Source organism: Podarcis liolepis, assembly GCF_965112155.1.
Source record: "Podarcis liolepis genome assembly, chromosome: 10".
NCBI lineage: Eukaryota > Metazoa > Chordata > Lepidosauria > Squamata > Lacertidae > Podarcis > Podarcis liolepis.
In genome coordinates this window covers 15,306,972-15,451,150 of record NC_139562.1, presented here as the reverse complement: position 1 = coordinate 15,451,150, position 144,179 = coordinate 15,306,972, and the positions used below count along the sequence as shown (strand labels likewise).

Genomic DNA, 144,179 nt, shown 5'->3' with positions numbered 1-144,179 from the left:
GCAGCAAAACACACTTTAGCTTCAATTCTGCAAAGAAGAAATGGCGGGGGGGGGGATTCAAAATGGAAAAACCTCAACTCAGGGGATACAGGGAACTGCCTTTGGTGTCTGCTAATCATAATCATAATAATGTTATTATTTATACTGCACCTGCTAAATGGGCTGCTAAATTTCAGGTGGTCAATTTGCTCCTTTATCAAAGCAATGCTGTTTTTCACACTGGCATGATAGTTGATGAGGAGGCTGATATAAACAGAAATAGCATTCATTCCTGTGCAGATCCTACATGTTGATAAAGCTGCAGCCTTTTTTTAACAACTAAAAACTTCTTTCTGGCCTCTTCCATCATGCCCCCTCACAATGCAATTTTCAGATTGGTACAGCAGCACCTTTGTGGGTTCCCAAAGGTTCTTCAGCGCCGGCAAAGTCTGATACAAATTGAACAATAGTGAGAAATGAATAGCCATATTGAATGCAATCTACAACTGCCCGGACATGACCTGATCTGTCAAGCATGGTGATGTTGTGGCAGGATTCAGAAGGAGTGTTGTGCAATGTACTTTGCAGAACTTCATGCCATTCTGATTCTTTGATACAGAATGGGAAGATATGGAGTAAACTTTCTCTTCAGTGCACTCGAGATATTCGGCTCGGTAAATATCCAACTTGGTTCACATGTTAATAAGAACCAGCCTAATTCACGCTTCCTGACAGAATTCACAAATGGAATATAGTTATCCTTTGAACTTTGCAAGGCACTTCTCCAAATAAACAAAAAAAAAGAACCCTGTGCACAACAATGCATATATTTGGGGGGAAGTGTTCCTAAAAATGCAGATATGGTAAAACAACCTATAAAAATGCACTATAGTAGTGAAAATTTCTAGCGAAAATGTGCTGGAAAATGCTGGAAAATTGTTATGAAGAAGTTTTTTTAAAAGGTTAAAATTTCAAAAATGAGAAACTGAACCTGACCAATTTACCCAACCCTATAGCACTGCTGAGGAGGCACTGAAGAGGAATAGCAGGAGCTTTCCCCTCCCCCTGCTGCTGATCATGATCCTGAATCTTCCCAGGAGCAGGAGGACAGTATAGATTTGGAACAGCGGTTTGCAGAGGGACATAGTTCAGAAGGCAGAAGCTGGGAAATACTGGATGGGGAACAGCTAGGAGAAGAAGAACTGGGAGACAGAGAGTTAACAGATTCACTGTCTCTGGAAAGCATTCATCCGCTCTCCCCAAGGTCAAGAAGAGCTGATAAAGTGGCAGCACAGAAAGCACAGAGATTACAAGAACAGGTTACAAGATGCAGTAGTGATGTGAGTGACTAGGGAGGAAGTGGGTGGAACCCTTAACTGGGAGCACCACCATTCCTAGGAAATGGATTATTTGTTCTCTCGCTGTGATCATTAAAGTTTCAAACTTGTAAGAAGACTCCTTTTCCTTTGTTCTGCTTAGGGGAGGAAGCTGATTCCCTGAAGCCTGACACACAGGCGTAAGACACATACCACAGCAGAAGGATAACCCTAAGTAATCCAGCTGTCCTCTTAAAAATGCAGATGTTATCAAAGGTTTTCCTTCTTTAAGCCAAGTCAAATCCCTTGAGAAAGCTCCATCCTGCTTAATATTAAGTGTCAAGCTCAGATTTCCTCCACTTATTTTGTCACTCTTATGGCTATTTAATGTTTTAATTACTCTTGCATAATTAGGAGCCAGACTACTGTCTTAACAAATTGCCCCAGTCCAAGTTCCTGCTTTTATTCCTTTATTTCAGAAGTGGATGTGGGGTGTTGCAGAAGAACCTTTTCCAACTTCTTTGTCATGGACTCATCAACATCTGTCCTACATGAGTGGAACTCAGATGTAACTGACGCAAGTGGGAAAGGAAACCCCGGGGCCTTGTGCTTCCTGTTCCTTCCATCATCATCTCATCCAGAGCAGAATGTTTGCATCTTTTCCCACCCTGGGAGATGAACGATCTCACACTGCAGGGGCAGCTTGTGAATTTCCCAGGAAATGATGGAGGCGCATTCAAGTGTTCTGTTTTGATAAAACGGAAATCTCCTTCATGCATTTGTAACACATGCTGTGGTCACTCCTTGACTGTGAAAGCATCCCTAGGTTTTCAGAGCCAGCGCACTGAATGAGCATCACCCAGCAAACAAGGTGGAGATCTTAAAAGCTTGTTTCATGCTGGGTCCTCTTGGGTTACCAAGGGCGAAAAGAGCTTTTAATCTCTCGCCTTGCTTGCTGGGCAAGGCCCACTAAACTTGCTAGTGCTGGGAGTGCTGGGCCTGCTCTTTCTTGCCTCCTCACCTTCCAGCCATGGGGCACTTCCAAGAGTTTTGTATCTGCTGAATCCTTGAAACCGAATCTCCATGTAAGATGCGATCACACGGTACAGTTTCGGTTCAAGAAAATGTGCACAAAGGTATCTGAGCGGGGGAATGTATTTTAGAGGAAGAATGCCTACAGGATGTGTAGACTTTCATTGTGAAATTGCCCGTGCATTTTTTAACAAAATAAAATAGAACATTCTGCACGAAAAACTCCAGGACAGAACAGAAATATGCCTGGGTGCATATGAAACCGGCATGGAATGCAAATAGGCTAATCTGCTTGTTTGAACAGACTTGAAATTTATGACTCTGCTCGTTATTATCTGTATATTTATTTTTATTATTGAAGAGGGCTAGAGTTAGTTTTTTCCTAGTTCAGCGTGATGGGAAGTTTGCGCAGAATCAAGAGGAAAGGGTTACGGTCTGTGGCTTGCCCTGTGCTCTTCAATTACCAAATAAGGGAAGATAGCAAGGCATCTTTCTCACAGGATACAGAGATGTTTTGGAGCGTGGGATATCGGGAATCGGCAGCGACCTTCCAAACTCTGTTACAATCTTATTTCACACACTTCATGCCAGTGGTCGCAACTCTCTGCGGATCTAACTAGTAGAGAAAGAGGTTAGGACATAGCCCGTGATGCAATTCCATTTCCCCGGCAATGTTTTTGCCTTGAGAATACATTTGCATTCTGCACTTTCCCTTTGCCTGACATTTCCTTCCTTCTCCCCTCCGACTGATGCGACAGCGGCCAAACTATTCTGTGCATCCCATGGGAGACTAGAAAGCATTGCCCTGGAAATCTAGCATGCTCGCAGTTACAACTGTTTATTTTCCATGGTGTAATTTCATAAGTTTCATGTTGCAGCTGGAGCCAAGTGTAATTCTAGGGATGTGAAGAATGTGGGCCACTTCACTAAGCATTGCTGAATGAGGATTTCACACACACACACACACACACACACACACACACACACAAATTGCAGAGGAAGAGCTCTGCTAAGCTCATCTCATCCAAAATCCTGTTCTCACAGTGAGGAACCAGATGCCTATATGAATAGCACACGTAACAGGCATACAGAGCTATGTTCCTGGTGTCCTCTTGGGGAAAAGCCATGGTTCAGGATGCAAATGTGGTCCTCCACGGTGCTTTATCTGACCCTCAGAATTCTCCCCAGGCCTTCTAATCCTGAGTGTTTTTGCCTGGTTGAAATGTTTTTTATGTTGCATTTTTGTGTTGTGAACCACAGTCACATGGCCCTTGGAGGGTTGCACAGACAAGGAACGCAGTCATTAGGCTTGAAAAATTTCATTGCCCCTGACGTACACATTATTCCAGATACCATGAACCTTAAACTGCAAAAGTGTCCAATAATAAGCAATCTCCTGGCTGGAAATGGTATTTGTACCCCCCAAAAATATGGAACACTTCATGAATTTGCCTGTCATCCTTGCACAAGGATGACACGCAAATTCATGAAGTGTTCCATATTTTGGGGAGGTACAAATTCCATTCCCAGCCTGATGTACATGTGGCATCTCCCAGAAGTCCTTCCAATATATAGGACCTCTGCAAAGACACACTGTACCCATGCTTGGTGTTTTCTTCTTTCCAAATTAATCCCCGTAGACAGAACATCAGTCTTATTTGATCTGAACTCAAATGCAATACGTTGCAAAAGAGACAGCTCACATATTTAGGAGAGCTAATCAGGGCTGAGAAACCGAGTCATGAAAGATATCAAGTAGCACAGGTGAAATAACACAATAAAACTGTAAGCCTTAACACTGTTACTCCGGGAGCAAGCCCTGTTGAACACAGTAGTACTTTCCTCTGAGTAAAGCTGCACAGGGTCACTCTGCTCAGAAGGGGATAACTTCCGTGATATGACTTCAACGATCTCGGTCCATTCCAAATGAGTCATAGGGGAGAAATAAGTTAGAATTCTCGTTGACTTTTAGTATTATTTTGTAACTAGATTAGGCTTCCTTAGTGACCCATTACCTTGATTAAATGCTCGCAGGCAAAGACATTCAAAATTGGCTGGGAAAAGGGGGAAACAGCACTGTTGTGAGAAATGGAAATGGTTTTCCTGGCTTGCTTAATTACTTACTGCATTTTCATCCCACCTTTTCCTCCAATGAGTCCAAGGCAGCATACACAGTTCTCCATCTCCTCACTGAATCCCCACAACAACCCTATGAAGTGTATCCTCTATTGCTATCAAAATTATTCCCAAAGTGCCACCATGAAGGTTGACACAATTGGCGCCTTCAGATACTCCAAGCCAGACTCCCTGGGGACGTCATAGTGGCATTTATCTATGGTTGCCATATTTCAAAAAGTAAAAATCTGGACAGAAAGGTTGTTGAGCTTTTGTTGTTGTTGCAAAATCTCAAAGAAATTGGGCATTTTAAGCTATTTTGGGGGGGAAATCGGCAAAAATGGCACTGCTGACATTGGTTGCTATACATCCAGACTTTTCAAGACATTTAACTGATTTCTGCACTGACACTGCTTTCGGATACAGTATTCTTGGTATTTCCAGGAAATTCTGGGTGCATAGCAACTCTAATTTATCTAAACTGGTTCGCAGTCACTGTTGAAGGCTCTCTCAATGGACCTGATCTCTCTCTGGGATACAGTTGGAAAGGATCATAGAATCATAGAGTTGGAAGAGACCACAAGGGCCATCGAGTCCAACCCCCTGCCAAGCAGGAAACACCATCAGAGCACTCCTGACATATGGTTGTCAAGCCTCTGCTTAAAGACCTCCAAAGAAGGAGACTCCACCACACTCCTTGGGATGGCTCCCAACATTCAATTGAAGTTCGTAGTCATGTTCTGTAATGCACCCTTGATCCATTCCCATCTTTGATGTCTCCCACCACTAATTTTAGGAAAGGGTGATGGGTCCAAGCATCACCTCAAGCGGACCTGTGCTCCAATTATTTTTCTGCACCAGCCTGCATAAAGTGCAGCAAACATTAAGCTCAGATCCACAGAAATAGCTCAGCCTATGCTTAACCTTAAAGTTAAATCTGGCTATTAATGCTCAGCCAGGAAACTGTAGTTCTGAGCCCATAAAGGATGAATTATACCCTCCAGGAAAATGTCTTCTAGAATCAATAGCAGGCACCATGTAATAACATCTGATATATAGACAAAGTAAGAACAAAACCAAGTTATTTATAAAAGGTAGCAGGGACAACATTAAAGACCTTGAACTTCATCATAATAACTCAATTCATAAAAGAATAAATTATGGGCTTGGAGTAAAGTGAGTGAAATTCCCCAATTCAGTGCTCAAAGTATTTCTTCTGGCCTCCTTAATGGGGCACAGGGTGGATGAGTCCTTCCTATGGAAACCTGGGTACTACTAAGAATACAATATATACCAGTGGCATGAAATAATGTATCATTTTTATTTTTATTTTTATTTTTAAGCAGGAATGTCTTCAAATCCCTCCTGAAAGTTTAATAAGGGTGGAGACAGGTGCACCTCACTTGGGAGAGGCATTCCACAACCGGGGAACCACCACTGAAAAGGCCCTGCCACAAGTCAGCACCAACCAGACAGCCCCCAGTGGCAGCACCAGCAACAAAATTAATATTGCCATTTCAAAGGATTCATTTTAGAGCAGAAGTGGCTTGCCAGGTGGCCAGAGTTGTTAGGCTCACTTCCAAGCAGGTGGGTTGCTTACCGGGAGGGAAACAGGGAGAAGTGAGACAGTGAGGAAGGTGTGATGCTTATGCCAGTGCATTTGCACTGTAACAACCTTCCCCCCACCAACTGTCTCACATCTCTTCCTCCTAAGAAGCAAGGGTGACCTGCCAGGAAGCCAGCGCAGTGGCTCCATCCTCTCCAGGGAACTGTTTCTGTTTTAGAGTGTTGGTGCTGAACTTTAAAGCACTAAACAGCCTCAGCCCACTATACCTGAAGGAGCGTCTCCACTCCCATCATTCAGCCCAGATAATCTGGTCCAGCTCTGAGGGTCTTCTGGCGGTTCCCTCATTACGAGAAGTGAAGTTACAGGGAACCAGCCAGAGGGCCTTCTCAACAGTGGCGCCCGCCCTGTGGAACATCCTCCCACCAAATGTCAAGGAAATAAACAACTATCAGACTTTTAGAAGATATCTGAAGGCAGCCCTGTTCAGGAAAGTTTTTAATGTCTAGTGTTTTATCACATTATTATTATTATTATTATTATTATTATTGTTGTTGTTGTTGTTGTTGTTGTTGTTACTGTTATCATCATCATCATCAATTCTGTTGGGAGCTGCCCATTGCGAGACAAGGACAACTGTGATTTCAAAGAAGAATGGGAACTTTTTACAAACTACTTAAAAAGACAACAAAATGAACTGGACTCCTTGGCAGATTTTGAATAAACATACACAAATTTATTGATGGTTAACATAATAGATAGATGTTAGGTTTTATATAATTTTACAATATGCAGAGAATAACATGTATTGGGAAATCAGAGAGAGGAACTGAGGGAACAGGAGAGAAGAAGGGCTCTTTGGGGAGAGGGAGGGGGGAAAAGGGGGAAATAATGAAAATGATATGTTTTGATAATTTGTTATGTTGAAATTCTTAATAAAAACTATTTTTTAAAAAATTCTGTTGGGAGCTGCCCAAAGTGTTTGGGGAACCCTAGCCAGATGGGCGGCATACAAATAATAAATAATTATTATTATATTGAGTGAATGGATTCATGATTGCAGATACACTGCACAGAATCCCCCCCGCCACCGCAAACAGGGACTCTTAAAGGCTGGCATTATATCTCATTCACGCACAGAATAGCATTGAAAAATTTCATTTTCAGGCTACAGTAATCAAAGGATGGGAATTAGAAAACAGATTGCGGGGGCAGAGGGCACAGTGTGAAAAACTCTCACCGGGGCCACAACACTTGTCAGTTTCCTCCAATTTTCTGCACCATAATGAAGATCACATTGCAAGGTCTGTTCCTGTCACTGTTGGTCAGCATCAATGGATGTAGTGGCATGAAGTAAACCAAATGCAGAGCGAGAGGGGACTGAGGAGAAAATACAGTGTGAGCACACAACTCGCCCTTTTCCACACAGACGACGGCCGTGACAGAAGGGTTGTAGCTTAGTGACAGAGCATCTGCTTTGCATGCAGAAGGTCCCAGGTTCAATCCCCGGTGTCTTCAACTAAGGGTGGGTGGCGAGGATCTCTGCCTGAAAGCTTGGAGAGCTGCTGCCACTCAGTGTCAGTAATGCTGAGTTGGATTGACCAATGGTCCGAGTCTGTGTATAGCCACTTCCTATGTTCCTTATGGAGAAGAGCTTCAGGGTCCAGCCCTACCATTAGGCATAACTCAGTTCAAGAAGCGTACAGGCAGCTTCACGGTGCTGCAGAAATGTTCACTGGGGGAAAAACCACACAGACAATTCCTGTTCACCATGCCAGAATAAGGTAAGTTCAAAATGCTACACTGTGAACGAGAGAATCTGTCAAATTTAGTTTCTTTTGATTTCTCATTTCCTCAACCTTAAGTTCAGTTCCTAAGATCTCCACATCATTTTTGTTTTGTTTTTTAAAGGGTCCTCTTGAAAATTCAATAATGTCTTAGTGCAAATTTCTAATATATGCATATTTGCTATGCAATTTTGCCACATATACAGGCTTTTGCAAAACAATTTGTGCTAACATATCACACTTCTGTAAGCTGCTTTTGCTAATACTTGTATTTTCTACGAACCTTTTCTCCAAGTGTATGCATTTTTGGACATACTACTTGGTTGGAAAACTCTCTTGCAAAATTCAGAGAAGCACAAGTTTTAAAAGATTGTCGTGTCTCAGATTGCATATTGTTTAAGAAACTGAATTAACTGCGAATTGAACTGAAATTTCCCCCTCATCCTACTCTCTCGCCTACTGGAGCTGTAAAGAAATTCTTACGTGCCCGGAGAACTGATTGTCCTTAAATAAAAATGGAAGCCTCTTTCACAGGGAGGAAAAAAAACTTTCAAGGAAATGGAAATTGGATCCCAGCATCACACTGGTTCTAATTCTCTCTGTTCAGAAACTTGCCACTACCATTGTCTGCCGCCTTGTGATTATGAACTAAAAGTTGCTGAATGATTTTCACTCTGTGCCCTCTTGCTTTGAACATGCTCCAGAGTTAATCTTTCCTTCCTTGGTGGAGTGCAGCGTGCTTCCACACATCAACAGCGGTGGCATTTGCTCCTGGGACTGCGGAAAGAAATAAGGCATGAAGTTCCCATTGCTCTGCAAAGCACAAACATCTGTGGGAGACCCCCGAGCTTTGCCAGCAGAGTTCAGCAGCATAAAGGCCTGCAGTTCATCAGCTGTGCTCTCATTAAAGAATCGATGTGAACCATTATCAAAGCTTTCTAAGGGACGCACACAAACCATTCAGCTCCACGAGGAGTGGGAAATGTATAATCCATTTTATTCTTAAAAGATTTTTTTCCCCTTTTCCAGATTGACATTCTATCACACAGCGATGTCGCGGCGACATGAAAATAGTTTTTTGTACTCAAGGGCAGATGAAGCGAGGCGCTGCCATGCTAGGAGAGGAAATGGGCCGAGAAATAAATAAATAGCAACCAGATTACACTTCATTGAGAACTTGGGAGTAAAAGTTGTTTCTCTGGCCAAATGGATGCTGGGTTTGTTTAGAAGTTGAGGACAACGTTGATGTGGAGGTAGCACGTTTCCATTTGTATGGGAAGAGGCAGAAAGTGCCTAGAAGCCTTATTTCCCAGCTCAATCATGAAAAGTTATTTTTTTCATTAAATTTGTATATCGCCCTTCATCCATAGATCTCAAGGTGGTTCACAACAGGTGATCATCTGCAGGAACGTCGCTGGTCATTCCCCGAATGGGAGAGGCTCATTTGCCAATGACAAGAAAACTGAACCTTCAGTGCCACACACACACACACACACACACACACACACACACAGTCCTGTGGAACACTTTGGCAATAGAGATTCATCAGGCAACTTCTGTGCCAACTTTTAAATTAATGCTGAAAACTTTTCTATTCCACCAGGCAATTAAGATTATACAATGGTTAGCTCAGGCTTCCTCAACCTTGGCCCTCCAGATGTTTTTGGCCTACAACTCCCATGATCCCTAGCTAGCAGGACCAGTGGTCAGACCATTCAACTTTTAACTCGTTTTTATTGCATAGTTTTATATTTATATTCCTATAAATCACATACACGTGCATATATATATGTCTTTAATCTTCCAACATTCCAACATTCAGCTTTTTGGGTGTCCACAAATTCTAGTGCTATGAGACAGAGGACAAAACTTCTCCCTATCCTAAAGCTGCCATATGTCTCTGATTTCCCAGACACATCAGAAATGGTGTCTGGGTGGAATTTCCAAAAATAGAGAAAAATGTATGTGAAAATTCGGGCATATGGAATACCCATGTCAGAAGTGTTGACTTTTTGGTGAATTTCCTTTAAAATAGCTTAAAAATGTCGGGCGGGGGGGGGGAGGAAGAGATTTTGCACCAAAAAAGGAAGAAAGCTCAACAACTTTTGAAATATGGCAACCCTACCCTATTCACTTTTTCCGTGCCACACATGCCATAGTGGCAAGTAGAAAACTTTTGTGCAAACACTGTTCATTAGGCCTGCAAAACAGGAATCTCCAAATAACCAAGGAAGGAGGCACGTGATATTTTCCTTCCCATCCCCACCAAGCCCTTGGGAACTGCAGGTGGCACAATATATCACTGCGAGTAATGAATGTGCCCCACTTTTCATCTTTGCCTTGGATGCACACATTCCACCATCTCTGGCCAAACAGGTTGTGCAGTTTTTTGCAAGTCCAAATTATATCGGAGGAGAGGAAATAGTGGGGCAAAAGAAAGATGTATGAGCAATGATGGCCCAACAGTATCATGTTAAAAAAACCACTATTGTCTGTCTTTATCCTAAGTATTTACAGAGCCTTTTGCAAGAAGAATCTGAGCTCATCTCCTACGCCACGAGCCCACTCCTCCACGCACCAGCCTGTGGAGATCCCTATTATGTTCTTATTGTCCATTGATTATATGCTTTCAACATAGGCTATAATTTCTGAGCTCCCAGGCTTAAAATAAACTTAGATCTTTGGGGTCTGTCATACAGTTCTTCCCTCTCTGCCTTCCCCTCTCTCCCCTCCCCATGCAACACACACACACACACACACGCCTTGAAGGATTGCCAGTTCAGAACCTTATGTTTACTCTCCATTAATGCAGTGTGCAAGTCGCATTAATATTAATGAGAGTTACTTAGTGACTTAACATCCATGCATCAGATAGGGAATAGCTGTTTCTTAATGGATTCTTCTCTGGGATGTAATCACTTGTTTCATTTTTCGCAAGCAACAAAAAGTCTGATTGCCGGCATCCGTGTCAAACAAGATGTTAAAACCCTGGAGAAGGATCGCAGCTGCACATGTTTCAGGAGGTGGCAATCAAAGGCCACAAAGCAAGGCAAGAGCAGAGCCTGCCAAAGTCAATGGGGCGAAGCACACCTGAAGCACAATCTTGTCTGTGCCTGCTCAGAAATAAGCCCCTTTGAGTTTGACAGGAAGAGATGGAATAAATCTGTCAGTTTCAGTTTCTCATCGTTTTTCATTTTGCCAAGTCTCCAAGTTGGGAGGTGAAGCTGGTGGTGACCACAGATAGAGGTTTAGCTCCAGCACCCACTTCTGGAATGAAGTAGGTCCTCAGCAAAGATCCTCCAGCACCAAATTTTGCATCTTCTCTACATCTCTTTATTTGCAAAGCTTCCATCGTGGTAGGACTTTGGGAAACAAGTCAATGAGCAGGAGACCCTCCAAATGCAGCAGAAGGAGGCTAGCTTATCGCATTTCAAAGTAAGTGAAGTAATACTAATTACCATCTAAAAAGGCCGGGTGAACATGAGAACATTGAGTCTTGAGTCTAAAATTACCCAACTCCACTGCTGTTTATTTGCCCAGGACATTTCGTTCTTCTGTCCTGTTGTTCTTAAACTCCATTTTTTAACGCTGAATTTTGTTGCCCCTCTGCCATTTCTTATTTGTCCATCCTACTTTATTATCATTTGTTTACCATTCCTTACAAACTCCTCTGGAAGTCACGCTGGAAGTCCCAATGGGGAATAAAGAGCAGGGCACAAAATATCCAAATAAGCAAACAGGAAAATAATACTATTTCTGCAGGGTAGCCTGTGGAGCAAAGGGGAAGCTCCAGTTCCCACCCACCCCACTGCCTCTGCTACAGGCCCATCTCTTTCACCCTCAAGGGAAGTTAAAAGAACTGCAATAAAGTTGGGTTTTAAAAAGTGTGTTGAAGGGTAGAGATGTTGGAGAATTTTGATGAAAGCAGAAACAGGAATGGAAATTGCTGATGCTCGCTTATTCCTTCCAGGTCCAGAACGGAAATCAATCCAGTGACTACAACTAGTATTTGCTGTTGCTGCTGGTGTCAGTCTGCAAATGATATGTAATGGATTATGTCCTCCCCTTGTTTTTCCTTTGCACTGAAATGTATGAGATGCAATAACATAAACAATATAATGCGCTCCATTTACATAACTAATTTCACCACAGTGGACAGCGAGATGAGTAACCGTTTTTGGTGGAAGATGAACTGCAGTGGAAAAGAAACGTGCTGCATATGAAAATCGGAGGGGTGTGTGTGGAAACATGGGAGCCAGCTCCTAGGGGCTTAGGACCCATTCCTCCCCCCAATAAAATATTTCAGGGGGCAGGGCCCCCCAAAGTTGATGGGCATTGCTATTTAAATTGTCTGCATGCACTGCATGTTGTGACTGATTATGTGGGTGGGGCTTACCTCCCCCACAAAAATATTTTATCCAAGTTGCCACCCCCTGAATGCAAAACAGTGCTTTCTTGCACCACTTAATTCATCACTGCATCCCTTAATTCAGGGGATAAGCGTAATTCAAAATGGTGGCTTGTGCATTAGAGAAAGAGATTTTTCCTATATTACTTCAGATTAACCCAGCCCCACTCATGTTACCTAAGTCAAGGGTGGAGAATCTGGACTTCAGTTTCCATCATTCCTGACCAGTGGCCATGCTGGCTGGGGCTCATGGGAATTGGGGTCCAAAAATATTGGCAAAACTATAGTAAAATGTAGGGTATAATTGGATTCACTATTCAAAACTGCATGCAGCAAATGACTCAGCTGGCACAAATACATTCTTCATCAGCCAGGAAATAGCACACGGCCATTTTCTGTTCCAAGTCCAAAGAAATATTGTGACATCTCGAATATCTTATTAGTTGGTGGCTGTTGGGAAACGAGAGAGGGAGTGTTTTCACTAGCTCCCTCTGTGTTACAAATAAATGGCAGTTGATTTAATGACCATATGCAACAAATACAAATTTTATTTATTTGCTTAAGCTGAAGCCATGACAAAAGATAAAATATATAAACAGGACTAAAAAAACTGAATGAAATGCATAGCACTGTTAAAATAATTATTAAAACCAGACATTTTGTCAGGCAAGAGTTTGCTCTCCTAAAAAAAATATCATTCCCAGAAACCTTGCTGCTTAAAATTGCTGCTGTAGAGGCAAGACAGGCCACTTTTCAGATGTGCAAGGGGTCTTGCCTCTTAATGAAAAGTTAATCAGTTACCCAACTGATCCCAACTAAGAGATTTTCTAGAAGCTACAAACATGAGTCTGACCAAACTGCGGGAGGCAGTGGAAGACAGGAGTGCCTGGCATGCTCTGGTCCATGGGGTCACAAAGAGTCGGACACGACTAAACGACTAAACAACAACAAGAGATTTCAATCTTTAAACCAGACTGTTCTTAAGTCCTTGTAGATTGGGCAAACCAATAAGTTGTGGGGGTCAGTTTTCAGGCACATTGCCTGCACATGGGCAAACTGTCTTTTCATAGGGAATCTGGAGATAGCATCTTTCAACATGGACTGCAGCTGCAGAGCTGTTAGGCTTTGATTTAATCACCAATCAAAATGGATGCCTCAAAGACAATCCCAATTGTCACCGACGTAAAACAATTGGCAATATCATAAATAACTGTGATATGAAAAAGCTAGGCTGTGTCAGCTCTAGACCACATGTTGTAGGGAACATGTGAGTTGCAACTCTTTCTGTTGAGCATTTGACAGGAAGAAAAGTGGCCTGCATGAAGACTTGACTTCAACAGAGGATCTCTTGGGAACTTGTTTATGGCTATAGATCCTGTCACTGCAGGGTATTATCTGTCCCCAGCCCCATTGGACTGACAGCTGGCACACACCCACACACTGGGGCTGGAGGAGGACTTGGCCACTAGGAATTCAACGCCCCCTGAATGGCTCCTGGCAGAGAGAGCCAAACAGGATGACCCAGGCAGCCCTTTCCAGCTCTTTGGATCCCAGTATTTATTTTTCACAAGGCAGATGAATTGGCAATTATGTCTGTCTTTGTTCAGCTATTTTCCTTGGCCTGGGGTACTCCTAACTAATGGGAAAATGATATAGGTACTGTAACCTTTGAGGGCTGGAATGCAATGTCTGTTTTCAGCAACTGATGCAGCTTTAATTCCACGTTGTTGAAATTATTGATAGTATCTGTTCAATCCCCCAACCTTCTTCCAGGATGCTTCATGACCTCTGACTCCAGGTTGCTGACTAACCATCCACATGTTTTTACATCATTCTTTGTTAGGATCAGCCTTCTGGAACAATGTGACATGTGAGAAGTGGGTTCTTGTTGTTTTTCATTATTTACTTACCACATTAAGCACGTTCCTTTTGGCCTAAAAATCTCTTGCCTGGGTTTCAGTGCTAAGGAACCCCATAGGACCCCAGAGCTTTCCCTCAAAATCTTTCACTCAAATCCACCTTCCTGTGATTTAAAGCTGTTTCCCCCTGGCAAAACGAATTTCTGCCAATCATGCAGCTGTGATTCACAATGGGCAAGTGTCAATCCTCTTTAGCAGGTTAAGAGCAGAAGTCTAATGGGCCCAACTGCGAGGACAACAAAGTATGAGCTAAATAGATACATTTCCTCAATTTATGAGAGCTGGATACCTGCCATGATGGCTCTGTTAAGAGTTATCTGGTCTCATGCAGGAAATGGAATGGTCATTAATTTGTTGCATTAACATTTATTTATCTAAATTGCTATCCTATGCACATTTACCTGGCAGTAAGTCCCATTGAAGATTTGCTTCTGAGTAAACAGTGGCTATCAATGGCAGCTAGGGACGGAGAAGAAATTCAGTTCAGTTTGCATTTTTTAGGGAATTCACACTTTTCAAAACACTATGCAAACTGAAACACAGCCATCCTTTGACATTTGTGCTTCCCTGAATTTTTCAGTGGAGTTTTCCAGCCTAGTAAAGTGTACATAAATGTGTTTACTAGGGGAAAATGTGAATACAAACGCACATATTAGTGAAAATAGCATACAGAAATGCATTGTGTCAGGGGAAATCGCTTTGCAGCAATGTGCATGTTAGCCCCCCACCCCCCCCCCAAAAAAAAAGAATTGGACACCAAAGGTGTTTCTATGAGGAGAAATTTGCATTAAAATGCGACTGAATTTTCATGACTTTAAAAATAAATCACAAACTGGTGAGGAAACGTGAAGAATTGAACTTATGAATGAAAAGGGAGAAACTGACAGAATCACCAATGCCTACTAGCTACTAGCCATGGGGTCTATGTTCTGACTCCACTGTCTGAGACAGCATGTTCCTGGGAATCACAAATGCGGAGAGGTACTGTTTCACTCAGACCCTGCTAGCGGGCCACATTGCTAGATTTTCTTCTAGGCTTGACCTGTTCCCCCCAAAAAAATTATCTAATTATTGAATGATACAATTCTGTTGGGCACCAGAATGCTTGTGTAGCCCTCTTCATTTATTCAACAAGAAAGTGTGGGAGCTTAAACTGGATCCCTGAAGGGCCTCATTTAGATATGATAATCTCCACATTATTATGTTCTTGGGAATAGTGGAAGTATGCGACCTGAAAAATATTATGAATGTATGAATTGATCCTTGGGGGGAGGGAACTACAGGTTCTGCTACCACAGGGGTGAGGGACATTTTTTTTATCCTGAGGGCCAGATTTCCTAGTAGGCAACCTTCTGGGCGACACATTCCAATGGCAAGTAGGTGAAGCCGTGAATGCAAGTTGTACCTTTGTATCAAAGGCCAGTTTCTACAGAAACTTTATCTTACATCCAGACAAGCAAGAGACATCTCTAGGGCAATGAGGATGGGGGGCTGGAGCTTAAAATACTTGTCTCCAACTTTCCCTGCTCCTGTGCAGGTTTTACACATGAGCAGGGCATCCAAACAGGGCAATGGTTAGAACTGAGCTGCAAAAAAATCTGCAACAAATCCACAGAGTCTGTCATCTCAAGGCATAACTGTAATATAGCTCCCCTAATCAATTCTGCATAGATTTTGTAATGTTGTATATTGAGATTTATTTCCCACTAGAGTTCTCTTTCTCCTGCATGTTTCCTTCCCCTCCTCCTCCTCCCCCATTTAAGGAAAATGTATTATGATAGTAATTTGGCCTTATAGGCAGATCATATGCCCTCAACCACAAGGGAATGAAAAATCAGCGTGTTGCTGCTGTTGCTTTTTGAAAACCACACCTTCAGCTACACATATTAATATTTACAGTGCTTAAGCTGAAAAGCAGCTTAGGGAAATTCTTCGGGGCATGAGTTCTGTACTGCTTGCTTGAGTTGGACGTCAGCTGTGAATTACTATATTTCCACCTAGATCAATAGGTGATAGTCCAGCTAGCAAACAAGGCATATGAAGCATCTCACAGGTCCATCTACCCAGAGGCTATTTAGACTGATTGGCAGCACCTTCCATATTCTCATGCAGGATGTGTGTGTGTTTTTATGCATTCTACTAAACTAATAGCTGTTCAAGTGGAGGTCCTGGGGACAGCATAAGACCTTCTACATCCAAAGTACATTCAGAGGTGTTGCAAGTAGTTGGCAAGGGGTTCTTGCCCAATGAGCAGCCCTCCAATGCAACTGATAAGCAGGTGAGCACAGTCTTGCTCATGGGTGGCTGCAGGCAGGGTCTGAGATAGCGATGGGGGAGAAATGCAATTAACCACAGAGTCTAGGGCTTGCCGATCAGAAGGTCGGCGGTTTGAATCCCAGCGACGGGGTGGGCTCCCGTTGTTCAGTCCCTGCTCCTGCCAACCTAGCAGTTGGAAAGCACAAAGTGCAAGTAGATAAATAGGTACCACATTGGCGGGAAGGTAAACGGCATTTCTGTGTGCTGCTCTGGTTCGCCAGAAGCAGCTTAGTCATGCTGGCCACATGACCCAGAAGCTGTATGCCGGCTCCCTCGGCCAATAAAGCGAGATGAGCGCCGCAACCCCAGAGTCGGTCACAACTGGACCTAACAGTCAGGGGTCCCTTTACCTTTACCTTTACATAATTCACACTTTCCAAAAGGTTGTGCAACTCAAAACACAGCCATCCTTTGAACTTCCCCCAATTTTTGCAGTGCAGTTCTTTATATAAGTTGTTGTTGGCATCAATCTGTCTCGAGACAATGGAATGCACATCCAGGGATGAAGTCAAATTGCTGTGTTCAGAGCACCAATGTGACTTCCCTGGGGCAAAGCCTGTGTAGTGTATATGGAGGTCTCCCTCTTGACCCCATTGATGTGGTCCAAAGGAAAGCAGAGCAATACATTTGGCACCAGCTTGGCTGCAGGAGTTGCCAGAAGGAGACATACAAGATGACATCTAACTTGGGGACTCCACTCTAGATTTGTGTAAGGTTCACTCCTTAGCCTTTCCTTCACCCAAAGATGTCCCACAAGGTAGCAGGTATGGATTTTTCCTCAGGGTTTACTCCCAAAGCCTTTCTCATGAATGAATATAGCCACAAGGCAGTGAAGGCTTAGGATCAGAGCTTTCCTTCTCCTAGATGGGCTACCTTTCCAGGTTGACAAGCCCCATCTGCCTCTCAGTTCCCTCTACAGCCCATGAAGAAACCACCTTCTGGACCATTGGACCCACCATTGGTCCCATCTGCTCAATCTGTCAAAGCCTGTCTTTCCATGCTGGGAAAGTCCCAACCTACCAAGTGTTTGAGACCCATCAGCTACCTTCACCAGTCAAAACCATTTCTGGAGTGTGGCCGCTGTCATGTGCTGACAGCTTCTAGGAGCCACAGGTGAGAGCTGAATGCAGGGTGGGGACCAAAGTTGAACCAACCATCCCAGAAGTAGCATGACATGCCCCCCACCAGAGGTACCACCCCTCCTCTAACACCCAATAATTCTTGTAGTCAAGTAATGTGTACCAAAAATGCATAGGCTAGGCTAAAGTATATGTATTCAGGCTCATGTAAAGCAAAAATGCCATCAAAAATGCATTGTATGGGAAATTATTTGGGTGTTTGGGTGCATTGTGAACAGTGTGGTGTAGTGGTTAATGAGTCAGACTAGGACATGGGAGACCAGGGTTCAAATCCCCATTTGGACATAAAGCTCACTGGGTGACCTTGGGCCACTCACTGCCTCTCAGCCTAACTCCCTCCCAGGGTTGTTGTGGGGATTAAACAGGGAGGGGAGAGAACCACATGTGCCACCTTGAGCTCCTTGGAAAGAAAGGTGGACTATAAATACAAATAATAAATGATCAATGAATTCTCAAGTTGAACAATGCACTCGGTGCACTTCTTTCGTCTGAATCTTCCAACATTCAGTTTCATTGAATGGCCCCAAGTTCTGGTATTATTAGAGATGGAGCAAATCATCTTCCTGTCCACTTTCTCTTCTACAGGCCAAGTAATTACATTTGTGATGGGGAGGGAGGACAGCTCTCTTTCTTCCTACTGCATTCCATCTCCAACCTTCTTTGGCTTAAGCTTCAGCCTCTCCATATGCTAATGGGTTGAGTTAATGCTTTGGGGCCTGATTGAAATCCTGTAGTTTTCCTCCGGGCACAGCTGCTGGGTGGAGCTTTTCGCTCATTCTAGCTAGGTTGCAATAAAGTTAAACCTGCATTGGAACGCCTGGGTATGTACTGTATTTCTCCCTGAACCTCAACACAACATGCTGTCAGCTTGCATACTCTCCTTGCCATGCAAAATGTGCTTCCACAATAGAGACAGGGTGGCTTCTTTCCCAGCAGAGGTGCCCCAAGCAATAAGTCAGCACAGAGGATGGAATAACCAGCCAAGCTATTAGCGGGGCACCATTAAAGAGAACAGCCACTGCCTGATAGCGGGAGAATAAATCACAAGATAATTAAAGCATCCAAAAGGAAGCACAGCACAAATTGAAGGAGCTTGGGAGAAACGGCAGGTTGTTCTGAAATACCCTAATAAGCATGATGAGTTTACTTGACAGAGTTGCACACTCATGTTCTTTCTATTGTGCCCGCTTGTTGTTGTTTAGTCATTTAGTCGTGTCCCACTCTTCGTGACCCCATGGACCAGAGCACGCCAGGCACTTCTGTCTTCCACGGCCTCCCGCAGTTTGGTCAGACTCATGTTTGTAGCTTCAAGAACACTATCCAACCATCTTAATAATAATAATAATAATAATATAATAATAATAATAATAATATCTTTATTGTCATATCTTATCCTCTGTCGTCCCCTTCTTCTTGTGCCCTCAATCTTTCCCAACATCAGGGTCTTTTCCAGGGAGTCTTCTCTTCTCATGAGGTGGCCAAAGTATTGGAGTCTCAGCTTCAGGATCTGTCCTTCCAGGAGCACTCAGGGCTGATTTCCTGAAGAATGGATAGGTTTGATCTTCTTGCAGTCCATGGGACTCTCAAGAGTCTCCTCCAGCACCGTAATTCAAAAGCATCAATTCTTCAGCAATCAGCCTTCTTTATGGTCCAGCCCTCACTTCCATACATCACTACTGGGAAAACCATGGCTTTAACTACAGTATCCGGACCTTTGTTGGCAAGGTGATGTCTCTGCTTTTTAAGACTGTCTAGGTTTGCCATCGCCTTTCTTCCAAGGAGCAGGCGTCACCATCTGCAGTGATCATGGAGCCTAAGAAAGTAATACCTCTCACTGCCTCCATTTCTTCCCCTTCTATTTGCCAGGAGGTGATGGGACCAGTGGCCATGATCTTCATTTTTTTGATGTTGAGCTTCAGACCATATTTTGCCTCTCCTCTTTCACCCTCATTAAAAGGTTCTTTAATTCCTCCTCACTTTCTGCCATCAAGGTTGTGTCATCTGCATATCTGAGGTTGTTGATTGTGCCCGCTAGGAGCACTTAATTCTAAGTACAGAGGTTCTGAGTCTCATGTTGGTCTAGAAGAATATGTTCTAGCCAGGAACCCCTGAGTTGTCTTCAACTAGCTTTTACTCATAGTCACCTACTGAAACTAATGGAAATTAAACCTACTAAATTTCAGTGTGTCTACTTTGAGAAAAGGTTAGTTGTCTACAGTCCCCTCTAATGAGACCCAAGCAATGGTAGCTTTAAAAAAGACCAAAAAAAACCAGCAACAATGACACCCTGATAATTGTAAGTTAATTTAATTGACCTCTCTCTTTTAGTCTTCTATTAGGACTAGAACTCTAGCTTCTTATAACAGCAGCCACAGCTGCAAGACCAGCAGAGATAACCTTCCTCTATCCTGGCGGTTTCTAACTCAGCACTGTGTAAGTGATCTGGCTTTCAAAAGCTGTTAGCAGCGCCTCCTGACTCAGCGCTGGAATTGGGAACAGCCTGTGCGAAGACAAGGGATGTGACCATCAATATTTCCAAAGGTCGTCCAGGTGGCTTTTGAGTGCATTAAACAGCTGGCTAGCTTCCCCACATTCTGCATCAGCCGCATTTGTTTCGTGCCTGCTGGGAGCCTCCAGGGACCTTTAGATAAACAGGGTTGTATTGAAACGAAATAGAATGCAAATGAGGCATTGTTTATGAGCCCCGGAGTGCTCTTGAGAAACTGAATGGAACCAAATTGGAGCCCAAATCCTCCAGACTAGGAGGTGCAAAAACATAGCACTAATTCAACCGGCTCAGTGTAATAAGAGTAATCCCTACCTCCAGCTCCATCATGCACAAGCTGGCCCCATGAGATCCCCACAAGGCACTGACTCATCTTGAAAACAAAGACAGCGTTTCCAAGGTTAATGCCGCCAATAATGTTGCTATGCCAGAAGAAAGCCATCCTCATGCCTAATCCGTCCACAGTCTGCCTGCGAAGACGCAAGGGTATCTGCTGCATAGAGGAACAGATCAGACATCTTTCCAGGCTCCATCACAATGGTTTGGATCCTTGGGGTGCTTCCAGGTGATCTGTTTGATGAGAGCTCACCCTGCTTTGTTTGCAGGGAAATTAGATGGTGTTGCCCCTTTAAAGGGCATTCCTTCTGATTGTTAGTAGGGTAGTATCAAAGCAAGTGCTATCCCACAGTTTCCACTGCATTTGCCCATCACTTGTCAGTGAAGAAAAAGTGAGTCTTCAGGGGAAATGGGTTTGTTGCACAGGACCTCGCCATGCACAGGTGCAATGTGTCAGTTTGTGGTTGAATCTCACCCCAAAATAGTGACAGCCTAAAATCACCCTTGGCTGAATTAGCTGAAGGACATTCACAGAACAAAGGTTTTTCATTCCATCCTCTCCTCTGAAGCCATCTGTGCAAATCCCCCCCCCCCAAGGATTGGGGCCTTTTGTTGTTGTTTTTAAATATTTTATTAAGTTTCCACAATAAAAAAGCATACAAAGACAAAGAAAATACAAAATCACACACACAAAAAACAATACAATACAAAAATACAAACATTTAACACATCAAAAAAAAGAAGAAAAAAGAGATAAAAACACATGTATTAACAAAAAACAAAAATTCCCTCTTTCTTAATTACTCATCTTCAATTAACTTATTTTCCCGACTTCCTCACGTCTCCCATTCTTGTATCCCTTTTTAGAAATTAATTCAGCAAATTCATATCTTATTAATTTATCTGTTGTTAATCCAATCTTACATTTTACTTTGTTGCTAAAGCCCCTGCAATTCATTTCAATGTCTTTAACATTCATAAATTTTACAATATTTCTGCAAATAAATTTTAAATTTCTTCCAATCTTCCTCCACCGTCTCCTCTCCCTGGTCTCGGATTCTGCCAGTCATTTCCGCCATTTCCATGTAGTCCATTAGTTGCATCTTCCAATCTTCCAAGGTGGGTAGAAGGATTGGGGCCTTTTGAGGGATATGAGATAGGATAGGGGGTTGCTGGTGTGGACGTTATGCATATGACTGTGCTTGGGGCTTGTTATAGGTTGGTTCATTAGTACTGAATTTACAGATGATGTGGGCTAAGATTACAATGAAGTAGACCAGTGGTTCCCAAACTTTGTCAGGCACTTGCCCCTTGATTACCACTAAACCCATCCCCAGTGCTCCCTGCCTGACCCTTGAAAAGCCTTATTCAGAATACAGTCATACCTCATGTTATGTCTGCTTCATGTTACGCTCTTTCAGGTTACGTCCCACGGTGACCCGGAGGTACCGGAAAGGGTTTCTTCTGAGTTTCGCCGCTTGCGCATGTGCAGATGCACCAAATGATGTCACGCACATGTGCAAAAGCGGTGAATCGCAACCCGCGCGTGCGCAGATGCACCGCTGCAGGTTGCGTTCTTTTCATGTTGCAAATGGGCCTCTGAAATGAATCCCATTAGCAACCAGAGGTACCACTGTAGTGGTTTGCACAACCCATTAAGGAAGACAATAACATAATAAAATTCAAAACACTAACAATTAATTGCACATTTAATCAAAAATCCAATTAAAACTATTTAGTTTAATTAATTCAATAAAACTAATGAACTTGATCCAGTTGATACCAACTTTTCAAAGTCATGTACACCTCCAGTGCCCCCCGTCACCCACTTGCTTCTTAGCACCCCATAAGTAATCCCACCCCCCATGGGGCACTACCACACATTTTGGGAACCACAGGGTGTCTACGAATAATGGGCTTATATTGGGTGAGGATTCAGAAGGTAAGAAGTCTGATAGTTAACTTCTGAAATAGTAAGTGAGAATCCTATTTCTTTTTCTTTATACAGTGCATTAAGTGCAATCATTAAAGTGGTATGCGAGAACTGCCAGGCCATTGCAAGAGAAAAGAATAATAGGGACACTGTTACCTTCATTTGAATAATTATTGCATTCTATAAATGCACTGCCTAACCATTATTTATCAAACTAATTAATTTAGCAAATGTCCACCAAGTGCTGGAAACCCAGAAATGCATAGCAGTGATATTTTACTGTAACAGAGCTAGAGATCACAGGATATTCTGCAGACATCCTACTGAAATACATTTTGGTGAGCCATGTTACCATTACACTAAAAGGAGGAGAAGGAGGGGGAGCTTTTTTCTGTAACATTTGCAAGAAGAACTTGGGAATAAAATTATAAGGACTATGCCCAAAATTCAGCCAAATGAAATTGGGCCAATTCGGATAGATCCAGGTTTGGCTGAATTGGCTTGAGATAGCCCTAGATCACCTGAGGTCTGGTCAGCCCACCTGAAGCTAACCGGGGCTGTCAAAAGTTGAGGTGGTTAGGCAACAGGGTGATGAGTAGCAGGAGCTGCTGCGATGCAATCAGTAATTGCCAGCTCATGATATCGAAACACACCTCCATCTGGCACCATTTTCTGGCTGGCTTCTGCCTTGCACTGCCATTTTGTGTCTGGTGGACCTCTGGCATGTTTAGCCCTCTCAAGTGGAATTTGGGAGTAGAAAGTTTGATCTGATCTTCACCAGAACCTGTGGGGAACTGGTGGCCCTCTGAACGTTATAGCTGCTGTCATCCCTCATCATTGGCCATGTTAGCTGGGGGCTGGTGGTGTTGGAATCCAACAACATCTGGAGGGCTCCAGTTTCCCCACTCCCACTTTTATGTGAAGCTCTGAGTCCTCCATGCACCTTAAAAGTTCATTGCAAGGAGGAAGAACAAAAGCTGGAGAATTTTGTTTCTGGGAAATTGTGTTACTGTATGTGTGAGAAGGGCTGTCACTTTGTCTTGTTTACAACATGATCAAGGAAGCTGTGGTTCTGTAATGAAGTTGTTCATGTCATCCCTCAACTGGTGATAAGCCCCACTAACACATTTGGAAAGGTTTGGACTCCTGTCGCTTTGCTTCATTAAATGACAAAAGAACTGAGTGGTGTCACATCGTGGCAAAACAATCCAAAACGCAGATGGAACTCGAAGGAGCAATAAATCGAGGGGCTGAAACAGGAGACTGATAACATTACACATTATCATAGTGTAAATCAAATCTGCAGCATAAAAAAAAAAATGTGTCTGAGACCCAGTTCTCCCCCCATGCTATTGATTCCAGCTTGATAATAGAAGAAATGCAATCTGTAAAAACACACACACACCAACTATGCTAATAAAATAAATTAGATCTGACAGTGGATTGAAATGGAGAAACGTGGGTGGTGCTGTGCTCTAAACTACTGAACCTCTTGGGCTTGCCGATCAGAAGGTTGGCAGTTTGAATCCCCACGACGGAGTGAGCTCCCATTGCTCTGTCCCAGCTCCTGCCAACCAAGCAGTTTGAAAGCACGCCAGTGCAAGTAGATAAATAGGTACTGCTGCAGCGGGAAGGTAAACGGCGTTTCCGTGCACTCTGGTTTCTGTCATGGCGTTCTGTTGTCCCAGAAGCGGTTTAGTCATGCTGCCCACATGACCCGGAAAACTGTCTGTGGACAAACACAGGCTCCCTCAGCCTGAAAGCCACACCCCATAGTCACCTTTGACTGGACTTAACCATCCAAGGGTCCTTTACCTTTTACCTTTAGCTATGAAATGGGGATTAAGAGCCCATCCTTTCCAACATGTCACAAATGAAAATAGGTACATGCTTGTATCTCCTTTGTTTCCATGCTGAGAATCACCTTGTGAGCCCCATGTTCTCCACTCTCACATCTCATCTTTCCTGCCTCTACATGATATTTTCAGGAGGATCTGATCCTGCATGGTATTGATGCACTCCATCCCTAACTTTTTAAGCCCCATTTTAACTGCAAGTTTGGAAAGGGTTGAAAAACCTTTAGCCCCACCCTGTGAATTATTTCAGGGACTGATCCAGGGGTGGCCCCGGGCAACACTGGCTAAATTAACCTGATCCTGGGACCATATATCACGGCCATAGGGGTGGATCATGGGGGTCCATGCATAACCCTAATACAGTGGTACCTCAGGTTAAGTACTTAATTCATTCTGGAGGTCCGTACTGAACCTGAAACTGTTCTTAACCTGAAGCACCACTTTAGCTAATGGGGCCTCCTGCTGCTGCCACGCTGCTGGAGACTGATTTCTGTTCTTATCCTGAAGCAAAGATCTTAACCTGAAGCACCATTTCTGGGTTAGCGGAGTCTGTAACCTGAAGCGTATGTAACCCGAGATACCACTGTAGTTTTGACTTCACCACATAGAACTGAACAGACCTTCTCCCCAAATACCTTGAAAATCCCCGTTAAAATTAGCTTTGTAGGCTGGCTGCAATCAAACAGACTTGCTAAAATCTGAAGTGTGTAGTAGTGTTTTTGTTTTGCTGCTTTTTTCGTATCTCATCTAGTCACAGCACACAAGTGTCAAGCAGTGCCAAAACAGGAAGGGCTCAAAGACTCATCATTTCCTCCGTCCTTCCCTGCAGGCAAAATAGATACAAGACGGTTGGTCTTTTCTGATAACTTCAGTGCCTGTTGCTCCCCTCCCCCATCAAATACTGCGAGCCACACCGGGTCTCCCTTCTCTGTCTCCAGACTTGCTATAATAGAGATAGCAAAGATGCCCGAGGGAGGGGACACATATATATCTCCCCAACATTGAGAAAGGGTCAGGCATTCTGAACATTCTGAACAGGGGGGCCAGGAGAATGCCTGCAGCATCCTCACTGAAGACTTTTTTTTTTCTTTTTAAGGGTGCTTCTAGTCTGTCACTATTTCGAAATGAGATTCAATCATAGACGGCAAAATTCAGGTTGTGCAATTATAGCTGATTTGGGGGTCTTGTGCAACAAACCCGTTTCTCTGGAAGATCAGACTTTCTACTACAAGAAAAGTGATTGGAAAATGCACTGGGGGGTGTGGGATAACACTTGCTTTGACACAACATCATCTAACCTCCCTGCAGAAAAACCAGAATGAATGTTTATTAAAATATCCAGTTGGTCCTAGCATTGGGACCAACTACAGATGTTTTCCAGGACTCCTTGCCCAGAATGCCTGAAAAGACCACACTTGGCCCTTTCTCAGAGCCCAGAGAAGGCAGCAAGAAAAGAAGTGGCAAGGTGACCACCGCAGATGGACCACTCCCGAGCTGAGTCTGCATCCAGCCAGGCCCAACGATAAGTAAGTGGGCCAGTGAGGGGCCCTTCTTAGCCATGGAGCCCTGGAGCAGTGCCTCACCTAGCCAACCACTGGCACCCGACCTGTTTCTCCAGGATGTTACAAATGGAACGAGAGGTGCACATTACTATCCGTTACAGTTGGCAGGTACCATGAATCCTCTGTATTGGCCTGTAGTTTTGAAGATGACTGCCTGAAGCTCTTTCACATCTCTCCTCTTGAATGCTTGTTGAAATTCCCTTTCTTTCAAAAGCACACTTGTGTGTTTGTTTGTTTGTTTGTTTGTTTGTTTGTTTGTGTGCACGTGTGCCCATGTGCATGCATGCCTATGTGCATGCATGTGCATGCATGCCCACAAGTGCAAATGCATTCATACAGATGTGCCCTTTGAAATGTTGTGAAGAACTATAACCCATTCTCAGTGGAACTGTACATTTTCCTGCTTTCGAATTGGAAAGAGCTGGGGGGGGTCTGCTCATGCAATATGCTTTCAGCAGACCTTTTCCTCTCAATGCTAGAGTAGAGAAGGCCACTGTCAGGAGCTGCTAGATCTGTGCGTAGCTCCCCTGCATGGTAAGTTGCTGAACTGTGGGAGGCACCTTCACAAAACACCTTCTGAGCCAATACTGACTCCACCCACCTAGCCTGACCATTGGAGCCTTCTGGCTGAGAAAGGAGTAGAAGAAGACTTCCTGGTCTAGATGCACTTTGCTCAAGCAACAATGTCTTTCTGAGCTATGGTGTGATTCTTGGTCTGAATTCTCTGCTCTTTGGTTCCAACTCCTGGATTTCTCCTTAAACGTGCAGCCTGCTATGCAGTCCTGTCTCCTAGCTTGCATCTTGGCCCTGACTCCTGGGCCTAAAGCTTATTATTCCTGGCTCACACTAGACAACTGCCTGTGGTCCAGCCTGGGCAATAAGTGAGCAGAAAGGGTAGCTGCAGCTCCTTTTGCTTGCTTGCTTGCTTGCTTGCTCTGGACCATATAGATTGAGTGGGTGAGCTGGTTGCAAGTGGAAGAGGCAGCAGAAGCAGGACTCAAGAATCAGCAGAGGGCTTCTTGCTGAGGAACATGCATTGGCAGATGCCTGATTATTGTGACCTCTTGATCCCACGCGACATGGTGACTTTGAGATACATGTTCACATTACAACGATTCTCCAGTTCGTAAACCTGTGTGCAACAAGCCCTTCAATGCCTTCACAATGGCAAACTAACTGGCATGCACAGATCGGAGTAGCAGATTTAGACCTATAAAAGCAGGAGAGAAAATGGTTTCTGATTTTGCACTGGATGACCTCAGACTGGCTTTATCTAGGAGGATTCAAAGCAGTAGGAGTTGCTGGTTTTTACTTTGCTTGCTTTCCTCTCTTCTCCCTGCCTCATGGTCTCCATGGTTTCTGTACATGCATATTGTCATACAAATGAACAGAACTGGGTCCGTGCACGTAAGCTCAACATACCCCCTGCTTCCAACGACACACAGGGGGGGGGGAATATTTATGCTGCAATCAACTGTAAGGTTCTGAATATGGCCAGTTCCCCACCAGCTATTCTGATCTCTAAAACCTTGCAATTAGAGATCAACAACTCCACCCCCCTCCACACACATTCCTCGCCAAATGGATCGGTTGGCATTGCAGGGAGATGTTTCCTCTGAAAACAACTCACAAGAAGTTGCAGCCATGGTAACCTGAGCTAACCTCCCATTATGTCTATCTCAACTAACCTGCCTATTACTGAGCAACTGAAAAATGGGGGAAGTGGAGGAATCAAAGTTGTTCAGCGCAAAAGACTTCTTTCCTTTTCAAGTGCAAGACTGGAAGGCAGTTTTCCTTCCTAACCTCCTCTATGTCGTCTACCCCGGGGTCTCCTTTCAAACTCTTGAAAGTGGAGTGAGGTTTTTTTAAATGATTATTTCTTTGTATGCTTTTCATGCTGTGAAATAAAATGGGAGCTTAGAGAAACACAACCTCCTCAATATATTTGGCTTTCTAGCTTCCCGCCTTCAAGGGGACTTGATCTAACAAAATAAATGAAGAGACCTCAACCTTGCTGTGCATTAAGTAGGGATTGGCCAGTCTGCCACTTTAGGTTTCTCTCTATTTCTTGTTTGTCCAGTCTTCCAGTTCTCCATATTTCTGCATAATTTTGCAATACTATATTATAAGTTCTCATGAAAATTCATCAGCATCATTACTTAAAGTACACATTTTTGCAATGCAATTTTCCCTAATGCATTGCATTTCTGTATGTTAATTTTTATGACTATATGCATTTTTGTGTGCACAATTTACCTAAGCATATTCATTTTTGTGCACAAAACTTGCCTGGAAAACTGCATTGCAAAACTGGGAGAAGTGTAAATTCTGAAGGAAGTCCGTAGTTCAGTTTGAATATTGTATTGGAAAGTGCCCATTCATTTCACAGAAGAATGTTTTGTTATGTTTTTCATAAATGTTTCCTCAAGACTTAACACCTCTCCTCTCTGCAGCTCTCAAACTCCTCTCCTGTGCTACTTCACAGCTTGTAAGCAATATCTACAGAACAAAGGTCTCAAACCAGAAGAAAGCCCTGACCTTAGTGAAATGGAGGGAATTTCCTCACGATATATATTTTTATTTTGATACAGCTATGTCACTACTAGGAGTGCGTGGATTTGTCTATTTTGGTTTCTCTCAGTTTTCCAATCTCCAGTTTGGTTTGCCAAATTTTCACATCAGTTGCAATTTTTAATTTTATTTTTTTAAAAGAAGTCTTCCCTCACTGCTTTCCTCTGGAAAACTTGCTCTTTGGTGAGAAATCAGAGCAAGCGTCAATCCAGAGAAAACCTGAGTGATTCAGCAGTAAAGATTGGGTTTCCTCAGGGGGGAGGACAAGCAGAACTCTGAGTGACCCCTCAGTTGCACCAATCAGCAGGGCTAATGGAAGTTGTTATCCAATGCCATCTGCAGCAAACAAATATTTGGGTGCCCAGTCTCAGACCCCTCATCCCCGGAAGTCAGGCCCAATAAATTAGACACAACACAGCGTAGTTATGGGATTAAAATTAGACCACAACTTTATTAAATTTCAGATGTAGGAAAACCTTGGCTTAGGCATTGGCCGTATATCCCTCTCAACCCCCAATTGGGGGCTGAAGCTGAGCAGGGGCAAACAGGAATTATGGGGGGCAATGCAGAATGTACGTTTATGCAGCTGGCCCCCCACTCCTCCAGTTCTGGGAATCTGACCATACACCAAGCACTCATGATCAGTGACACCCAGCATAAGACCCCTCTAATGGGGTCGTGTTAACACTGTGTGAGGTGTGAGCTACCACACTACCCCTCCATTCAATCGATTGACTAAAGCAGGGCTGTCGGTCTATTGTGTGATCTCCAGAGGTCAACCAAAAGGGGGGGAAAGCTCAACAACTCTGGTCAATCCAATGGGTAGATCACTGCCAGTTTATTTATAGTGGGAGTAGATCGCAGTCTCTTGGAAGTTGGACACCCCTGGACTAAAGGACTCCTCCCAAGGCCTAAAACCGCCAAAGTTGTGACAATTGCTACGGGGAAATCCTCTGGGAAACAGCAACCATCGTGAGACCGTAGCAACGCTTGTGAACGTAAAAAGGAAAAGGTTAGCCTGCAAGCAACAATAAAAAGAGGGAGGGTTGGGTGGGTGACGTTCCGAACCAAGTGGCTGACCTGCATCATTGGGAGCCTCCTATTCTGGCTCCTGGCTCCACCCCCCCCAAAGGCTGCAGCCGATTGGCTGATTCAAACCAGGGTCAGGCAGGATTCAAACCAGGGCCAGGCAGGAACACTGCAGCCTCGGCAGCTGGCCCAGGGAACGGAGCAACGGGCAGCCAGCGATGGGGTGACCCTGGGGGCCAGGGGAGGTCTCAAATGCCGCACATGTCAAGACTGGTGAGCGGTCAGTTTCTTCTTTGGTCTGCTGGACAAAATCCAAGTATGAACACTTTTACAGCTTCCTTAATGGCTACTAGCCTCAATGGCTATTTTCTACCTCCACTGTTGGAGGCAATATGGCTGAAAATCACAGGTGGCGGGAGTGCTGTGGTGCTTAGTTTCTGCTTGAAGATTTCCCATGGGCATCTGGTTGGCTGCTGTGAGAACAAGCTTTATGGACTAGACCAGGGGTAGGCAACCTAAAGCCCGGGGGCCATATGCAGCCTAATCGCCTTCTCAATCCAACCCACAGACGGTCCTGGAATCAGCCTGTTTTTACATGAGCTGAATGTGTCCTTTTATTTAAAATGCATCTCTGGGTTATTTGTGAGGCATAGGAATTTGTTATATATATAGTTCAGCCCACCACAAGATCTGAGGGACAGTAGACTGGCCCACGGCTGAAAAAGGTTGCTGACCCCTGGACTTGACTGACCTTTGGCCTGATCCAGCAGGGCTTTTCTTGCATCCTTACGTTGCTGTGCTTCTCTTCTCTTCTCTCTCTCCCCCCACCCCCCATTTTGCCTCTAATGGCTCTGCCATATTTTGTCAAGCTGAAATACAATGCACAGCAAGCCGTGTTGATAAGAGAGACATCATATTTCACGGGCTAGCAAAAACACAGCTGACATTTGAACGCTCACCAGATCAAAACAACAACAACAAAAAAGTTGTTTCGCGGCAGCCTGCGTTCTCTCATCCCCTTGTCAGTCTCGGCAAAGCTGATATTAAGGAACCAGGGTTAACCACATTAGAGAATGGATATTCTGATGCAGAAAGCTTTATGAAAAAGCTAATAAAAGGCAATTACAGCCCCACTTTGATTCGGGACCTTTGTACGCCTTCATATATTTTTTGAAAAATTATATATATATATTTTCCTGCTAGATTTTCAGAACAAGGGTTAACCAAGCAGGGTTAACCACATTAGAGAATGGATATTCTGATGCAAAAATCTTTTTGGAAAAGCTAATAAAAGGTAATTACAGTTCCAGTTTGATTCAGGACCTTTGTGAGCATTCATATATATATTTTTTAATTCTATATATTTTTTCCAGCTACAATGCTGTCTTTCCAGACCAAGGGAATTTGGTTTACTGCTTTAATTCTCTAAAAGCAAATTCCACAGCCCCTTAGGTATGTTTGCCAGAACATTTCTTAGCACTTCCCATGAAAGAATTAACTATCAGTTGCTTTCTATTTTTTTCTTGATCATTTATGTTTTGGTGCAGAGCCAGTAATGTAACTCTGTACTATTATTCTGTGATGGGAGGATGACAACTCATTTGTGCATGCTAATTTGTATCTCATCCACACTTTGAAAGAAAATGGGTCATTTGTGCATGCTGTAATTTGTTCACATTTAAATTGATGTAAACAGCACATTGTCTAGAATTAGGAGGCTAGTGATACATTTCTGTTTTTCATTTACTCACTTATAGTGCAATCCTATACAGTGGTATGGGACGCAGGTGGCGCTGTGGGTTAAACCACAGAGCCTAGGACTTGCCGATCAGAAGGTTGGCGCTTCGAATCCCTGTGACGGGGTGAGCTCCTGTTGCTCGGTCCCAGCTCCTGCCAACCTAGCAGTTCAAAAACACGTCAAAGTGCAAGTAGATAAATAGGTACCGCTCCAGCGGGAAGGTAAACGGCATTTCTGTGCGCTGCTCTGGTTCGCCAGAAGTGGCTTAGTCATGCTGGCCACATGACCCGGAAGCTGTATACCAGCTCCCTCGGCCAGTAAAGCGAGAGGAGCGCCGCAACCCCAGAGTCGGTCACGACTGGACCTAATGGTCAGGGGTCCCTTTACCTTTATACAGTGGTACCTCGGGTTACATACGCTTCAGGTTACAGACTCCACTAACCCAGAAATAGTGCTTCAGGTTAAGAACTTTGCTTCAGGATGAGAACAGAAATCGGGCTCCGGCGGTGTGGCGGCAGTGGGAGGCCCCATTGGCTAAAGTGCTGCTTCAGGTTAAGAACAGTTTCAGGTTAAGAACAGACCTCCAGAACGAATTAAGTACTTAACCTGAGGTACCAGGTTAACCTGAGGTACCGGGTACCATCCAGCCTTCAACACAATTCTCCCCATTTCTGCATCAGTTTGCAGATTTTATGTAGGAAAATGTACTGGGGAGGTACATCTAGGGGTGGGGGAACTCAACCTATGAGCCAAATGTGGCCCTCCAGATCACTCTGTCTGGCCCCAGACTCCACCCCTAAGTGGCTCTGCTTTGCATCCTGAATATTTTTGCCCAACTGGAATGTTGTCCTTGAATCCTAATAATACCTTCTGTTTGTTTGGATGGATGAGAAGAGTGTGAAGAATGTGTGCAGAGCTTGTGCAGAATCCAAACGACTATCCAGAGGACTATCCACTAATTGCTCCACTCACTTTTGTCTCTGACCCTGTCACCACTGACAAATACCCCGAGAAGGCTACTCAGAAAGGAATTTGGCCCTCAGGCTGATGACAGTCCCATCCCTTGCTTACCTGGTACCAAATCTGGCACCGTACAAATTTGCCCCAGCTCTCCTGCAAGTCATCTAGCTGGTGTTATTAGTTTCTATTGCATTTATGTTGTTTTTGCTTTTCCTGTGTCATCTGTTATTGCTTTATTTGTACTTGATATTGGATGGTGTATGGGGGGTTGTTTTTAAGTTTTAATCTTGGTTGCCCTGGAAGGTTTCCTAAACTGAAGAGTGACATAAATATTTGGGTTGTTTCCAATACTAGTCCATCTTAGAACAGACCCATTGAAATGAATGGACATGGCTCAGGCCTCTTCTGCAGTATACATTTAAAAGACCATTATAACGCTTCAGCCAGTCATGGCTTTCCCCAAAGACTCCCGTAGTTTCTTAAGGGTACTGAGAATTGGACACACCTCATGTCACTGGTCCCACCGCCACTGCCTCCCACCTGCCCTCACTCTCCTTACCTGCCTGTGCTGTTTTCCCACCCACCCCGTGAAATTGGGGTGCCCCGAGATGAAGGCAGATCCCAGGGCACCTTCAAAACAGTGGGGCTAGCCTACTTAAAACAGGGCACTTGGCAAGTATGGTATAGTGAAATTAGATCACTGCAGTTTGCAGGAAGTTTGTTCACCAGTTAAGCTTGTTGAAATGTCAAAATGAGGGCTGACTATTATTGCCTTGGACATCGTTCTGGAGATGGGAAGGGGGCAAACGTTTAGCTTTGCTGCTTGCAAAGGAGGCAGGTGAAATAGCACAGAGTGGCAGCAGTCAAAGGCAGAGTCTGTGACATTGCACTGTTCAGGTGATTCAAGGGCTGAGATCCAGGCATGTCAACACTGACAGGAATCTGCAGTGGAGCCAAATTCAGCCCAACGAAAAGTCATAGCACCGTGCTCTGTGCAACTGTTTTGGGGTGGAAAGGAAGGGAACAGACAACAACCATCTTCATTGGCTCCCAGTACGTTTCCGAGCACAATTCAAAGTGTTGGTGCTGACCTTTAAAGCCCTAAACGGCCTCGGTCCAGTATACCTGAAGGAGCGTCTCCACCCCCATCGTTCTGCCTGGACACTGATGTCCAGCGCCAAGAACCTTCTGGCGGTTCCCTCACTGCGAGAAGCGAAGTTACAGTGAACCAGTCAGAGGGCCTTCTCGGTAGTGGCACCCACCCTGTGGAACACCCTCCCACCAGATGTCAAAGAGAAGAACAACTACAGACATTTAGAAGACATCTGAAGACAGCCCCGTTTAGGGAAGCTTTTAATGTTACTATTGTATTTTAATATTTTGTTGGAAGCTGCCCAGAGTGGCTGGGGAAACCCAGCCAGATGGGTGGGGTATAAATAATATAGTAGTAGTAGTAGTAGTAGTAGTAGTAGTAGTAGTAGTAGTATTCTCGTGCACTGAGATTAAGCTGGCACAGGGACACCATTTTCTTACCTCCAGTCTCCATCAGCTCAGCCCATGTAAGTTGTGCTGTGTGGGGCTGGTGGAAGTTGTAGCCCAACAACATATAGAAGGCACCACATTGGTTATCCTTTGTGATGACAATATGTTGCTGGATAGAACAGCCTGACATGGTAAAAGAGAACTTTCCCCCTTCCTAAACCTTGAGATATTCAAGCCCAGCTCTGATTAGCTTTAAATAAGTTTCCCAGAGCAATAACCTGCCAGTTTCTCCTTTAGCCTTCACGCAGGGGGAGACACCTGGCTTTGAGCTAAACTGAACAGAAAACGCATTCAGACCCCCAATGGGAAGCAGCTCCTGAGTGTTGATTAAGACAGCAGCTTCTAATTAGTGTCGTTTTTAATTTTCCAACATTACAGGTAATTACACTTATTAAGCGAGTAAAATAAAAATTAAAATGCATGAATTTGTACTCTGCTCCTAGCTACGAAGGGATTAAAAAGGGAAAAGAACACCACCATCAGTGCCAAATTCACTTTGACATGAATAGCAATCCTGTATTCCCATCAGGGTGAGTCCTAAAATATGCAGAAGGTTGTCAGCATTTTGCAATATGGGTTAGGCTGTTACGAAACCAAGGCACAGCTCTCAAGAAATATCTTCTTCATATAGTATTCCAGTGCCAAATCTTTAAACAAGGGAGGGGGGGCTGTGTGACCTGCTGAGATCCTATGATGAGAATTGGAGGGGGGGTGGAGAGAGAAAGGTCCATTCCTAAAAACTGAGCGATGGGTTGCAACGCAGGAATAACCATCCACTATTACATTTCTGGTAGTCACTAAATACATTGTTGGATGTAATCCATTGGAGCAGTCAAATGCAACATTCCTTCTTTCCCTAGAGTGGACACAGGCGGGGGACATCCAGTCAGTGTAACTTCTTGTTCCACTGGTCTAGAACATCCTCCCCCTGCATGTGACCTGGGAGATGGGCGTGACTCTGGCTGACTCCATAAAAGAGCCAAGTCATGCAGCCATTTTCTCAGTCTTGCTTGCTTGCTTGCTTCGTCTTGCTCTCTTGCTAGCTGTTCTTTTGCTGCCATGCTGCTCTCCTGCAGCCATTTTGTATTCGTAATGTAATTTTGCTGTCTGCTGGCTCTCAGCCAGCAGCACACGAGTTTATTTTTTTTAATATATTTATTAACTTTTCAAAGGTTATACAAAAAAAACAAAATACAAAAATACAAAAATAAAAACACATATAATTCCATTCACTTATTTTCTTTTAACTTACTTCTCAGAACTCCTCATACCTCCCCTTTTTGTATTCCAATTCAAATTATTCATTCAGCAAATCCTCACCCTTAATTATCACTTAATTTTACACCTTTCTTTTTTTTCCCCAATTATCTTAATCATTACAGCTGATAACCACTTAAATTCTAACCAACATCATTCTAACATTCACTAATTTTGTAATATTTCCCAAGATAGTCCTTGAATTTCTTCCAATCTTCTTCCGCCGTCTCAATTCCCTGGTCTCGGATTCTGCCAGTCATTTCTGCCAGTCCCATATAGTCTATCACCTTCATCTGCCATTCTTCCAAAGTGGGTAGATCTTGTGTCTTCCAATACTTTGCAATAAGTATTCTTGCTGCTGTTGTTGCGTACATAAAGAATGTTCTGTCTTTCTTTGGCACCAATTGGCCGAACATGCCCAGGAGAGAGGCCTCTGGTTTCTTCAGAAAGGTATATTTAAATACCTTTTTCAGTTCATTATATATCATTTCCAAGAAAGCCTTAATCTTTGGGCACGTCCACCAAAGGTGAAAGAATGTACCTTCCGTTTCTTTGCATTTCCAACATTTATTATCGGGCAAATGATAGATTTTTGCAAGCTTGACTGGGGTCATGTACCACCTATATATCATTTTCATAATATTCTCCCTTAAGGCATTACATGCCGTAAATTTCATACTCTGATTTCTCTTCAGATCGTATAAATCTTTCGCCTTTTACAGCAGCACACGAGTTTAGTCTCCATATGAGATGAACTCACACTGTTTGTTATGTAACTACAGTGGTAGTTCCGGAGATCCGTTCTTAACCTGAAACTGTTCTTAACCTGAAGCACCACTTTAGCTAATGGGACTTCCTGCTGCTGCTGTGCCGCCAGAGCACAATTTCTGTTCTCATCCTGAAGCAAAGTTCTTAACCCGAGGTACTATTTCTGGGTTAGCAGAGTCTGTAACCTGAAGCGTCTGTAACCTGAAGCGTATGTAACCCGAGGTACCACTGTACTAAGAAAAGCCTGCCTTTCAGGGATCAAATTGTGAACTGAAATGTGAGTAAACTTTTTGTTACTTTACTCAGAAAGACTCTTGTGTCTTTCTTCTTTTAAGAGGCATTAAAGGTGAAATCATCTTAACTAAGAGATTCAAGCGAATCTGCAATGTAGCTTCCAGCTATATTGAGGGGAATCTGCTCTGCTACATCACTTACTAGTGTAAATGAAGGAAGGATAATATTTATCAAATATATCCTTTCCTAGTATCCTTAACATTCCCACATACATTACATTCTGCACCCCCAAACTCGGCCCTCCAGATGTTTTGGGACTACAACTCCCATCATCCCTAGCTAACAGGACCAATGGTCAGGGATGATGGGAATTGTAGTCCCAAAACATCTGGAGAGCCGAGTTTGGGGAAGCCTAAAAGAAGGCACATTCCTCATGACTTGCCCAAGGCAGCAATGCCAAATCTCTGAACCATTACAATAGAGGCTCGCTTTTAGAAATGAAAGATGAAAATCCAAGAGGGTGTGTGTAATATTCCTGACATCTTAGGTCACAGACAGGGAACCTGCAGCCCTCTAGATATTCTTCGACTCCAACACCCATAATCCCTGGACTTTGGTCATGCTGGCTGGGAACATCCGATGGGAGGTAGAGTCCATCTGGAGAACCACAAATTCCCCATTTCTTGCTCTTCACAGTTGCTGATGGTTAACTCAGCCCCACACACCCGCCACACATGATTCCTTCGTGAGTGCTCCAAAATTGATCCACTTTATCAGCATTTAAAGGGAGATCATATATATATATATATATATATATATATATATTTCTTGCCTGGGAGAGAGAAACATAAGCCAAAACAGCAAAAGAGAAAGAAGAAAGGGCAGGATAAATATTTATCCGCCTCTAAGAAGTGCCGTGGGGTGTGTTTAATTAATATTTGTTCAGCCATTCTTTCTGTTGAACTGTGCTACATAATTTCAAACTAATGTATTAAATGTGCAGACTTTCCCCTCTAGGTTTGATCTGTCTTCAAAAGAAAATCTGCTGCATTGTTTGCCTAATTTCTTCCTGCATGCCAGATGACAGTGTGCAGTTAAACTATATTGAAAATGCTGATCCAGAAGATATAGATCACATGTGGCTTTTTTTTAAAAAAAAAAGGAGGGGGAAACCTGCTCAGCCGATACTGGAATGATAAAATAGCAGATGATGTGATTCCTTATAATTTAGTTGGCATCCATCTGTCTCGGGAGACAATGGAAGTGTGCGCCTTTGGGGATGAAGTCAAACCATTGGAAGGTTGCAGCGCCTGCTGTGGCTGTAGAGACCAATATGGGAGAGACATGTTTTGTTGCAGCTGCGGCAGAGGAAGGCATCCAGTTGTGCTGCTGCAGATGCACCACAGCGTTTCTTCTCTCCGCTCTCCTCCCAGTGGTCATTCCTCCTCTGGTCTCTGCTATGGCTGCACGACTTGACTGTCTGTCTCCAGGCACTGCGGTTGATTCCCATATGGTGGGGTTAATGTTGCCAGCCTTCATGTCAGGTTTGCAGACATCTTTGTAATGCAGAGTTGGTCTGCCAACAGGCCTATTATTCACTCAAAGTTAATTTTCTACCGAAATGTATTTTCTATCCCCTTTCTACCTACAATTTCCTTTTGTATCCAGTAGTCACCCTGCCTTCTACAGTGGTACCTCAGGTTACAGATGCTTCAGGTTACAGACACTTCAGGTTACAGATTCCACTAAACCAGAAATAATATCTCGGGTTAAGAACTTTGCTTCAGGATGAGAACAGAAATCTCATGACAGTGGCGCAACAGCAGCAGGAGGCCCCATTAGCTAAAGTGCTACCTCAGGTTAAGAACAGTTTCAGGTTAAGAACAGACCTCCAGAACGAATTAAGTTCTTAACCCCAGGTACCACTGTATTGCATAATCATATAATATTAAAAATCTATCTAACTACAGTAGTACCTCAGTTCTCAAACGCCTCCATAGTCAAATGTTTCAGAACTCTTATGCCGAAAACCCGGAAGTAAATTCCTTGGTTTTCAAACCAAGTCAAACAGGAAATGTGGCTTCCATTTTGAGTTTTCCGCTTTCAGTTTTCAAATGTTTCAGAACTCAAATGGACTTCCGGAATGCATTATGTTCAAGAACTGAGGACCCACTGTATCTGTCTGTCTATTTAAAATGTACAAAACAAATGGACCAAATCGTAGTAACACTGTTACTATGCAAACCTAACCAATGGCTACTGAGAAATAAATTCTACTGAATTCAGGATCATAAGAGGTTTTCTTCCACCGAGTCAGATGATTAGTCTTTCCGGCTCAGTATCATCTACAATGAGTGTCTCTCCAGGGTTACAGACTGGGAACATTCCCAGCCTTACATGGAGATGCTGGATGTCAGAAGTGCGTGCAGGAGCCAGGCCCTGTGACTGGTAGGGCTTTGCAGGACTGGGGCTTTCCTAAATTTGTTTTGAAGAGGCAAGGCGCGGCAGCACAGGTGAGGCCAACTGGTAACTCACAGCACCTGGTGGCAAGAGCCGGGAGGGAAGGGATATAAGGTCAGCATTTCCCTTTGGCTCTTTGCCACAGCAACACATTTCTTTCCTTGCTGCAGTTGGCTCCTTGCTCCTTGGACCCTTGACTTTGTGACTCCTCACTTCTTGATCTTCAGACCCTTGACTTTGTGACTCCTTGCTTCCTGACCCTTGGATCCTTGGTTTCTTGACTCCTGGCTCTCTGACCCTCGGACTCTTGGCTTCCTGACTCCTGGCTTCTGGACTCCCGTTCCTGCTCCCACTCCGCCATCTTGCCCCTGGTCCTGACGTCCTCCGCCAGGACTTCGAACGCCCGTAAACCGGACGGTGACACTGGGCATTGAACCTGGGAACCTCTGCATGCAAAGCACATGCTTTGCCACATGGCTGCAGCCCTTCCCCAAATGTGCAATATAGCGAGGGCACTTCCTTAATGTCAATAGGCAAAGACTTCCAAAGTGAAGGTGCTGTCACCCCAAGAACCAACTCCTTGCAAATGTGGTATGAGCATTATGTGGCACTTGTAAAAGGTCTAAGAGGTCAGATCAACACATATGGGGCAAGGCTTGGGCGGAGGGAGAATTTCAGTTCAGTGCGCATTTAAAAGCGAACCTATACAGTGCCGGATTTACGTATAAGCTAATCAAGCTATAGCTTACGGCCCCACTTCCTTGGGGGCCCCCAAAATAATTAAAGGAAAAAAACCTGGATGTACATTTCCAAAATGTAAGAAAAAACAAATAAAAGAAAACCTACATACAGCAACAGTGTTTTGTGTTGTGTAGGCTCCAGTGATGTAAGTAATGGGCCCCGCCTGCCAGCCTGCTCCCTAAAATATCACTGGTTTGCTCATTTCTATATATAGGGTGTCTACATTCAACATGTGCAAATAGCTTTCGATACCTATTAGGTCCATAAATTACCATATAGCATATATTCAACACAAAGAAACAATGACAATTTGTTGTTGATAAAGGACAGCTGGACATATAAAGGGCCCCGTTACCTTCAGTAGCTTAGGGCCTCATCAAACCTAAATTCGGCCCTGAACCTATGTAATCTATAATCCACACTTTTCAAAACTATATGCAACCCAGAACACAACCATTCTTTGGAATTTGCCCTGTTCTGAATTTAGCAATGCAGTTCTCAAGCCAAGTAATGCGTACAAAAGATGCGTAAATAAGGGAAATGTGTGGCTAAAAATGCATACATTTCTGAAGACACAAATGCATTATATTAGGGAAAATTGCTTTGTTAATATTGTATATTATGAGACATTCACACTAAAATGCTGATGAACTTAAAACATATATAATAAATACAAAGTGATGTTGAAATGTGGAGAACTGAATTTAAATCTGGAAAAAATGTAAAACTCAGAAACCTAAACTTAGCTTACCCCTAAGCAAGGTGATCCCTTAATGTGGCAAACTGAAACCTGGGGGGGGAAATGGAAAACTGAGAGAAACTTGAATCCTAATAATTCAGCTTTCGCTAGCAGGAAGGCAGGTGGAGTGAAATGCAGGGCCATCCAAACCCATGAAATAGTAATGAAGTGGAACAGAGGATCTCCTCTCATCCCTAATCCTGTACCTGTCTCTGAGATTGACAGAGATTGCCTTCTTGATTATTCCACCGATAAGCCAAGCACCTATGACAGGAGCGCAGAGAAAGCTACTTACTCATAATGGCTGCTCCAGAGTTATGGAAATCTATTCCTCTGAAGGCTCTGAAGTATGAATACTGAAGTGTGTGAGAGAAGGAGGACACTTGGAGAAATTGGGAATGGCATACATCAAGACGGAAAGAGGCAGAAAATGATTGTGCAGACAACTGAGCTGCAACGGGTCTGCTCCTCACCCCCCCCCCCCCCCGTCCCTGTTGAGGTGTTTTCAGAATTTTTCAGGCCTAGACTCCCAAGCAAATTCAATAAACATATATATTTCCTGTGCAGGAAAAACAAAACAACACATTAAGCATGGACACTTGGAAGAATTTATACTTCCAGTCTGACACTCCCTGTATTTGGGCTCAGCTCCTATTAGCTTCCAGTAACTTTTCCAAAGTAATAGCTTGACATTAGCCAGTTGCAAGACAGAAATAGGCCGAGAAGAAGCTTATATAGCAGTCATTTCAGCTGCTTTGGGGGGTGGGCGGCGGGTGGAATATAGAGCCAATTTTCTATTTTTAAAGAAAGGTCTTTTGAAAAAGAGATGACTATGAAAATTTTTGTAGCAGCGAACGTAGAGCTTCCTTGCTCCTCAAGCTATTCTGGACTCGCCGGTCCTTTATCAGCAGCTTAAGCTACTTTTGTACTTAACCATTTAAATCAATAAACCTAAATATAGCCATCAATATGGGACACGGCTTCTTCCCCTTGAAGAGAGCCATTTTAGTAGGAGGTGATGCCTAGAGTGCCCTCATTTTCACATTTGCCTCTGTTTAGGCAACATCCACCCCAAGGACACATCATTTCCCATCATTTCTATAAGTGTTATGGACTTTGCAAATGAATGAAAAGAGAGTGGGTCTTAACTGGGTATCTACTAAAGATGATCTCACTGACTGAGCCAGGATATAAGGTTTCAGGTGATCCTTGAGGTACCCTGGACCTAAGTTGTCCAGGGCTCTGCAAATTCGTAGTACAGTAGCAGTGTGACCCAAGGAATTTTGTTGCTTCAGTCGCTGGACCTGTCAACCTTTCAGGAACCACCCAGCTGTGATGCTTTGAATTCCGACACCAACATTTAATTCTTAGAAGGACGTAGGCAGCAAAATCTCTTCCATAACAGGATGCTATATTTAGGCTGCTGACATCTTAATCATAACTTTCCTGTTGACACTGAGTCTGACGAAGAGTGGAAATTTAAATCACACGCATGAGAAAAGCTTTTAATATGTGGAGAAAGAATGAACAGCAACCCTTCGATGTAAATGGCTGAACTGCTTTGCTCCTAATACGTTATAATTTGTGGTTCTGACCAAGCAGTGCCTTTTGCTCAGTAGACTGAGAATGGCTCAGTTATATTCTGAGCCTGTGTTCATTGCGAGGCCTCATTCTTCTCACAAACAAGAAATGAGGACATGGTTGACCTTATTAGTCTGTGGCTGCAGATGATGTAGAACTCCAGCTCCCATCAGCCCCAGCCAGAATGGCCAATGGTCAGGAATGATGGAAGTTATAGTCCAACAACATATGGAGGGCCACAGGTTTCCCATTCCTGCCTCAAAGAGAATGAGGCACCCATTTCAAGATGCTGTGAGTGGGAAGCAGTGGTAAGATGCTGGCAGATGCAACCTGCCTCATGCCATGCCCAAGCTAGCCTGAAAAACACTATTCCAGGTGTGGAGAACCTGTGGTTCTCCAGGTGTTCCTAAACTACAACTCCTATTAGCCTCAGCAAGCATAGCCAATGATCAGGGGTGATGGGAACTGTCATTCCACAAGACCTAGAGGGCCAAAGATTCTCCACACCTGCACTACCCCATTGCCAGTGCTGAAATATTATCCCACGGCAAGTCTGGCCAGTTTCTGCACATGGAGCAGGGGGTCAGGTCACAATTTTTCCATTTCAGGCAGCAAAATGCATTGGGTTTACCCTGGATGAGGAAGTTAGCATCTCTCTCTCCACTGTTCACTAAAGACTACAGGAAAAGGTTCATATGAGATAATTCACCAATTTACCAATTGATTTTTTTTAATTAAAAAAATCCATGCACTTTTTTTTAAGCTAGTGTGTCAGGGTGAAGGGTAAGCTAGGAAAGCTTCATAACTCCATACTCTCCAACATTTCTCATATGAAAATAGGGACGTCCTGAGGAAAAAGTGGGGCATTCTGGGATCAAATCAGAAACCAGTATGGCTTCTGTAAATCCAGGGCTCTCCCTGGAAAATAAGGACACTTGGAGGGTCTGTATTACCTTTTCAGCTTCCGACACCTTCTCTTCCCAGTCTTCTCCCTTTTCTCCCTCTGACCACTCATCAATGTCCCACTACCACCATCTGGGCTATGAGATTTCTTTCTTCCCTTGGTGGTTCCCCAGCTGGTTCCTCCCACCATTTCTCTGCATCCAACCAATAATGGCATCCCCTCTTCCTGCTCCTCGTCTGGGAATTATGACGCAGTGTGGAAAGGAAACTGAAGTTTTGGCTCACTATGCAAGCATGTGAGGGCCCTAGCCACAGTTTTGGAGCTTCCTAAGATGGAGGCCATTTGTTTTACAATCACCCGCATGACGTATTTGGGACTCAGGCAGTGGGAATGTATGGATGGCAACTTAAGTTTTTATAAAGCAAGGGGGAATGGGGTTTGGGAATACTGCAACATGCTTTATTCATCCAACCAGACTTCCAACTGGAGTGGTTGCAAACAGGTTTGATGCTCAGCATTCCTGACACGTCCTCCCTCAGAGGACAACTTGCACATATCACAACTGCTTATTGCAATCATGAGCTATCATTGTGAACACCACACTGGGATAATATAGAAAGCAACCTTGAGAGTAGATTCTTCTCTTACATATTAATGAAAAGTATTGAGAAAAGCCCCCACCACACTGTAGCCTGATTTGTGAGGGGTAGAGGTGGAGGTATTATCACTATGTGAGGCTTAAGGCCTTGATTTATTCTGGATTCTCACCCCCCAGTCTTAGATTAAAGCCATTTTGGGTGTTTGGAGCTTTTTAAGATTCTAACCCTGGTTTCAATCTCTTCATTTTCCTCCCTATCCACAGCTGATATTTTTTGAACGTGGTCTGAAATATTTCCCCCCTCCTTTTGGCTCAGTGACTGTGTGGACGTATGAGACAGAAAGGCTGCTACACCTCGTAGAGATTTTCCTGAATATAAAAGAGATCCTCGCATGAATATATATAGGTCTTTATGATCAGCCACCTGCATATGGAGCATAACTCCACAAGTATGAATGATTCAAAATGGGGGGTCAGTGGACCAGCCTCCCACTGGTGTTGAGAAGCATTTGAGTACTGGAAGACCAGATATATTATTACTGCAACATCAGAGCTGGAAAAGGTTCAGGGAAAAGACAACCAAAATGATCGAGGAGCTGCAGATACTTTCCTGTTAATGTAAGGTTGCAAAGCTTTTGGGGCCTCTTCGTTTGGAACAAGGATAAGGAAGGTGGGGACACGGTAGAAATGTTTGCCCAGGCAGACACATTATGAGAGCAGCAAAATAACAAGACTGATGGGTTAAAATCAGGCCAAATCTTTATGGACATCAGCAGGCAGGGTGAGGGTTGGGTAGGCTTGGATCCTTGGATCAATTCACCATTCCGCAAGCTACATGTTGATGGAATGGACCAGCCGGGTTTGGACCGCTCCATGGGAGTCGGCCAGTGTTGAACCTTGCCATGGTAGAAGTCAAGCAAGCAAGGTCTCACTGGGCGACCTGGGTGCAGATTCCTACCACGCAGGTACCCCAAGCTTAGGGGTGCTGTAGTCAATCCTCTCCTCAGGTCCTTTATGAACCCCTCCCCCCCTTATACTATGTGGATCCTGCCCAATGCCATTTTCGCCACAAGGTGTGGAGTAAGTATATCTAGAGCAGTGTTCCTCTGTCTCTCATAGCAATTGAACCCAAAGCCATCCAGTTAAAACTGAATGTTGGGAGATTTGGAACAGAAGAAATGAAGCACTTCTTTATCCCGTACGTAATTAAACTAAGAAATTTGCTCCCAAAAGATGTAGTGATTGGCCACCAACCTAGACAGCTTTAAAAGAGGATTCACAGAGGATCAGACTTATCAATGGCTTGCTTTCATGATGGTTAGATATACTGTCTGCAATACCAGAGACATTATGCCTTCAGATACCAGTTGCTGGAAATTGTAAGTGGGAAAAATGCAAATGCGCTCAAGTCATTCTTTGGGGCATCCCATAGACATCTGGTTGGCCACTGTGAGAACAGGGTGCTGGTCCACTTGGCCTGTTCTAGCAAGGTCCTTCTTATGTTCTCATGACCATTTTCTTTTTATGAGGTTTCAAAGCCTGGAATAGCATTGCTGCATTTGAAATTCTCACTGTGACGCTTGCATGATCCTGTAAGTCTCCTTAGAAACAAACAATCAACTTCATCACACATGGTGTTTCTATAGCAGCTTTTAAAGAATATAAAATATATTTTGATTGTCTGTTTCTTAGACCCTCCCTTTTGGGTGCTTTCTATTAGTGAATGTCCTCAATATCTATGAGTGTACCTCTGTTGAGTACAGCAAAAGTCTGGTTATATATATATATATATATATCCCACAGGTTTGATTCTCAGCATTTCTGACATGTCCTCTCTCAGAGGACAAGTAACACAAATCGCTACAGCTTACTGCAGTCATTGGCTATCATTCTGAGCATCAAGCTGGGATGTGATCCGTACTAGGCAGACCAAGCAGTAGTACGAGCTCACATAGAGAAAGTTTTTTATCTTATATTCTGGAAATGTACATCCTGGTTCTTTTCCCTTTAATTTTTTTTTGGGGGGGGCCCAAAGGAGTGGGGCTCTAAGCTATAGCTTGTTTAGCTTATATGTAAATCTGGTCTATTGCTAGAACTCCCTCACCAAAGAGTACTTGCCCCAAACCTGGATCTAGACTTCCTGGGAATTCTAAAAGTTTTTTATGAGCTCTATGAAGAAGTAGTTCCATTCATCCCTCTTGAATCTACAGACAACCTTTCCATTTCACACACCCCACCAAAAATCCTAGTGAAGCTTTGCTGTGCCCAGCTACAAAAACTTGCCCCCCCCCCACCTGTGCTTTTCACTCTGTGAAAGGAAGAACAAAGAAGCTTTGTTAAGCTGCCAGTTTTCTTTGTTTGGGCAATTTTTTTGATGAGAGAGGACAGGAAATCATACCAAGGCCATATCTTATTCATGGCATATTACAGGCATTTCAGGTGTACTCAGTCACTGTCAGAGTATCCTAATTAGAATTTTCTCCTTTAGAGAGAGAGAGAGAGATCCATCTCAGCAGAAACCATTTCACCATATCCTTTTTCGTAATTTATAGTAAATTAAATTTTATTTTATTTGCATCGTGGCTCCCGGTAATTCAGCCCTTGCAACAGCTTGAATAATACAGCAGAATCAAATGCAAAAATCATTGCCATGAAGGAACACACTTCACTCTCTCTGCTTGACTCCTGACATTACCAATGCTCTTAAGACAATTGATGCTTTTGATAACTATGCATTTATTAATTTCCATTTATCAGGGCTGGCTCCAGAGGATGGAATGGTTGGGCATTTGCCAGGCAGAGGGACCCACCGCCTGACAGTGCTGTCATTTCCACTTTCCACAGAACAAATGCAGTCTAAGAGAACTTTAAGGTTTGCATGCTCTGCCTCTTCTGGGGACTCAGCTATACAGCTGCAAATAAAACATTTTAAGTGTGTTGCAATGCGCAATAACCAAATGTGACACTAGATGGCGAGAATGAGCTATGGCAAATTCAATATACTTTTCAAAACATTTTTTTTTAAGCATTTCCACAGTGTTTTTTATATGTGTGTAGATTCCACCTGGGACGCGGGTGGCACTGTGGGTTAAACCACAGAGCCTAGGACTTGCTGATCAGAAGGCTGGCAGTTCGAATCCCCGCGGCGGGGTGAGCTCCCGTTGCTAGGTCCCTGCTCCTGCCAACCTAGCAGTTCGAAAGCACGTCAAAGTGCAAGTAGATAAATAGGTACCGCTCCGGCGGGAAGGTAAATGGTGTTTCTGTGTGCTGCTCTGATTCGCCAGAAGCGGCTTAGTCATGCTGGCCACATGACCCGGAAGCTGTCTGCGGACAAATGCCGGCTCCCTTGGCCAATAAAGCGAAATGAGCACGCAACCCCAGAGTCATCCGTGACTGGACCTAATAGTCAGGGGTACTTTTACCTTTTTAGATTCCACCTGGGTTAAGTGGGGTGGGGGGTGAGAGTGTCAAGGCCCGGCCCCCAAACCTTGAAAATACCAGATTTAAAATTTATTGCCAGTTATTACTAAACTTTTCAGGCTGCGATTCTCTACCCACTTGTATCCATGAGTAAGAGCCACGGAGCTCAGCAAGACTTGCTTTTGAGTCGACCTGTGTAGGATTGCCCCCTTGAAGTAAACAATGTGTGTTAGAGTAATAAAACAGAAAATTGCATAATGGATGCATTATGAATTACTTTGGTCCCAAAATAAACCCTTCCAAGAATCTGCATCTCCTTAATAATGTATGAATCATGATAAGGAAGGTCACAAGAGGCCAATTCCTTTACACACCATCCGGGGAGTCTAAAATGGTTCATGAACTGCAATTCCAGCCAATAATTTGACATAATAATCTATATTCTGTTTGGCATTGAACATGTTTCCAATCAAAATGCCGTCTCAGGAATGTCGCTTGGCACAAAGAAATAAGAAGACTGTGGAATTTATTTTGAACTGTTTCAGTACTCAGAAAACTAGTACTGCCCCGAACTGGGTAATTCACACACCTCTTTAACAAATATAACCCCTTATTTCTAAGAGAGCAATTATCACCTGAGTTTGTCTTCAGCCTAATATATTTTTGCTCCAGGGTCTTTCAATTTCTGTTAGCAGAAAAAGAGATGACTATATATTTGAATGAGTCAGCCTGAACAGTTAAGTGGCATTCTAACATCAAATTAAAATGTGAAGGGTTGTGTCAAAAAACAACAACATGATCTTTATTTGGGGCATAATGAATTACTAAATAGGAACATAAGAAGAACCAACTGGATCAGGCCAATGACCCATCTAGTCCACTAGCCTGTTCTCACAGTGATCAACCAAGTGCCTATGGGAATTTAGGCATTCCCACTTGCAACTGAACTTAATTTCCTTCCCTAGTTACTGGCATATTCCCCCCCCACAAAAAAAATATAACCTGAGGGATGCCCTTATATCTTCTTTTTTCTTCTTTGTTGATCACTCATAGCTGAGTAAGATTGTCTTCCACGAACATGGTTTTAACAGTGAGTCCGTAAGTGACTGCGGAGGCCAATTCTGGATCCACACGTCCTTCCACAGTGGGGACATAGGTTTCTGGTCAGGATTTGATCATGGTGAGGGTTTGCCAAGCGTGCCTTCCTCTTAGCATGCTTGTCCCTTTTGTCCTGAGTTTGAGTGTCTTCATATACCCAGTAGGCCACTGTGCTTTGAGAAAGGACCTCAGGAGGTTCAACTTCCAAAGATATCAGAAGCCCACTCCATGTTAAATCAGTGCAGGGCTTTTGAGTGTGGTTACCCCACTTCTGTAGAATGGCACATTCTGGAAACAATGGAAGACATTTTTTCTTCTGACCAGCCTTCCCAAGTGGAGGAATACGACTGTGCCTTTGAATACTTTCTTTATCCTGAGCAAACTGTTTTGTATGACTTGCTTTTCGGACTGATGAAGCGTGTAGCGAAACCTATAATATATCTGGAGAACAGGTCTCCTTTTGCCCACTTGCGTTATTCTCATCAGGGTGGTGGCTTTGATTTGCCTTCCCGTGATTGATCCATTCATACGGCTTTGTGTTTCCAACTCAAGACCTGTAATGACTATAGGGGTTGCTCGTGCGTAAGTTGCCGCCACTCCTGGCTATGTTGCCTTGTTAAACCTTTTCTGTCTGGACAGCCCTTCACTTCATGGCTGCCTCAGTCGCTAGCAGAATCCGTCAGTGGGCATTTCTTAAACCTTTTCCAGCATAAAAGCTGTTTGACGCCAAGTCTCCTCCTACTCTCCGTGCGCGGAAGTCTTCTGCGCAGGGAGGGTGTGGGTAGCAGAGGACCTGTGCTCTCCCCGCTGGTCTCCGGCGAAGAGTCCTGGAGCCCTCTCGCCGATTCCCCCACCTGCCCCCCTTTATCCCTGGTGTTACGCTGATTTCCTTCCCCAGGTGATGAGCTGCCTCTCTCCCTGCTGGGTCCCTCTCCAGCATCACGGCGGAGCCTTGCCTCCGCCTCTGGCTCCGATGTCAGTTCCCTGACAAGACCCACTGAAGAACATCTCATCCAGTCCAATCTTTGAAAAACAGCTTTGAAAAACTTTTCCATATTCTCCAGTGTGCTACCCTTGCCATTCTGTGATTGGACATATGCTACTTGTTGAAGGTTCATTCATCCAGTCTATATAACATTTCCCGCACATGTAACTTGTTAAGATACAGTTGTACATTTATCCACTCCATGTTTACAGTATCTCCAGGCTTCGTCTTGCACATGGCACCTTTGTATGTTTGTTGTTTGAATGGTTACAAGTCTATCTCTATTCTAGCTATTATTCTAGTAAATTTGGTTTTACACTTATAAGCCAGTTTGTGGTGGTGGTGTTTTGTTGGAATACGTTTCTGCCATGGGTGCCTACTTTGTATTATTTCCAAATTTATCTACAGTTGTTTTCTGTGTTGTTTTTAACTGTTTTTAAGTTGTAATTTACAATATTGCCTCGAGATATGTGTAGAAGGCAATGAAATACTTGTTACTGCTTCTTTTTTTAGGGTCCTGATTTCATAGAATCATAGAATCATAGAGTTAGAAGAGACCACAAGGGCCATCGAGTCCAACCCCCTGCCAAGCAGGAAACACCATCAGAGCACTCCTGACATATGGTTGTCAAGCCTCTGCTTAAAGACCTCCAAAGGAGGAGACTCCACCACACTCCTTGGCAGCCAATTCCACTGTCGAACAGCTCTTACTGTCAGGAAGTTCTTCCTACTGTTTAGGTGGAATCTTCTTTCTTGTAGTTTGGATCCATTGCTCCGTGTCCGCTTCTCTGGAGCAGCAGAAAACAACCTTTCTCCCTCCTCTATGTGACATCCTTTTATATATTTGAACATGGCTATCATATCACCCCTTAACCTCCTCTTCTCCAGGCTAAACATGCCCAGCTCCCTTAGCCGTTCCTCATAAGGCATTGTTTCCAGGCCTTTGACCATTTTGGTTGCCCTCCTCTGGACACGTTCCAGTTTGTCAGTGTCCTTCTTGAACTGTGGTGCCCAGAACTGGACACAGTACTCCAGGTGAGGTCTGACCAGAGCAGAATACAGTGGCACTGTTACTTCCCTTGATCTAGATGATATACTCCTATTGATGCAGGCCAGAATTGCATTGGCTTTTTTAGCTGCCGCGTCACACTGTTGGCTCATGTCAAGTTTGTGGTCAACCAAGACTCCTAGATCCTTTTCACATGATTTGCTTCCTTTGGTTTGGGGCCTCTAAAACGAAACACCATGTTTTGTTTTATTTCTGCTTTTCAAGATGATGATTGGGTGCCGTGTTGCTTTCTTTGGTTTGGGGCATCTAAAGCGAAACACCGTGTTTTGTTCTGTTTATACTTTTTAGGCTAACCCAATAGCCTCTCCCCCTAACAGCTGCCGTTACCTTTACTTGCCATCACTCAGCCAAGTGTTTCTCAAGGATTCCAAAATTGCCGAGTTAATATTTCCCATTTTTTCCGCCTCCAAAGCAGTTGCTGCTCCCCTCGCCAACTTTCTTTTTCTTGGCTCCTAGCAATAGCACAAACATTTGTTCCTTGCTGACTTGGCAGGCAGGCGAGAGGATGCCCGTCACCCTTTATTACCTCGCCTCCTGGTTTTCCCTCAGAAAAAGTGTGCCTAAAGCCCTGACTCCGCACAAGAGTGAGGAAATGTCAGGCATTTAGAAAATTGTTTATTTATTTATTTGGACCACCTCTTCCAAGTGAGGAACCCGTCACAGCGAGTGGACAAGACCACAGCCTGTAAAGGAAAAGTGTTTGGTGTGGAAAATCCAGCCTTGCTAAGCGATTCCACAGTCTCTTGGCGACAAATATAAAATGTGATTACAGCACACGGAGGCGTTAGGAATCAATTTGCCTGAAGCAGGGTGGGGGGACGACACACGCGTGACTACCTCTCCTAAAAAACCTTCATTGATCCTGTTGTACCTTCCTGCTCAAGAAGCTTCTGAGTTGCAGCTTTCTATAAATGTTTTCCCTGCGTTGCTTTCATATTTATTGATAGATTAACATGCCAGCTTCCATGGAGGATCCCCGGGCAATTTACAAGATCAAGAACAAGACGCAAACAAAATCCCTGCTACAATGTACAGCATCCAGAAAACATTAAGCAAAAGTGAGCAGGGAAAATCAAACTGTGACTCTTTAAAAAAGAAGACTTAGAACGACAAACAGTTCCTCCATATGACATCAAAAGGAAGAAAGGAGGTCACCTTATAATGAGGCCCTATCTGCATTATACATTTAAAGCAGATTCATGCCACTTTAAACAGGCTTCCCCCAAAGAATCTTGGGAAGTGTAGTTTGTTAAAGGTGCTGAGAGATGTTAGGAGACCCCCCCCTCCTATTCCCCCTCACAGAGCTACAGCCCTCAGGGTGGTTTAATAAACAATCCCTCCTGCCAACCTAGCAGTTCGAAAGCACGTCATAATGCAAGTAGATAAATAGGTACCACTCCAGCGGAATGGTAAACGGTGTTTCCATGTGCTGCTCTGGTTTCGCCAGAAGCGGCTTAGTCATGCTGGCCACATAACCTGGAAAAACTGTCTGTGGACAAATGTTGGCTCCCTCGGTCAGTAAAGCGAGATGAGCGCCGCAAGCCCAGAGTCGTTCGCGACTGGACTGCACTGTCAGGGGTCCTTTACCTTTACCTTTTTTAACAACCCTGAGCACCCTTAACATTTCTCAGGATTCTATAGCAGGGGGGAGAGACATACAGTGGTACCTCAGGTTAAGTACTTAATTTGTTACGGAGGTCCGTTCTTAACCTGAAACTGTTCTTAACCTGAAGCACCACTTTAGCTAATGGGGCCTCCCGCTGCTGCCGTGCCGCCAGAGCATGATTTCTGTTCTCATCCGGAAGCAAAGCTCTTAACCTGAAGCACTATTTCTGGGTTTGCGGAGTCTGTAACCTGAAGCGTATGTAACCTGAAGCGTATGTAACCTGAGGTACCACTGTAATGGTTTAAAGCGGTATGGTGCTGCTTTAAATGTAGTGCAGGTGGAGTCTGAGTCAGGCGCCTGGGTCAATGTAGCATACACTTGACTGGCAGCTTTCACCAAATGTGTGCATTATATAATTCAGGCATCCTAACCGCTTGCAAGATGAGTCAGAGTGAGAATAGCATACTAGCCAGCCCCCATGTCACTATCCCTAGGGCTCTATACTGCATTCAGCCAGTGTACAAGATTTCAGAGGGCTTTGGATGAGTCAGGTGCCCAGAGACACAGCTCATTGCAAGTTAGGTTGAATCAGCCCGGAGCAATCTGTGGCTATCAGGTAGGGAATCAGGTATGAAGGCATGGCGGCTGTGCTCTTGCTGGGAGGAAAAAGGATGTCCCCTTTTCTGGGACACTTGTAGGGTATGAAATACAGGAAAACACTTTCCACCCCTTTTTTTGAAAAATTGCTTTGTCTCATATGCAAATGCAGGCCCATTTAATTGATTAATTAATCCATTAGTGGACTAACGTTTGTACTATTAGTCAATGAAGGTTTTTGTTTGTTCGTTTGTTTTCTAACAGGGTGGCAGAATTTGTTGGATTCTGAACCCCGTGTGCTTTCCTTGGCACCGATAACATGCAGATCTCACAAGTGACAAATCTACACTACAAGATGCAGTCGCTGTTGTCACTGTGACACAAGCATGCACCATTATAATAGCACACACATTTGCTCTGTTTACAATAACAGTTAGCTAGATTCCCCCCCCCTCCCTGGTGTCATCTCATCAGATTCTGGGAGCTGACCAGTAAAACTCTAGATGGGAGTGGTGGCTGGTGTTCAATGAGATGAGTAGGGAGGAAGCTGAAAGGTGGAGCCAATGAGAGACAAAAGCAGCTAATTCTAGTTTTGTCTCCATCTTCCTCCTTGCTTTGTTCTACATGGGGCAACACCAAGACCAAGGAGGAGAAAGTTGACAGGCAATGCCATCCCCATGGACTGGTTGAAAGGTAGCTGGGGGCTGGCTGAGTACAGATTAGGGTTAGTGGCGCAATACCCTATTTGTTCTAATGGACCAGCCTCCCCTGAATCTGACGGCATCAACAGCTACTGTGGTGTAGTGGTTAGAGCACTGGACCAGGACTTGAGAGACCAGCGATGGATCTACACCGACCTATTTAAAGTTATTTCCCCCTACATGTCAACAGCAGCACAGATGCTAGTAGTCCAGAGATGGAAAGAAGATAAAGTCCCTACCAGAGAAGAATGGCAAATTAAATTGTTGGACTATGCTGAAATGGCAAAACTGACCGGAGAGCTCCGGAACCAAGAAGACCAAAACTTTAATAAGGAATGGGGGAAAATTATAATTTATCTTGGAGACCACTGTAAACTGATGAAAACATTAGCAGGACTGCAATAACACTCGTAATGTAACTGGTATTATGGAGATAACGAAGTTATAAAAAGAAATGGAGTACTGAAAAACATGCAGTAGAAAAGATTTAATAACAGGACCCATGGAGGGGAAGATGGGAAGTCCAGAGTTTTGGAGGAATCTCTTAATTGTGTGTGGGTGTTATGTTATTTTTGTAATTTTATACTTGTAAAATAAAATATTTTCCCCCAAAAATAAATAAATAAAGTTATTTCTCCCTATTAGAACAATATTAGATATGTCATTCTAAAACGTCACAGGGCATACTTCTTAATTAATCCCCCCCTTTTCCCCTTCAAATGTAAATAATACCCGGCCACCCATTTTCCAAAATGCTTTTTCGTTTCCTGCTGCTGGTTGCTCTGCTCCATTCTCTGGTGTCACATTTTAAGTCTTCTATCTCCCTTCCTCCCATTGGAAGGGGGAGGGGGGTGTCAGAGTTTGAAGGCAGTAAAAAAAGGTAAAACGCTACATAGGGACAAATGAGCGGTGTTTCACTAATATAGCAGCATGGAAAGATTAAAAATTAAGTGATAAAAAGGCAGGGTAATAACACATTATGAACATAAAAAGTAGGGTGGCATGTGTCCATATACGTTATCAAAAGCTTTCCTTAACCCTCCCTAAATGTTAAAGACCATGAGTGTAGATCTGCCCCAGGTTTCAAATCCTACTCATCCATCAAGTTTACTGAATGACATTCAGTCATAAAGTACCTAAGATGAGCCCTGCTGGAACTGACCAAATGATGTTCCAAACCAGCCCCCTGATCTCACCATGGCCAACCATGTGCCAGTGACTAGTCGCCACCTCTCAGACTACCCCACCTTGCAGAGTTATGACTTAAAATGGAGTAAATAAGACTTCCGTCACAAGCAGAGAGGAAAGAGGCCAAGAGATTGTTAAGAACAATGGTTTAATTGGCACTGAAATGAGAATGCCTAAATGTGTGTGGGTGAAAAGGTTCAACACAGAGATTTTTCATGAGACTATACTGTACTGAAAGCAAGAAGAGCTCTCTCTAAAGCTGTAACTGGTTAATGATTACCTGCTGATTGGTTCTCTACTCTGTGCTGAGAGTGAACCTTTGATCATGTGGTGAAGGTATTGAGTTGCAAATTCGCAGTCTTGAACAGTTGGTGGCTCTTAGTGTCTCTGAAACCTACAAGGAGAACTACGCCTGTAAATGTCTCTCAAAGAGCCACAGAGCCTAATGCCAATGGAGGCTGGAATGGAGGAGACACAATTTGGATTTTTTGAGACTTTTACTTCTACGAAAACGCCAAGCCTGTGCTGGACAGCATAATACATTGTATGGATATTTTGGTTGCATCTTTGATGCTTATGTTATGTTTTTGAAGAGTTCTGCCAGTAAAACTTTCAACAATATTTTTATATGCCTGAACTGATTTCTTCCAAAAAGCAGTCAGTTCTTATGCTTCCAATCCCTTCAAATTGCATGATATTAATATCTGCAGCAGTGCTCAAGGGCCAATAGGTGGACAGCAAATGGAACCCTTTTTTTGTTTTTTTCTCTCCCTCAAAAGTTCTAGTTAAGGTTGGGAAGTTCTTACTACATTTTTAAAATTTTTGTTTTAGTCCTCTCCTTTACTCCATTCACAATATGAAAGCTAAAGGAAATGGTGCAATTGAAAAATTGAGGCATCCAAGGGTGAGATGTAAGTGGATTCGGTGTTCAATATATTCTTCTATATATTTTTCTTTTGAAAAGGAAGACAAATATGGCTTACCCACATAAATGATGTTTACAAATTAGGCCACCGAAACAAGGCTGCAATTTGCCCACAGCACAAAAGACCCGTGCTTTATTCTTAATTCAGAAAGCATTTGGAAACCATTAATGACTCTAATCATCTTAATGAACCTCTTCAAAATGAACAAGGAAGGCAGCTTTCATTACATGAATAAATGTTTTTACAGCCAAATGGTTCTTTGCCAGGCAGAGCCCTAATTAATGCTCTGCACATTCATAGATTGCAAAGCATCCTAGGGACAGGCCAAATATTGGATTTATCCCAAGGGTGACAGGCTGTCTTGATAGGACTGGCAGTATGGGTCAACACCACCATTTTTCAATGCATTCAAGGTGGTCAAGGTAAGCATTTGTAAATATTGCTGGCTCTAGGTTTGGGGGGGGGAGCTGAGGATTGAGCAAAATGACCTCAATTTGCCTCTGTCCTCCTTGCCATTTTCATGTGAGGATGGGAGAGAGTTTCTCCAAATTTTGCAGTGCAGTTTTCTAGCCAATGTATGCAAAAATGCATTTTTTTCCAGAACAAAATCTGCATTGAATTACATATATGAAAATCCATTCCACATGGGGAAATGTCTTGCAAAAATGTGTATATTAGGCAAAATTGCATTAAAATGTGTATATTAGAAGGAACTCATACTGAAATGCTGATGAATCTTCATGAAAATTAAAGAATAAAAACGCAAAATGATGCAGAAATGTTGAGAATTGAACACAAGACTGGGGGAAAGAGAAACTGAGAGAAACCAAAACTGACAGCCATTGCAGTCTTCCACCATTGCTCACTTGCATACTCTGTCCTGCTGGGCCCAATCCACACAACCTACCAGAGGCCAAGTGGAATGCAAAAAAAGTAAGAGAAGCATTCAATTCTGCTTTCTGTGTATGTGCAGTATTGTGGGATTCTCTTAAAATGAAAGCTAAGTTTGTAAGCAAAGGATATGTGCCTTTGCTCTTTTGTTAGAAAAGGACATTTCTTGAAAGGTCACTCTTGGTGCTCCCACTTCTGCAGTGATTTTAATTGCTAAAAAGGCCGAAATAAACATATAAAAATATGAACTGGTTACATTGGCTTCTGGTGCCAAAGATAACTGAGGATCAGCTTCGAGCTATTAAAGCTGCTGCTGTAAATAGCTTTTATTGAAGTTTGCTTTTCATTTGCCTTGGAAATCCAAAGTGTGGTTTAACACATAGATCGGCAACATGCATCTCAGAGAGGATTTAGACTTGGCATTGAGGCGCGTTCTCAAATGGAGTTTTCGGAGTGCTGGCTCTGACTTTGCTGCTTGCAAAGCAGCATAACCATTTGCTGCTGGGCTGAGGGAAGCTCTCTTCTCCCCTTCTTCCAAACACTGTTGCATCTAACTCAGCTTCCTTTGAGGAGACATCCTTTTATCTTATCCACAAGAACGCATGCCTTTTTGGGAGCTTTGCGGTAGTGACACATGTGGGAGGGCAGAGCTCTTCCCTGTTAATTCTCCAAGAAAGCAAGATGGGGAAAGCAAGAGGCAGTAGCTGACTCATGACCAAGAATAGCCTTGATCAGATGGTTGATGATAACACCAAGCAACTGTTGAATGGAATGAGTCCAGCCACCCTCCAGATTAGTGACATATCACATCACATCTGCATTCCCACAGTAGTCCATGGCCGTGTAACAGGGATGGGGACTCTGTGCCCCTACAGACACTGTTGGACTCTAACTCCCATCAGCCCCTGCCAGCCTGGTCACTGGTCAGGGATGATGGGAATTGTAGGCCAGTAATATTTGGAGGGTCACAGGCCTTGCTATATAGAGGGAAGGACCATATACACAGCTTCCATTTGTAGATGTGGTTCTTCATTCAGCTAGGCCAAGGGTGGCCAACCTGGTGAACTCAATTTGTTTGTTGTCCTATAACTCCCATCATCTCTGACCATGGGCCATGCTTGTTTGGTGTCAAGGAGTTGTCAAGTGAGCCCAGGTCATCCACAGGGCTGGAAAGAATGGGAGGCACGGAATACAGTTAGCTTTTTATTAACAGGAAAGAACAGCACAGCAGAGTCCTCTGGTTTATCTTAATCCAGCTGAAACGGAGTACCAGACCCAGTCCTTCCCCCTCTAGCCCTCCCATGCAGACAGACTGTTGCTCAGCAATATGCAGAGGACAACCTTTGACTCCTCTCTGTCTGAATCTGCACCCACACTGTGACTCTCAGCCTCTAACCCTGTCCTGGAAGGGCCTCCTTCACCTGTCGTCATCCCCTGATCGCTCAAACCCCCTGCTTCTAGCGCATCTCAGCTCGCCCCTTCCCCAGACTCTTCCTCTGTGTCCCACCACCATAATCCCGGATCTGAGTTGTCATCTTCTGTGTCCTCCCTGGGGGGTTCTTAGGAGGCCAGCTCCCACAAAGAGCCAGCCAGTCCCTCACATTTGGGATGGCAGGAGCTGGCAACAAAAAAACATCTCAGGCTATCCCTGAGCTAGTCATAGCCTCTGAATAACAGTAGCTAAGGGGAGGGGAGTCTTTTAAGTTTGTAACCAGCTTTATTTGTTATCATTGTTTCCACCGCCAAAGAGAAAAGTCAGCTGTCAGATTTCAAAACCACTTTGTCTCTCAGCAGTGCGGAACTGTACACAAAAACTGAAAAATAAAAATCCCCGTGTTTGTTCGGATTGCCGTAAACGTAATGGAGAACTGGGTCAGAACTAATTTCAACAGAGATGGGTGTAAAGTTCTGCATTCAGGCAGGCAGAGTTAGATGTGAAAATACAGGGTGGGTGACAGCCAGCTTCCCAGCAGTACATGTCATGGGGTGTATAGGGTTTTTAGTACACCACAAGCTAAATACTGTACAAGCCAGCAGTGTGACGAGCTGCCTAAAATGGTTAATGCAATTCTAAGCTGTACCAGCAGATGTGTAGTGTCCAGATCAAAAGAAGAAATGGTAACCACTCTATTCCGCTTTTGTTCCTGGAACATCGTGACCCATCCCAGGCAACAAAGCTTACAAAAGATACTAACAAACTGGAATGTGTCCAGAGGAAGACATCAAAAATGGTGTGGTTCCTAGAGACCAAGCCCTACAAGAATAAGTTGAAGGAACTGGGTATGTTTAGTCCATAGCAGAGATGATCAGGAGGTGGCATGCTAGTTGTCTTCAAACATTTGATGGGCTGCCACATAGAGGACAGAGCAAACTTCTGCTGCTTCAAGAGGGTGAGACTCAAATTCAAATTACAACCAATTCAAATTACAAGACAGGGGATCTCCGCCAAACATGAGGACAAGACGTGTGACAGCAGAACAGGCTGACTCAGTAGACTGATGGACTCTTCTTCATTAGAAGGTTTAAAGCTGAGGATGGAATTCCTACATCAGCACTGGATTACACTTAATAATTTTTGTGGTCCCTGCTGACTCTGCAGTTCTAATGTTCACCCACCAAACTTCCACAATATCTGCATTGTGGAATGCATTATGTGTACTTTCCAGAAACAAATAAAGACTTTTTTGTGTTAAATCAAACTTTCTGGGTGGGTCGAAAGGTGTTCATTTTGTGTTCCTTAGCTGTTATTTTGTACTGTTTTAGTTGTTTTTATGTTGTTTGTAAATCTCCTTCAGCTGCATGCAGAAAGCAATGGAAAAATTGAATGAATGAATGGATAGTACTGATGAGTCTTGAGCTTATTTCAAATGCAATAATGCAGTAAGTCTTTTCAGTATTTATGAGGGACTTAGAATGGATATAAACAGATGCTTCACTTGCGATTAAGCCTATTACTTTTTAACAACAGGCTTCCCACCCACACACTCCATGCCTCTTATTCTATGAGCTCACACATCTTGTATTTCATTTTATTTTTATGTTGGGGTACAAAGGGAAAGCTAGAGAGAAGCTATTTATTTTTTAATTTTGTCCTCAGTAGCAGAACCTGAGAAAAACTTCAGAAATGTGCTTCTCCTGGGTATTTTTGGTTTTATTTTTATACCCTTTGCTTTCTACAACTGCCTGCAGCAAAGAAGCCTTAACAAAGAGAGGAGAGAGAGAGAGAGAGAGAGAGAGAGAGAGAGAGAGAGAGAGAATGAGAATGCAGCATTTCATTTTTTTCCCCTTTGCCTTTTCTTTCACGGGTGAGATTGAAGTTGTGAGGGAGGGAAATTGCTAAACTCGGGAAAAGTCCTAGCAGTCGTAGAGATGATTTTAGTGGAAACTTTTTGTTTGTTTCCTTGTTTGTTTATCCTCCCTCCCCCCTTTTCTTCCTCCTCTGATCTGAAAATGAGACAGTACAAAAGCAGCTGAAGCTCCTGCAGCCAGGAGCCTCTTATCACACAACCCAGAGCTAGGTTAGCCATCTAATATACTCAGGGCCGGCCCTACCATTAGGCACAATGGGGAAGCTGCCTGCATCTTTTCATTATGGACCTTTATACTTCAATGTTTTAAAGAAATGTGTTTTAATTATGGCAGGGTGGGTTTCTTTTTTTTAAAAAAAGTATTGTGTGTTATAACAAGGTTGTGTGATTGGCTTGGGGGGGTTATGGGTAGTCCCCAGTACACTCATTTCACCTGGCGCCTTGCATCCTCCCTAAATCTGTTATGGAGTGTTAGAAACCCAGATGAGCAAGTTGAGCTGGGATAGCTCAGTTGGTAGAGCACAAGACTTCCAATCTGAGGGTCAAGGGTTCAAGCCCCAAGTTGGGCAAAAGATTCCTGGAGTTAGACGAAACAATTCTTGTGATCGCTTACAATTCTATGCTTCTGAGTTAAAGCTATGGTTTTCCCAATAGTGGTGTATGGAAATGAGAGCTGGACCATAAAGAACGCTGATCGCCAAAGAATTGATGCTTTTGAATTCTGGTGCTGGAGGAGACTCTTGAGAGTCCCATGGACTGCAAGAAGATCAAACCTATCCATTCTGAAGGAAATCAGCCCTGAGTGCTCACTGGAAGGACAGATCGTGAAGCTGAGGCTCCAATACTTTGGCCACCTCATGAGAAGAGAAGACTCCCTGGAAAAGACCCTGATGTTGGGAAAGATGGAGGGCACAAGGAGAAGGGGACGACAGAGGACGAGATGGTTGGACAGTGTTCTTGAAGCTACCAGCATGAGTTTGACCAAACTGCGGGAGGCAGTGGAAGACAGGAGTGCCTGGCGTGCTCTGGTCCATGGGGTCACGAAGAGTCGGACACTACTAAATGACTAAAGAGCAACAAAGTTATTTAACACTAAGGTGGCTGCAAGCCTATGCTTTAAGAGTTAAGAGTCGTCAACAGGCTCATCAGGCTCATCTCAGCTATCTGCAAATCTCCGATTCCCACCACCCTTCTGAGCAATACCCCTCCCCACCTTCTCTATATATAGAAGGATCTGGCAACTTCTGTTTCAGTGTATCTGAAGAAGTGTGCATGCACACGAAAGCTTATACCAAGAACTAACTTAGTTGGTCTTTAAGGTGCTACAGGAAGGAATTTTTTTATTTTGACTATGGCAGACCAACACGGCGACCAACACGGCTACCCATCTGTAACTGGAGCCTATGCTTTGTAAAACTACTTAGAACCACTGTTTCAAACAGCGTGTTTTTTCCTTGATGATTACATGATATACAAATGCAAAACTGAGGAAATAAATAATGCCTGGAGCCAGAAAGTGGTTGAGGGAGTGATAGAGGATGGTGCTGCACTTGCCACACAACTTGCCTTGTCCCTTCTAACCTAGCCAGTTGCACTAGCAGCTGCTGCTGTCTCACTTGCAATGTTTGTTTCACTCAATTTATATACCACTTATTTTTTTAAAAAAAAAACTTCTCCGGAGTGATTTACATAAAATAATACAGTGGTATCTTGGTTCTCGAACAACTTAGTTCCCAAACAACTCGGAACCCGAATGCTGCAAACCCAGAAGTAGGTGTTCCAGTTTTCAAACTTTGCCTTGGAAGCCGAACTTGCTCCTGAGCTTCTGTTTTTACTGTTGCGCAGCAAATTTGAGTCCTCTGCATAATTATTAAGGCTTTCCCCCTCTTGTTTTACCCTTGTGCAGCAAATTTAAGGCCCCCCTTGTCGTAATTAAGGCTTTTTTCATCCCGTTTGTACATTTGAGCAGCTAATTTAAGTCCCCCCCCCAGCCATCGTAATTAAAGCCTTCCATTTCTGATTGCAATGTTCTGAGGTGATATTTGGTGCTTTTGTTTTTGCTAATATTTGCATTTTTGTTTGTGTGACTTTTTCATTTTTGTGTCTGTGGCTTGTTTTTCATTTTATGATTGATTGATTGATTGATTGATTGTGCAACTGTGGAAATGGATAAAAGCCCCCCAATCCAAACAATGACTATCATCAGTGCAGGTAAGAAAAAATAATAATTTTTATCATCTACAACACTGTCTTATTTATTTTATAGTACAGAACATTGATTAGTGCTTTCATTTTATGGCTCAATGGTCTCGTTCAATAGTAAAATTCATTGTGGTTCGAGGACCCGATCCCCGCGTAGTGGAATGAAAACATGAGGACATGTGATATTAGGTTAATGGGCAAGAAAAGGCCACAACTTTATTGATTACAGCAAGTGAAAAGGTATTGGCTTAGGCATTGGATTACGTCAGCTGACTCCACCCCCTCAGAGAGGGGTGAGTCTAAAACAGGGGGGTTTATTCACCAGTAGGTGGAGCCTGTTGATGCTAATCCAACTATAAGCTCTCCCCTGATGTCACCGAGGGTCGTGCCATGGCCTCCCGCCAAGCAGGCATCGGACAGAATACACGACCGCCAGATTCCTTTAACGGAATACCCAAAAATTGAAGGTGCAGGCGATGGCCACACCTAGCCCTTCGACACACCACAACACATTATTCCAATGCCTAACCTACCCACCAATACCACGAAAGTTGTGACGATTGCTACGAGGTAGGCGAAAAAACCAAAAAGCCTAATGCCAAATGGAAAAATTCCTACCAGGCCCACCAGACAACCAGGGCGACCAACCTAAGGTCCATAGCAAGGCCAAAAGAAAACTGAGACCCTGAGCTCTAAGGGAGTGGAGGGTGGGTGACTCACGACGGGGCGACGAAAAGTGAGGCCGGAAGGCTGGTGCCGCAGCAATTTGGGCTGCTAAACACGCCCCCTCGCAGGCACCTGGTTGGGTGCCTGCCCGTGGGCGTGGGCCAGCCAGGTGCATGGGAGGCAGGGGGCTTACGTCCCCTGCTTGAGGCGGAGTCCGGCTCCCGACCACAACCACTCCCCTCTCTTGCAGGAGGAGAGTCTTTGCTGTTTTAGGGGTTGTTTTTGAAAGTCTGGAATGGATTAATCCGTTTTGGATTACTTTCTATGGGAAAGTGTGCCTTGGTTTTGGAATGCTTGGTTTTGGAACAGACTTCCAGAACGGATTAACTTTGAGAACCAAGGTACCACTGTATAACATACTCATAAGAAAATGCTGACAAAATCAACAGCAGACAAAACAAACATTGTTTTGTGTATGCCATCAAATGCCAACAGTGTCCTTCAGCTCTCTATATTGGACAAACAGGCCAAACCTTACGCCAAAGAATAAACGGACATAAATCTGACATCAAGAATCACAAAACAGAGAAACCAGTAGGAGAACACTTCAATCTCCCAGGACATTCTATACAAGATCTCAAAGTAGCTGTTTTACTACAAAGGAATTTCAGAAATAGACTGGAAAGAGAAGCTGCTGAATTGCAACTCATTACCAAACTTAAAACCATGGAGAGACCTGGTCTGAACAAAGACATTGGATTCTTATCTCATTATACATGACTAAGCCATTTTTCACTTTCTCACCCCTTGCCTTTTCCTGTAAGACCTATTACAGTCGTTAAGAGTCGTCAACAGGCTCATCTCAGCTATCTGCCAATCTCCCATTCCCACCACCCTTCTGAGTAATACCCCTCCCCACCTTCTCACTATATAGAAGGATCTGGCAAATTCTGTTTCAGTGTATCTGAAGAAGTGTGCATGCACACGAAAGCTCATACCAAGAACTAACTTAGTTGGTCTTTAAGGTGCTACTGGAAGGAATTTTTTTATTTAGACAAAACAAAATTATCAAAAAACAGATTACTATCAATATAGAGAACTAGGGGCTTTGCTCACTAATTGCTCCTGCCCCCACCCAATCCCAACCGCTTTGTCAATCCCCTCCCCCCGCTTACACCTCACCAAACACCCCCCCCCCCTTTACCTCCCTTTACATCTCACAAATAAAATACCCCCGGACCTTACCATATCTCCTCACCTCACCTGGACTGTTCACCTGGGTTGCCCATCTACTCTCCTGCCTCTGTCTCTGTTCTCCGGTTCCCTTCTCCTCCTCATTTCAGCTGCCGACCCACTTGTATCTCTGTCTTCTGGAGCAGACCTCCTCACCTTGCTTGGACCGCTAGCCTGGAACACCCACACGTCCATCTGCCCTTGACTCCATCCTCCAGTTTGACTCTAAGCAGAACTTAGTTGGCTACAATTCAAGATGCCTTGGGTAGCGCTAACTCTGAAACCACAAATAAAGTTCACATTTAAAGGCAAATATCAAATCAGTTTCTGAAACTATGCAGGGGTCAGCAAACTTTTACAGCAGGGGGCCAGTCCACTGTCCCTCAGACCTTGTGGGGGGCTGGACTATATTTTTGGGGGGAGGAATGAACGGATTCCTATGCCCCACAAATAACCCAGAGATGCATTTTAAATAAAAGGACACATTCTACTCTTGTAAAAACACGCTGATTCCCGGACCGTCCGTGGGCTGGATTTAGAAGGCGATTGGGCCAGATCCGGCCCCCGGGCCTTAGTTTGCCTACCCATGCTATATGGGAACCAAAACAGCCAAACTTCAAATTTGGCAATACAGTTCTCCAACTAAGAAGCATTTACAAGAAAAAATTGTGTATAAATATTACTACATTGTTTAAAATAACATACAAAAATGCATTATGTTAGGTTAGATTGCTTGCAAGCATTGCTTGTGTTCATTATGAGAAATTAACTCTAAAATGCTGGCAAACTTTCATAGGGATTTTTTAAAAATGCAAATTGTTGCAGAAATGGGGGGTAATGTGGGGAATTGAATTTAAGATGAGAAAATGAGAAACGGAGAGAACCGAAATCGACAGATCCTTCCATCCCTATGAGTAACGCATGTGCTCTGTTGCTGAGCTCTATTCCCTCCCCAAGGAATTCTCCTTCCGTTCCCCCATTTCTTGCAATAACAATCCAACTTTGGTCAAAGCCAGCTTTCTTGGAGCTGAGTGAATGTGTGCCTTCTCAAATATACGCAGATGCACTTTGTTCTACTTTCTGCTGGCAGAATAGGTGGGGTTTTTTAATGTGGGTATGTGACTGCTCTGTGTATGTGTGTGTAGGTGTACAAAATACCCACAACCACTCCCACAGCTAGGGGAGGGTGTGCAATGCTGCATTCAGAATAATCACAGGATCTTAATGCAAAGCAAACAAGGTGTCCTTTTTAAAAGATTCATACAGAAGAACTGCTGAAGGAGCCTTTTCACAGTTTCCCCCTCATGTTTTATGCTCGCCTTAATGCATCACAGTTGTGCTCGAAAGCAATGCAAAACAACCTCACGTTGTTGTGTTGTATTTCATGCTAGCTCTCCATGCAAGCTAAGGGAAAGCTCAGTGTGGTATTTTCACACTTCCGATTAAATCTTGCATTGGAGAAGTTTTAATTGTTTTCCTTAACTGCTCAAAATAAAACCTTGCTGAGCAAGCACACCATCATTGTACTTGTATTTATAAGATCTCTTGGTCTTTCTCTGTATTTATATACATTGCAAATGTACATTGGTTTTCTCCTTGTTTAAGTAGCATGGCTTCCCACAAGGAATCCTGGGAGTTGTGGCTTGTTGAGAGTGCCAATAATTCTTTGTTAAGAGAATGTGAAATAGGTGGCATAGTGGGAGGGGGGCAGGGGGACCGTGGCCCTGGGTGCAAATTTCTGAGGGGGCACAACCAGACACCGCACAAAGGCTCTCTCATCAAGGCCAGAGTCAAGGGGAGGTAAGCCGCACCCGGGCCAGGACTTTATGATAGAATACATCATCATCATCATCATCATCAACCTTTTATTCGACCGTCAGTCAGAAAAAAGTACATTTGTCAATACACAGTTAAAACATCCAAGAAGATTTTAGAACTTAGCCAACACTAAAATGGGCTAAACAGATAGCCCCATATATGATACAATATGATACGATACGATATTGTCATTGTCCCATAAAGAACAATGAAATTGGGGGGGGGGGTCTACATAAGACATTCAATACCAACAAGCCTGCTATCCCAGCTATCCCAACCTGGTTAGCCCTCTAAAAACTCTGAACTCTGATACCCCATTTTTAAAATACAATATACTCCCACAGAGACTCCTTACACTGCGTTTAAAACCAAAATCGCATTTGGATAGAAACTGTTTCTCAGGCGGCTAGTCCTTGTCTTTATAACCCTGTACCTTCTTCCAGAAGGCAAAAGCTGAAAGAGATCATTTCCGGGGTGCACACTATCCTGTGCTATCTCTGCAGCTTTCTTATGGCACCTGGAAGCATAGATTTGATCCAAGGTGGGAAGAGTGCACCCAATTATTCTCTCCGCAGTCTTTACAACCCTGGACAGCATTGTTTTTCCCCTGACCTTGCAGCTCCCAAACCACACACAAACAGACCGTAAGTTAATACACTCTCAGCAGTACAATGGTAAAGTGCCATCAACAGGTCATTTGAGAGATTGTTTTTCTGGAGGATTCTCAGAAAAATTGGGGCTGGGGTGGCAGTGGTTGCTCCTCCTCGTGGCTGGCAAAGGGATGCCCATGGGGCCCCACCCTTGGGCTGGCCAAGAGGGAGGGGAGGAGGGGAAGGGCACTGCCACCGCCCACCGAGGAGGGAGGGAGGGAGGAAGAAGAGCTACATGTGTTTCCCAGAGTGCCTCGCTGCAAGGACAGGAGGGTGTGGCGACACAGTGGTGCTCCAAGAAGAAGAAGAAGAAGAAGAAGAAGAAGAAGAAGAAGAAGAAGAAGAAGAAGAGGAGGAGGAGGAGGAGGAGGAGGAGGAGGAGGAGGAGGAGGAGGAGTAGTTTGGATTTGATGTCCCGCTTTATCACTACCTGAAGGAGTCTCAAAGCGGCTAACATTCTCCTTTCCCTTCCTCCCCCACAACAAACACTCTGTGAGGTGAGTGGGGCTGAGAGACTTCAGAGAAGTGTGACTAGCCCAAGGTCACCCAGCAGCTGCATGTGGAGGAGCGGAGATGCGAACCCGGTTCCCCAGATTATGAGTCTACCGCTCTTAACTACTACACCACACTGGCTCTCTAGAAGGATTTGCTTTAATTCTTACATTTGAAGTTGACTTATACCGAGTCAAATCATTGGTCTGTTTAGCTCAGTGTTACCTACTAGGGGGGTGTGCCACTCAGAGGATTCAACTTGCATCTGTATCTGCAGCTTTAGGAAGCGGTCCAGCGGTCCAGCCTGCTTTGTTGCTGCTGCATCTTCCCAATTCAACCTCCATCCAGGTAAGCAAGAATCACTCTTGAACAGGTAAGAAGTTTCCTTACAGTCAAGAAGTCCGTCAGTTTTGTTAAACCAGTAAATATCAGCATTCACAGAGCCATTCCAGGTGAGCAGAAGCATTCAAGAAGGGAGCAAATCAGAGCTGGTGAGGGGTGTGTCCTGGACAGTGGCTTAGCGTGGGGGGTGCAGGGGGGCCAGCCACACCGGACGCAACATCGGGGGGGGGCACGCTCGCACTCGCAGCTCTCTGCCCCTTCCTGGCTCACTCACTCTCTCTCACTGCAGTGCTGGCTGTGCAAATCCGATCCGAGCCGCTGGGTCACCACCCACTGTGGAGGGGGTGGGTGCCAGGCGTGTGGTGCGGAGAGAGAGCGAGGGACTATCTGGGGGAGGGACAGTGCAGCGGCCGCCCAGCGCAGCGCTGAGCGCGGGAGAGAACCACACCAGACCAGACCAGGCAGCAGCAAGAAGAAGCTGGCAGCGGCGGCAGGTTAGGGGGCGCAAATTACTTGCCTTGCCCCGGGTGCTGATAACCCACGCTACGCCGCTGGTCCTGGATAGGGCTCCGAGGGTCAGGGAGAGAGGCTGGAAGAACAGCTGTTGCCACAGGCTCAGAAAGCAGCACGGCGAGGCTGTCTAGACGCAGTGCTTAGAGGAACAGACTTGCACCGTAACATACCTTTGAAGCGCCATGATGCTACTTTAAACATTTCTGGCTTTCCCTACAGAATTCTGGCAACAGCTTGTTGGTAAAAGGCCCCTATTCGCCTCACAGAGCTGCCTTAAGAAAAAGAGATGGGGAAACCACTCTGGGAATTGCAATTAGCCAGGGCAGCTATGCTCTCTACCTTCACAGCTGAAGGCAGCAGCACTTCTGAATACCAGTCGCTGGAAGCCACAGAAGGGAGAGTGCACTTGTGCTTGAATCCTGCTTGTGGGTTTCCCATTAAGGGCATCTGGTCAGCCACTCTGAGAACAGGATGCTGGGCTAGATGGACCTAGCAGGCTCTTACATTCTTATGAACCACGACTAGCCCTTTACCTAGAGCCAGTGTGGTGTAGTGGTTAAGAGCGGTAGTCACGTAATCTGGGAAACCGGGTTCGTGTCTCCGCTCCTCCACATGCAGCTGCTGGGTGACCTTGGGCCAGTCACACTTCTGTGAAGTCTCTCAGCCCCACTCACCTCACAGAGTGTTTGTTGTGGGGGAGGAAGGGAAAGGAGAATGTTAGCCGCTTTGAGACTCCTGAAGGGGAGTGAAAGGCGGGATATCAAATCCAAACTCCTCTTCTTCTTCTTCTATGAATTAGTGCATACAATTTATATACATATCTGTATCTTACTTTGCCCTTTTTCCCTTTTGGCAATGTGCAAGTGGCTGCCCTGCCAATACAGTATATTTTGAGGGATGGTGGTGGTACAGAATAGGCACTGGAAGAGTCATTCTGAGGAGAGGGTGGTGTTAAGCCAGGCCTAGCTTTCAAAAGTGTGTATGGTTCGGATACATCTGCTTCTGGCGGTTCCCTCCCTGTGAGAAGTGAGGTTACAGGGAACCAGGCAAAGGGCCTTCTCGGTAGTGGCGCCCGCCCTGTGGAACGCCCTCCTGTCAGATGTCAAGGAAATAAACAATTATCTGACTTTTAGAAGACATATGAAGGGAGCCCTGTATAGGGAAGCTTTTTAATGTTTGAGATCTTACTGTGTTTTAATTTGTTGGAAGCCGCTCAGAGTGTCTGGAGTAACTCAGTCAGATGGGTGGCATATAAATTATGATTTATATATTATTATTATTATTATTATTATTATTATTATTATTATTATTATTATTATTATTATTAGCAACTGTCCCTGCAGGCCACCATCTCTGGGGAGCAGGAGAGTGGTGTGGACAGTCAGCAGTGCTGACAAACCCAATCCTGGGGCCTGTTAAAGACATTTGGGCACCTGAGGCCAACTCCAAAATGGCTTCCCCCCTCCAGGAAGAAGGGGAGAGGGAAGCTCAACATCAGGAACAAGGAGAGAAGAAAGATTGACCTAAGGATTGACTGTCCTGAGGATTGGACTCCATGTGAGAGACCCACATGGTGAAAGGCTATGAGAAGAGAGGGAGGAGCCCAGGTGAGAGCTGGGAGTGCGTACACCTTCCTCTGCCAGGGATGAAAGTTAAGATACAGTGATGAGGAAGGAACTTGTAGTTTTTGTTTCATCTTTTGTTAGTTTCTTTCTTTTCTTTATTTCCTGTAGGTTGGTTCGTTTCTTTTATTGTATTGTGAAAAGTACAGAAGCGTTGGATGTCCTGATGGACCCTGCCACCTGAGGTGGTCGCCTCACCTGGCCTCATGTGTGGGCCGGCCCTGAATAAAGCTCTACATCAGCATCTGCTGTCCCTGGGGATCCTGTTGCCTGGCCTCAGGGTGAATGGGGCTGACCCTGCCCGATCCTATTGCCCCTTTTAAGAAACCAAGGCTGAAACTGAGTGGGGAAATGACAGGCTCACACACAGAGAGAGAGAGAGAGAAATTGCACAGTTCTCAATTTTACACATATTAGTTAGATTTAGGTTGCTGAAACAAGGAGTGTGTGCCTCTCTGTGCGCGCCTTTGTGTACTGAATTCTCTCAGTGGGTCTGCTTTCTCGGTAACCCAATTCAGTGCAGTTTCTTTGCTTTCTCCTTGAAATAACTTCTGATGCTTGGAGAACATAGCTAGGGTTAATTACGAAATGTTAGCTCTGTATTCCCAACTTTAAAAATCTGTGGAGAGCTAACAAGACTGCGACAGCTTGGGCAGGAATGCCTTGAATTCATAATTGGCCTTCCTCTCCTTCCCGCTTTTCGACAAGAAAGGAAAAGCACAAGAAGAACCGAGAGCATCAATGTTTCACGTTACGGTGGCCACCGAGTTTTAGATCCAGAATTCAGGATTCATTGCAGGGCGCTGCCAAAAATGTATTTCTTTATTTCTATGATTCTGTTTATCAATCACTTGCCCATAGAAATATATCAAAGCGATTTCACAGTAAATACAGCAACGTTTTTTTTTAAATAAAAAAAAACACACCAAAGTTAACAAAAAGAAAGAAAACAACAGATCTTCCAGCTTCTCGCTATGTTAGGATATGAAATTGTGAATTCATTATGATGTTGTGCTTTATACAATATTTCAGTTAAACAGAATTTATACCAGATTATGCCTTAGAGATGCCTTATATTTAGATTATGCCTTATATTTATTTATCAGTGTGTTGTCCACCTCCCTTTACTGTCCTGGGATCTTTAACTGTAGTTCTTCATATCAATTACCATTCTCTGTATACCAGCATTTTAAAGTACCAGAATGATTTTCTTTCTATGTGAGCTTTTGTGGATGTCTTGATGATTTAGCTGTTCTGCTTTTCTGCTGTGAATTTTGGGACCTTTGTTGGAGTTTCTCCTCATTTTTATTTGGGGGAGGGTGTTCTCTCCCTTCCTCACTGTTTCTTTGTTTCTTGTAATTAAAAAACAAACAAACCATTATTTTGAGAGCAAAAAACAATTACACAATTTCATATATGAAAGCAAGCATGACAATTACAAAAGAACAACTAAGAATGCTTTTATATGTAAAAACAATTTCAAATCCAATGCAGATGCAGACTGGGAATTTTAAAAAAAAATCTGTTTGAAAAGACCTTTATCACATACTCCACTACGACCTGTCCATCTTGGGTGGCCCTGCACGGCATAGCTCATAGCTTCTCTGAGTTATTCAAGCCCCTTCTCCACAGCAAGGCAGTGATCCATGAAGGCGCCTGCTTCTTGGGAGAAAAGTGATGGCAAACCTAGACAGCATCTTAAAAAGCAGAGACATCACCTTGCCAACAAAGGTCCGTATAGTTAAAGCCATGGTTTTCCCAGTAGTGATGTATGGACCATAAAGAAGGCTGATCGCCAAAGAATTGATGCTTTTGAATTATGGTGCTGGAGGAGACTCTTGAGAGTCCCATGGACTGCAAGAAGATCAAACCTCTCCATTCTGAAGGAAATTAGCCCTGAGTGCTCACTGGAAGGACAGATCCTGAAGCTGAGGCTCCAATACTTTGGCCACCTCATGAGAAGAGAAGACTCCCTGGAAAAGACCCTGATGTTGGGAAAGATTGAGGGCACAAGGAGATGGGGACGACAGAGGACAAGATGGCTGGACAGTGTTCTCGAAACTACCAGCATGAGTTTGACCAAATTGCGGGAGGCAGTGGAAGACAGGAGTGCCTGGCGTGCTCTGGTCCATGGGGTCATGAAGAGTCGGACACGACTAAATGACTAAACAACAACAATTATCACATACTCAGCCCATCAAGACAACAACAAGAACTCGCCAACAGCATCCGAATCAATCTGGCTAACCTGATCCAAAAACATACACACACACCACTCACACAGAAAAAAAAGTTCATCACAGCCAATCACAACCAACCAACCACGCCCTAGGCCAACCCCAACCTCGGTCACCACCAAAGGAATACAAGCGAATAGTAAAGAGAACCCACACAAGTGACGCTGACACCAAACCCCACACATACATTCAGTAAAGTAGAAGCATTGCCGCCCGACCCCGACCCCACTCACCATGCCCCCTTCACCTCTTCCCCCCTTTTCTTCCTAATGTAACACTAATGTCTCAACAAATGAAACTGATCACATTGCACATTGTAAACCAAGAAATCTTTAATTAAAATATAATAATAATAATAATAATAATAATAATAATAATAATAATAATAATAGAAAAGGCTTGTTAGAAAAGGATGGTCTTAAATGGGTCCTGTCAGATAAGAGCTGCAACTATGTTGAACATCCACTTCCTTTGTGTGTCTAGGACCCGCCACCCCGCATGGAGATAAGAAAGACACAAGTATTTTGAGTTAATGGACTAAATAAGGCCACAACTTTATTGGTTACAGAATGTGAGAGGTATTGTCTTAGGCACTGGATCAAACAAACTATACTTGACTCCACCCTGCTCAGCGGAGGGGTCAATCGAGGGTTAACAGCCAATGAGAGGAGCTTGTTGATGCAAATACAACTGAAAGCTTCCCCAGACGTCACCGGGGGTCATGCCATGGCCCTAGCCACCAGCAGGGCATTGGATGGGATCCACGAGGTAGGAGAAAAACCAAGAGGCTGGTGCCAATTTGCCAAATGGACAAAAATTCCTACCCGGCCCCCTGGGCAACCAGGGCAACCAACCAAGGTCCATAGCAAGGTCAAAACCATAAATATGACCTAAAGGGAGGGTGGGCGGGTGATTCGGAGGAAGCAGGAAGCTCAATGGGTCCCCCGCACTGCCACAGCCACTTAAGTGCAGCTAAGCTCTGCCCACCAGCCAGCCCTATTGGTTGTCTGCTGGGTCTGGCGCGGCAGCTGAGGGGAGGCTGACACAGGGGGCCAAACACGCCCCCCTGTTGATGCAGGAGCCAGTTCCCGCACACAACTCCTCCCCTCTGGGAGGAGGAGAGGTCTTATCATACCCCGTGCAGTCATCAGTTCGGTATATGAGGGGTAAAACAATTGGTATCCACATTTTGTAGGATTTTTATAGAATCCCAAGCATGGAAGGATAGGAAATGGCGCCAGTGATGAGGGAACAATGAACTAATGAGAGAAGCTGGGCTGAGAGTGTGAAGAACTACTAAGATCTGTGGACAGCTGCCTTGGGTGGTGATACACTGAACTACAGGAGGAAAGTTTTGAGTAGGCCCTGGATTAACTCTACCCAACCAGGTTAGCTGCTGGATCTTCTTGGATGGAAAGGAGTATGAACAGGCTTCCTGCCCCAGTTGAACCTGGTCCGAACATAAAGGTGTTCCTGAGATCCTGCCATATTCCTGTGTCCTTTGGTTGACTTCCAGTCTTCACTTCTGACATGCTCCTCAAGCCAGCTTCCTTGTTTCTCCTTCAGTCTTGACTTGTTCTTCAGTCCTAACTACTGGCTTTGCCTCTCGGCTCCTGATTTCCTGATCAAACAGTAGCAGCCAGCAGGGCAGCATGGGCAGAGCTGTGTTACTTGGCTTCCAAAACCTGGGTACCAAGAGGGTTTGGGATCAAGCTGGGAGCCCAGCCCTGGATTGGTGCAATGGCATCTCTGCCCACCTGTCAAACCTGGCCCGCAGAATATAGAAAAGGTAACAATCGAGAGGGTGGCAACAAGAGAACAGGCCTTTTCTGTGGTGGCTCCCCGATTTTGGAATGCTTTCCTCAGAGACACTTGCTTGGCACCATCATTACATGTCTTTAGGCACCAGGCAAAAACATTCCTCTTTACGCAGGCCTATGGCTATTAAATGAGGGACGCAGGTGGCGCTGTGGGTTAAACCACAGAGCCTAGGACTTGCTGATCAGAAGGTTGGCGGTTCAAATCCCCACAACGGGGTGAGCTCCCATTGTTCGGTCCCTGCTCCTGGCAACCTAGCAGTTTGAAAGCACGTCAAAGTGCAAGTAGATAAATAGGTACCGCTCAAGCGGGAAGGTAAACGGCGTTTCTGTGCGCTGCTCTGATTCTCCAGAAGCAGCTTAGTCATGCTGGCCACATGACCCAGAAGCTGTACGCCGGCTCCCTCGGACAATAAAGCGAGATGAGCACCACAACCCCAGAGTCGGCCACGACTGGACCTAATGGTCAGGGGTCCCCTTTACCTTTACCTTTTATGGCTATTAAATAATCTAGGGCCTGTGAAACGACTTTTATTATTAGGCTGTCTGCCTGTATGCTTTTATTATGTTTTTTATCATTGATGTTCTGTAATGTGTTTTTAATGTTGTACACCAACCTGGGATCTTTTGATATAGGATGGAATATAAATTGAATAAATAATAATAATCTGGGTTGCCACCAAGATCTGTTTCCCCACTCCTTTGACAAAGCGTATTTTATTTTCCTTGTCTGTCAGTAATTACAAGAAATGCTAGCCACTGACAAGTTCACCAACATCCACAGAGTCTCCTGCATTCCCTTCTTCTTCACCCTGTGTTGACCTTCTGAGATAGAGAGAGTGCTGCGCTCCTTTTCCTGGACCGGAATGTCAGTATTTGAGATGCACAGCAGCAGGCCTCCCGTTTTCCTTCTGAGCCACAGAGCTGACCTACAAGAAGCAAGAGATGCAATCGGTAAGTGTGACTGACCTGGCCTTGAGGCTGGGTCAGGCGGGCTTGACCCAGAAGTGTGACTGGATCAAACAGATATGCCGATCCCATCTTAACCTCCTCACAGCTTAATGGGAAAGTGGCAGAACTGAAAGTGTGTGCTAAAAATGTCCTACATTGGAATGGTGGAGGGGGAGCAGATTACCACTGCAGCCTTGTTGTTTGTGAGGTCAATAGCTACAATGTTACATAAATATATATTTAAGAAAGTCCTTGGTACAGGCTTGGTACAGGCATTTTTGTATTCATAAACTCCCAGGTCATTCAGCCTTGGTCAGACCACACCTGGAAGACTGCGTCCAATTCTATGCACCACAATTTAGGAAGGATGTTGACAAGCTGGAACGTGTGCAGAGGAGGACTTTTAGACTAAGGATTTCATTTTGTACTTATTATGGTTTGAAGGAATTCTATAAAGATTGTCTACATGGCCATCATGTTGCCTAGATATTTCTGACATTCTCCAACATGATAGCTGGACTACATCTCCCATCAGACCTAGCCAGGCTGCGCCAACATGGTAGCCTCCAGATGTTTTGGACCACAACTCCCATCAACCCCAGTCAGCCTTAGCTAAGTTTCCAGATATATTTTTTTGGACTAGAGCTCCCATCAGCCCCAGCCAGCACAGGACAGAGGGCACCAGGCTGCCAAAGGCTGTCTCAGGCAAGTGAGTTACTCATTCCTGTGGATGTCTCTCCCTCTTTTCCTCGTGAACTGTTTTGCCACATTAACTGAAGTGTTTGCCTTGGAGAACATGAGCACAGAGGAGGTTGCTAAGTGCACATAGCAAGCTGCTAATCACGAGGAAATTATAATGGCTTTTTCATGGTCCATTGTCATTTCGTTATCTTCATGGAATTACTGCCCTCCATTTGCAAAACAAAAAACGTCCCCATTAGCACAGGTGCATAAAAGGCCTGTGTGGATATTTTCCAGCATGCAATCGCAGCGAAGGCTTACCCACTGCACGCTAATGTGGTTCATCGTGTTCCTCCAGTGCTGTTTTGTAAACATCAAAGCATCTTCAAGAGCAGGTTATTTAGAACTGAGATGCAGCGTGGGTGTTTAACCCGTTCCTGACCATTTCACACCTGCTCCATATCATTCCGCTAGCAGCTTTTCTCTCTGCAGGGCTCAAAACGTGTTTCCCTTTACAAACCAGAATTTTGAACCCAGTGGGGTAAGTGGCTTGGGGGAGGAGAGGTTTGGAGTGATAAGGCAATGAGTGGAGATCTGAACACCTCCAGATGCTGCTTTTTTGCTCTAAATTCCTCCTCTGCTTTGAAAAAGAACACAGCACTATACTAAACCATAAGCAGTTACACAATCATTTTGGTTTCTTACCTGCGTTTCACCATAAGGTCCCAGGGAGCATTGCATCAATTAAAAAACACAATGTTAAAAACAAATTACAATCACAAGAAGAGGGTGGGTCCTAATATCTGTCAGTCTCCCTATCTATCTATCTTGGGTCATGACCCTCAGATTTCTACTCCTGGGACATTTACTCCATTTACTTGGGAAGTAAGAGCAGCTTTATTAAATATGAACCCCCAAAACTGGGGTCCCCTCCAAACTGATGCCAGCATTTTGTACTTCTTTGTAGGAGGTGGTGGTAAAAAATGTGGTACAAAGTGGCAGAAAACAATTACAAATCGTTGGTTTCAGTTTGGAGAGGGAATCCCAAATTTCAGGGCTCATGTTTAATAAAGCTCTTCTCCATGCTAGTAGGTGGGCAAAGTTTGATTCAGTTTACACTTAGCGGCGAACTTGTCTGATTGACTGTTTCCAAAGCACAAATTGAAATAAGGGCCCATCTTTCGAAATTGGCACTTCTCCAATTCATGCAATACAGTTTTCCAACCAAGTGATGTGTACAAAAATGCAGAGGCTGCATACAGTAAAGTTTGCATAAAAATGCATATACAGTGGTACCTCGCAAGACGAATGCCTCGCAAGACAAAAAACTCGCTAGACGAAAGGGTTTTTTGTTTTTTGAGCTGCTTCGCAAGATGGAAACGTCTTGCAAGTTTGTTTCCTTTTTCTTGACACCGTTAATACAGTTGCGACTTGACTTCGAGGAGCAACTCATAGAACGCGGTGTGGTAGCCTTTTTTGAGGTTTTTAAAGACTTTGGTGATTTTTGAAGCTTTTCCAAAACTTTCCCGACACCGTGCTTTGCAAGACGAAAAAAATCGCAAGACGACAAAACTCGCGGAATGAATTAATTTTGTCTTGCGAGGCACCACTGTAACAGTGAAAATACTAAACAAAATATGTTTCATATTAGGAGAGAATTGTTTGCAAAGTGGTACATTTTAGGTAAGACTGCATACCAGGCGGTGTATAACTGGAGAAAAATACACTGAAATGCAGATGAGGTTTCACGAGGACTTCTTTTAAAAGGGTTTGCAAAGTACTGTGGAAATGTGGAAAGCTGAACTTCAGAGAAATAGAGAGAAACCAAAAGTGACAGACTCATCCCTTCCTGCTCTGAAAAGCATGGCATAAACAACTATGTGCAGTTCTGCTCAGCCCAATTAAATAAGGATGTTAAATTGGAAGTAACTGAAGAAAGATCAATAATTCCCCTCCCGCTCTCCTAATACTATATCTCGGAGGTCACTCAGCGAAGTTAATTGGCAGCAGGGTCAAAAGGACAGGCAAAAGAAAGAACTTTGGCCACCTGATATGGAATAAAACTGTGGAACTCTCTATGGCATGAGGTGAGTATTGTTGCAATAATCAAGGGTGGTGGTGCATGAGAATGTCTCCTCTGTGTGCTCCACCCCCACCCCAGTTATGGAGTGACCCCACTCTGAGATGTGCAGGCTTTACGATGACTGATCAAAGCATGCACTTCTTGACCCAGGCATCAGTCTGAGTGGGTGCCTTCCCTCCGCCTGCACTGCTGTTTGTTTATTTTATGGTTTTGCTTTATGGTTTCCACGTTCATCTGCATCTCTCTTTTATTGCGATATTTTTGTAACCCATCCTAGGGCCATGCACTGAAGGGCAGGCTATAACTACAAATCATAAATCAATTGAGAGGACTCGGTGGGCTAGCCATGTGGGAAGCTACTCATCTAGCCCCAGACTGGATTATCTCAAGGAGGAGGAGGCGGCGAGGAGGGTTAATGTGCTTCCCACACAATGCCTGGCAGAATTTTTGAAGACTGGGGATGGAATTGCCCACCTGTTGCTTTGGCAACTCTCAGAACCCAAGAGCCACACTGCATTAGACCAACATCTGACTGGTAGGTATCTATCTGGTGGGGCATAGCTATTCTTCAGACACGGGTGTCACTGCAGCTTTTTTGGGTGGGGGGAAGGAGAAGGAACAGGTTGTGGCAGCTGCAAGGTTGGAGCTTTGCAGGCACAAATGTGGGAGTGGCAGGTTTGCTCAAACCAGTGCGCTCATGCAGCCCTGACCTTACTGCTCCCTCCCCACATTTCATCTGAGTAACTTGCAGCGATGTCAGTGTCAGGAGGGTGGCTCCACCACACCATACAGGCTGCTACTGGTAATGGTCTATCTAGCCCAGCATCTTCTCCCAGAAGACCAGAAGTAGGAGGTGGAGACCATAGCCCTACTACTGCAGCCCAGACGGTATTCAGTGCTCTACAGCCTCTAAACCTGAAGATGCCACAGTGATCATGATTTGTAGCCACTTGTAGACCTCTATCTTCCTTGAATTCATCGGATGCCCTTCTGGAGCCATCTAAGCTTGTGGCCAGCACTGCATCTTGTGCAGCAGCAAGGTCCATCAATCCATCATGTGCTACGTTAAGCACATCAGCTGGTTTCTTATGGGCAAATTGTTGGATCAATCCATCAACCTCTGATGGATTATTTAGAAGGGTTGGGTCTGGCATCACTTTCACCGTTCATGTGTGCCAGTATCCATACTCAGCAGTTACATCTAAACACAGCTCCTTCCTCAGAAGTGTCTTTGGGGTTGAAGGTACACACAATAGGCAATAAACACTCATGGACACCATAAAGATTCAGTCAAGTGTAGAAGTTTTACTTGGCAGGCATAAAAGCATATTGGTAGCAAATATATACAGACATTCACCACTGCAGTGATCAAGGCGTGCTTAGAGTCCAACAAGAGACAAAGACTCTCTCTCTGCTTCTCTCACCACAAGGCGCAAGCAAGAGAGAGAGTCTCCTACTCTTGTCGCACTCTAAGCATGCCTTGATCACAGCAGTGGTGAATGTCTGTATATATTTGCTACCACAACACCAAGGAAACACCATACTAGACACTGACTCCCAGTGAGGCAAGTTGGACCAGTCACTATATACAAGCAGTGCTTGCAAGAAAGGTTGTGCGTGTTCGCCTCTACATTTATCTGCATATGTAGGTAAAAAAGTAAAGGACCCCTGGACGGTTACATCTAGTCAAAGGCGACTATGGGGTTGCGGCACTCATCTCGCTTCCAGGCTGAGAGAGCCGGTGTTTGCCCACAGACAGCTTTCTGGGTCATGTGGCCAGCATGACTAAACTGCTTCTGGTGCAACAGAACACCATGATGGAAACCAGAGCACATAGAAACGGCATATACCTTCCTGCCACAGCAGTACCTACAGTCATACCTCGGGTTAACGAACGTTGCAGGTTGCGCGTTTTCAGGTTGCGGACCGCGCAAGTACCAGAACAGGTTACTTCTGGGTTTCGGCACTTGCTCATGTGCAGAAGCTCAAAATGACCTCACGCGCATGCACAGATGCGCCTAATCACGTCACGCATGTGCACAGATGTGGCGCTTCAGGCTGTGAACGCTGCGTGTTGTGAACGTGCCTCCCGCACGGAGGTATGACCTTATTTATCTACTTGCCCTGGTGTGCTTTCCAACTGCTAGGTTGGCAGGAACTGAGACAGAGTAATGGGAGCTCACCCCGTCACGGGGATTCGAACCACCAACTTTCTGATCGGCAAGCCCAAGAGGCTCAGTGGTTTAGACCACAGCGCCACCCGCATATGTAGAGGATTTTGTCAGTATGCTGAAATCCTGCCTTGTCTCTTGGTGGCCCCCTAACATTGGCCTGGGCTGCCACAGTGGAAACTGCAAGAAGCAAGAATGCTGTTGGGTTCAAGTCCTGTTTTGGAGTTTCCCAGAGGTATCTGGTTGGGCACCGTGGTAGCAAGATGTTGGACTAGATGGGCCATTGGCCTGATCCAGCAGGTTCTCATGTTCTTATGCCCATTTGCTGTTAGAGCAGGGGCAACAAGCTATCTCCTCGGGGGCTGATGTGGTCCTCCAAGGAAATTTTTCCGCGTCCCAGTGAATTTGCTTGCGGCAGCAAAATAAATAAAAAAGACAGAACCCCTTCTTAGCGGGCCTGCATGTGTTGTAGGTGGGTGCATGTGAGAGGGTGGTGTGGCAATAGCCACAACTGATATGTGGCCCCTGGATGATTGGCGAAGGCTGAATGTGGCTCCTGGGCCAAAATAGCCCTGGCTTCGAAGGAAGGGTAGTGGTTGCCAGTTAGGGATTGCAGAGGGATTGCCAATCATCCATGTCTTAAGACACACCAATAAACTCAGCCAGGTTGAACAGTAGAAAACAGGACACACTGTGAAAGAAACAGAGTTCAGGACAAGAAACAGAGTTAATTCAGAGCCCTTTGCACTAACAAAGCAACCGGCATTATCTTCCCTTTTGGACAACTCTTGGAGAGAGATGCCATAAAGGATGGAGATATTAGCCTCCCACTCCACTGAGTGCAATATATGAAAGGCGTAATACGAATCTATTCAAGCAAAGACCTTCATATGCTTCACAGTTCTGAAAATTTGTGATTTTAATGCTTTTTTCAAAAAAAAAAAAATAATGGCTATAAAACACACCCACACAAGCAATATAAGATTATCAGGGCCAAAATTCTGATTACAGCTTTGGGAGGCTGAAAAGGCAAATTACTTTCCCCTCTAAAAATAAAGTGCATTTGGCAGCTCACTCTGGCTGTTTTTCAAACTTCCTGTCCTTAAAGCTCAATAAATATTGATTTCAGAGGCTTCTCAGTAGACTGGGTTTTTAATTTGTTCCCTTAAGGTTTACTGTAGATAAATGTAGACATTTGCTTTCCAGCAGTTCTGTAGTCTTGACTCTGCTTTTGTCTTGTTATTGCTCTATTGAGGCTGGTCATTTCAACACATGCATTCCACACAAACACAAATGCACTAATATTTATACAAGGCTTGTGGTAAACGGATCAGATACATCACACCTGTAAATGTGATGCTACGCTAATGGTAACTCACTCATGCTACCACCCAGGCGATTAATACCTTGAAAGCTAACTGAAATTTCATTTCTACCTACCTAATGCTTTTGCCATCGATTTTGTTTTATTACACAAACTATATAAAATTACTGTTTAGAAACCGAATAACAACACATATCCATCATAATGAATAGAGAGGTACACCCACCCCAATTAAATTAACTTGTCTATTATTGTGTGCTGAGGAAAACCCGCCATAGCTTGGGAACTTGAAAGAATAAAAATCCCTGACCTGATACGCTGAGGTGTCAGTCATCTTGGAAAGCTAACCAATTACCTTCCAGCAAAGGCACCCCACACTCTAATAACTAACCAGTAAATATTTAAGAACTTAAGAAGAGCCCTGCTCTTTCAAGCTGACTGCTCAGTTATAGTCCAACCTCCTGTTCCCACAGTAGCCAGCCAAGATGCCCACAGGAAGCTAATAAGAACGACCTGGGCGCAACAGCTCTCTCATGGTTTGTGATAGCCAGCAACTGGCATTCAGAAGCAAAATGCCTCCAACACCAGAGTTCATACATCATCATGATGCCACTGGTAGCCTGATCCTCTTTGAATTTGCCTGATCCTCTTCAAAGCCATCCAAGTTGGCAGCTTTCACTGCATCTTCTGGGAGCTAATTCCTTAGTTTAACTCTGTTCTGGAGGTAGATCATAGCTATTGTGGCTAGTAGCTAGCAGTGGGGTGTGGTCAGTGGACTAGCGGGACTAGGCTAGTCCCCTAAATGTTCCATTGGCTCCTACTTCCCAAAGCCTGGGAAGCTTCTGCCCAGGGAAGGAGGCACAATTCACATTTGTGAGATATCAGGACCTTGTGATGTCACATGAGCAACGTTCCCCACCCCACCCTGCCCATCGCCCTTGCCTCTGGCCCTATCTGTTCCCCTATGAACAATTTCATTACACAATACTGGGTATTAATACCAATAATTTACAAAGCCTGTATTGATATTTTTCAGCGGCTACGTTGCAGCTCATTCTTAAGCTCTAGTTATCTCCCGCTTGGACTACTGCAATGTGCTCTATGTGGGGCTACCTTTGAAGGTGACCTGGAAACTACAACTAATCCAGAATGTGGCAGCTAGACTGGTGACTGGGAGTGGCTGCCAAGACCATATAACACCAGTCCTGAAAGATCTTCATTGGCTTTTAAAGCCATCCAAGCTGGTGCCCATCACTTCATATTGTGGGAGCAAATTCCATAGTTTAGCTACGTGTGTGCTGTGTGAAGGAATCGGGTGTCTTCTGCTTTGATTATGGTTGCTTTATTAAACACGCAGCTGGGAGGAGTAGTGATGACATTAACTCAGGACATGGAAGCAGTACCAGATATATACGAAGAGCGAGGCGGGCTTGAGGGTCACTCCGAGCTTGGAGACCAATGGAACATGGCGGTATCCTAGAAACAAAGCAAGAAGGAAGAAGATTTTTTTTCCAAAAAAAAAATGTGCTAAATATAAAATGCACATCCAATAATATATGATGAAGGAAGAAGGAGCTTAAAAAATATATCATGCCATTTTTTTAAAAGTAAATCCACGCATGTGATGCATACAGACCATGCTTTTAAAGCACATTACTTTCTTTGCCGCCAAATCCCCAGTTCTGTAGTTTGTTAAGGATGGAAGGAATCGTAATCCTGGGAGGGGTAAACTACAGTTTCTAGGATTCTTGGGGAAGGGGCAGTTATGCGCTTTCAATGTGTTTCAAATGCATGTTGTGGTTGCAGCCATGTTCATACAATCCTTGGGGAACTACCTATGTGGAAAAGCAAGAGATCAGGTTCTTCCAGAGAGTTAATGCAGCCTGGTCAAAGAAATTGGGTATGCCCAGTGGAGAATTTGCATTTTTTCTCTCTGCCACCCCATGGCATGCCCCATTTTCTGGCCCTGTGGATCACTGCCAGATGAGAAATGTCAGTGGAGAGCTCTGAGAGGCCTCCATGTACGGGCCTTCTACTCTGCCACACTAGAGAGGCTTCCACCCATGGACCTCCTGCTCTGCCCATGGCAGGGGTGTGGACCCTCAGCATCCTACAGCCCCTTGGCCTATGCTCTATGTGGGGCTACCTTTGAAGGTGACTCAGAAACTGCAATTAATCCAGAATGCAGCAGCTAGACTGGTGAGTAGGAGTGGCTGCCGAGACCATATAACACCGGTCCTGAAAGATCTTCATTGGCTCCCAGTACGTTTCTGAGCACAATTCAAAGTGTTGGTGCTGACCTTTAAAGCCCTAAATGGCCTCGGCCCAGTATATCTGAAGGAGTGTCTCCACCCCCATCATTCTGCCCGGACACTGAAATCCAGCACCAAGGGCCTTCTCGGTAGTGGCACCTGCCCTGTGGAACGCTCTCCCACCAGATGTCAAGGCAATAAACAACTATTTTACTTTTAAAAGACACCTGAAAGTGGCCCTGTTTAGGAAAGTTTATAATGTCTGACGCCATATTGTTTTTGATATTTGGTTGGAAGCCACCCAGAGTGGCTGAGAAGGCCCGACCAGATGGGCGGGGTATAAGTAATAAATTATTATTATTATTATTATTGGCCACCCTCCCAGCAACTATGATTGCTTCTTAAGAGACCTATGTGTCCCCTGCAGAACACACAGAGTATTGCATAATATGGAGATCTGGCCCTCCAGTTCTCCCCAGGCCACACACGCTCTGCAGACACAGCTCCTACTGGCCCTGTTTTGTAACCCCATTGAATGCTTGAAATGTATCTTCTGAAGGTGCCTTCTGCTTGCCTGAGTGAAGGAGAGAGAGAGAGGTGAGTGTATGGTTCTGGAGTGGGGGACATCACAAGGGCCAAAGCTGACCCTCCAGGTCTCTCTGTCTGGTCCTCAGAACTCTCCCCAGTCCACACCTCTCACTGGCCCTGTTTGCCTCCCAGGTGCTTTTGCCTGGCTGCAATGTGTTCTTAAACACTCACAATGCCTCTTGCTTGTCTGAATGGACAAGGTCCATTGTAGAAATTAGCCGACCATATAAGGTAAAATTTGCATCCATGTGGCCCCTGGAAGGTTGCCCAGGAAGGAATATGGTCCTCAAGCTGAAAAATGTTCACTACTTCTGTCATAGAAGGAAAAGTTGTTTTGATCTTGCAAAATAAAAAAAAGAAAGTTGTCTAACTATTTTGCTTCTCCGTTTCTTTTGGCACTCTTGACAGTAGAGATTTACTTTAGCTTTCCCAGAAAATCATCCTTGTATGCCATTTAAAGTAATAATCTCTCTTTATTTTGTACTGCTAACTTCATACTGGTAGATTTGAATGCATTTTTATTTGTGGTTTTCCTGTGCCTTGATACTGATAAATAGACATCTTCCTCTTCCATAATAGCATTGCTAGATTTAGTCTGACAGCACATAGACTTTGTTGTCTTGTTAGAGACTAAATATTTCAAGACGGTCCATGTAGCCTGAAATACAGCTTAATAATTCTATGGATATTTCATTGGGTTGTGGATATAATATTAAACTCAAATAAATATTTTATAAACTTATTTTATGTGGGAGTTTTTTAAAATAAATAAATAAATAAATAAATATTGTAGCTACAAAACAAGTATGAACCCGTTTGATGGATTTCTATCGCACGAACTTTTAAATTCTCCTAAAATGACTATATTGATTTAAAGGCTGCCTTTGTCTATGGCTGATTTGGCTAATTTAATTCCTCTCTACAAAACTGTAATCAAGTTATTTCACCCCAGTCTAGAGCTCTGTAGCCACTCCAGCAATAGGGCAGCTGTATCAGAACAGAGGGACCACATGTGCAAAATTGTCTCAAACTCCACAGTGAACAGGGAGACCCATGCATGCACAAATATTGTGTGTGTGAATGCTGACTTCTCCCATCCCTGCTTAATCTTACCTTTATTCAGGCTCATAACTGGCAAAGTAAATTGACCGAGGAAGTCATTTGCAGTTAGTGCCATCTGATCTTCTAAAACAAAGCGTATTAAGGCAAGATCGGGAACATTGATGTTAAACGTGAATGTTTCATTCCATCTAGGATTCAAAGCTGCAAGAAACAGGAGGGGAAATCTAGTTGTTGGACATGCGTTTTTGAACAGAGCTCCGCTGAACATCTTACCCAAGTTCATGGTGTATTAGACTTACCATTGTTCTTTATGACAGAAGTCTGCTGTTTATTCATATCTCCAGGAACTCCATGAATCTCTATCTTGACTACAGGATCAGCCTTATTACTCTTGGATAGGTTGCTTGGTGGCAGTTGGCAACCACTGATAATCTACATAAAGGAAATCAGCCACCAGCATGAATGAATTGCTCAAATTACAGAGATACGTTCCCACAAGAATCCACTTTGAGACTTCTCCTTTCACTGTTGGAAGATCTGAAGTGGCGCTGGTGCCTCTGGAGATGCTGAACTCAAGGTGCCTGCTTGTCTGCCCACTCCCCTTTTTCTGTCTACACATGTTCACCCCACACACTTAAAGAGAACTAGTGTGGAATGGCAGCATGCTCTGTGTCGTCTGAATAAAAGAATCCCCGTGACGGGGTGAGCTCCCGTTGCTTGGTCCCAGCTCCTGCCCACCTAGCAGTTCAAAAGCACACCAGTGCACGTAGATAAATAGGTACTGCTCCAGTGGGAAGGTAAACGGCATTTCCGTGCACTGCTCTGGTTCGCCAGAAGTGGCTTAGTCATGCTGGCCACATGACCCGGAAGCTGTCTGCAGACAAACGCTGGCTCCCTTAGCCTATAGAGTGAGATGAGCACGCAACCTCAGAGTCATCCACGACTGGACCTAACAGTCAGGGGTACCTTCATCGTTACCTTTTACTGCGCTGACATTGATTCACTCTACCTTTTTCTGTTTTTGCTCTTGTTGCAACAACAACATGGGATTGTATCTAGGTAAGAATTACTCAGAATAACTCTAAGTAGGTCTACTCTAAGTAGGACGAGCATGGGAGACAACTCATCATCATTATTTTATAACAACAATATTGCTGGTGTGGTTATAGTATGAGGGTAGACAGCCCCAGCATCAAATGATGGAGGGCACTCTCTGAATTTCTGAATTTACAAATTTCGCATGATACAACCCCAGCCAACATGGCCAATGGTCAGAAGTGATGGGAGTTGTAGTCCAGCAACCTCTGGACTACAAACGGCGAAAGTTCACAGTCCAATTCAACCCTGGGATGAGAGCTTTGAAAATGCCACATAAATAAATACTACAGCACTCCACGGTGTCATCCTTTTTAAGTCTCTTGAGATTTTCAGAATTACAGCCATTAGCCCTACTAAGAAGATTGCTATAGCATGGATCCCTATATAGCGTTCAATCTTTCTCCTACTGTCAACAACAGGAGTCATCCATTAACTGCTGCGGAAGGAGGAAAAACATCCATAAGTATATATGATTTAAATGCTTTAGAAAAGATTCACTTTACCATAAATATCAAAATAAGATGTTATAAAATCTGCAGAACACAGAGTCGTCCAGGACCAATATTGTATATTACAAAATGTATAGGCATAGACCCCCATAGTGCTTGGGTGATACCTATATCTCAAACACTTTCTTGCTTCATATGATTCACTAACTTTCAAATTATACTTTGGAGAACTTTGGGAGTTTCTCAGAAGCTTGTGGGGGGTTTCTTAATCAGATGACTCATAATGGCAGATTACCAAAACCTCAAAGTTTTTTTTTGTGTGTGTTTTTTTTAATAAAAAAAACTATGATGCAATAATTCATTAATCCAATGAAGGTGAATGTTGGAAAATTCAGGATAGATAAAAGGAAGTGCTTTTTCACACAGTGTATAGTTAAACTGTGAATCTCAATAGCACAAGAGGCACTGAAGGACACCAAGTTGGCTGGCTTTAAAAGTGGGTTAGACAAATTCATGGAGGACAAGGCTATTGATGTCTATCTTCTACTTCTACTTGTCAGGTGTATTATGACTCTTAATGCATTAGGGTTGTCCTGCCTTTGAATATGCAGGTTCTTTTTCACCAATACTCTTTGATAGACCAATTCTCCACAAATTAGTCCAACCTCTTCTTACAAATCTCCAAGGAAGGAAAGTCCACCGCCTCTCACGGAAGACTGTTCCACTGCTGAATCCTTCTTACTGTCAGAAAGTTCTTCCTGCTATTTAGTCAGAATCTCCTTTCTTGTAACTTGAATTCATTGGTTGGGGCCCTAGCCTCTGGAGCAGGAGAAAACAAGCTTGCTTCATCCTCCATGTGACAGCCCTTGAGATGTTTGAAGATGGCTATCACATCTTCTCTTTACCCAGGCTAAACATACCAATTCCCTCAACCATTCCTTATGGAGGAGGGAGAAAAATATCTGGCCTTGTTTAACATGCATTTTTTTAAAAAAATGGTGAACAAAATCTTTGTTTAAGGTTGGCAAGATGGGAAGAGAATGCTTATTCTGTAGCCAGACCAACCCCTCCCCTCCAAAAAAAACCCCCACACACTGTACACCGCTGGTATTTAATAACCTGTCAAATGTCTTTGATAACTATTTGCAGCTTGCTGGCCACAGAATTTATAGTATTTGAGGTATTTTCAACAACAAGCATAGGAGAGTACCAGGAAATATTACAGATAATAAATCAAACCTGTTTGATTTATTTTTGTTCAAACAGGCAATTTTCCAGAACCATCTCTGTACATGAATATCACAGCTTGCCCTGAAAGGTTTAATTCAATTTGCCTCTCTCTATTTTCAACATGCTACGGTAATGTTCTAAATTGCAGCCGAAGAATGACCTAGGTGTACTGAGAACGAGATCCTTGTAAATAACAGTATTTAATGAGGCTCCCTTGTAAGCAGAATGCCAGAATTTTTGGAAAGTTCAGTTTCGTTCTTGGATGCTGCAAATTAGATTTAATCCCAATCCGGGGATATATTGCAGCTAGGGGGCTAGAGAGGGTAAACTGCAACTATAACCCCTGCATTCCTAGCCCTATTGAATTCAGTGGGACTTACTTCAGAGTTGGGATCTAATAAGGTATCATTTTCCATGCTGCTCTGCGTGCTTTGCATGCAGAATTGTTTCTGTTCTGCTGCAGTCGGTCTTCTGCCAAAAACTACATTATTTGTCTCGCTATCCATGGTGGCAAAATTTACATCAGTTACCTAATTAATTAGATAAATCGCATCAGTTATGTTGTGATGATGTTATTCCACCCCCTTCATTTCCATGCAAAGGAAACACAAAACCAATGGGGGGAACATAAGCAATTATGTATTATTTACAGACTGGCAGCAAAAACAGCAGCTAGTACCAATTGCACTTGCTGAATTGGTTTCTCTTCCAGACATGGGATAAGTAAGTGAACAATGGCCATTTCTGCTCCTGTTTCTGAATTCTCTGACATCCCTAGTTTTGAGTAGGCATGATTAGAGTTGCAGCCTTAATGCCCACAGAAAACTCTGCCTCGAGGAAGGGTTTCCCAGTTCAGAACTGCCCTGCTGGATCAGATCCATAGCTGTCAACTTTTCCCTTTTCTTGCGAGGAATCCTATTTGGAATAAGGGAATTTCCCTTTAAAAAAGGGAAAAGTTGACAGCTATGATCAGACCAAAGATCCATTCTAGCATTCTGCTTCCAAGCACAGCCAGCTGCATGTTTCTGTGAAGATCACAAGTTGGCCGTGAAGCAAGTGCTAGGTCATGGGCAACAGTCTGGAGAAATTCAGGAGCTGGGAAATGAGAGGCTGGAGTAAAAATTAAGAAAGATCCAGCAGCAACAGAGAAGTGGGCCAAAGAACAAGCTAGGAGACCAAAGAATTATCAGGATGCAAGAGAAAGAATTCTGAAGGCAGGGACCCAGATGAAGAGGGAAAATACAAGATACAGGTGGTGCTCAGGCAGATCTTGCTGCTCAGGCAAGGTTTAGCTTGAGAAAAGAGGCTCTCTAAACTCTCTTCTGTCCAGAAAGATCTAGAGATCAGCCTGGGTGGGCAGAGTCAATCCAGAAGGTCAGTCTGAGATGGTTGCCAATTGCTGTTCAACAGTGGGGCAGCCACATGGATTCCAGTAGTTCCTGACATTGTACCTCCATCACCTTTTTTTGGTTTCAGTCTCTGGTATGCAAATGTACATACCCTGAACATAAAGTCTGTACTTCTGAATATGGAGCCCCCATTTAGCTCTCATGATTAAGGCCGCTCCTAAAATTATTGCATTCTTCTTAGTTCAAAGTCTGCTGTTTAAATCCATGGGTTGTATTACTCCTATTACTATTACTCCTACTCACAAGTATACCCATTGAAATTAATGGATACAACTAATTTAGGTCTATTAATTTCAGTGGATCTGTTCTGAACATGGATAGAAGGATCTGTCAATTCTGGTTTTCCCCATTTGTCACTGTACCAGTCTTACATTCAGTTCTCCACGTTTCTACAGCTATCTGGGAAAATTCATCTGCTTTTTTCTCCCTGTAAACACAGTTCTGTATGCAGTTTTGCAAGCAATTTCCCCTAATATGGTTCGTTTTGTATGTTATTCTCCCTAATGTGTTTATTTTCATGCACATTCTCCCCAAATATATGCATTCTGTACACATTGTCTGATTGCACAACTACACTGCAAATTGAGATAAGTGAAAATTTTGAGGAATAGGTTTGCATCTTTAGGTAGAGCTGGGAAAGTCTCCTGTCTGAAACTCTGGATGCTATCAGTGCAGACCTTGCATGGGGAACCTGCGGCCTTCCAAATGTTGCTGGCCTACAACTGCCATCAACCTTGATGAACTGGGGCCATAGGCACCAAATTCAGGGAGCCCTGGGGGCCAGGGCACCCACAAAAAAACCCTGTGGGTGCTTGGCCCCATCCCTGCCACCACTGAACAGCCCACTGCCTGCCACTGGCCCACCACCACTGTGCACCTTCCACTGAAATGAAGGTGATAGTCCTAGCAGCTAGTGGGGTTAAAACAGAACAGGACTGAGCCAATGGGGAAGTCCACTGTGAGCTGTCCAGGGTGCTGATCACTGCTTAGAAAGAGATGCATTGCACTGCCTTTGCTGGTTGGATTTGAAAAGAACTTAACCATGCTTGACTAGACTTACCCAGCTTCCCTCAGCAGCACAGGGTAGGGATTTTACCTGTGGGCACATGGGCCATGAGTCACCAGTGATGTACAACTGAAATGTTTAACCAATAATGAATTTCTGATATATATATATATATATATATGCTTTCGTAGATTTTCACGGGTACAGGAATGCAGGTTTTGGTGTCTTCGGGTGTCTTCCCGTGTAAGAGTTGGGGTGCCTCTGTTCCAGTAACAAGAAGCCGAAAGCACCAGCCTGAAGATGACGAGTGAGACCTCGTCGAAACGTCGCCTAGACACCCCAACTCTTACACGGGAAGACACCCGAAGACACCAAAACCTGCATATATATATATATATATATGCAGGTTTTGGTGTCCTCGGGTGTCTTCCCGTGTAAAAGTTATATATATATATATATATATATATATATATATATATATATATATATATATATATATGCAGGTTTTGGTGTCTTCGGGTGTCTTCCCGTGTAAGAGTTGGGGTGTCTAGGCGACGTTTCGACGAGGTCTCACTCGTCATCTTCAGGCTGGTGCTTTCGGCTTCTTGTTACTGGAACAGAGCAGGGTCTCAGTGTTTGAGTTCCTATAAATACTGTTGAGGGGGTGTGGTGTATAGCCTCCAACGTTCTGGGCAGAGAGGAAGTTCCCAGGTTAGTGTGCCTTTTCTTCTTTTGTTCCTTAATTACTTGAGGGATATCTTGAGTGATTTCTTGAGTGATATTCTGAGTACCACGTCGCCTAGACACCCCAACTCTTACACGGGAAGACACCCGAAGACACCAAAACCTGCATTCCTGTACCCGTGAAAATCTACGAAAGCAAATATCTCACCTCTACGGGGAGGAAACCTTCCAGCTGACAAGAACCTACGAGAAACTAGAAATCCGAAGAGCCACCATCTTATGTGATCTCTTGTTCCTACGCAACTGCCGAGACAACAACTTAATTCCCACATGCTTCCAACTTAAATTCCACTCTAAAACCCCAGCTACCGAAAGGATCCTGAAACGAACTGAACTATCCCTAATCAGAAACGAAATACATAAGAAAAGATACCTACTAAACCAAACCAACAAAGATCTGCTCACTCTTCACCTCAAACTCTGTAACAAAATCCACCCTGCACTCTGGGACAAATGCAAACAACTAGCCGTCTGGAGAGCTGAAACTGAGACCTCACATAAGACAGACAGACACACCAACAAACTCCACAAACTAGAGAAACGCCAGAAGCCCAGCCACCCTCCACAACAACCCATGAAACAAACAGTACATAACATATCAGACAGGATCCTCACCTCAACTGAAACCAAAGTACTCTCCAAAGGTTTCAACTTTGCAGTCGCCCCGAGACGCATCCCCACGGAAAACATCATATGCGGAGTCGAAGCTAGCCTAACCAAAATCAACCCAGATGAAGCCAATAAAATCAGACTTGAAGTCACCAACATCCTCTGCTCCAGCAAACCACCCAGAAGCAATTTACACAAAGAAGAACAGAAAGCACTCACCAACCTGAGGAAAGACAACAACATAATCATTCTCCCAGCAGACAAAGGTAATGCCACTGTTGTGATGAACACATCGGACTACCAAGCAAAACTATCAAATCTACTCCAAGACCCTACCTACCAACCTATAAAAACAGATCCCACCACCTATCTGGAAAAAACCACCAAATCCAAAATAAAAGCCTCTCCTATCAGTGAAGAAATCCAGCTAAGAATCATCCCCAGAGAAAAATCATCCAGATGCCCCAAACTCTACGGTCTCCCCAAGATACACAAAGAAGGAACACCACTCAGACCAATAGTCAGCTCCATAGGCTCACCTCTACAAAATCTCGCTAAATTTCTCGCTAAGCAACTTCAGCCCTATGCAGAATCCATCGCTTCACACGTTACTAACTCCTTCCAGTTCATAGAAACAATAAAGAAGCAAAACCTACATCCCGATGACCTACTTGTGAGCTTCGATGTTGTATCTCTCTTCACACAAGTGCCCATTAATGAAGCCTTGACAGCCATTCAAAACAAATACAATCCCCCCGAATACATCCTGGACCTGACCAACCACTGCCTAACCAACACGTACTTCATCCACAATGGACAAAGATACAAACAGATAGAAGGAGCACCTATGGGATCACCCCTCTCACCGGTCATCGCAAATTTGTACATGGAACACTTTGAAACCAATGCTTTAGACAAGTCAGAACACAAACCCAAACTTTGGCTCAGATATGTTGACGACACCTTTGTAATTTGGCCACATGGGAAAGAAAAACTAGATAGCTTCCTCACACATCTCAACAGCCTACACCCCAAAATACAATTCACTATGGAAATAGAAGCCAACAACCAACTTCCCTTCCTTGACATCCTAATCTACAAAAAACCTGATGGCTCCCTAGGACACACTATCTACCGGAAAAAAACACACACCAACCGCTACTTACATGCACAATCACACCACCACCCTGCACAAATAAACTCCGTAGCCAAGACTCTCATCTCCAGAACCAAACGCCTGGCTGACAAAGACCACTTGACAACTGAGTTACAGAATCTCTCAAATGTGTTAATCGCCAATGGATACCAGCAAAACAGGGTTACGAAGCTAATCCAAAAAGAAACACCCCCCAAAAACCAAGACACAGAAGAAAACAATGGCATGGCCCTCCTTCCTTATATCAAGGGCACTACAGATAAAATTAGCAAAATCCTCCATAAACACAATATCAAAACAGCCTTTTGCACCAACCAAAAAATAGCCAATATCCTCAGAAACCCCAAAGATAAAATCCAGTTGGAAAACCAAGGGGTCTATGAAATACCCTGCAAAGTCTGCCCAGCCACGTACATTGGACAAACAAACAGACGAATAAATGCACGTATCGCAGAACACAAGAATGCCGTCAAAAAAGAAGAAAAAACTTCCTCTCTTTTCCAACACATGAAAGAAACAGGACACGAAATTAATTTTGCAGATTCCAAATTGCTCTTTAACATGGAACATCACCACAAGAGAATAATCATGGAAGCCATCGAGATAGAGAAACACCCTCACAACATGAACAAGCGTGACGACACGTCCCGCCTGCCAGACATCTGGAAATTAGCCCTCCCCACAAAAACCGACACCAGAACCAGAGGCACACGGAACGCCATCACCAATCAACCACACCAGACCCAAACCCAGACCCTCTCCACAGATAAATTACAGACACCATCCAGTAGCCAAACCATAGTGGCACCTCCGGATGCTGCACCCCCCTGCAATCCCTACACAGATCTGGCTGGCACAGGGCACAAAACCACAGCTCGCCCCTATACACGAAGCCAAGCCAGAGCACAACTAAGTGCAGTACAGCCATCTCCTCAGAAAAACTCTTCACAAGCTCAAGAGGTCAAGACACGAAAGCTTTAGCAACTAATCCACACTTAATGACCCTCCTAAGTGGTACTCAGAATATCACTCAAGAAATCACTCAAGATATCCCTCAAGTAATTAAGGAACAAAAGAAGAAAAGGCACACTAACCTGGGAACTTCCTCTCTGCCCAGAACGTTGGAGGCTATACACCACACCCCCTCAACAGTATTTATAGGAACTCAAACACTGAGATCCTGCTCTGTTCCAGTAACAAGAAGCCGAAAGCACCAGCCTGAAGATGACGAGTGAGACCTCGTCGAAACGTCGCCTAGACACCCCAACTCTTACACGGGAAGACACCCGAAGACACCAAAACCTGCATTCCTGTACCCGTGAAAATCTACGAAAGCAAATATATATATATATATATATGCAGGTTTTGGTGTCTTCGGGTGTCTTCCCGTGTAAGAGTTGGGGTGTCTAGGCGACGTTTCGACGAGGTCTCACTCGTCATCTCACTCGTCATCAGATGACGAGTGAGACCTCGTCGAAACGTCGCCTAGACACCCCAACTCTTACACGGGAAGACACCCGAAGACACCAAAACCTGCATTCCTGTACCCGTGAAAATCTACGGTACAGGAATGCAGGTTTTGGTGTCTTCGGGTGTCTTCCCGTGTAAGAGTTGGGGTGTCTAGGCGACGTTTCGACGAGGTCTCACTCGTCATCTTCAGGCTGGTGCTTTCGGCTTCTTGTTACTGGAACAGAGCCCTGGCTCTGTTCCAGTAACAAGAAGCCGAAAGCACCAGCCTGAAGATGACGAGTGAGACCTCGTCGAAACGTCGCCTAGACACCCCAACTCTTACACGGGAAGACACCCGAAGACACCAAAACCTGCATATATATATATATATATATGTTGTTGTTGTTGTTGTTGTTGTTTAGTCGTGTCCGACTCTTCGTGACCCCATGGACCAGAGCACGCCAGGCACTCCTGTCTTCCACTGCCTCCCGCAGTTTGGTCAGACTCATGTTTGTAGCTTCGACAACACTGTCCATCCATCTCGTCCTCTGTCGTCCCCTTCTCCTTGTGCCCCCCATCTTTCCCATCTTTCCCAACAACTGTCTTTTCCAGGGAGTCTTCTCTTCTCTTCTCATGAGGTGGCCAAAGTATTGGAGCCTCAGCTTCAGGATCTGTCCTTCCAGTGAACACTCACGGCTGATTTCCTTCAGAATGGATACGTTTGATCTTCTTGCAGTCCATGGGTCTCTCAAGAGTCTCCTCCAGCACCATAATTCAAAATTCATATCTATCTATCTATCTATCTATCTATCTATATATCTATATCTATATCTATATCTATATCTATATCTATATCTATATCTATATCTATATCTATATCTATATCTATATCTATATCTATATCGATATCGATATCGATATCGATATCGATATCGATATCGATATCGATATCGATATCGATATCGATATCGATATAGATATCGATATAGATATAGATATATATATATATATATCCTTGCTTAGGAGAAGAAAGGTAAAGGTAGAAGGTAAAGGACCCCTGTACGGTTAAGTCCAGTCAAAGGCGACTATGAGGTTGCAGTGCTCATCTCGCTTTTAGGCCAACACCAAGGAAACACCATAGTAGACACTGACTCCCAGTCAGGCAAGATGGACCAGTCACTATATACAAGCAGTGCTTGCAAGAAAGGTTGTGTGCGCCTCTACATTTATATGCATATGTAGGTAAAAAGGTAAAAGACCCCAGTACGGTTAAATCCAGTCAAAGGCGACTATGAGGTTGCAGTGCTCATCTCGCTTTTAGGCCAAGGGAGCAGAGCCGGCGTTTGTCCACAGACAGCTTTCCAGGTCATGTGGCCAGCATGACTAAACCACTTCTGGCACAACAGGACACCATGATGGAAACTAGAAATGCCATTTACCTTCCTGCTGCAGCAGTACCCATTTGTCTGCTTGCTCTGGTATGCTTTCTTTTATTATTATTATTTATTATTAATAATAATATTTTTATTAAAGTTTTATAATTACAAATATCATGTACCATAATCCAATCCTACCTTTACAATCCCCACCCTCCCCCCTGGCTTCCCTCATTTCCCCCTTCTGGTTTGTTACATTGTTTGTTGTATTCTGCATGTATATATACTATTAAATGTTGTTACATTGTCATCCTCCATTTTGAAATTCAATAAAGTTGTGAAAGTTTATTCAAATCTTGACAATGAGTCCATTTCTTTTTGTTGTTTCTGCAAATATCTTGTAAAAAATTCCCATTCCTTTTTAAAGTCACTGCTGTTTTTTTCGCTCTGGTATGCTTTCGAACTGCTAGGTTGGCAGAAGCTGGGACAGAGCAATGGGAGCTCATCCCATCGCACACATTCAAACTGCTGACCTTCTGATCAGCAAGCCCAAGAGGCTCAGTGGTTTATAAAACATAACATAAGTATCATATATTAATGATAAGTAAAAGGTGGAATGAAACCTTCTTACCCTTACTGTAAGTGTAAGCGCTCTGAATTTCATGTTTACGTCATGTGGGTTGAAGTCTGTGTCTCTCTTTCTCAGGAATTCTGGTTTTAAGATATAACCAGAGCCACCATTGTCCAAATACTTTCCATTCAGTAGATCCATCTGTACTCCGGGTGTCTGGAAGTTTAAGGCCACTGTAAGTGGGGAAAGAGATATTTTCAGTTGAATACAAGGTATTGTGTGAGCAGTTGTTATTTTTAAATGCAACTGAAGTAATGACTGATTTTCAGAAATATTTTCCCTTTACACACACCCCCCCAGGATCTTATGAAACACACACATACAGAGACATTGAAAAAACAAATGGGGGTGATGAAACTGCAAGGGCTGGGCCTCTGAATTTCTGGTGCATGCAACGATCACATACCCCAACACTTGCACATTTTGCTCTATGCACCTATATCAGCACATGCTTGTAGCCTCTTTGCCTGGCAGCTTAGATGTGGGACTCTGGCTCCTGTGCACATCTCATGGGGATCGTGGGGTAACATACCTCCCCAGTCTTTAAAATGCAGTTCAGAAAACCTCTTGATGGTTTTAAAATCTATCCTATGCAACTGCTCCATGGGGCACAGAGCTAGGGAAAACTTCCTAGAGGTTAGAAGGGTGTTTGCATGTGTATCCAGAGCACTGTGGGAGTTGCTGTAAGTGCATGTTTTTGCTAGTAAAGAATTAACTACTGTATCAGATGTGTACCTTCCTTGGCTGGGGGTGTCTAGGGCAGAACGGGGTGGAGCAACAATTCTAAATTTCAACTTTGTACAGCAGCCTAGTTTCTACACATGTGGGTGGCTCAGTTGGTTACAGTGTGATGCTGATAATGCCAAAGTTGCAGGTTTGATCCCTGTCTGGGACAGCTGCATATTCCTGCATTGCAGGGGGTTGGACTAGATTAGCCTCAGATGAACCCTACAATTCTATGAGCCTATGATTCCTATCTAACCTCCATCCAGAGAACCAAGAGTCATTATCAGTGTTCAAGGGTATGTCCCTGCAAGGCACTTGGAGTGTGAAGCAGGGCTGGGCTGGGCTGGGGTCTGGGGAGGGTTTTGAGGACCAGATAATGGAGAACCATATTTGGCCCCTGGGCATGAGGTTACCCATCCCTGTCCATTAGTTTGGCAGCCACTGCAGAAAGAGCATTCCTAGTAGTGCCACCTGGACTAGGTAACACCTTAAGTTGGAGGATTGTCCCTTTCAAATGGGATTTAAAGACCTGTTGTGCTTAAAAGGTGCACAGAAGCAGCCTTGTGCCAAGTTAAACCATTTGTCCATCTAGCCTAGTACTGTCCATTTTTTCTCCCCTTGGCAGTCCAATATCGTAAGCAGAGAAAGCTATTTTCCATTACCTGCTATAAGAACCTTTTAGCTGGAGATGCCAAAGTTGGAACCTAAAGATTTTCTGTCTGTTTAGACAATCTTTCGATCTTTAATTTGCCTAATTGATTTCATCTAGATTTACTGGCTGCTGTTTAGCTTCTCTCTGCTTGGCATTCTTTTTGGTAGTTTTATTGTTCTGTTTAGGTTGTGTTTCGTTTCATTGGGTGTTCTGTTGCTGGAGAATACTTCAAAGCGAGGTCATGAATTAAATAAAACTAGATAGGTAAGGTAGATATTTCCACCACAACCTCCTCATCTATCCTGTAAATCAGCCTTCATTAACATGGCGCTCTCCAGCTGTTTTGGATTGCAACTCATGTCTACCTCAGCCAGCATGACCACGCAGGCTGAAGCTGATGGGAGTTCAAGTTGAGAACATCTGGTGGGCACCACGTGGGTAAAACTTTAATCTGTTAGGCATTTAAATGGAACAGAGATTATAATAAATATAGGTGACAGTTTGATAAGGAAGCTTGTAGACCTTAAGACTGCAGTCTTGTTGCAGTTTTGCTTGGGAGGAGGATCACATCTATGCTATGCATTTAAAGAACACTTAACACACATGGCTTCCTCCAATAATCCCAGGAACTGTTGTTTATCCCCTCACAGAGCTACTATTGCCAAACATCTCAAAAACCTACAGTTTCCATGGGGTTGTTTTTTCAGCCATGTGCTTCAACTGTGTTTTAGACAGCAGGTGTAGATGCGGTCAAAGTCTCATTGAGCTTGATGGAACATACTTCCAACTCAACATACATGCATAGCTTCAACATTCACAAGGGACTGACTCTCTCTCCCTCTCTGAGACTGTAGTGCTATTCCCATTATACAAGTCTGATGATTGGCAGCATGCGGACAAGCTCAAAATAGTTATATCTCAAAGGGCAAAACTCTTTGGTTCAGAACCTTTTTAATTTCATAGAAATAGAGTCACTCCTTCCGCATGTCACCCATTCAGTTCTGGGTGCTGCAGTGACATTTACAAATCATCCAATTTCCTGCAATGCCGGCTGCCTGAGTCCTGAGTGGCACTCAATAAATGATCCTTTCACGCCAGGAAACTGTCCACTGCCAACAATGCACCCAGTCAAAGCTTTTAGAGGCAAGGAGTTAATATCACCAAACAGATCACTTTATCTTTTGTTATGCATTACACACATGCCATTAAAGAGGAGCGAAAAATGAAAGCAATGAGCAGGAAGAGATGTAATTAGTATTTTTGTTCTTCCCCCCAACTGCCGCAGGATGAAACAAAGTACATGGCTTCATATAATGAATTTGTTGTTACATTTCCCATTGCAATGACAAACAAGTTAAGACATAAACATTAGGCAGTGTGCTACAGGAAGAGGACTTAGACATCTGTTTGGGAGGCCAGCACGGCATATTTTTGAGCATGAGGGATTGCAATTTAGACTCAGCCATATGTCCGCTATCATCAAGGCTGCATTCAGGTCAGGCTGGGGAACCTTCCACTCTCCATAAATTATTGGACTACAACTCCCATCAGGCCCAGCCAGCATGATGATGGCAGTTGCAGTCCACCACATCTCCGCCTCTTTCCAGCCTCCTCTTTCAAGCAGATTGGATGCTTTCATTTCTGATTTTAAACCATGTACAGCCTTCCATGACATCCAAATTGAGGCAACTCCCCTTTATGAGTAATGCTCATATCATGGCTTCAGAACCTGGCTTGTGCTGGGACCATAGTTTACACAAACCATGGTTTCCTGAGTTCAAATGTCACAGGGAACTGTGGTTAGTCTGTTACAAAAAGATACTTTGCACATCCCCCTGTGCACAAAGAGAGGAGGAGGACCACATGATCCACCCTGCCCCGACTCTCCACTATGGTTCTCCATTACATCTCAGACTGGCCAATGTGTTTAATGCTTCTTTGCTTTACTGTCTCCAGGTGTGTAGAATCTTTGGCTCTCCCAATGCTGCTGAAATATCACTCTCATCAACTCTCACCACTGGCTATACTTTCTGGAGCTGATCAGAGTTCTAGTTTAGCAATATCTGAAGGGACAGAAGTTCCACACACCTACCTTAACCTCATTGCCCTCCTCAGCCCTCTGGCCTGTGACTGCAACTCAAAAGCACTCTAGATTGCAATATATGTCAGTCCCCAACCCACTTTCATCCATGTGAGACATTATCAAATCTAAGCCATATATCTAAACCTATTTTGGTGTTTCATGCATGCAAACACATCACATAAAATTAGATGGAAAAGCCTACCCATTTGGCACCCAACGTTCCAGAATTCTTGTGGATCATAATTTGAAGAGTCTGTCCTGGTTCCTTTGGGGTAGATTCTTGTAATGAAGTTTGTTGTGTGCGCAATGAAGTCAGGAGCTGCAAAGAGGGATGGTGCACATATTTTATTAAAAAGTACAAAATTTTAATATTTCAAAGGTAAGATAATTTGATGTGTGTTTGTGGCAAAGTCACCATGCAATATTCATGCCCACAATGCTACGCAATATTTCCTTACATCTCTTCTATGAACTCATATTCAAAAATAACACTTTTTTAAAAAACAAAAAACATAACCATAAACCTAGCCAGGGACCCTGGAAATCAACATAACCATGAACCAGTTATAGATGATCGGATATCAAGGATAGAGTCCACTGGAAGAAATCTCAACTCTGATTTTAAAAAAAGGCTGTAGTCCATATGGTCACAGGGAGAACATGTAAAAACGTGCCTGTTGTTCAAAACAAACAAGGAGAAAGCATATGTTCAAGCGAAGGTTCAGTTCTATTGATTTCAAAAGGGAGGGTAACTATGCACTAAACTCTCCCCCACTGGAAATGATGTGATTTATTATTGTTTATTTTATTCAATTATCACTGCATTTATATCCCACTTTTTCTCCAAGGAGCTCAAAGTTATCCCCCTCACCATTTTATCCTCACAACAATACTGTGAGAGGATGGTGAGGCATTCCTGCTCCTTCCAGCTCTCATCTCCTGCAGCCCAACTTATGATGTAACTTCCTGGGATTCCAGCTGCTGCCATGATGGCAACCAAGTGGCCCAGCAGGGTGCTCCCTTGTGCAGAAGTGGGCACTTCTGCATTCTAGTCCCCAGCATAGCTCTATTCTGAAAGAAGTCTCGAGAGCCGTAGAAATGGACAAGAATGTAAACAGAATGTCTGTACCCCATAAATGGACATAAATCTGATATCAGGAATCACAAGACAGAGAAACCAGTAGGAGAACACTTCAATCTCCCAGGACATCCTATACAAGATCTCAAAGTAGCTGTCTTATTACAAAAGAATTTCAGAAATAGCCTGGAAAAAGAAGTTGCTGAATTGCAACTTATTACCAAACTTAAAACCATGGAGAGACCTGGTCTGAATATAGACATTGGATTCTTATTTCATTATACATGATATAGCTAATTTTAGCCATCTTGCCCCTTGATTTTTCCTGTAAGACCAATTGCAGTCGTTAACAGTCGTCAACAGGTTTACCACATCTATCAGCCAATCACCCGTTCCCACCACCCTTCTGAGTAATACCCCTCTCCACCCTCTCACTATATATAAGGGTCTGGTGACTTCTGTTTCAGTGTATCTGAAGAAGTGTGCATGCACACGAAAGCTCATACCAATAACAAACTTAGTTGGTCTCTAAGGTGATACTGGAAGGAATTTTTTTATTTTGTTTTGACTACGGCAGACCAACACAACTGCCTACCTGTAACTGTACCCCATAGAGAACTCTTTCACTACAGGCATAGCTATAGGAAAGTGAGGCCTACAATTGGCCAGAGATATATTCCTTACCGAAGAAGGTTCTTGACTTTCTCCTGCTGCTTTGCACTTTGCAGCACGCATGGAAGTGGATACAGTGAGTATCTCATCGGATCAATGTGTGCAAGAGCCCAGACACCCCTGTAAGTGCCCTTTCCATTTGGTCAACCTTAGCTGGAATCCAACATGGCGGCAACAGCTTGGCCGCGAACTACCTGGGATGGCTTCACAACCCACCTGCGGATGCCAGCCCACTGGCTGAAGATCGATAATGTAAACCTTTCAACCACCAGACTATTAGAGAAATGAACTAAGGATAAATTCTGAATTCCATTATAGCTCCCACTCCACAAAACAAATGTTGTGATTATGCAAACTGCAGGAGGCCCAATTTGCATCATTTATTCCAGTTCGGGGGAGGGGTTGTTTAAGTAGGTGATTTGAGAAGCCCCGAGAATCATAATTTTTGCTACAATTTCTAGGCAATCCATCTCTCTCTGCTTCCGGTGCTGTGCTATGTCTCAGCCAGGAACTCTTGATATGAAATGGGAATCCCTATGCGATGCAGCAGCAACCAACATATGAGCCTGTGCTATTTTTTTTTTACTCAATTGAAATATTTATACCCTGCGCTTCTGATTAAATGCCTCCAAGGTGGCTTGCAACAACCACTAAATAAATCCTGCACAATATTAAAATGAAAAGGATACAATTATTTAAAATGGCAACAGCAGAAGTTATGAGTATAAATGAAGCAGGAAACAGGGGTGGGCAGATGAGTCCATTTCACATATATTCATTATTTGCAAGTCTTTTCCATCCAGTTTCAGCCTCAGTCAAAGAGTGTTTAGAAATGTGTGTTTTGTTAGGAAAGGCATTCCAGAATATATATGTTGTTGTTGTTGTTGTCTAGTCGTATCCGACTCTTTGTGACCCCATGGACCAGAGCACACCAGGCACTCCTGTCTTCCACTGCCTCCTGCAGTTTGGTCAAACTCATGCTGGTAGCTTCGAGAACATTGACCAACCATCTCGTCCTCTTGTCCCCTTCTCCTTGTGCCCTCAATCTTTCCCAACATCAGGATCTTCTCTTCGCATGAGGTGGCCAAAGTATTGCAGCCTCAGCTTCAGGATCTGTCCTTCCAGTGAGCACTCAGGGCTGATTTCCTTCAGAATGGAGAGGTTTGATCTTCTTGCAGTCCATGGGACTCTCAAGAGTCTCCTCCAGCACCATAATTCAAAAGCATCAATTCTTCAGCAATCAGCTCTCTACATGGTCCAGCTCTCACTTCCATACATCACTACTAGGAAAACCATAGCTTTATATACATTCCAGAATATATATATAAAGAACATATACTGTTCTTTTTTTCTTTAAAAAATGTTTAGGGGTACTCTCATTTTCCTACTCATATTGAAATACTGCCCCTCAATGAGGCCAAACTTAGATTCACAAAATGTTTAGGGGTATGCATACCCCTGTGTCCTACCAGAAAAAAGCACTCCGTGTGTGTGTGTGTGTGTGTGTGTGTGTGTAGGGAGGGAGAGAGAGAGAGAGAGAGGCAGAGATAGAGATAGAGATAGAGATAGAGATAGAGATAGAGAGAGAGAGAGAGAGAGAGAGAGAGGTAGAGGTAGAGGTAGAGGTAGAGGTAGAGGTAGAGGTAGAGGTAGAGGTAGAGGTAGAGATAGAGATAGAGATAGAGATAGAGATAGAGATAGAGATAGAGATAGAGATAGAGATAGAGATAGAGATAGAGATAGAGATATTCTTGCCTGCACCCCTTACCATAAATGCCCCAGGGCAGGTTATAACAAAGTAGTACAGAATTATAACATTGATGGTGCCCCCGGGTTTCTCCGTCCTCCACCAGTCGCGGACTGGGGGGGGAGGGGTGGCATTATTAATCCGGGAAGATTGTCCTTTCAGGGCTCTACCATCACCATTGATCCCCGGCATTGAATGTGTTGGCCTAGTGTGGGGCTCCGAGGAGAGCTTGGCTGTCTGGTTGGTGTACCGGCCATCTAGCGCACCAGCAGCCACCCTGTCAGGCCTGCTGGAGGCGGTGGCCGGCTGGGCCTTGGAGTTCCCTAACCTATTGGTATTGGGGGACTTCAACATCCATGCTGATGCCACTCCCTCCTCACAGGCTCTGGACCTGGTGTCTTCCATGGCGACACTAGGGCTCTCCCAGTATGTTTCGGGCCCCACACATCAAGCAGGCCACACGCTGGATCTGATCTTTGGTGTAGGTATAGATGTGATCATGTCTCCTTCGATGAAGGTGCCATGGTCTGATCACTACACTCTGAAAGCCAGGATTGACTTCCCACCCCCACCCTGCTTAGGTGGCGAGCTGATTTGGGCTCGCCCGCAGAGGCTGATGGACCCTGATAGATTCCACCAAACCTTGCGGGACCTTGCTCCCCCTGGCGACTCATTGACTGAGCTTGTTGAGGGCTGGAATATCCAGCTCCTGGCAGCCATCGATGAGATCGCACCTAAGCGCCCTCTGCGACCCCGCAGAAACCGGGCTCCCTGGTTTACCGAGGAGCTCCGGGAAATGAAGCGGCACCTCAGACGGCTAGAGCGAGTATGGCGGGGTGCCTGTGACGGAGCCTCAAGAACATCTTATAGGGCTTTTATGAAAACCTACAAGATGGCGTGAAGGCTGCTAAGTCTTACTTCTCGGCCTCCATTGCATCAGCTAGCTCTCGCCCGGCGCAATTATTTAGTATAATCAGGTCTTTAACGTCCCTTGAGGGACAGCCAAATTTAAATAATAATTTGACACACAGCTGTGAGGCATTTGTGAGCTTTTTTGCGGAGAAGGTCTTGTTGCTCAGCCATGACCTCCTTGCCAATCTGGATACAATAAAGGAACTGGAGGCCCCTCGACTGTCCTCGGGTCCAGTATTGGACCACTTCGACCGGATATCCCCAGCCAATGTGGACAGACTCCTCCGAGCTGGAAAGCCCACCACCTGTCCTCCCGACCCGTGCCCGTCTTGGCTGATTAGAGTGTGTCAAGGTGAGGTGTGGGCCCTCCTGGGGGATATCATCAATTTGTCCCTTGGCACGGGGACATTCCCAGGGGAACTGAAGGAGGCAGTGGTGCGCCCGCTCTTAAAGAAAACATCATTAGATCCTTTATATCTATCCAATTACTGCCCAGTTTCGAATCTTCCGTTCCTGGGTAAGGTGATTGAGAGAGCGGTTGCTGAACAGCTTGGTGGGTTTCTGGATGAAACATCGGCTCGGGATCCATTCCAGTCCAGCTTCCGCGCTGGTCATGGGACCGAGACGGCTCTAGTTGCCCTAACAGATGATCTTCGTAGAGAGCTGGATCGAGGCGGGTCGGGGCTGCTGATTCTTCTAGATCTGTCAGCAGCTTTTGACATGGTCGATCACGAACTCCTGGACCACCGCCTTGCCGACGTGGGGATCCAGGGCACAGTCCTTCAATGGCTGCGCTCGTTTCCCTCTGGTTGGGGACAGAGGGTGGCGCTTGGGGGGGGGGAATTGTCATCGTGCCACTCCTTGGTGTGTGGAGTACCTCAGGGTGCGATACTCTCCCCAACGCTTTTCAACATCTTTATGCGCCCCCTCGCCCAGCTTGTCCGGAGTTTTGGGCTGGGTTGCCATCAGTATGCCGATGACACCCAACTCTATCTGTTGATGGATGGCCATCCTGACTCAGCCCCAGACACACTGACCAGATGTTTGGAAGCTGTGGCTGGATGGTTACGTTGAAGCCGGTTGAAGCTAAATCCTTCGAAGACAGAGGTCCTGTGGCTGGGGCGGGACGATATGGGATTGGGGGGGGGAGCTCCCATCTCTTGCGGGGGCGCAATTAGTGCCAGCACCGTCCGTTAAGAGTTTGGGTGTAATCTTCGACACCTCCCTTTCCATGGAGGCGCAGATTGCAGCTATAACAAAGGTGGCATTTTTCCATCTCCGCCAAGCTAAGCAGTTGGCTCCTTACCTCTCTCGCCCTGACCTAGCCACTGTGATCCACGCGACGGTCACCTCCAGACTGGATTATTGTAACTCACTCTACGTGGGGCTGCCCTTGAGACTGACCCAGAAACTCCAGCGGGTGCAGAATGCTATGTGAGACTCCTTACGGGGTCTTCGCTGCGAGATCACATTCACCCGGTGCTATACCAGCTGCACTGGCTCCCGGTGGAGTACAGGATCAGGTTTAAGGTGCTGGTTTTAACCTTTAAAGCCCTATACGGCCTAGGACCCTCGTACCTACGGGGCCGCCTCTTCTGGTATGCCCCACAGAGAAACTTACGGTCTTCAAATAAAAACATCTTGAAGGTCCCAGGCCACAGAGAAGTTAGGCTGGCCTTAACTAGAGCCAGGGCTTTTTCGGCTGTGGCTTCGATCTGGTGGAACACTCTGTCACAAGAGACTAGGGCCCTGCGGGACTTGACATCTTTCCGCAGGGCCTGCAAGACAGAGCTGTTCCACCAGGCCTTTGGCCAGGGCACAGCCTGACTCCCTCCCTCGGCAATCTTCACGGAGAGCTGGCCCAATGGTTGCCAGTGGTTTGATTTGAATTAATTTTATAATGAATTATTTTAGAGTGTTGTTTGTGCTGTACTTTTTGTACTGTTTTATTGTTGTTAGCCGCCCTGAGCCCGGCTTCGGCTGGGGAGGGCGGGATATAAATAAAATTTATTATTATTATTATTATTATTGTTGTTGTTGTTGTTGTTGTTGTTGTTGTTGTTGTTGTTGTTGTTGTTATAGATTAAAAAACTTTACAGTTATAAAACAGGGGTGGGGACATTCTAAATGTAAAAGAACAGTATACATTCAATAAAAAAGGGGTTTGAGCAGAAAACAAAAATGCTTCGATTGCCAGAGGCCAAGGTAAAAAGGTGCATCTTAACTCAAAAGCTGTATAATGGAGACAGATACTCAACACACTTTGGCAGAGGGGAAGTTCCACAATTTAGATGGAAATTTAGGTGCAAATCTTCATGCAGATTTTTAAAATCCCTACTTGAACGCTTGCACTTAAATGCATATTTCCCGAAAGCTTTCTCTCACAAAAATAAGCATTCCTAAAAAACCTTTTTTGAGCTGACAAGCTCACCCCAAGCTTCAGAGAAGTGTAAAATCAAGAGGGTAAGCTGTAAGGTTCTTATCTGCATTTTAGTTCAGGAAGTGCAGAACAAGTCAGGTCATATCAGAATTCACAAAGATCAAAATCCTCAAGCGTCGTCCCTGGCGGTAAAACAGATCGTCCTCCAAGTACAGGAGCAAACAACATCAGCCCAATGTCTGAAGGACAGGAAGGTTAGCATCCTCTGAGGATGTTCCAGGATGTTAGCATCATGGGGAATGAATGACCTGTCGCCTTCTGCCTAATCTCAGAAGGTGGGGAGAGGCATCCTTAGAATGATCTCTGAAGCAGATCTTATAATATGGCCGAGCTTCTGTGGGAGAAGGCAATTCCTCCGATAGCTCCTGGCCCTAAGTTTCTGGAGACGGCAGTACCCAGATAATGGTTCACGTTATTTTGCTCTTTATGGAGAGATCCACACAAAGAGTTAATCACTCCATTATTTCTGTCTCAGCTGGGGTACCCAGCTAATTATTACAATGACTTTTCTCCTTGCAGATCAATATAAGCTGCTGACAGCAGGAAGAAGAAAAAACCTGCAAAATTCATAGCAACCTCCATTAAAATAAGGGCTGCCAAAGTGCCCAGAGTTTTAAATTGTATCATTTTAAAATTCTAATTGATTTTAGTAATTTTACCCACTGTGTTTATACTTGTATATATTTCTATTGTGCTTAGATCTGGAAGCAAATGACTGGTGTCTCAGTTGAGTTCGGTAATTTCCCCTGCTTAGTTGTTCACATATGTGTGCATTTTATGTTTTGTGCAGATTGCAAAGGCCAGTGGCTGAAACAAATAAATACCTATTTATTTATTTATTTAGAGTTTTATTCCATAGACAGCACTTCGACTTCTTTGCAAAAGCAAACAGTAAACCAGTAAAGACCTCTTGATTGGATTGGCTCTCGATGCAGTAGAGTACGGCAAAGATCAGTAATATCACAAAGATGCAATTTTATGCTCACCTATCTGGAGGTAAATCCCACTGAATGATGTTCAAATGACATCTACAAGAGGGTCCTTAGGACTGATCCTCTTGCATGATGCAAGTTTAAGCCTACTTACTTGGAAATAAGTTCCAGTAAAATCAGTATGACTTATTCCCAAGCACAGAGGCTTACAATCTGGTTGCAAAAGGCATTCTGGAAACTGCACACTGACTATGAAACACATTGGGGTATTATTATTATTATTATTATTATTATTATTATTATTATTATTATTGCTTTTCCCCACTGGGACTCAATGGGCATCCATCTAGTCTCATTGAAGTTAATGGACATGACTAACTCAAGAGTCATTAATTTCAATAAGTCTACTCTAAGTGGGACTTAGTTAAATACCATTCTGTGTAACAGCAGAAATGTGCCATGCATAAAGTTTAGTTCTTCCAATAGTTTAAAGAAGCAAATAGCAGCAAGTGTCGATTTTAGACTCTTGTAAATTACCTCTCTTGCTTATAAGTTTTTGTCCTTTCACCTCCCCGATGGAATTATTTTGATAAAACTTCTGCTTCTCCTTTGAATCTTCAAAGCTGACGAAAGACCGGGAAGCTGTGTATATCACAAGTTCTGACAGCAACATGGCGACTTTAACCTTATGAGTCTGTGAATAAAAAGTTAAAAAGCATTACAGCCTTGCAAAGTGAGAAATATGAGGTGATTCTCTCCTGGGGCTTTTGTATAACTGAATACCTAAGATGCCCTGTTCATTGAACACCAACCATCAGTTAATAGTCACTGAGACAGGCAACATGGCTGCTGCTTTTGCAAAAATCTGGTGTGCTGGAGGTTAAGGATCGAAGAATCTATCAATTTCAGTTCTCTTCCTTTCTCATGTTCCCAGTCTTAAATTTTGTTCTCCACATTTTTACAAGCTATTTGCGATAAAAAAACACCTCTGATTAATACATTTTGTGTATATCTTTGACTAATATGCACATTTTTACAAGCAATTTGCACTAATGCGATGCATTTTAATGTTGTTTTCACTGCTGCACACATCTTTCCCTCAATATATGCACATTTCCCTCAATATATGCATTTTAGTACAGAATGTTTGATTAGAAAACTGCACAGCAGAAATCAGAGAAGTGTGCATTTCAAAGGATAGCTGGGTTTCTGTTCATGTTTTGGTTCAAGAAGTGTGAATTAGCTACTTTCTCACTGAAATGCAAACAAAATCTAATTCCTCCCCTACCTCTAACTGAAGGTATATTTACCTTCTTGTCCTTCTTATCCTTTTTGGGTGCTGACGCCAATCGAGCAGCAGGCTTCTTGATCAACTGTGCTTTAGGGTCTTCATCAACAAGGTCATCCTCTGACTCCATGACCTCCTCGAGCTCTGCTATTTGGCCCAGGCACCTCTGGCCCCTGCGTTGCAGGGTTTCTTCCAGAGTTCCGACTTTCTTATTTTTTATCAAGATTTTGAATTTCAGTTGCTGCGGGAAGAAATTTGAGGGCACTCAGCACAGTAAACCACACAACTGTACAGGAACAAAAACCATTTTTGTTCAGGTGTCCACTCTGGGGAAACGTTATGCAAACCAGACCAGCAGACACCATGAAAAGGAAACCATGGCTATCCACTCCACTCCTCTTTCAAACCCCAGAAGCCGTTCATTTGTTCACATCCAAGTCATCGACCAACATTATGTCATGGAGATTTGACTTGCATGTAGGGATTAGCTTTTGGGCTAATGAAAAGGAAACCGTGGTTATCCATTCCACCCCTTCCTGAAAATTAAAGAAAGAAGCTGTGCTATGACCACTGCTTGTGGTGAGCCCCACCATTGAGACTTGTTGGACAAATTCTCCTTCTCCTAGAGAAGCCTGGTGGCATTTCTCCTCCCACAATCTGAGTGCAATTTTGAGAAGCATATAGCTCTAGGAACAATTCAGCAAGCAAGGGAGCCATAGTTATGAGTGAATTTACACAAGTGTGTTCCTTTCTTCAGGACTGCTGCACCATGCATGTGTGAAGAAACTCAGGCAGCACAACTCAAGTGTTGCACACCAACACTGCATGTAGCCTCATGTTGTCATCTCAAGGACAATGTGTTGTTCCTGAGATATCGGCATGGCTTGTCTATAGCTTGGAATGTCTCACATCTGACTATTTGTTTTACCTGGAAAACAATTATATTTCAATTTGTTTGAAGAAGGGGGGGTGGGCAATGTGTAGCCTATACAGGAAGCAGTCTATCAATCCATACAACACAGGCTCCTCTGCCCTCTCATACTTGCAATATTTACGGTATATCCTTCCAAGAAGCTAAAGATGGCATAAGTGGTTCTTCCCCTTCCCCATTTTTATCCTCACAACTACCCTGTGAATTAGGCTAGGCTGGGAAATTGTGACCATCACAACGCCATCCCTCATCTTCATGGCTAGGCGAGGATCTGACCCTGGGTCTCCTCAGTCTAATCCATGGTAGCTAACCTGAAACACTCCAGATGTTGATAAACCCCAATCACTAGACATGCTGGCTGGGACTGATGGGAGCTGCAGTCTTCCAACATCTGGAGGGCCATGGCTTCCCAATCCCTTGTCTAACCACTGTACCACACTACTTCATTTCACTCACAGTTTTAAAGGCTCTGGGATGAGCTATGGTGAGAGGAGAGGTGGAAGTGGAAGAATGGGCTGGAACAAGAGTGATATTGATCACAAGCCCTATGAGCACCATAGGATTTCCCCCTGCCCAGTCTCATTTTTTATGATGAAGATATTCCAAACTCCAAATAATCCTTATGCTGCAAATGTGCACAACAGTTGCAGAGCTTGCACACAAACACACACAAACTGACACACACCAAAACACCCCAACACACCATCTTTTACAATAATAACAATAATAATGTTGGGTTGGGAGGGGATGTTACCTCTGGAGAGGGTAGTTCAGATGGCATGCTATCATCCAGTGTTGAAATACAGAGGGTATCCCTGAGAATGTCTAGCAAATGGCCAGCCATCTTCTCCTGTTGTGGAGCGCTGCAGTGATTCTCCAAAGATAGTGTAAGGGGATAATCTGATGCCTGAAAATTTAACATAAAGACTGTTGGTATCCCTCCCCTTTTTGAAACTGAGGAAGTCCATTAACAGAAGAATCCAAACCTCAACCCACGTAGAGCTCGAGGGTAGTTGAACGTGTCATGGGCATCCCACCACCCAGAACTGCCTGGCTATTTTGGCCTCTACCGGTGGGGAGAATGCACAACTGGCATAGGAAAAGTGTGGGTGGAAGGAAGCTACTGCTGGCAATGGTCAATGTAAACCCTAAACAGGGTGTTTCGGGGTAAGTTAGGAGCAGATCTGAGCTAGCCAAGGATCCTCTAGATCAGCCTTTCTCAACTTGTGGGTCCCCAGATGTTGTTGAACTACAACTCCCATCACCCCTAGCTAGCAAGGCCAGAGCTCAGGGATGATGGGAGTTGTAGTCCAACAACATCTGGGGACCCACAGGTTGAGAATCACAGCTCTAGATACTAAGCCATCGGCAACTTGTTGCTACTTCAGCCTTTCTTCAACACTGCCGTTGCCACTGGTGGTGCAAGCAGCAGGAATACAGCTGCACTGTCCCACTGCTGCTCACCAGGGGTAAGGATTGCTCCCTGAATCACTTTTGTGAGGGGAAAATACATGCTCAGTTGCAGATAATGATCAGGAGCAAAGTTAAACTATAGAATTTGCTCCCACAGGAGGTAGTGATGGCCACCAACCTAGAATGCTTCAGAAGAAGGTTAGACCAATTCATGGAGGAGAGGTCTATCAATGGCTAGTAGTCATGATAGCAATGCTTCTGGAAACCAGTTACTGGAAACCACTGGAAGGGAGAGTGCTTATGTGCTTGAATCCTGCTCATGGGTTTCCCACAGGCATCTGGTTGGCCACTGTGAGAACAAGATGCTGGACTCGGTGGTTCATCAGGTTCTTCTTATCTTCTTATGTTCTTAGGAGGATTCCAAGGGCTACTTTAGGCATGACCAAGAGCTCATCCATGACCATCTGGGATTTGTGACTCTGTTTTAAAACCACAGAGCCTAGGACTTGCCAATCAGAAGGTTGGCGGTTCGAATCCCCGCGACAGGGTGAGCTCCCATTGCTTGGTCCCTGTTCCTGCCAACCTAGCAGTTCAAAAGCACGTTAAAGTGCAAGTAGATAAATAGGTACCACTCCGGCGGGAAAGTAAACGGCGTTTCCGTGTGCTGCTCTGGTTCACCAGAAGCGGCTAAGTCATGCTGGCCACATGACCCAGAAGCTGTACACCGGCTCCCTCGGCCAATAAAGCGACATGAGCGCCGCAACCCCAGAGTCAGCCACGACTGGACCTAATGGTCAGGGGTCCCTTTACCTTTACCTTTACCTTTCTTTTCAAATGCCTGCAGCTGCCACATATTAGGAAATGGTTTTTACAAAAAATGGGGATTGTTGATAGCAGAAAGAACATAACAGTGGAACGCTGGGCTGCTTTGCCCCTGAATTTCAAGGATGGTTTCTTGGAGAGATGCTCCCCATTTTTGGAATGTGAATTTGATCTCTGGTGACTTTGACACTATGAAAGTGGGAATTGGCAGTGTCTGAACTGGGTGCTTGATGTAATATTGCTTTAATAAATGTTGGTGAACAACTTAGTTCTCTTTCACAACTGAGAAATCTTCAGATAAGCAAATAAATAAACAGCAGTCACACAAATGTGGCCAAAATTGTTACGAGGAGCAGCCATTCTCGAAACATAGCAAGGTTTTCCTCACTGCACAGCAACTGTGCTGTTCTGCCCACAGTAATTTTCACAAAGGAATTACAGTGGTACCTTGGTTTAAGAACAGCTTAGTTTATGAACAACTTGGATTAAGAACGCTGCAAACCCAGAAGTAGGTGTTTTGGTTTGTGAAATTTGCCTTGGAAGCAGAACACGTTCCGCTTCCTGTTGAGTGTGTTCCATTTGTAAACTGAGTCCCCCGGTGCTATGGGAAAGCACGCCTTGGTTTAAGAATGCTTTGGTTTAAGAACGGACCGGATAGATTAAGTTCGTAAACGAGGTACCATGTATTTTTGTATCTGTTATCCAGCCCTGCCATGTGTCCCAGGCTCACATCTAAGATCTGTTTTATGCTTTCTGTAGGTCAGCTGACAGCATCGTATAAGGCTCTCATAGGTCAGCAGATCATCCACCCTCAGAGTCATCTGATACTGCTGTGGGAGAAGTAGGTACCCTACGGTACCCTGTGAACATTTTTCAGAGCTTTTGACCAACTACATGCACCTACCTCAAAGGCATGCTTGTGGACCACATCGATGACATTCTTGAAGGTAATTTTGCTTGTCAAGGTATGTCCATGATAAACCACAGGCTCATTATTTGGACCATCCCAACAATCAATTTCTACACAGCGGCATCCCTTCTTCAGGGAACTTTAAATTGAAAAAGAAAGAAAGAAAGAAAGAAAGAAAGAAAGAAAGAAAGAAAGAAAGAAAGAAAGAAAGAAAGAAAGAAAGAAAGAAAGGAAAGAAGAAGAAAATAAAAAGAACTGTGTCCCATTCATCAGCACTCATATTGCTTTCTGCTTTCCAAATAATGCTACTTTAACTATGGAGTTGCACTCTGCTAGAAGCTCAGATAGGGTAGCACACATTTTGATGATCTGCAGTTTTTAAGAAAACATATCTTCTCCGAAGCAGTTTGCACTGCCATAGAGATATGAAAATATTTGAAAGCCACAATCTTATTTACAGTTCTAAATTGGACCCACCCTTGGCCATCACTCTGTGTATTCAGATAGAGGTATAACTCTGTCCTTTTATCTCTGTGCTGGAAGTCCCTATTTACCTAACATTGACAATTTCAACCAATTCAATCTAACACCAAAAATAACATTGAAGGTCATGTTGTGACTGTACCTACATCTGAGTTATAGGCTAAGATGTAATAACTCTTTATTTAGTCATCATATTGCTCTATCCATATCCTGCTTTTCATCCAAGGAGCTTGAAGGCAGCTTAGGGGAATCCCATTTGATCTTCACAACAGTCCTGTGAGGTTGGATTGTGACTTATCCAAAGACACAAAATAAGCAAGGATTTGGATGCAAAAACTTATTGGGCAGCATGATATTCCAAAGTCCCCAAAGTCTTGAGAGGACCATAATTTGTCATTGCAAGACCCAGATGATATTTTGGGACATTTAGGATCCTGGGAGGCAATTTCAGAAGAATTATTCCTGCTTATGAAATCCACAAGCTTCAGATGACTCTGAATTCCAAACTCTGGCTGTGTAAAAACCTTTCAGGAGCAGGAACTGGGTGCACCATCTACCTCTTGACTGGAGGTTTCCTTGCAACTGTGAAGGGCTAACTGAATAATGGACTTGGATTGCCATTCTTAAATCTGTGGACTCAATTCTGAGTAACCAATCCTGCTAAAGCAATGTGAGCTAAGGGAACCTTCTCCTGCAAGCTGAGGTTTCCCAGCCACCCTTTCTTCCAAAGAAGCAGCAAGGCAACCTTGCTGCAACATAGGGGGAGGGGGAGAGAGACAAGGACCGGGCGCAATTATTGCCTGGGACAAATCACATGGTTTTGCCAATGGTGCCAAAGTGATCTGCCATGATGCCACGGGTACTCATGATAAAAAGCCATGGGATTTGTGATTGCCACTCACAATACAAAATGCTAGCACCAAAAGGATTGGCAAATGGAGGAACAGAAAGGCCACCAGCCAGCATTGAAACAACATTGCGCACAATGTTTCCACACGTTTGGCCATAGGGCACACTGCATGCACTGGATGGGATGTCAAAGGGGGTTCAGAAGAGTCCCAAAGTTCAGAAAGCACTAAATCAGAACAAAAGAATAATTCTGCCATTGTCCTATACAGCTGCAAATAAAACATTTTAAGTGTGTTTTAAAAGCAATATACAATGTGACATTAGATGGTGATGGCCAGCCTTATGGAAAATGCAATGTATTTTTAAATTCCTTTTTTATTTAAAATAAAGCATTTTCGAAGCAGTTTTTATATGTATCTATATTCCACCCCTATTTCAGTTCTAGCTCTGCCACAAGCTTGCTTCCAATGAAGTCATTATTGCACTAACAGGATGATGTCCATACATGCAATGGAACTTTCCTCCTTTGCACCCCCTCAATCCCACCAACTCTCCAGGGCAGATTTGTTGGGGGGAGTAACAGATGTTCCATTGCCTGAGCAGAAATCATTCAATGAGCGCAATAATACAACCCATAGGTATTTTTCCAAGTTATTTTTTCTTCAACGGCTGCAAACATTTGTGTTTATTTTAAATATGGAGAAAGAACACCATTAGGAAACACAACACACTTCTGCACAGTTTTGTTACTCCACACCCTATTGGCCTCACCTCTCCCCTTCCCTACCCCACAAATAAATGTACATACTTGGCGTAGCCCCACAGGTGACTTGGCCCTACAAGCTGGTCTTGTATCAGGTAGGTATTGTGTGACGATGATATAAAGTAGTCACACAATGGGAAGTTCATATCTTGGTAAACCGTCCTGTGCTTTTGTTTAAAGATGCTGCACTCTTCTGAAAGCATGTACCGTATAAAGCCTTCGAAGGTCATCTCCCTTTGGCTTCTTGCTAAAGTGGGAACATTAAAGGGGGGTGTTAAAATTAAAATTGCTCAGATACCTCCGCCGGGTTGTTTTTTTTAATGCTGGAATTAAACAGAGGTCGGAAATACTCACACTACGAATGTGTGCCCCTGAATTTCACCTGGTGCTTGGCTATGATCTGAAGCTGAACATGCATAATAAGAAGCTGAATGCTTATTCATGCCTTTATTTAATGACACAACAATCACCAGAAGCTAACGTAATGTGCACAAGCCAGGAACCAGACCTTAGCCATGTTAGTTCTTGTGCTTAGTCATAATACGCTCTGCTATCATGGCATTCATTCTAGGGGAACCCGGTGGTTCGTCCAGAAGCACATCAGAAGATGAGGAGATCAGTCATAGCAGATCAGCGGCTCTGCCCCACTTGAAAAATGTTTTGATCACCTTGACTAATCTTGCACTGCTAAGCCACAAGGAAGCACTTGGTACATTTGAGCGTAGTGGTTCCCAGTTGCTTATCAATACCAGTAGCAAAAAGAATATTTGATTTGACTCAGGTTTAAGATTTGTATCGGTACATGCAGGTCAATGGAGAGCCTAATTTCAACACACTGCATTTAGATGGTCAGCAGGTAGCTTTTCCTACATTAAAGAAACTAATACTAAGCATGGGGAGGTCTCTGATCAGGAACACAGCATGCAGGAAAGAAAAGTTTAGCCCTTCTCACCCGATGAAAATCTTTGGCCTGCCGATTAGTCCAGTTGTCCCAATGGGAGCTTTTTCTAACCTCTGGGGCAAGATGAGGGTCCATTTCTGTGAGGATCACAGCTGGAAAGGCAAGGGTTAAGCCTACCCTCTCTCTCTCCACTCTGCAGTCTTAATTAAAATCTCTCCCTCCCCTCCTAGCACAGAGTGTTAAAATAATACTAAATGCAGATGAATTTGCACACCGTGCACTTAACGTTATGAGAAGTTAAGCCCCACCCACCCACCCAGTGTAATGGCACATGGGATTCAAGCTCCACTCCTTGAGTTGCCATTTTGCATGTGGCTCAGGTAGGTTCAAGTCAAAACCAGAGCACATTCCCCAACAGAAGCCTGTTCATTCCTGTTCCAGGGTGCTTCCATACAGATTGACCATGTGCTTAGAGATAGACCCATATGTCAAGTTCAGTTTCTTTCAGTTTCTCATTCTATCAGTCTTCAGCTCGATTCTCCACATTCCACATCAGTTTGCAATTTTAGCTTATTTTTCAAAAAAAGAGGAAAATTCACCAGCCTTTTACTTTTCCCAACATACACATTTGCAATTTTGCCTAACGTACGCATTTTTGCAAAGCCATTTCCCCTAATGTGACACATACTGTATTTGTATGCTATATTTTGCTAATACATGCATTTTCATGCGCGTGTTATCCAAGTGTATGTATTATTATTATTATTTTACACATTACATGACTGGAGAAGTGCATCGCAAAAATCAGAAAGTGTGGATTTTGAAGGATGTTCTGGTTTGTGTGTTGTTTTGGAAAGTTTGTTATTAGGTATATTTAAATGCAAACTGAATCAAATTTATACCACATCTCTAGATGTGACTCTACTGGTCTGACCTTAGCACCGTGAATGAATTGATAAACTTGCTGGAATATGCCCCAGAATCCTCCACAAACAAGGATTAGCCAATTCTGTTTCTAATACATGAGGTGGTTCCTTGGCAAACCACTGAACATATAGAGGATTGTTGTAAAACAGAACATATGGAAGTCACTGCTGTATTAATGCAATCTTTGAAGTCTCCACCAGGTTAATACTGCTACCATATATTTGTCATATCGCTGTTTAGAAACCAATGACACAATTTTCGTCCTATTTCCAGTACAAAAATAAAAGCCTTTTCAATTGGATTTCTTATAACTAAATTATATTAATGCTCTGTTTTCTGGTCTTTCTCCTTCTCATCTTAAAACTTTCGCAGAAACCCAACTTCTTTGCTAATGCGCAAAAGCAATATTATTTATTCATTTGTTATGCATACACTCTTAATAAGCTATTATTATCTATCCACTCTTAATAAACTATTATTTTCTATCTATCCATTACAAATCTTCAGAATACTCACAGCTGAAACTTCTCCTCCCCGTGACTCTTTTCCTAAATTTCCATTTCAGCTCAGTTTCTTTATATGTGCTACCAGTTTTCGTACTTACCGTGAAGTCTCTCAATACTTTTGGATCTTACCTTTTCTTGGTGATTTCTTGTCGCATTCCAGTCTGGGCATTTTGTTTATCTTCCTCTCTTCTCTTTGGTATGCTTAAGAACTCTTCTTTGGTCTAACATCTCCAGCTTTTTACTCCATACTTCAGGGCTGGGGAACCTGTGGCCTTCCAGATATAGCCAGACTACAATTCCCATCATCCCTGATCATTGACCATCCTGGCAGGGGTTGATGGGATTTGGCATCCAACAGGTTCCCCACCCCTGCTTTACTCCCCTGAGCCAATTTGGCACCTCCATCACTTTCTTTTATAAAGAAACTAGCAGTCTCGTGCCCGGCGTTGCTCGGGAATTCTAAGAAACCAGAAAAATCATTGCAGTTTTGAAATCAGTGGTTAAAATCTGTGCAGTTTTGAAAGGTTCAGGGCACAATCTTGATTCAAAATTGTGTCCAGCTATAGTCAAAACCCTGCAGCTTCATCTCAAGAACCACCATGCAAACTTTGGTTAAAATCAGTGCAGTTTTGAAAGGTTCAGTCTGCCTTCAGGGTCCAAAATGGCACCCAGCTGTATCCAGGCACAGATGAAAACCTCCTCCTTGACCTCGGGAACAGTAATTTGGTACTGATATCTTAAGAGGTGTGCAAATGCCTAGCAAACATACAAACAGCTTTCTGAAATATATCGTAGATGCTTCAGCTTGTATCCTTTTGCCACATAACTCGCATGTGAAGGTGGTTATGACAGTGTTGCATCACACTCTACTAAAAATCAGGAATACAGTGGTACCTCAGGTTACATACACTTCAAGTTACAGACTCCGCTAACCCAGAAATAGTACCTCAGGTTAAGAACTTTGCTTCAGGATGAGAACAGAAATCGTTATCCGGTAGCGTGACAGCAGCAGGAGGCCCCATTAGCTAAAGTGGTGCTTCAGGTTAGGAACAGTTTCAGGTTAAGAACAGACCTCCAGAACGAATTAAGTTCTTAACCCGAGGTACCACTGTACTTGGTTCCAAGAAAACAACCTAAGACACCATTGAAATCAGTGGGCCATTCTTCCATGTACAGTGGTGCCTCACAAGACGAAAAGAATCCGTTCTGTGATTCTCTTCATCTAGCGGGTTTTTGCGAAGCAAGCCCATTGACGGATTAGCGGATTAGCGCTATTAGCGCTATTAGCGGCTTTTAGCGGCTTATCTGCTGATCGGATCAGCTGATAAGTGGCTTAGCGGCTTAGAAAAGGGGGGGGAAAGGGGAAAAAACCCGCAGGAACTCGCAAGGCATTGTCTTGTGAAGCAAGCCCATAGGAGATTCGTTTTGCGAAGCACCTCCAAAACGGAAAACTCTTTCGTCTAGCGAGTTTTCCGTCTTGCAAGGCATTCGTCTTGCGGGGCACCACTGTAACTATGATTAGGATCAGGCAGTTCATTGATGTGTGTGTGTGTCCTTTCCTCTTTGTTAACTCCCTATATTGCAAAGCTTAACGATAAAACTACATTTTTGTAACCCAAACTGTGCTTTTCACTGTATTAAATGTGCTATTATTTTTATGATCCCTGCTCCCTCCTTTCCACCACTGTGCCCCACACAAATTCTTTTTATGATTCATGTCTATTGAAGCTGCTTTAGGCAGGGACCTGTTTATCCGACCCTTTTGTAAAGAGCTTAGTATATTTTTGGTGCTATAAAAGTAAGCAATAATAATAGCACATGTCATATGGAGCTATGAGTGTTCAAGGCTATTATCCAGGGTTCCGCCCACTACACCAATTGCAATGATTTATTTAAACGATAAATATCACTCAAACACAGAGGAAAGAGAGTTGCTTCTAACACTATTAGACAAATAGAAAGCAGTTAACTAGAGTCTAGGAGTCACAATCAGCTCAGGATCCAAACAGTTAGTATCCAGGTATACTAGAATTTGGGGGGCATTCTGTGGGATTTTTTTTTTCTTTGCAGGACAAACCTACTTACTCTTACTATATATCAAGCAACAAAGAGACATGAGGGGGGTGTTCTATTCAAGAAGCCTGATTTCTTTGTCCATGGATGCCGAAGAATTGATGCTTTTGAATTATGGTGCTGGAGGAGACTCTTGAGAGTCCCATGGACTGCAAGAAGATCAAACCTATCCATTCTGAAGGAAATCAGCCCTGAGTACTCACTGGAAGGACAGATCCTGAAGCTGAGGCTCCAATACTTTGGCCACCTCATGAGAAGAGAAGACTCCCTGGAAAAGACCCTGATGTTGGGAAAGATGGAGGGCACAAGGAGAAGGGGACGACGGAGGACGAGATGGTTGGACAGTGTTCTCGAAGCTACCAGCATGAGTTTGACCAAACTGTGGGAGGCAGTGGAGGACAGAAGTGCCTGGCGTGCTCTGGTCCATGGGGTCACGAAGAGTCAGACACGACTAAACGACTAAACAACAACAACATTCAAGAAACAGCCATTGTCATCATATAAAGGTGTTTCTGAGGGGGCATTGGGCTGTAGACCTCCTCAGTATCATTGTTCACCATCTGACCAAGCACAGGAGAAAACCTAATGCTCAAATAATTATATGTAACAAATACAACATCTGTACAAATCCAATAACGGGAGAAGGGGGAGCAGACACAATGCTGAATACATTCTAGAAACTTAGGGGTCTAGTTATTGAATATATGTCAGTCAGCAGTGGGTGGGCCTTGGTGTGGTCGAAGTGCTCCCTCAGAAACTGTTGTGGGCTGGCCAAATCAGGTCAATGGAGGACCCAAGGGGGGGCTCCATGGGATGTAGGAGTCTCTCCCAGGTTTGGGGCAGCCTGATAGTGAGGCTCTGGTGTGGGGTTCCGTCAACCTACAATCTCATCTCATCCATCTCTGCAACAAGAGCTGCAAGCCCCATCTCCCTCTGTGTCCCCCACCTGCCTCTCCACAGCTGTTGGAGCCTCTGACACTTTCATAGTGCTGGGCGCACCACCCACCCCAGCACCACCAGACACTGGGAGCAGCTCTGCCTTTCCGGGTGGGAATGTTTTGCCAGTCCCTGCCACCTTTCAGACAGCAGAGACACGTCCCCCTGTCACCCAGATCTAGGAGGTGCCAAATGAGAAGGGAACAGAGGGTTCCACCTACTAGGACTAGTGAGAGACTGTGGGAACACTTACTGAACTAAGTTATGCCCCATTCCTACATATAGGATAACAAGGATCAGTGTCGGGTCAACATTTATAGCTTTGGGAGTTAGAGCACTTGCCTTTTTCTTGATATATTTAGGACTGACTTTGTGTATTTCCTGAGGTGCCTTAAACTAGCAATGCGCACATGTACTGCAGTAATCTAAACATCAAAGATTCTTCAAATCTTTGTTCTTCAGCAACTAGGGGCCAGGACAGAAACACCTTTCAGCTGAGGACAACAGTCCTTTCTTGGGCAGCGCTCCAAGGTGGAGTCAGAGATTCACTGGAACAATGTTTTCCTTCCTTCAAGCAACAGAAGGACTACAGCCTACTTGATGTTGTCCTAGTGCCTGCTCAAGAAACTTCTCTTCTGTATCAGAAGATGGGGAATCTTTTTCAGCCTGAATGCCATGTTACTTCAACAATGGAATTTGCTGCCAAGGAGTGTGGTGGAGTCTCCTTCTTCGGAGGTCTTTAAGCAGAGGCTTGACAACCATATGTCAGGAGTGCTCTGATGGTGTTTCCTGCTTGGCAGGGGGTTGGACTTGATGGCCCTTGTGGTCTCTTCCAACTCTATGATTCTATGATTCATAAAATACTTGAGGAAGGTGGAGAGCAGGACCAGTCAGAGGTGTGGCCTGGGGTGGAGACAGAGTCTGAAGAGAGTCGCAAGGGCCAGATAGCACTGTGAGGGGGCCACATGATCATTGGGCTTGAATGATCATTTCCAGGGGAACAATAATAGATTTCAATTGTATCTAGAAACTAAGCCTATAACTAAGGCTGAGCTCATGCAATTAAAACAATTGCATATATTTTTTCCTTCTGCATCCTTGCCTCTTCCTCCCCTTCTTCCTCTATGCTGAATTTCAGATTGGAATCTCATCAGGATGAGGACCTGTCCTCTTAAAGCAGTGTGCCACCCAGATGTTTTGGACTGGGATGCCTACCAGTCGCAGCCGGCATGGGGCCTAAAGCTGATGGGATCTGAAATCCAAAACACCTAGAGAGCACTAGCCAGGTTAGGTAAGGCTGTCTCATTGTCAGCACACTGATCAAACTAGATGGGGGGGGGGAATGAATAAAAATAAATTTTAGAGCACTTTGATATTTTATCACCTTTCACACTGACAAAGCTTGAAAGCACAACTGCAGCGTACTAAAGGGTACCGAACAATAACAATTTAGATCCCTCAAGTCATCCTGTTAAAGGGTGGGGAAAAGACAGTTCAAGTTAAACTCATTAGAGTTTTTGAACATCGGAGGTCAGCAACCTATGTATTCCACAGGGCTCTTTCTCACGGTAGAGACCATTCTAGCCTTTGGTGTGCTGCTGTTATCAAAACTGCTTTTGAGACAGAAGGAAAAATATGTGTCTTCTCAGCACAAGGCAGAAAGCAGCTACTTCCTAATCCCCAAGGTAATCATGATTCTAATCTCTGAACCTGGAGCAGCATTCATGCAAAAAACAAAACAAAACAAAAACTACCCCAGAAAACCAAAAAAGATGGTTTTCAAGTTCTGCGCAGTGTACTAATATCATATGAAAAGGGAATTTGGCACCTGGGATACTACGTAGTTCTGAAATGATATTTTCTACTTAAAATGTTTCAAGCAAACATCAAAACAAGGTTTTAAGGCCTGGGGCTGCAATCCCACGCAAATTAGCTGCCCTACAGTCCAATCCTAGGTATGTGTAGCCTGAATTAAGTCACAGTGTGTTCAGTGGGTCTTCCTCCTAAGTCAATGTGCATAGGAATACTGCAAGCCAATTAGATATCATTATACAGTAGGGGAAAGAAACCTCTGGCCCTCCAGATGTTGTTGGAATTCAGCTTCCATCAACCCCCCAACCAGCACAGCCAAGAATGGCAGGAGCTACAGCCCAGCAAGATTTGGAGGGACACAAGTTCCCCACACCTGCTGCAGAGAATGAATCTCTTAGGCAGCAAACTTATGTACACTTATCCAGGAGAAAGTTCCATTAAATAAGACCAACACTAATGCGTCCAGTTCTGAGTACCACAGTTTAAGAAGGATATTGACTAGTTGGAACGTGTGCAGAGGCTTCAAATATCCCTCCATGGTCATGTTGCTAGTAGTACTGAATAGTTTCAAGTGGGGACATCCACTGGATGACTGTGGAGTTGTGCGTATGTTACACCACAAAGGATTTATGGAATGTTACTGGTGTTGATATAAAAAAGAGAAACCTAGAAAAACGCATTTCCTGTCTTTAAAATGAGTTGAAAAACAGAAGAAATCTCCTCTAATATAACTGTTACCAGTTTAGCAACTCAGGTATTCGGTGCAATATCTGTTTGTGCTGTTTTGCAAAAACAAACTTGCCCACTATTCCTCAAAGTGCTGTAAATGCACAAATGCCACCCCAATTAATGAGGTCTTCAACAATGAAGAGGTAAGAAATTCGGAGCGTTAAAAATGTGTTTATTTGTGGGCAGTGTTGCTTTTTAAAAATCACACAATAAAGTTATGCTGTAACTAGAACACTATAAACTAATATTTTAAAAGCTGAGAATTGTAACAGAGAAATTGTTTAATGCACTCATTATACAAGGCAAGACATCAAATGTATTTCACACAAGATTAGTAGACTATTTAGCTAAATCCCATCAACCAACATTTAGCTGTTTTGTGCTTTTGTTCCCAGTGTTTTATCAAGTTGCATTTGTTACAATCTAAACAGTTTCTAAAAGGTAAAATTATCAGTCAGCAGGCTAATGTAGAAAGAACAGTCCAAATAAGGATACCTTCATCATTTATCATTAATTGAAACAACACATGCATGGTCTCGCTTAGTATCTGAACGGAACATTTACTCACATGATGCATACAAATTAGTCCTGGTTTATTCAAATTATAAACAATGTTTCTATTTTAAGAATATCCAAAGAATATAAGAATAATGCAAAAAGAACTACAAACAATAATAAAGCAAAAGCAATACAAACAATTATTCACATAGTCTAAGAAAATAGGAGAATGCTTAGACTGTTGTACAAGTTGATCTCATGTTATACAAACGGCAGTAATCTTTTGCTTATGTTTCAATAAAGAAATATAAATGTACATTTCCCCCTTGTTTTTTAGGTTGCGCTTTTCTTTCTTCCAGAAAGCAACAATGAAGAATGTGATAAATTGCCACTATAATCTGATGAATTAACACAGTCTGTGTTCATACAGACATGCATAAGGAAACACAGTAGGTGCAGTTTTGAAGCTTTTACACTTAATTGCCACACTCAGAGAAACAACACCACAGCAGAAGACTCCATGCCTGTTAGCCGGGGGGGGGGGGGGGAGCTGGATTTCCCTAAAATTAGTCAGCCCTCCTTATTTTTATTTTTATTTTTATTTTATTTTATTTTATTTTATTTTATTTTATTATACAGGAATTTTAGAAAACCAACAGGAACGCTTCTGATTTTCTTCTTAAAGGTACAGATGCTATTATTTTGGGGGGGGGCTGCTGCAGTGAACTCCCACTTACCACAAAAAATCATGTTACGAGATCCTGGAGGGAGACTTTTTAAAAGGAGGAAAAGGAGCTTGACAGGTCAGTTTGTTCTGAGGTATCTAAATTCACCAACCGCAAACTCAGAAGGTAGGCGGAATTTTCCGATCTGACAAAGGAGATAGTGCTGGGGTTAAAGGTGCCACCACATTGCCTCTAAACAGGAGTTGCTGTTCTCTCCCCGCTCTCTGGCTAGGATATCCAATCAAGAGCAAAGGCTAAAGCAGGGAGGTGGGATTCAGGTGTCTCTGCTTGCTAGGCCAAGAAGGAGTCAATTACCGGTAATGGAAGCGGCAGGATTAAAGGGGTTGCATGCTAAGCAAATGGTCTCCTGGTTGGTTGGTTGGTTGGTTGGTTGGTTGGTTGGTTGGTTGGTTGGTTTACAAGTTGGCTGGTGTATGTGCTCTGCTGAGAGGCGTAGTGAAATTAAGTTATGCTTTCCCTTGACTGGGGGAAATGCAAATCCCCTGGTCTAAACCACTGAGCCTCTTGGGCTTGCTGATCAGAAGGTCAACAGTTCGAATCTGCGTGATGGGGTGAGCTCCTGTTGCTCTGTCCCAGCTCCTGCTAACCTAGCAGTTAGAAAGCACACCAGTGCAAGTAGATAAATAGGTACCACTGCGGCAGGAAGGAAAACAGTGTTTCTGTGCCCTCTGGTTTCTGTCATGGTGTTCCATTGCGCCAGAAGCATGCTGGCCACAAGACCTGGAAAACTGTCTGTGGACAAATGCTGGCTCCCTCGGCCTGAAAGCGAGATGAACGCTGCAACCCCATAGTCGCCTTTGACTGGACTTAACCGTCCAGGGGTCCTTTACCTTTTACCTTTACCTATTCTCATCGTGACCTCAAAGCAAGCATTTGTAAGTTGCTTTGCTGGAAATAAATCTGAAACAGTAACTCCTATTACAGGCAACATGGTGGCACTTTTGCCATAGCACTCGTGAATTAGAAAGTATTTTCAAGGAGAGGGGCTAGCTAGTTATTACATTTACATCCCAGATTTTCTCCAAGCAGCTCAAGGTGGTAAGCATTGTTCTCACCTGCCTCATTTCATCCCCACAACAACCCTGTGAGGTGGGTTATGCTGAGAGGCAAGAACTGGCCGAAGGCCACACACAGGGAGCTTCATGGCCACGTAAGGATTTGAACCACAGTCTCTTGGGTCTTAGCCCAACACTCTAACAGCTACAGTTCACTGGTTAATTATAGCTATAGCTCACAAGAGTTTGTCCCAGCCTGGAAATGAGGACAATTAGAATCCACTATCTAAAATATTAAAACATCACTTGGACAACTGTAAAAAGCTAGAAAACTTAAAATTGGAACCTGAGTCGGCAAAATTCCTTATTAAAGAATGACCATCATTAGCACAGTTTGCAGAGGGGCTCAAAAATTATGGGCCTGCACTTCCCAGAGCTGGCCTTTTGGGTGAAGCAGCACCAATAATTTCAAGCAGAACTGCAATGCATCTCATTAACATCAGTTTTAGGTCCGCAGCAATTGTGAACATAAAGCCGATCGTGTTCTTTTGGGTTATAACATGGACATGACTAAAGAATTGGTTTTGGATGAACCTGTTCCACCTTTGCAGCTTCGAAGACAAGAAAGCTTTTGTTATAAACTATAAGAACACTCCCATTGTAGCTTATTCCTAATAGTAATGGGTTGTTCTTGAATTTTATTTTATTTTTTACCTTTTTTGCGAACTGGTGGCAAGAAAAGCAACAATTGTTGTTTGCTTAGGAATTTTTAAAAATGTATGTAAGTTGCAGCACAGCTGCAAAAATCAGGGTTAAATAAAAAGAGTTTTTCGTTTGATTGTAAAAAGGCCTGCAGACCAGATAAACTGGCCACCGTCTACTTTTCTGATGTCCCCACCAAAACTTTTAGGCTGGCTAAGGGCCTGAGAAGCTCTGTTCTTGTGGAATCCTGAGTGATGCAATAAGCATGGGCAGCACTTATCATTGGATGTGGAGAGCAAGCCTTATCCACCACTGCTCCCCCTTTCTCCATCAAAAGATAGTGGCTGCAGAAATAGATGTCAGCAGTGGTCTTCATTAGATGTGCTCCTAATGGTGCATGACTCACAATCTCAGGCCAGCTATCATTGGAGCTGGCTGAACGTCCAAGGCAGACAATAAATTTAGAAAACTGACGAGCTTTCTGCATAAAAACAACATTTTCTCTTGGGAAAATAAAGGCTACATTGCAACCGTCTACATACTCATTATTACTCATATGTTCAATATCATTATCAACACACTAAAAGCTATGATTCCAAACTAATTAAACTGTAACATTAAAACTTTAGTGTACCTTCATCAATGGGTTCAAACTTATTAATGAGTGACACAGCTCTTGCTTCATTAACATCAAGTTCAAACTGTTCCTTTCTAAGAAAGTCACACAGATTTGATACTGTTAGAACTTTTTTGTTTGGCGAGTAGCTGCTGAAGAGTTCATGAAGTTCCGGTCGGTGCAGAAGCGTTCGATAAATTGCCCTAAAATCTTCCATGGTAATAAGTCCAGACTTCTGTTTGTCATTTTTCTATGTTAAAAAAAAGAAGAGTTGGCAATAAATATAAATAAAGCACTATGTGGCAGTATTCACATAAAAATGATGAGCACTTTGACATAGTTTGAAGCTTTTCTAAGAAACACTCACTAATAAGAATAAGAATAAGAATAAGAATAAGAATAAGAATAAGAAATTTTTTTATTTATATCCCGCCCTCCCCAGCCGAAGGCTCAGGGCGGCTAACAATAATAGTACAACATTCTAAAATCATTTCATTATAAAATTAATTCACTAGAGTCAGTCTGTGAGCCTTCATGATTGTGAGGGCAAGCCAGTAGGGGAATGAAGTGAAAAGGGAACGGGCATTGTTAGGTAATAATAATAATAATAATAATTATTATTATTATTATTATTATTTATTTATACCCTGCCCTCCCTGGCCAGAGCCGGGCTCAGGGCAGCTAACACCAGTAAAATTACAATAAAAACATAATTGGAGGGGGGGGGAGAGAAGAAAGAAAAAAACCCAATTTAAATTATGGGTTAAAATACAATTTAAAATGCAGCCTCATTTTAATAGTAGCCCATAGATCAAAACCATAAGGGGAGGGAAACATAAGGGTCAGACTGAGTCCAAACCAAAGGCCAGGTGGAACAGTTCTGTCTTGCAGCTCTGTCCTGCGGAAAGATGTCAAGTCCTGCAGGGCCCTAGTCTCTTGTGACAGAGCGTTCCACCAAGTTCGGGCCAGTACTGAAAAGGCCCTGGGCCCTAGTTGAGACCAATCTAACCACCTTGCGACTTGGGACCTCTAAAGTGTTGTCATTTGTGGACCTTAAGGTCCCTTGCGGGGCATACCAGGAGAGGCGGTCCCGTAGGTATCCGTAGGTTACATGCTGCACCTTAAATTAAAATCTGGGACCTAATTTAGTTACGTTCACATAGCTGAAAAGCAGATCTAGAAGCATAAGTCTTCAGTTTGACCTCTTCATCTCCCATCCTATATGCCAATTACTGGCTTAATCAGAATAATTAAAGGGGAGAGAGAGGAGCCCAGCCAATTCATCCACTTCAAACATGTTATAGGGCTCATCATCCGATCAAGCCTCTCTCCTCTCAGCTCTCCACCCTCCTGTCACAGCCATTGGAATATAAGACTCCACTGGAACATAAGAACAGCCATAATCAGAAGGGAAGCAGTATTGAGTGTGTTTTTTAAGCTTCCAAACATCTCTGTTTCTAAGACCATTAAGGGCACTAGAAGGCAAGTGTACAGAAGAATCAAACCTCTCATGTAACTATACGAGGTTCAACAGGTGAGACAGATGTTACCAACCCATCCCAAATGATCAATAATTGGTTTCTGAAAAGGAAACACTACCCAAGAAAGAAAGAAAAACCAAGGGCGCTTGCTCATGGGTGAAAAGATAGGTCCTTAATTACACAGTAATAACGCAACTTGCCTAGAAACAATACATTTTCTGCTCTTAAAGAACTTTAGTCTGGAAGTCCTGTTGGCATGTAGTAAGTTTACTTAGACAGCTATGGTCCACTGACCACCGATACTACTATATATTCTTAATACAAACATGATTTTCTCACCTTAAACACCTTTTTCACATGAACGTAGTCGTAACTGACGTCAAACTTATTTAGCAGTTTCAAGGTCTTATCTAGATTGATCTTGCCATCTCTAAATTCATCAAAGATGAGGTCCATGAACCATGTAGAGAAAAGCAAATTAAGGAATTTTCCAGCTAATTTTGGCATTCTCTCTTTTTTTCCAGTTCAAAAAAAAGTGACTGATGTTGGCAAGGAGCCACTATACACTTTTTTCACCTTCTTTTTTTTGCAAATGGCCCAGTCCATTTCCCACTTGTGAAGCAGGAGCTGGGGGCAGATTTAATTAGATCCAAGTATTTTATTTAAACATTGTTGTGGATCAGGTTCCAAAGATGTCTGTGGAATAGCAGCATTCCAGGCAAAGGATCCCTGCAAGAGGAAATTGTTCCTTTCATGGGAGAGGTGACAAATTCTCCCCTTCTATAAACATAGTGTTCCACGCGTGTTGAAACAGGGAACCATTCCATAGACTAGAAACAACACATTTCTGTACAAGTAGATGAGACTTCAGTGTATGAAAGGAAAGAACTGTACAATAGAAAGCTGGTAATAAGGGAAAGCTGGCGAAGGAGGGGAGGTCATTTTGGAGAGTCACTTCGCTTTGCGGCTGGCATTGTCCCCCGAAAGGGAACTGGGCTCAAGTGCTTACTGTGTGCTTGCATCTGGGCATCTTAGTAATGTAACTGTGGAGAAGGAACTCTCAGCTTTGGTTCTCCCTTTGTTTAAAGAAAACGTGGGAGGAGGATGTTTGTGAGTCACTTACCTGCAGGTGATTGGAAATTTATAAAGAGATTGTGTTATTTGCCTGCCCTTCACCCTAAAGTCGTAGGTGGCTGCTGCTTCTTCTTCTTCTTCTTCTTCTTCTTCTTCTTCTTCTTCTTCTTCTTCTTCTTCTTCTTACTCCACCTTATTCCCAGTCTAGGACTCAAGGTGGCTTAATTCAAATGCCAAGTTAAAAAATGGTATAAAACAATTTACCATATTTTTCGCTCTATAAGATGCACCAGACCACAAGACGCACCTAGTTTTTGGAGGAGGAAAACAAGAAAAAAAATATTCTGAATCTCAGAAGCCAGAACAGCAAGACAGATCGCTGGGCAGTGAAAGCAGCAATCCCTCTTGCTGTTCTGGCTTCTGGGATAGCTGCCCAGCCTGCATTCGCTCCATAAGACGCACACACATTTCCCCTTACTTTTTAGGAGGGAAAAAGTGAGTCTTATAGAGCAAAAAATACGGTACATTTTACAATCACAGAAAAAACGTGGATCCTAAAAAAATTACCAGGTTAAAGGGAACTGCTACTAGGATTCCACTGCATGCTTGTGGAATCTCTCCCACTGGAGACGTCTTCCTTTGGGTACCCGTCATAGTCCTCAACATTAATATACTATATTATCATTGTGCTGACCAGGCAACTTATTAAATGCCATGTGTGGGAGGAGGTAGCTTGTGACAGGTTAAGTTCTGGGGAAGGGGCACATTATCTGTTTGAAGGAAGCAGGGAGTGGGCTTTACTGAGGAAGCAGCGAGCAGCATCCCTCAGGCAGGCATCCCTAAACTTGGCCCTCCTGATGTTTTGGGACTACAATTCCCATCCTCCCTGACCACTGGTCCTGTTAGCTAGGGATGATGGGAGTTGTAGTCCCAAAACATCTGGAGGGCCGAATTTGGGGGTGCTTGCCTCAAGGTCTCATGGCAGGGGTGTATGGACAGCTAATCCTACTTGTGTTCTCCCATAAATTGTTCATTTATGCTTGTTCTTTTTTAAAGGGAAAAAAATGCACAGAGTGATTGACATGTTTCCCAGGTGCTCCAAGAGAGGTTAGCTGGGAAGCAAAGCTCATGATGATCTACAGTAATCCTGAAACTTACCCCCAGGGATCGCGCCAAAAGCCAAAATCGTGTCTCGTCAAAGACATGCTGGGTGCAATGGTGGGTGGCATCACCAAAGTCTTTAAAAAAATTTAAAAATTCTACTCTGCGCCTAAAGCTGAACGCACCCAAGTTGAATGTGCATAAAGTTGCTGGCTTACTGAATTTATTCTCTGTTTATGTCTGGGGAGCAGGGTACCAACTTGAGTAAAATATTGGGGGGGGGAGGTAAACCCTAGCCTGCATAGTTGACCACATGACGCAGCAGATGCACACTATTTGAATAATGCTCCGTCAAAGATTTGGGGGGGGGAGTGTCAAAGGAACCTCAGACCCTAGGAGTTGGTTCCTATGCTGGGGGGCGCCTGCTGAGGACCCCAAGGAGAACCTCTTCCCTCATCTCTCCATGGGGGCTTCTCGCCCCCTGATTCCACGACGGAGTGGGCGAAGTGGCTCCCTTCCCGCGCCCCTGAAGGAAGGATATTTATTCTCCATGGTGCTGCTGCTGGTGGTCCTGCCTCCTCCGCCTACTCTTCGCGCCTGTTCCTTACTGCGATGGTCTCAGCAGCTCCCAGCGCGGCATAGCCCGCCTACCCGCCCGCCCGAAGGTCTTCCAGGCTCCTGCCCGGAGGCGCGACCGCCCTCGCCGGTGTCCGCGAGGCGATGGAGGCGCGGGGGCGGGCGCGGTGCCTCCCCACGGGCGCGCAGCTGGGGAGCTCCCTGACGTCACACAATGGGCCGCGTCACACTCGGCTCCCGACGTCACCGACGTCATAACAGCGCAGGCCGTTGCCAACGAAACGCCGCGGCTTGCATTTTCTTTCTCTCCCCCGTTTGGCCCTTTCCGCCCCCCCCCCCCGGTAGCGCAAATACAAACAAAAGTGTCAGTCTCCTCCACAGGGAGCAGCTGAAAAGCAAGCCAGAAAACAGACAAACACGTTGTATACAGTTTTCCCGTATACCATTCGCGCTTTGCCAAGCTGGAGCTTACAATACATTGCATGGAGGGGGTTGTCTGAGCACGTGCAGAGTTCCTTTCCTTCAGATGCTTTGATTTTTGCATCTTTGTTGCATCTTGATATTTTGTCTCCAATACCCGTTTCCCTTCTCTCTCCTTTCAGTAGCCCTTTATTGCCATATCTTGTGTGTTGTTGTTGTTGTTTTGAGGGGAGAGGCAGCAAAAAAGATATCGAAATAAATATTAATAATAACCAGTTCCTGCATACAACCTGGAGATGCCCGCAGGTTTGGGCACAAGAGACCAGCTTGCAGTCCCAAAGCAGAGGATGTGATGTGGGCTAACCTAGATATGATCTACATATTTTTAGCACGTTTTGAAAAAATTCCACTTCTCTTCTGTTCACCCCATTTTATCGTGACAATAAACCTTCAATGCACGTTAGGCTGAGAAGTGGCCTCTTGTCCAGGGTCACCTAGTGAACGTTGCAGCTGAGTGGAGGATTTGAAACCAGGTTTCCCTCCAACAAGTGCCAAGATAGGCCACTTACATAAATACATACTGGCTCTCAAATACTTATGCCTACAAGTCTTCTCTCAGTCCCTTCTCCAAGTAGGGCATAATTTCATAAATCTGTACTATGTCTCATCACTAGTCTTCCCCCCCCCCCCTTCAAACTGAAAAGACCCATGTTTGTAAGATTTTCCTCTATGACAAATTCTGTGACAATATCTTTTTTTGGTATGCTGTCTGCTGATAATGTTTTTCTGGCTTTTTTTTTTAATGTGGCTATTTATTTGCCTTGTTGTTTAATTTGTTGTGACATTTATAAACTAGCATGATTATGATTTCCCATGGAAATACAGGGTATTCATTTTGAAAGAAAGATAGATGCCCCAATTCCTTTACGATTTTGGCCACCCTTCTAACATAGTTTGCAAAAGCAGGATTTTCGTAAGCACTTCGATACCTGTGAAATAAGCAGCAAGTCACATGAATTGCTAATCCTGCCAGATGAACTGTAAGAACACTGTATTCAACAGACGCAAATTAAATGGTTTTAGCCAGGATTAAAAGCTCTTGATAATAATCATCATCATTATTATTTGAATACACCAATTGCTTTGCTACCCTTATTGCATTTGTCCTCACAACAGCCCAAGCATTTTACAGATCAGACTATAAAGAAGTGGTTTGCTCAAGACACTAAGGTGTCCATGGAGGAACAGGATTTAAACTCGGCGCTAAGAAAAATTCAAATACTCCATCTACTTTCCTGTGCAAACTTTGTTGCCCTCCTGCCTCCTAGACCAGTGTTTCCCAACCGGTGTTCCGCGGCACACTAGTGTGCCGCGAGACGTTGCCTGGTGTGCCGTGGGAGGGAGGCGGGCGAGTCGGGCGGCGAGAGGCGGGGCGGCGGCGGCGAGGAGAGGCCGCCCAGCGCGGGGCTCTCGCCGTCTGGCTGCCTGCGTGGCGCTGACGTCACGGGGCTGTAACGTGCCCCACATAGGCACACGCGGGGCGGCGAGCTCCCTCCCTCCCACACCCCATCGCCGCTCGCTTCGGCCGGCCTACTGGGCTGTCGCAGGCGGAAGGCCTGCGCATGCGTGAGGTTTTCGCGCCTTCGGGATTCCCTTCACGCCTTCCTCCTCCCGGGTCCTTGAGAGCGCGGGAAGCGGCAGCGCGAGACCGGCGTTGAGCCTGGTAGGTATTGCGCTTGCCAAGGCAGTCATTTGGGAAATGAAAACTTGCAAAGCAAGCAACCAGTTCAATCTGAAGTACGTGTATGCTTAATATCCTGTATCTGAAACCTGTTCTGCCCCCTCCCCCACACTTGGTGCCATTTTCATCTACACATGCAGCAGAGTAAGTTGACCCAGAATAGTACCAATTCAGATGGCAGATGGGAGAATGACAGTGCTGAATGCTTTCCCATGTAGAACAGTCCCTGCAAATAAAAACCTAGCATATTTGGAAGAGGGATGCTAGCCTAACTATTACCTTCTATGCTGTTACTATTTTTTTATTTTTTTTTACATAAGTAAAAAGTGACCTTTCCCCATCTGGCATGGTGGTGTGCCTCGAGATTTTTTTCATGAAACAAGTGTGCCTTTGCCCAAAAAAGGTTGGGAAACACTGTCCTAGACACAGAATTCCAGGGACCCTTAACAAACTACAGTTCCCAAGGATTCTCCATGGCTGTTAAAGTCAGGCATTGGGAAACTTGGCCCTCCAGATGTTTTGGGACTACAACTCCCATCATCCCTAGCTAACAGGGCCAGTGGTCAGCGATGATGGGAGTTGTAGTCCCAAAACATCTGGAGGGCCAAGTTTGCCTATGCCTGGTTAAAGTGGTATAAAATGCAGTGCTGTAGACTATGTAAACCAGCTGCTTCCCCCTGTGACCTCTATGTTGCTGACATCACAATAGAGGTGGCCAGATTTTGACTTTAGAGGCAGGATCAGGTGATAGTTGCATGGAAGACCCAGACCAGGACAAAAACGTAATACTTGTGAACTCCACCTTCTCCCAGAATTTAGTCTGTTACCTGACCACAGTTGTCAGTATGGTACTAATACTACTCCCAATCTTTGGGCTATGGGGGCAGGCAGAAAATAAGACTATGGTCCAAAAGTCAACCACTGGTCAGTTTCCAGGGCTGGTTTTTCCATTTGCTGAACTGCTTGGATTCTTTTGACAAATGTTGGGTTAAGCAGAACCAAGTGAGATATGCAATGTAAAGTTGCAAAGTGCGGTGCCCCTGTTCAGTATTCCAGCCAGCCATGACTTTTTGGGGGTATTCAATTTCCTTCCCTCCCTGATGCAGTTTCCATTTCTCTTTTTCAACCAAGAGTCAGCCTCCTGTGGCAACTGAATATAGTCGATCCTTGTTATTTGTTTCGTTGTTGATGTTTTAGGGAGTGGCCTCCTTGGGATATTTACCCGCTAAATATATATTTTCCCTGCATCTGAAATCCCCAAAAGATGCTGATACCTCCCTGTTGTTTTTCAGTAACCTCATTTTAGTTACATACCTGTCATAAGTTAGCACCCAAGTTTGCTGTTCATTATTTATTATTATTATTTAATACATTTATATACCACCTTTTCCTCCAAGGGGCTCAAGGTGGTGTAAATGGTTTAGATGTACTTCACAACAAAAGTACATACTCTGGGCATCTTAACAATTAAGGTATAATCTCTGTTAAACGATCCTGAGCATATAGGTAAATTTAAAACATCGGGGAACGCTTGTTTAATAGTTGTTCACTGAGCAAACTTCTTTTGAACTTGAGTGCTGCAGAGCACCATTATAGGAACAGCCTGGGGCAGATGCCTCTGAACGGTTTGTTAATCCAATTTCTATATAAGTGGGAGTACTTTTGTAAGAGGTAACAAACATTGACCAATTTCTGGCCCAATCCTATGATCCAGGGGTGTGAAATCTGTGATCCTTCAGGTGCTACTGGACTGCAACTCCCATCATCCCTGACGATTGTCTGTGCTGGCTTGGACTGATGGAGTTGGAGTCCAAAAACATCTGAAAGCCACAGGTTCCAGCTATACATGTTTACTCAGGAAAATAAGTTCCACTGAGTTCAATGTTAAGTGTACATAGCATTGTGATCTATAGTGTCCATTCTGAATTCAGATGGTCAGTAGATCTGGATAACCTACATTCAGCCATTGTAGTTACAATTTCACTGTCAAGTTGAATGATCTGTCAAATTATACTTCACGGCACTGTACAACATGTTACAGTAAGGTAAAGACAGGTCCGTTAGGTCCAGTCGTGACCGACTCTGGGGTTGCGGCACTCATCTCGCTTTATTGGCTGAGGGAGCCGGTGTACAGCTTCTGGGTCATGTGGCCAGCATGAATAAGCCGCTTCTGGCAAACCAGAGCAGCGCACGGAAACACCGTTTACCTTCCTGCCAGAGCGGTACCTATTTACCTACTTGCACTTTGATGTGTTTTCGAACTGCTAGGTTGGCAGGAACAGGGACCGAGCAACGGGAGCTCACCCCGTCACGGGGATTCAAACCGCCGACCTTCTGATTGGCAAGTCCTAGGCTCTGTGGTTTAACCCACAGCGCCACCCACGTCCCTTAACATGTTACAGTAGAACAGCCTAAAATGTTTTAAGGATCTACTGCAATAGCCCATAATATCAATGGCATAGCAGCAACACTACTGCTATCAGATAGGATGGTTTCACTACACTGTGGTTGCATGCATCTCTTTCCTGAACCCTAACACATCACAGAACTGGGGAAATCCAGGGCGTGTCCACAGGAGAGCTTTATTTAGCTGCTGATCCACTTCCCTTCCATTTGAATTGGACAGGAGTAGTCCAAAAACACATGCATTTGAATTTGCATATGAGGAGCAACCAGTGCCGGATTTATGTATAAGCTAAACAAGCTATAGCTTAGAGCCCCACTCTCTTGGGGGTCCCCGAAAAAATTAAAGGGAAAAAATAGATATACATTTCCAAAATATAAGTTAAAAACAAATAACGCCTACATACAACAACAGTGTTTTGTGTTGTGTAGGCTCCTATGAAGTAAGAAATGGGTCCTGCCTGATACCCGGCTCCCTAAAATATCACTGGTTTGCTCCTTTCTAACAGTGACAATTTGTTGTTGACAAAGGACAGCTGGACATATAATGGGCCCCATTACCTTCAGTAGCTTAGGGCCTCATCAAACCTAAATCCGGCCCTGGGAGCAATTTTGGTCTTTCCTGTTCATACCAGTAGGCGTTTCCTTTTGTGTTGGTCCCTGATGGGGCATGCACACAAATAACTGCACACACACCTTGGGAGAGGGAACAACCCTCTCAGGAAGTGTACAAAAGCACACAGTCATACAACTGTAAATTTTCACCACTCACCTTTGCAGTTTTCTGGTTTTGTGCAAATATGAGATAATTTTAAAAATCTATCCAAGCTTTACTAGGGAGTGCACTGAGCCCAACTGTATAAGAACTGAAAGCCATTGTCAATTCTCAGCATGCACTTTTTAGATAGCTGTGCAATATCTGGTGCAGAAATTTGTTATGTGGTTTGCTTGTGTAGTTTTCTAGTTTTGTGCAAATGTGAGGGATCAAAACAAATATGTATGTATAAAGCTGTGCTCCATTCAGGAGCACACTGGAAACAGTTATGAGCACAGGCTGAAAAGAAAAGAGAGCACTGAGGAAGTAGCAGACATGGAAAAGGGATTAGCAGAAAGTGATCATTGATCCAGGCAGCCCAAAACGCCTAAAACAAATAATCTGCAACCATGAGTGGAGCATCTTGGAACCTAATTCCCCCCCAAATTATTGGATTATACCCGTATGCAGTAAACCCAATTTTACAAAGGGAAAGTAAAAAATCTCTGGTGTGGGCAAGTCCCCAGAGTGTAATCGCTGATAAGCCCATATATATATGGCAGGCCAAAGATGAGATGGAGTGGAATGAAATGGCTCACTTAAGACAGAACATTAATGCCACTGAAGCACCAAAGAGACAGCAGCATTTCTGCCCAGTAACTTGTAGTTAGTAGACTGTTGGGATGTGATTGCAATTGGCATCAGACATAGTAGACTGGAACTGCCTCACCTTACTTGAGTAAGATATCCTTAGGAACAGGGTGGAGAGTTCAAAAATCCTATTCAGTCTTGCAGCCAAATATTCTCCAATGTGAGTAGAAAGCAACGACTGTTTAATATATTTCATGGTTTGTATGTTTTGTATGAATTTGTATGAATTGTTTGTATGAATCTACTGCTAAAGTATTAAAAAGTAATGAAATAACTAATAGATATATAGAGGTACCTCAGGTTAAGAACAGTTTCAGGTTAAGAACAGACCTCCAGAACCAATTAAGTTCTTAACCCGAGGTACCACTGTATATCTATTAGTTAGTTCATTACTTTTTAACACTTTAGCAGTAGATTCCAGTCTTCTAGATCAGGCATAGGCAAAGTCGGCCCTCCAGATGTTTTGGGACTACAACTCCCATCATCCCTAGCTAACAAGACCAGTGGTCAGGGATGATGGAAACTGTAGTCCCAAAACATCTGGAGGGCAGAGTTTGCCTATGCCTGTTCTAGATCTTTTCATTATCATATTTGTTGTGTTCAGAATAAATTGCTCTGATTTTCACAGCAACTATTTTAGGCTGAAAATTCTGTATTGAACCAAAGCCCTCAGCTGGTTCTAGTTTGTGTTTAGATAAAGCTTTGAAGATGAAGATTAGAAAAAGCTCAGGAGGACAAATGTTTGGTACTATTTTGCCAATGATATTAAGCCAACATTTCAGTGCTGATTTCTTTTTTCCCCCCGAAGAGCAAACAATATTTTTCTTTAGACATTTTAAAGAGCTGGTGTTTATTCTCCCCTCCCTCTCCTCTCATTTCGATTGCATAGGTAGCTTTATCACTCCAAAGGCAAACCGTGATGTCTAATGAATGTGAATTATCTGAGGAGGAGAAAACAAATGTCATCTGCAGCTTGCTTCAACAGGCTCCCCCAGGCGAGTACAGGAATGTTTTTGAAGACCTCCGCATTCTGGCTCACGACGATCATCTCATGAGGTATGAGGCCGCTCAGGTGTGTGCCAATCACACCAGGAAAAACTTCACAGCTGTGCGTGTAAAAGGGGAGAATGCTCTCGTGACTCGCTACAACGATCTTGGAGGAAACCGCTTCTTTGATCCACAGATCAAACTTTCCTTCAGGTTTGATCACCTGACCAAAAGAGTTGATAAAGTTTTGCTTTATCACAGCGTCAGGAAAGATCGTGCAGAGTTATGGAGGGAAACACTCAACATCATTTTGGAGTCCTACATGAGGAGACACTTCCTTTCAGGAGACTGCCGTGTCTACAAAAAAATGATCGGAAGCAACCCCTTCTTCGTGGTCTGCGTTGAAGGCCATCGGCACAACGACATCTGCAATGCCGTTTGGAAATCTGAGTGGACTATTGCCTTTGCACCACCAACAGCACAGGTCGCAGGGAAAATTGATCTGCAGGCGCACTATTTCAAGAAAGCTAACCTCCACTGGACAACAAGCAAAGATATTAGAGAGTCCATATACATAACTGGCCGGGTCCAGTTTGCTATAGAGTTTGTGAAATTAGTTGAAGCCGAAGAGAGCAAATTCCAGACTGATTTGGTGGAGAGGCTCCAGAAGTTGTCGGATAAAATATGGAGAGCACTGCGCAGACCGCTCCCAGTCACTCGTACTGTCATCAACTGGGATAAACTGCTGACTAGTTAGAGGAGAGAGGTGAAGGCATCCTGAAGTGATGTCCCATTATGCTTGCCGAAGTGTCTTGTGTGAATGAAATATTGGCCAAATAAAACAACAATCGCTGAGTACATTCACATTGATTCCCTTGATTTATTGCCTGATAGTTCATGGGAATGCAGAGTCCTTTGGCAGAATGAATAGTACGCAGGTCAGTCGTGTCTCGCCAGGAGTTATTTCATTTCATTCCTCATGTGCTGGGCAAAATACCAGCATCCGTTGCAAAATAAGGTTTTGTCCTTTAATATGAAAAGGAAGATGAAGAGTGGAACGACGAAACAGAGAGAAGCCCTATACTGCATATGTATGTCTCAAAATATTATTTCTCTTTAAACAACCAACTGTTTGTGAGCCTCAGATGGTTCTTTGGAGAAAACTAGGGAGCTAGATTTGTTTCTTGCTCCCATATTTCTGAATACACTTGGATAGTTGGTCATCCTAAGAACTTCCCCCTTTCTCTTTTTCCATATGATGCAGAGTGGCTTGCTTGAGCTGACTGTGTTTTGCATTATTTCCGCTCTATGTACCAAATAATTTACATTTATTAAATGGATTAAGAAATAAGGACAGCTCTGGAGAGGACTTTGATCCACCGGGGGTGCTAGAGATAAATCTTGGGCCCAGTATACCTGAAGGAGCGTCTCCACCCCCAGCTTTCTGCCCAGATGCTGACCTCCAGTTCTGAGGGCCTTCTGGTGGTTCTCTCCCTGTGAGAAGCGAAGTTACAGGGAACCAGGCAGAGGGCCTCCTCAGTAGTGGCGCCTGCCCTGTGGAACACCCTCCCATCAGATGTCAAGGAAATAAACAACTAACTGACTTTCAGAAGACATCTGAAGGCAGCCCTGTTTATAGAAGTTTTTAATGTTTGATGTTTTATCAAGTTTTTAATTTCTGATGAGGGATGCGGGTGGCACTGTGGGTTAAACCACAGAGCCTAGGACTTGCCGATCAGAAGGTCGGCGGTTTGAATCCCCGTGACGGGGTGAGCTCCCGTTGCTCGGTCCCTGCTCCTGCCAACCTAGCAGTTCGAAAGCACGTCAAAGTGCAAATAGATAAATAGGTACCACTCCGGTGGGAAGGTAAACGGTGTTTCCGTGCACTGCTCTGGTTCGCCAGAAGTGGCTTAGTCATGCTGGCCACATGACCCAGAAGCTGTACGCCGGCTCCCTTGGCCAATAAAGCAAGATGAGCGCCGCAACCCCAGAGTCGGCCACGACTGGACCTAATGGTCAGGGGACCCTTTACCTTTACCTTTAATTTCTGATGAGAGCAACCCAGAGTGGCTGGGGAAACCCAGTCAGATGGGCAGGGTATAAATAAATGATGATGATGCAATCATAAAAGCCTGCTGGATCAGGCCAATCGGCCATCTGGTCCAGGATCCTGACCACTCAGTGGCCAATCAGATGCCTGTGGGAAACCCACAAGCAGCATTTAAGAACAAGACCACTCTCTCCTCCTGTGCTTTTCAGCAACTGGTATTCAGAATCATTGCTGCCTCCAAGTGTGTTCGTGGGTTCTAGTGTTGTGAGAGGAAGAAATACCTTTCTCTGTGTCATGCATAATTTTATAAACTTCTATCATAACAAAAAAGCTGATATCCCTGATATGCTAGCCTTCTAAGCACAGGGACTGATTGATTGATTGATTGATTGATTGATTGATTGATTGACTGAAATATTCTCACTTCCACTTTCAGTCTTCTATGGTGTAATTCAGGCACCACAGTGAGAACCAGGCTGTTATCAAGTTGCTTTAAGGACATGCTTTGCAGCCCATCGTGAAAAGCTCAGGAACATTTCTGAGGGCCATTAGCATTCAGCTGAACGCTGCCCAGTTAGACAAAGAAAAGTGATACCTGAAGGGGGAACAGTGTAATATGAACATTGTCTTAGACAATTGAATTATTTATTCATTAAGATTTCTTTCCCCCCTTTCCCCACTGGCACTTCTGCTACATTTGCTGAAGTGTTTGCCTTGGAGAATATGTGCATAAGGGAAGTCACTGAGTGCACAGAGTAGGCCACTAATCACGAGGATATTATAATGAGTTTTTCATGGTCCATTGTCATTTAGTTATCTTCATGGAATTACTACCCTCTCTTTGCAAACGGTTCCCATTAGCACGAACATTTAAGAGACATACATATTTATTTCCTGGCATGCAATTTCAAAGGTGGCAATCCTTTCTGGTGCAATGGGCAATCTTCTGGACAGGATTATTATGCATCTAGGCAGATTTAGACACGGGTCAAATTCCATTCCCAGGTATTTGGCAGCGGATCAGGCTAAAGTAGAAAGCGTTGCATCCATGCTGCACCAGCAGAATTTTGCTCACACAATTCTCCCCCTTCCCTGCACATCTTCAACATTTGCTTTGAAAAGTCTCACAAGCCTCCAAACCCTATAAAGAGATACAACATACATATGAGGTCCCCAATCCCCATCCCCCCCCCCCAGTATAGAGCCTTTGTGTTCCCTAGCCAAATCCTAGATGAATGAAAATATTAGTTTCACAATCGATGACAGACAGTAATTCTGAGTGGCCAAAACTGTAGACTACCGTAATCGTTATGATTATACCCCGCCTCTCACCCTGAGGTGATCCCAGGGCAGATTACAACACAAGCAATACAAATAAATAACCACACATATGCAACAAAAGTCAAACATTAACAATGATAAGGTACGCGGTCTCAGAAATACCTTTCAACAGTTGAAAGCTGAGTACAGATGGATCTAGAGTAGTGATGGTGGAGAAATACTATTCCGTTACCATTAAAGGCAGACATATCAAATTTGCACTTTCTGAAAGTGTGAACCAATTTGTGAACCAAAAAAAACACAGCCATCTGTCGGAATGTGCACTTCTCCATATTTTGCAGTGCAGTTCTCCAGCCGAAGGAGGTGTAAAAAGATGCATATACTGAGGTAATGTGTGCATTAAAAATGCATGTACAGGCAACTCCCCATTTGTGTGCATTTGGCACGTGCACAACTGCTGGTGCCGGTGTGTTTTTGGCACCAGAATGGGCCGAGGTGAGCTAATGTGCAGCCTGACGATGCGCACCGTGCCTCGGAACACAACCCCCGCATAAATGCTGTCTTGCCTGTATTTTTGAAAACATCATGAAAAAATGCATCAGAGGAAATTGCTTTGTGAGAATTTGTATACAGTGGTACCTCAGGTTACATACGCTTCAGGTTACAGACTCCGCTAACCCAGAAATAGTGCTTCAGGTTAAGAACTTTGCTTCAGGATGAGAACAGAAATCGTGCTCCGACAGCACAGTGGCAGCAGGAGGCCCCATTAGCTAAAGTGGTGCTTCAGGTTAAGAACAGTTTCAGGTTAAGTACGGACCTCCGGAACGAATAAAGTACTTAACCTGAGGTACCACTGTATTAAGGAAAAAATGCACTCAAATGCTGGTGACTGTTCACAAAGTTCTTTTTTGTAATTGCAAATTGATATGGAAATGTGCAGAACTGAAGTCAAGATTGGAAAAATGAGAAACTGAGAAAAACTGAAGTTGACAGATTCTCCTTTTCCTAACTAGTCACACCTCTTTAGGGAAGGATTTCCACAATTTGTGGTCTGCCACAGAGAAAGTCTTCCTCTGGACTGTCACCACTCTGACGTCTCAGTGTGGCCAACAGGGCCTCCTCTTAATACCTGCAAAGTTTTGTAGGGAAGCTGGGGGAGTTTCAGACACTTCAGGTGTAAGTCATTTAAGGCTTTAATCACCAAATAAAGCACCCGGAGTCCTCCTTTAAGCACACCCAGTCTTGTACATTCCTAATGGGATTTTTATTTATTTATTCTTCCTCAGTGCCAGAAGTGATTTGCCATGGGGACACAGGAGTGGCTGTTGAGAGGCAGAACTCCAAATGCCCTCAAGCACAAGGAATAAGCCAGGTGCCTCATTGGATTCTGGCTGTGGCACAATATTATTACAATGGATTTTGACTAGCAGATGACATTTTGGTCTGCAGATAACTGAACCTGGGTGGACACATCACACACAAACACTCCCCACCACACGCACCAAAATACAATAGTTTTAAGGCACGCAAATCAGACTTAAGGAGCTTATAGCTTAGAAAGCTGTTGGAGCCGAAGGATAATTGCAATGTAGGAAAAGAAACAGAATTTGGATAAAGTAGAATATGCTTCGCAGCGCCAGAAATGACTGGTGGTTTCTGCCATTCTTGGAAGAGAGCCACCATATTGCCTGGGGAAATCAAACTCTTCCAACTCCACAATTCTATGATTCTATGATCCCCTGATGAAGAAAGAAAAGCTACACAAGCAAATACATTAAGATGCCTCCGCAGTGCTGAAAAAGCTGTGAACTGTTTTCTATACAGAATGGAAACTCGCTGCAAGCAAATGTGAAGTTTAAATTGGATGCCACAATTTTGGTTGTAGGCTGCCAGAGCTGAAGAATAACCCTTGTCTCTCCAAATGTAGGGGGACCTCATTGTGCCTTCATGCACTGCACCCTTCAAAAGTAACAGACATCCAGATCTGAAGCTTTAAACACACCAGATAGCTGGATTGGATCCATGTGTTTATATGCTGCTTCCTCTTCCCAGATTGCCCTCAAGTCTGCTAAGGCTGTAGTCCTAGTCCAGGGCATAAGCAAAGTCGGCCCTTCAGATGTTTTGGGACTACAACTCCCATCACCCCTAGCTAACAGGACCAGTGGTCTGGGATGATGGGAATTGTAGTCCCAAAACATCTGGAGGGCTGATTTGCCTATGCCTGTCCTAGACCCACTTGCCTGAGAGTGCCAGTGGTCTATGGGTGCAAATGGCACTTCTCCCACCAACCTTCTTCACACAATGCATAACCTGTGTAATGGTTTCAATAGATCAGGGCATGGCTGTCAATGGCAGGGCCGGCCCAAGAGTTTTTGGCGCCTGAGGCAAGATGTGCCACTGACGTCCCGCTCCAGATCCAGGCCTGCACCCCAGTGGCATGGGAGGAAATCAGCAGCAATGCAGCTCCTTGGCTATGGCTTTCAGATGCATTTTCGGCTTACCTAAAGCTGAGTTGGAAGCTGCCACTGAGTATGGATTGGGATCTCCTGCCCCCTTTGGAACATACCACCCCGAGGTAGGTCATCTCACATGTACCACCCATGCTATGACAGCAAGCTAGCTTAGCAGCTGCAGGGCGGACCACATGGCACAACTTTCCAACTACTTTCCACCCCCCAACATTTGCCAACTGAGGCAGCCGCCTCACTCTGCCTCATGGTAGGGCCGGCTACAAGTCATTATGTCTGTGTTCTACCTCCAGTATTGGAGGCAGTATGTGTAAGAATTCCAGTTGTTGGGGAGCACAAGAGGGGGAAATGCTGTTGGACTTGTGTTCCTGAATGTTGGCCTCTCTACCAGTCCCATCGGGCACCAGCCACCTGTGGCAATACCCACTGAAATCAGTAAGATTTCGTTTTAAGTAGATATGGTCAGGATCACAATATAATCCAGTAGAAGGCCTGAATAAAGTATCCTGCAATCTATGATCATGAAATGGATCCAGATGCATATATGCAATAGGCCCCTGGCACCCATCTTTTCATTGTTAACCAATTTCCTAACCTTGAAATTCAATCAATATTTATTTCAGACATCTGTTTATTGTCTTTGGGGGCTTCTTTTTAGCTTCTTCTGCCGCAAATAAATGGAGACATTTCCCCCACCCAGGTTGCTGTGTTTTTGTGAAAACTCCCAAGGCACCATGTGTACAATGACTTTCAAACCACGAAGACACATGGCTTTATTCGTGAGAATGGCATTAAATAAAAAGATTGAAAAGACAACGTAGCAATTGCAAATGATAATCAGTCGTACTAGATGCATCATCCCATTTTTTAAAAGTGCCTAAAGTGTCACTGCGATCTAATTCTTCCTCTGTTCTCATCACTTACTTGTCCCCTCATTGCTCTTTATTTTATCTAACATCTGTAAAGTTAGCAAATTAAGTAGTCACAGCTGCACAGTTGTGTTAATTCATGCACTAAAGTTCTGAAGAATGTTTGGCTTTTTAGATATAAATAATAAATATTATCTAAAATAATAGTGGGGTTGTTTTTTTACTCATCAATGAATTCTTTTCTCTGATGTACATTTCAAGTTACAGAATGGCATTGGCCTACAATTCAACACAGTGTTAGGTGTGCATAAGCCCACCCATTTTGCCTAACTATGGTGGACAGTAGCCCTGGTTTGTAAGACTCAGCAAATATCATGGGCACTTTGATGCGCCTGGATAGAGATATTAAAATCATAGTGGCACAGAGTTGCTGAAACTTTGAACTTGGCAAAATATACAGTTCAGCCATCCATTTCATCAAAGTGGAAAAACTTTATCCATAAGCTTTCTGAAAATTATGACTATGGGCCATCCTGAAATATGAGCCATCCACAAAACTCAGGAACACAACTCAGAGTTCATGGAGAGAACTTAGCTTTCAAGGCAGCAGTAAAACACTTCATGAACAGCACTTCTTTCTCTAGTTGCAGATTGTGTGCAAATTTGTCAAGTCTGGTGTGAATGCCAAAATATTGACATAGAAGATAAAGCAGCAACTGAATAGATAGATAGATAGATAGATAGATAGATAGATAGATAGATAGACAGATTGATAGATAGATGATAGATAGATAAAACGAATGACAACTTTACTCATTTATTAATGAAATATGCAAGCTGAGATTGTCTTTGTTAAGAATCCCAAAGGTTAAAGAAAGAAGATATTTACATATTTGTTTCTATTTTCCTGCTTCTCGAGAATGTCTGTGTGCCAAAGGACTTACATACCTACATGCATACATAACCATAAACCCAAAATGGGTTCATGGTGATTTACAATCAGAAATACAAAACATGCAAAATACAAAATAATTGCGGCTATATCACAACAAACAAAACCCACACAGCTTGCAATAAAATCCTTCCTAACCTCACAGCAACAAAATCAACATAATAATCAAGTTAACATGTTAACAGTCAATTGTCTATGAATGGTGCTGAGGAGATAATGTCTATGCTAGGCAGACCTTTTTGGGGAGAGTGTTCCATATAATGGGGGCCTCTAATGACAAGGTTCTCTCTTATAGCCACCCTCCGTACTTGTGATTAAAAGTACTGCTCATTTACTACACAGTTGCACTTGTGTATATTTCAGTGGGGAATGATTTGTGCGTGTTAACCTAGAAGCCAAGAAAACCTACAGCTGGCTAAGTTACAAGTGACAAAGGGAAAAAAGAACCACTTTGTTCCTTAATATATGGTCACAATTAGAGTTCTAGACAGAATCTGGAGAAGAATCTGGATTTGCACATTTGTGTGTGTGTGTAATGTCTCTGATTCCAGTTCCAATTTTTGTTCCAGTTCTTGCATGTTGTGGTACCGCGTTGCTGCTATACTGTGCAACTTCCTGATGTGCTCTTAGACCCAACGATAGTGCCACTACCATCTTCCCTGTCCAGTGCATTAAAAGAATAGTGTCAT

The 144,179-nt window shown here is 43.9% G+C and overlaps 2 protein-coding genes across 5 annotated transcripts; one reads left to right on the top strand and one right to left on the bottom strand.

Moving 5' to 3' along the window:
* Positions 1 to 80,807: 80,807 nt before the first annotated feature.
* LOC310686852 (1-phosphatidylinositol 4,5-bisphosphate phosphodiesterase zeta-1-like) lies at positions 80,808 to 129,117 on the bottom strand. Its single transcript, XM_083461210.1, has 13 exons — positions 128,880 to 129,117; positions 126,503 to 126,626; positions 124,701 to 124,932; positions 113,287 to 113,488; positions 111,141 to 111,285; positions 108,756 to 108,908; positions 107,093 to 107,311; positions 106,320 to 106,476; positions 98,204 to 98,320; positions 94,541 to 94,713; positions 83,683 to 83,815; positions 83,435 to 83,584; positions 80,808 to 80,957 (listed from the first exon to the last, which is right to left on the bottom strand). Exons 1-13 carry the CDS (start codon positions 128,888 to 128,890, stop codon positions 80,860 to 80,862), a joined length of 1,914 nt encoding a protein of 637 aa, XP_083317336.1. The 5' UTR covers positions 128,891 to 129,117; the 3' UTR covers positions 80,808 to 80,859.
* A 209-nt stretch (positions 129,118 to 129,326) lies between these two features.
* Positions 129,327 to 136,734, top strand: CAPZA3 (capping actin protein of muscle Z-line subunit alpha 3). 4 transcript variants are annotated; one of them, XM_083461579.1, is made up of 2 exons: positions 129,327 to 129,425; positions 135,773 to 136,734. In XM_083461579.1, exon 2 carries the CDS (start codon positions 135,803 to 135,805, stop codon positions 136,625 to 136,627), a length of 825 nt encoding a protein of 274 aa, XP_083317705.1. In that variant the 5' UTR covers positions 129,327 to 129,425; positions 135,773 to 135,802; the 3' UTR covers positions 136,628 to 136,734. The 4 variants fall into 4 exon arrangements, with proteins under 4 accessions (XP_083317705.1, XP_083317702.1, XP_083317703.1 ...); XM_083461576.1 differs by lacking the exon at positions 129,327 to 129,425 and adding an exon at positions 131,797 to 131,857; XM_083461577.1 differs by lacking the exon at positions 129,327 to 129,425 and adding an exon at positions 131,839 to 131,923.
* The last annotated feature ends 7,445 nt before the right edge of the window (positions 136,735 to 144,179 follow it).

Bases quoted from the DNA above. Each gene is read 5' to 3' on its own strand.
- CAPZA3 (XM_083461576.1), top strand. From the start codon at position 131,831: ATGGAAGACCCAGACCAGGACAAAAAC. The intron at 131,858-135,772 runs GTAATACTTGTG...TCGATTGCATAG, and splicing joins ACCCAGACCAGGACAAAAAC to GTAGCTTTATCACTCCAAAG.
- LOC310686852 (XM_083461210.1), bottom strand. The intron at 124,933-126,502 runs GTGAGAAAATCA...TTTTTAACATAG, and splicing joins ATGTGAAAAAGGTGTTTAAG to AAAAATGACAAACAGAAGTC. The intron at 94,714-98,203 runs GTAGGCTTTTCC...CCCCACTTACAG, and splicing joins GAACGTTGGGTGCCAAATGG to TGGCCTTAAACTTCCAGACA.